Source organism: Heterodontus francisci, chromosome 10, assembly GCF_036365525.1.
Source record: "Heterodontus francisci isolate sHetFra1 chromosome 10, sHetFra1.hap1, whole genome shotgun sequence".
In the NCBI taxonomy this organism is placed as follows: domain Eukaryota; kingdom Metazoa; phylum Chordata; class Chondrichthyes; order Heterodontiformes; family Heterodontidae; genus Heterodontus; species Heterodontus francisci.
In genome coordinates this window covers 27,397,910-27,542,088 of record NC_090380.1, presented here as the reverse complement: position 1 = coordinate 27,542,088, position 144,179 = coordinate 27,397,910, and the positions used below count along the sequence as shown (strand labels likewise).

General features: G+C 41.6%; 1 protein-coding gene and 1 long non-coding RNA gene across 14 annotated transcripts; one reads left to right on the top strand and one right to left on the bottom strand.

Moving 5' to 3' along the window:
• Nucleotides 1–5,115: 5,115 nt before the first annotated feature.
• Nucleotides 5,116–39,478, bottom strand: LOC137374362 (uncharacterized). Its single transcript, XM_068040327.1, has 3 exons — nt 39,379–39,478; nt 37,867–37,981; nt 5,116–7,864 (listed from the first exon to the last, which is right to left on the bottom strand). The coding sequence occupies exon 3, from the start codon at nt 7,771–7,773 to the stop codon at nt 7,063–7,065; it is 711 nt and encodes a 236-aa protein (XP_067896428.1). The 5' UTR covers nt 7,774–7,864; nt 37,867–37,981; nt 39,379–39,478; the 3' UTR covers nt 5,116–7,062.
• Nucleotides 39,479–58,845: 19,367 nt separating this feature from the next.
• LOC137374363 (uncharacterized) lies at nt 58,846–128,905 on the top strand. Of its 13 annotated transcripts, none has more exons than XR_010975805.1 (8): nt 74,147–74,514; nt 78,502–78,575; nt 104,993–105,098; nt 112,026–112,133; nt 116,787–117,175; nt 124,182–124,287; nt 124,389–124,525; nt 128,721–128,905. It is a non-coding gene; the product is annotated as an uncharacterized lncRNA (long non-coding RNA). The 13 variants fall into 13 exon arrangements; XR_010975807.1 differs by lacking the exons at nt 112,026–112,133; nt 116,787–117,175 and adding exons at nt 88,639–88,701; nt 102,919–103,019; XR_010975799.1 differs by lacking the exon at nt 112,026–112,133.
• The last annotated feature ends 15,274 nt before the right edge of the window (nt 128,906–144,179 follow it).

The following is a 144,179-nucleotide window of genomic DNA, read 5'->3' as shown; positions in this document are numbered from 1 at the left end:
CTGGATATTTTTTTTTTATTTTAGAGATACAGCACTGAAACAGGCCCTTCGGCCCACTGAGTCTGTGCCGACCAACAACCATACTAACCCTACAGTAATCCCATATTCCCGATCACCTCCCTACACTAGGGGCAATTTACAACGGCCAATTTACCTATCACCTGCAAGTCTTTGGATGTGGGAGGAAACCAGAGCACCCGGTGAAAACCCATGCAGACACAGGGAGAACTTGCAAACTCCACACAGGCAGTACCCAGAATCGAACCCGGGTCCCTGGAGCTGTGAGGCTGCGGTGCTAACCACTGCACCACTGTGCCGCCCCTATACGCTCCACCATTTGGCTCACCCAAACCGCTGCGATGTCGGTGTATCTCCTATCACAAAATTACACCCTAATCTGTCCCCCTACTCCTCTGGCACCTTCTCCTCCTTTGAGAATCTCATCTTGTTCCACTCCTCTTGCATCTCATTTAAAATCCTCATTCTCTACTGCTCATCCAAGTATCATGCCAATTTTCTCACCAAGATATCTACAATGTTTTCCTCTCTGATTCGATCCCGCATCCTGGCAAGAGTCTGGGTTGAACCAGACTGTTCACAACTTTAGCATTGTATTTGTTCCCAAGAGGAGCTTCCAATCACATATCTGCACCATCTCCACACTTGCCTCAGCTCATCTGCTGCTGAAACTCTCATCCATGCCTTTACTTCTAGAATTGACTATTCCAACACTCTCCTGACCGGCTGCTTCCCACTTCCACTCTTCATAAACTTAAGCTCACCCAAAATTCTGCTGCCCATGTCCGAACTTGCACCAACTCCCGTTCACTCATCACCCCTGTGCTGGCTGACCTACATTGGCTCCTGGTTAAGCAAAGCCTTGATTTGAAAAGTCTCTTCATTTTCAAATCTCTCCATGACCTCAGCTCCTCCCTATCTTTGTACCTCCCCCAGCCCTACAAGGCTCCTAAATATCAGCAGTCCTCCAATTCTGGCCTCTCCACCACTGGCAGCAGTGCCTTCAGCTGCAGAGCCCAAGCTCTGGAATTCCCTCCCCAAAACTCTCTGCCTCTCTTTCTTCCTTTAAGGCACTCCTTAAAACCTACCTCTCTGTCCTAATGTCGTCTTCCGTGGCTCAGTGTCAAATTTTGTTTGATAATGCTCCTGTGAAGCACATTGGGAAATTTTATGACATTTCTCCGGGTGCTCCGGTTTCCTCCCACAAGCCAAAAGACTTGCAGGTTGATAGGTAAATTGGCCAGTATAAATTGTCACCAGTATAGGTAGGTGGTAGGGAAATATAGGGACAGGTGGGGATGTTTGGTAGGAATGTGGGATTAGTGTAGGATTAGTATAAATGGGTGGTTGATGTTCGGCACAGACTCGGTGGGCCGAAGGGCCTGTTACAGTGCTGTATCTCTAATCTAAATCTAATCTAAAGGCACTTTATAAATGTAAGTTGCTGCTGTTGTTGTGCTCCTCCAAGCCCCACAAGGAAAGTCTGGATCTTGTCTGCCTCGGGTTTCTACTACTTCTTACCAATTAGACCCTGCTTAAACCTTCCCCCTCCCCCCCACCACAGCTTACCTGAGTGCCAGAGTACCTGAGCTGCCTCATTCTGCAAATGCACAAATAAATCTTAGGGAAATGGTGGGGGGGCGGTGCTGGTAGGGGTTGAATGAGATGCAAGCAATACAGAGATTTTATTTGAGCATCTCTATTCCATTTTCAGAATTCGAGAGCCTACAGTGGCTGGATACAGCAGGCACTTTAAACAATATTTTAAGGATGGCGCAACAGATTTATTTATTGAAGTCTTTTGAAACAAGGAAACATTGTTTGCGGTTACTATATTACCACTATTCAATGCCAGAAAGCCAACTCCATGTTCTGTGATGGAAAATGGGACACAGTTGAAGACTAGCCCCAGGGACGAAAGCTCATTGTTCCTGGTATAATCTTAGTGAATTTCATATGCACCCTCTTCATGGTCTTGGCATGTTTCTTGAATTAAGGCAAGCAAAACTAGACATAATATTTTAACTGCAGCTTAATCAATGACTGTTTAAGTTCAACAGTACCTCTGTCTCTGTTCTCTAAACTCCTATTTATAAAATCGAAGATTCCTGTGCTTTTTTGTAAAATGATTTTAACAACTTGTCCTCCCACATTTAAAAATATTTTTTTTTAAATTCGTTCAGGGGCTGTTGGGGTTGCTGGCTTGGCCAGCATTTATTGCCCCATCCCTAATTGCCTTCGAGAAGGTGATGGTGAGCTGCCTCCTTGAACCACTGCAGTCCTTGGGCTATGGGTACACCAACAGTACTGTTAGGAAGGGAGTTCCAGGATTTTGACCCAATGACAGTGAAGGAACAGCAATATAGTTCCCGGTCAGGATGGTGTGTCGGTTGGATGGGGAACTTGCAGGTGGTGGCATTCCCGTACGTCCGATGCCCTTGTCCTTCTCGGTAGTAGAGGTCGCGGGATTGGAAGGTGCTGTTGAAGGAGCCTTGGTAAGTTGCTGCAATGCATCTTGTAGATGGTACACACTCCTGCCACTGTGTGTCGGTGGTGAAGGGAGTGAATGTTGAAGGTGGTAGATGGGGTGCCAATCAAGCGGGCTGCTTTGTCCTGGATGGTGTTGAGCTTCTTGAGTGTTGTTGGAGCTGCACCCATCAAGGCAAGTGGAGAGTATTCCATCACACTCCTGACTTGTGCCTTGTAGATGATGGACAGACATTAAGGAGATAGGAGGTGAGTTACTCACTGCAGAATTCCCAGCCTCTGACCTGCTCTTGTAGCCACAGCATTTAAGTGGCTGGTCCAGTTCAGTTTCTGGTCAATGGTGACCCCCGGGGTATTGATAGTGGGGGATTCATCGATGGTAATGCCATTGAATGTCAAAGAAAATGGTTAGATTCTCTCTAGTTTGAGATTGTCATTGCCTGGCACGTGTGGTATGAATGTTACTTGCCACTTATCAGCCCAAGCCTGGATGTTGTCCAGGTCTTCCTGCAGATGGACATGGACTGCTTCAGTATCTGAGGAGTCACGAATGGTGAACATTGTGCAATCATCAGCGAACATCCCCACTTCTGACCTTATGATGGAAGGAAGGTCATTGGTGAAGCAGCTGAAGATGGTTGGGCCTAGGACACTATCCTGAGGAACTCCTGCAGTGATGTCCTGGGACTGAGATGATTGACTTCCAACAACCACAGCCATCTTCCTTTGCGTTAGGTATGATTCCAACCAGGGGAGAGTTTTCCCCCTGATTCCCATTGGCGCCAGTTTTGCTAGGGCTCCTTGATGCCATACTCAGTCAAATGTTGCCTTGATGTCAAGGGCAGTCACTCTCACCTCACCTCTGGAGTTCAGCCCTTTTGTCCATGTTTGGACCAAGGCTGTAATGAGGTCAGGAGCTGAGTGGCCCTGTCAGAACCCAAACTCACCAGGTTATTGCTGAGCAAGTGCCACATGATAGCACTGTTGACAACTCCTTCCATCACTTTGCTGATAATCGGGAGTAGACTGATAGGGCGATAATTGGCCAAGTTGGATTTGTCCTGCTTTTTGCGCACAGGACATACCTGGCAATTTTCCACAATGCCAGGTAGATGCCAGTGTTGTAGCTTCACCAGGCTGACACCTCATTTTTAGGTATGCCCAGTGCTGTCCTGGCATGCTCTCCTGCATTCTTCACTGAACCAGGGTTGGTCCCCCAGTTTGATGGTAATGGTAGAGTGGGGGATGTGCCAGGCTATGAGGTTACAGATTGTGGTTGAATACAATTCTGCTGCTGCCCCACCGTGCCTCATGTATGCCCAGTTTTGAGTTGCTAGATCTGTTCGAAATCTATCCCATTTAGCAAGGTGGTAGTGCCACACAACATGATGGTGGGTACCTTCAGTGTGAAGACGAGACTTCGTCTCCACAAGGACTGTGCGGTTGTCACTCCTACCAATACTGTCATGGATAGGTGCATCTGCGACAGGTAGATTGGTGAGGACAAGATCAAGTAGCTTTTCCCTCTTGTTGGTACCCTTACCACCTGCTGCAGACCCAGTCTAGCAGCTATCTCCTTGAGGACTCGGCCAGCTCGGTCAGTTGTGGTGTTACCGAGCCACTTTAGGTGGTGGACATTGAAGTCCCCCACCCAGAGTACATTTTGTGCCCTTGCTACCCTCACTGCTTCTTCCAATTGGTGTTCAACATGGAGAAGCACGGATTCATCAGCCGAGGGGGTACGGTAGGTGGTAATCAGCAGGAGATTTCCTTGCCCATGTTTGACCTGATGCCATGAGACTTCATGGGGTCTGGAGTCAATGTTGAGGACTCCCAGGGCAACACCCTCCCAACTGTATACCACTGTGCTGCCACCTCTGGTGGGTCTGTCCTGCTGGTTGGATAGGACATACCCAGGGATGGTGATGGTGGTGTCTGGGACATTGTCTGTAAGGTATGATTCCGTGAGCATGATTATGTCAGGCTGTTGCTCAACTAGTCTGTGGGACAGCTGTCCCAATTTTATCACAAGCCCCCAGCTGTTAGTAAGGAGAACTTTGCAGGGTCGATAGGGCTGGATTTGCCGTTGTCGTTTCCAGTCCCTAGGTCGATGCCGGGTGGTTTGCCCGGTTTCATTCCTTCTTTTAAACTTTGTAGCGGTTTGATACAACTGAGTGACTTGCTAAGCCACTAAGTCAACCAATTTCTGTGGGTTTGGAATCACATGTAGGCCAGACCAGGTAAGGACAGCAGATTTCCTTCCCTAAAGGACATTAGTGAACCAGATGGGTTTTTACTATAATCAACAATGGTTTCATGATCACCACTAGACTAGCTTTAATTTTAAATTCCATATTTACAAATTGAATTCAAATTCCACCATCTGCCATGGTGGGATTCGAACCCATGTTTCCAGAGCATTAGCCTAGGGCTCTGGGTTACTTGTCTAGTGACATTCCCACTACACCGCCACCTCCCCCAGGCAGTATCCTAAACCCAAAGACTCTCTGCTCCTGTAACTGTAAAGTTTTACCAATTAGTGTATATGTTCCCCATTTTTGTTCATCTTCCAAAAATGTTTCAAAATAATTTGTGCCTCTAGGTCACCAATTTTATTCATAATGTTTTGCACTAATGGCCAGTCAACAAAACATTCTGATCCGAAGCATGCAACATTAATGTAGCAATTTGTACAACAACGTCAACAAATACATTCAGTATGAACTCCTACTACTCCAGTGTAAGCAAATTGCACAATAATTACATGAACATGCAAATCAGTATAAAATTTTGATTTATTTTCAAAAGATTCACTATGGGAGTTACTTTATCTACGTTTCATGGGGGAACATACTTACAATCTGAAAAGTCAATAGCTCTTAGTAACTTCACAAAAGTACTACAGACACTGCGATGCATCAGGGAGGGGGATGTTACCTAGACATTTTGTTCCAGAAGGCAGTCACACCCCATAGGATAGCATCTTCTGATTTGGTCAGTGGTCAGGGACAAGAGGGTGTGACTGAGTGAGGCAGGTAAGGAGATCCAGTAGGAAAATGTGGAGAAGCCTCACCCCTTGCAATTGTCCAACAGGTATGAGGTTCTTTCAGGTATCTGCCAACACCATTTCTCTTCCTGGCTTGTACTTCAGAGTGAAATTGTAACTCTGAAGCCTCAAGAGTAACTTCTGCAGTCTTGCTGGTGCTTTGCAGAGATTTTCTTGTAGATCTGCTCCAATGGACAATGATCACTCTCCACTATGAACTTTCTCCCATAGAGATAACGTGTGGAACTTCTCGCATTCATACACGACTGCCAAAAGCTCTCTTTCCATGTTGGCATATCTGTTCTCAGCTGATATTAGAGCTTTGGATGCAAATGCTATTGGCTTTCCCTCTTGTACCCAGGGCTGCTTCCTGTTCTTTTGTAGAAGCATCTACTTGCAGTGACAGGTTTCTTTCTGTTGTGGTTATGTCTCCATGCATGCTATCTTTTTGAGTTTCTTGAAAGTCCTGTCGTGTGACTCTGATCACTGGAACTCTACATCTTCTTTCATCCACTGCTGCAGGTTTGCTGTGTGTACAGACATGTGCGGTATGAAGCAGCTCACGTATTGGATCAAGCCAAGGAAACTTCTCAATTCTCTCATCTCTTGGGGCTCCAATCCCAGAGATCACTGAAATTTTTTCAGGACTCGGCTTGATGCCATCAGGTGCATACACCATTCTGAAGAACTGGCATTCTGTCACTTTCACAATGCATTTGTCTGCGTTTGGCTTGATCCCAGCTTTCCTGGTTCTCTCCATGACTTCATGTAGATGATTGTCATGATCTTTTCCATTTATACCATATATCTGGATATCATCTGCTATGCCCACTGCTCCTTTGCATCCTCTGTATGTCTACTTTCTGCTGGATGAGAGCGAGAGTTGCAGAGTACCATGGCACCGTGGTAGAGTAAGCCATTCAAGCGGCGAGAGTAAATAGGAATGTAATGGTAATAGGAGACAGTATAGTCAGAGGGATAGACACAGATTGCTGCAGCCAAGAGTGAGCATCCAGATGGTTGTGTTGCCTGCCTGGTGCCAGGATTCGGACATCTGCTCTGGGCTGGAGAGGAACTTGCAGTGGGAGGGGGAGGATCCAGTGGTCATGGTCCACGCAGGTACCAACAATAGACAGGACTAGGAAAGAGGTTCTGCATTAAGTGGGTGAGCAGCTAGGGGCTAAATTAAAAAGAACCTCAAAAGGTAGTACTCTCTGGATTATTACCTGAGGCACAAGCAAATTGGAGTAGGTAAATAAGATTAGAGAGTTAATTGCGTGGCTCAAAGATTGGTGTTGGACAAATGGGTTTCGATTCACGGGCACTGGCACCTTCTTCTTTGGCCTCCTTGTCTCGAGAGACAATGGGTAAGTGCCTGGAGGTGGTCAGTAGTTTGTGAAGCAGCACCTGGAGTGGCTATAAAGGCCAATTCTAGAGTGACAGACTCTTCCACAGGTGCTGCAGATAAAATTGGTCGTCGGGGCTGTTACACAGTTGGCTCTCCCCTTGCGCTACTGTCTTTTTTCCTGCCAACTGCTAAGTCTCTTCGACTCGCCACTCTTTAGCCCCGCCTTTATGGCTGTCTGCCAGCTCTGCCGATCACTAGCAACTGACTCCCACGACTTGTGATCAATGTCACAGGACTTCATGTCGCGTTTGCAGACGTCTTTAAAGCAGAGACATGGACGGCCGGTGGGTCTGATACCAGTGACGAGCTCGCTGTACAATGTGTCCTTGGGGATCCTGCCATCTTCCATGTAGCTCACATGGCCAAGCCATCTCAAGCGCCGCAGGCTCAGTAGGATGTATATGCTGGGGATGTTGGCCGTCTCGAGGACTTCTGCGTTGGAGATACGGTCCTGCCACCTGATGCCAAGGATTCTCCGGAGGCAGCTAAGATGGAATGAATTGAGACATCGCTCTTGGCTGACATATGTTGTCCAGGCCTCACTGTCATAGAGCAAGGTACTGAGGGCACAGGCTTGATACACTCGGACTTTTGTGTTCCGTGTCAGTGCACCATTTTCCCACACTCTCTTGGCCAGTCTGGACATAGCAGCGGACGCCTTTCCCATGCGCTTGTTGATTTCTGCATCGAAAGACAGGTTACTGGTGATAGTTGAGCCTAGGTAGGTGAACTCTTGAACTACTTCCAGAGCATGGTCGCCAATATTGATGGATGGAGCATTTCTGACATCCTGTCCCATGATGTTCGTTTTCATGAGGCTGATGGTTAGGCCAAATGGGAGCTGTACCGTTGGGGCCGTCTTCACCTGAATCGTGCTGGGACCAGTGTTCTGGCAAGTTGTATAACTAGGGCAGTAGAGAGAACTTTAAACTAAATCGTGGGGGTGAGGGATCAAGTCAGGGAAGATGTGATATTTCAGAGAGAGAGAGAGACAGAAGGCGAGACAGCAAGGTAGCAATAAGGGAACTGACAATTTGAGTGGCAGGAAGGGAAGATTAGAGGGGAGGAAAATTGCTAACAGGAAGTAGAAAAGAAGTAAGTGAAATGAGAAGACTGTCGAAGTGAAGGCAAGCACCAAATAGGATCAGAATGCGGAATAATGTTAAAAAAGAAAGTTAAAAGCACTATCTGAATGCACACAGCATTCGCAACAAGGCAGATGATTTGAAGGTACAAAGACAGGTAAATGGGTATGATTTAATTGCCATTACAGAGACGTAGTTACAGGGTGACCAAGTCAGGGAACTGAATATTCAAGGATATTCATCACTTAGGAAGGATAGGAAAAGAGGAAAAGGAAGTGGGGTTGCGCTCTTAAGGGATGAGATCAGTACATTAGTGAGAGAGGATCTACGATCGAAGGATCAAGATGTAGAAGCAACTTGGGTGGTGCTAAGAAACAGCAAGGGGCAGCAAACATTGGTGAGAGTTGTTTATAGGCCAAACAATAGTAGTAATGTTGGGCACAGTATAAGTCAGGAAATTAGAGGTGCATGCAACATGGGTAATACTGTAATAATGGGCAATTTCAATTTACATATAGACTGCGTAAACCTAAATCAGCATTAATGCTGTGGAGGATGAATTCCTGCATTTCAGAAGTGCCGAGTTGATGATCCATTTCAGCCTCCTCCTGAAGCCCCCAGCATCAGCCAATTCGATTCACTCCATGTGATATCAAGAAACGACTAAAGGCATTGGATACTGCAAAGGCTATGGGCCCTAACAGCATTCCGGCAATAGTACTAAAGATCTGTGCTCCAGAACCTGCCAAGCTGTTCCAGTACAGCTACAACACTGGCATCTACCCAGCAATGTGAAAAATTGCCCCAGGTATGTCTTGCACACAAAAAGCAGGACAAATCCAACCCAGCCAATTACCACCCCATCAATCTACTCTCAATCATCAGTAAAGTGATGGAAGGTATCGTGGACAGTGCTATCAAGCGGCGCTTGCTTCGCAATAACCTGCTCAGTGATACTCAGTTTGGGTTCCACCAGGGCCACTCAGCTCCTGACCTCATTACAGCCTTGGTTCAAACATGGACAAAAGAGCTGAACTCAAGAGATGAGGTGAGAGTGACTTCCCTTGACATCAAGGCAGCATTTGACCGGGTACGGCATCAAGGAGCCCTAACCAAACTGGAGTCAATGGGAATCAGGGGGAAAACACTCTGCTGGTTGGAGTCATACCTAGCGCAAAGGAAGATGGTTGTGGTTGTTGGAAGTCAATTATCTCAGCTCCAGGACATCATTGCAGGAGTTCCTCAGGGTAGTGTCCTAGGCCTAACCATCTTCAGCTGCTTCATCAAAGACCTTCCTTCAATAGAAGGTCAGAAGTGGGGATGTTCGCTGATGATTGCACAATGTTCAGCACCATTTCCCACTCCTGAGATACTGAAGCAGTCCGTGCAGAAATGCAGCAAGACCTGGACAATATCCAGGCTTGGGCTGATAAGTGGTAAGTAACATTCGCACCCCACAAGTGCCAGGCAATGACTATCTCCAACAAGAGAGGATCTAACCCATCTCCCCTTGACATTCAATGGCATTACCATCACTGAATCCCCCACTATCAACATCCTGGGGTTACCATTGACCAGAAACTGAACTGGAGTAGCCATATAAATACCGTGGCTACAAGAGTAGGTCAGAAGCTAGGAATCCTGTGGCAAGTAACTCACCTCCTAACTGCCCAAAGCCTGTCCACCATCTACAAGGCACAAGTCAGGAGTGTGATGGAATACTCTCCACTTGCCTTGATGGGTGCAGCTCCAACAACACTCAAGTAGCTCGACACCATCCAGGACAAAGCAGCCCGCTTGATTGGCACCCCATCCACAAACATTTACTCCCTCCACCACTGACACACAGTGGCAGGAGCGTGTACCATCTACAAGATGCACTACAGCAATGCACCAAAGCTCCTTAGACAGCATCTTCCAAACCGTCTACCATCTACAAGGGCAGCAGATGCATGGGAACACCACCACCTGCAAGTTCCCCTCCAAGCCACACACCATCCTGATTTGGAGCTATATTGCTGTTCCTTCACTGTTGCTGGGTCAAAATCCTGGAACTCCCTTCCTAACAGCACTGTGGGTGTACCTACCCCATATGGGCTGCAGCGGTTCAAGAAGGCGGCTCACCACCACCTACTCAAGAGAAATTAGGGATGGGCAATAAATGCTGCCATTGACAGCAATGCCCACATCCCATGAATTAATAATAAAAAAAGAAATTGTGTACGAGATGGGTTTCTGGAGCAGTACGTTGAAGCACCCATCCAGGGAGCGGGCTATTTTAGATTTAGCATTATGTAATGAGAAAGGGCTAATTAATAACTTTGCTGTAAAGGAGCTTTTGTGAAATAGTGAAGGTATGAGGGACAAGTTGGCTGTGGTGGATTGGGAAAATACACAAAGATTTGACTGTGGACAGGCAATGGCTGGTATTTATGAAGTATTACATAGTCTACAACAAATATACATTCCTCTCAGACACAAAAACCCGACAGTAAAAATGAATCAACCATGGCTAACAAAGAAGTTAAAGTTTGCATTAGATCAAAGGAAGTGGCTTATAAGAGGTTGCCAGAAAAAGCAGCAAGCCCAACGATTGAGAGCAACTTAGAATCTAAAGGATGACCATGAAACTGATAAAGAAAGGGAGAATATGAATGCAAGCTAGCTAGAAACATAAAGGCAGACTGTAAAAGCTTCTTTAGGTATGTGAAAAGGAAAAGATTAGCAAGGACAAATGTGGGTCCATTACAGGCAGAGATAGGAGAATTTATAAAAGGAGAATAGGGAAATGGCGGAGAAACTAAACAATTACTTTGTATCCCGTCTTCACTGAGGAAGATACAGAAAATCGCCCAGAAATACGAGGGAACCAAGGGACTTGTGAAAATGAGGAACTGAAAGAGGTTAGTATTAATAAAGAGGTAGTATTCGAAAAATTAACTGGATTGAAGGTTGATAAATCCCCTGGACCAGATGAGCTACATCCCAGAGTGTTGAAGGAAGTGGCTATGAGATAGTGGATGCATTGGTGGTTATCTTTCAAAATTCTATAGCTTCTGGAAAGTAGCAAATGTAACCCCACTATTTTACAAGGGAGGGTGAAAGAAAACAGAGAACTACAGACCTGTTAGTTTGACATCTGGAGTAGGGAAAATGTTAGAATCTATTATAAACGATGTGATGACACTTAGAAAATAATGATATGATTGGGCAGAGTCAACATTGATATATGAATGGCATGTTTGACAAACCTGTTGGAGTTTTTTAAGGATGTTACTTGTAGCATAGATAAAAGAGAACCAATGGAGATGGTGTATTTGGATTTTCAGAAAGCTTTTGATAAGGTCCCACACAGGAGGTTAGTAAACAAAATTAGAGCACCTGGGATTGGGGGCAATATACTAGTATGGATTGAGAATTGGCTGACAGACAGAAAACAGAATAGGAATAAACAGGTCATTCTCAGGATGTCAGTCTGTTACTAGTGGGGTACCGCAAGGATCAGTGCTGGGGCCACAGCTGTTCACAATCTATATAAACGATTTGGATGTGGGGACCAAATGTAATATTTCTAAATATGCTGATGACAAAACTAGGTGGAAATGTAAGTTGTGAGGTGGATGCAAGGAAGCTTCAAGGGGATTTGGACAGGCTAAGTGAATGGGCAAGAAAATGGCAGATGGAATATAATGTGAATAAATGTGAAGTTATCCACTTTGGTAGAAAAAAACAGAAAGACAGTATTCCTTAAATGTTGAGAGATTGGGAAGTGTTGATGTCCAAAGGGACCTGTGTGTCCTTGTTCATGAGTCACTAAAAGCTAGCATGCAGATACAGCAAGCAATTAGAAAGGCAAATGGCATGTTGGCCTTCATCGCAAGGGGTTTTGAGTACAGGAGTAAAGAAGTCTTGCTGCAATGGTATAGAGCCTTGGTGAGACTGCACCTGGAGTACTGTGTACAGTTTTGGTCTCCTCATCTAAGAAAAGATATAGCTGCCATGGAGAGAGAGTGTAACGGAGGTTCACCAGACTAATCCCTGGGATGGAGGGATTGTCTTCAGAGGAGAGATTGAGGAAAATGGGCCTGTATTCTCTAAGTTTTGAAGAATGAGAGATGATCATGGAAACTTACAAAATTCTTACAGGGTGTGACGAGTAACCCACCTCCTGACTCCCCAGAGCCTGTCCACCATCTAGAAGGCACAAGTCAGCAGTGTGATGGAATACTGGTAGATAGGATGCTTCCCCTGGCTGCTGAGTCTAGAACCAGGGGATGTAGTCTCAGAATAAGGGGTAGGCCATTTAAGACTGAGATGAGGAGGAACTCCTTCACTCAGAGGGTGGTGAATCTTTGGAATTCTCTACCCCAGAGGGCTGTGGAAGCTCAATCATTGAGCATGTTCAAGACAGAAATCGATAGAAAGTAATAACATCAAGGGATATGGGACTAGCGTGGGAAAGTGGTGTTGAGGTAGATGATCAGCCATGATTTTAATTGAATGGCGGAGCAGGCTCGACAACGTTCTCCTGCTCCTATATTCCTATGTTTCTAAGTACAGTATGATAGGCATTTAGTTACCATACAGTATAATATCTGCTAATATCAACTTATTTTGATACACCCTTTGTATATTTTTCAATAAGATCAAATTTCTTACAAAGTCTTGATTACAATTTTTTTTTTTAACAAATTAAGTTCAGTGCGACTTGGACCTTGATTACTACCTACCTAGCAGACTTTTTCTTGCAAATGGCAAAAAGTTTATGAATAACAGGTTATTACTTATCATGTCTTCCAAGTTGTCAATGACATATAATGGCAAAGATCATGGTTCGCAAAAATTCAAGATTTGCATAGAATTCTTAGTTACCATCACTAAATTCCCCATTATCATCATCCTGGAAGTCACCATTGACCAGAAACTGAACTGCAGCATCCATATAAATACTGTGGCTGCAAAAGCAGGTCAGAGCCTGGGAATTCTGTGACGGGTAACCCACCTCCTGACTCCCCAAACCTTGTCCATCATCTACAAGGCACAAGTGAGGAGTGTGACGGAATACTGGTACAGGACGGCCCAGGAAAAAAGCAGCCCACCACCAATACACAATAGCAGTAGGTTAGAGGTGGGAAAACACCAATGCGGCATGGCTGCCCCAACATGACGGGAATCTCATTTAAATTGCTGAGCAGATGATTATAATTAATTTGCATCTAATCCACCTCAATTTAATTGTGGGTTTGAGAGTTAGTGGACAGTGGGCGGCACTCGTGCCTTCGGGTTTACGGCCATTAAGAGCTGGCAGCACCGAGGCAAGAAACTTCAGTGCCACGACGGGGAGGCAATCATGAACAATGCTGCATAGGGGAAGAGGGGGGATGCAGAGGCCATTGCCGGACTGTGTTGCTGTGTGCTCTGCAAGGGGGTTCCGGGTCTGGATTGCTCTGCAAGGGGGAGGGCTTGAGTTTGGGTGGCTGTATTGGGTGCCTTGCTTGACGATGAAATGCCCGAGCGTCACTCCTCCACCAACGAGGACACAGAGGAGGGAGAGGAATGAAGCACCACTGGATGTTGAAGCCCTTGCACCAGAGGCCAGGCAGATTGAGCGACGTGACAAGGAGGCAAGAGACAACCTCAATCACCCACTTCCAGCCTCCCTGATGCTGACCCACAAAGAAACCAATAAAGTCTCACCTCAATGCAGGTAGACTGTCGCCTTCTTTCCATTTGTGTTCCCTGACTTGTGCACAGCTGCAAACCACACTAGTGCCCATGGGAGATCAAATGTTAATGAGGGCTGTGGTTACAATGGCATTCCACTAAGGGGGAAGGAGGAAGTCAGCAGCTCACAATTAAGGCATCATGGAATAATGGCTGTTACGCAATAGTCATTAATTACAAGAACAAAAGAACTTTATATTAATCATTACATTTCTGATGGCAGACACCCGTGACTCCCTAAGTGTGGCTAGGTGACTTTCTTACTATGTGCGCGAGTGCTCCTATGAGGTGTGATCCCAGCGATAGCAGCTGGTCTGGAACCAGGCTGCCCCTTGGCCTGTGATAAGCGGTGACCACCCTCTGGCTGTCTGAGGCCTGGTGTAGGATTCTCCTCAGGTGTCGCAGCTACTAGAGCTGGGCTCAACGGCGGATGTGTTGAGGAACTGCTGTCCATGCTCGCAGCACCCAGAGGGGAGTCCCCAGATGTGGAGGCCAGCCACTCCTCCTCCCTTTCAAAACTCACTTGAACCTCCCTGCTCTCGCCTTGCCACTGCTGTGTCGAGCTCATGGACAAGGCAATGGCGTGCAGGTCTGTGCTCTTTTGTGGAATCTGGCTCTCCATGAGGGTCACCAATCTCTCAATGGAGGAAGCCATGTGCTCACATGCCTGGGACATAGCAGCAATTATGGCATAGATGGATCCTCCATCGCCTGCTCATGGCCTCTGGCATCCCTGTCAGATGTTGCCTTATCTCTCTGCAACTTCAGCATGCCCTATGCTTTCGACACCAGAGGCTCGTCATCAGCCTGGGGCTCAGCATGGGCCTGGCTACTCACAGTCCTCTGACTGTCAGAGGCCTCGGCTGTCTCAGCCTCAGCCAGCTGTTCGGGCAAGTGTACGGTGCTCTCACCGGCCTGTGACCCTGATTCTACAGCCAAGCCGAAACCCACCGAGGTGAAAGTATCTACACTGGTAGAAGATGCATGACAGTCAAGGAACGGTGCTTCCTCCGACTGCTGATCCTTCTCAGAGGTTGAATTTTGCCCCCCTTCCACTGGAGTCTCCTGCGGACAGCAACCTGCATGAGAGAACACAAACGTGTAACAGTTAGGATTAGCAGATCTCGACATGCCAACTGTGCATGATGGGGGTCTCTAGAAGTCAATCCTCACTCTCTTGCGTGGAGACTCCAGTCTCAGTATCCACTATTGAGCGGCTGCCCTGTGTTCCCGCCAGCTAACCCGAACCCTGAAGGCCTCCTCCTCAGCCGTTGAGAGAGGCCTGATGTCTGGGATCTCTCTGCCAGTCGGTGATATTTTCCCCCTGTTATGGGCCCTCTTGTCTTGCAAGTGGAAAGAGAAAGATGTTATACCTCGCAGAAAGATCAACATAACAGTTCGGTTAGTGGCAGCTCCTCGTCCCCAAATAGGGTTTCCTATGTAGCTCATCCTCCTGTCAGCTTTCGGGGGAAGTTAATGGGGGTGAAATGTGAAAGATGGTGGCCTGTGACTGAGATGTAGCCATGCAAGTGTCAGGATGAGATGATGCTTAACCCCCTTTGCCCACGCTTTTGTTGCCACCCTCCCGCGTAGCCAAATCGAATCCCTAAAAAAGGAGAGGGGGAAGGGTCCGTTACCTTGGTGGAATGAAGGAGGTTGTTGAGCCTTCTCTTGTGGCACTGAACCCAGGTCTGGGGGGTAACCCCATGGTTGCTAACTCCTCAGCAATCGCCATTCAGCCTAAAGGCCTGCACAGGTCACGAAAAAAAAAACAACCCAAACCCGACAGAAACACATCGGACCCGAGCCCGACCTGGCCCGAGTCCCTCCAATTTTTCCCACACCCGACCCAACCCGAGCCCGACCCAACCACCGGAATGTTCCTTTTACCTACATTGCGACTCCAAATCTGCAGGAAGCTGCAACATGAGCATGATGACATCATAGAGACGCTCATTTGCTCACTGCACTCAGAGATTCCCTCTTTGACGTCCCTGTCTCCCAGCTCAGGTAAGTTTTCTTTTTACTTTTAACACTTCTTGCTGTGTCGTTGGGTCCTGTCGGGTTCAGGTCGGGTAACAGGCCTTTAGTTCAGGCTTACTTGGTTAGGCAGGAGGACCTTTCCTTGCCATTGCTGAGGAATAGGGCCTTCCGCATTTCCCTTGCTGCCTGGAGGAAAATCTCCAGGCAGGCATCGCTAAACCGTGGGGCCACCCAGTGTCTTCCTCCGCCATGGTCGCTGCAGGCTTGGGTACAGCTTGACTATCAGGCAGCAGAAGGGGTGCTGGGACAACAAATGGCACATTTGCAGGCACTCTTTTAAAGCAGGCAAGAGTGAATACACGGCTGGCAGGCCTTTAAATATGGCTTCAAGACCTACTCCAAGGTCATCTGACGCCATATTTGGCGTCTCGCCTCCCGCCCCCACTGCATGATTGGGGGGTGCCATAAGCGTGATCACGGTCGGGCGGCCATCCACATGGCAATCAGGAACGGCGCCATTTCCAGTTCCGCCACCCATGACTAATTTCAGCCCAGTGTGCAAGATGGTTTTTTTGAAATTATCCAAATTCTTAAAAATAACAAGCTTTTCCTACCATAAAAGCCAAAGTTTAATGAGATAAGTATACAAAATGCCCTGGTGATACCAAGAAAACATGAGTTAAAATGTATTAGATTATTGCCAGGAAGAGGCACCCTGTGGTAAATGTTAATGTATAGGATCATTCCCAAGTGGAGAGAAATTTCAATCTCAGTTCTCAATCTGAGAATAAATAGCAGGTGAGACATCAGTTGAATGTGAATCAACCAATGAGATCTGGGAGATCATCACAGGCCTCATAGCTGCTAGTTAGGGGCAGGATCAGCAGCTATCTCATGTCCTCACCTGCTGACCCTTTCAGGTGGGGAGAGGACATGAGTGAGAAGCAAGATTGGAAGACATTTTATTGAAACTTAAAAAAGTATTTTGAGTAAAAGAAAAAAAAGCTTATAAAATTCATGAATTAAGTTATTTGTGACACTAACAATAGAACTGTTATATTCTAGTAGGCACAGAGCCTTGATTTTATCTCAGGGCTCTGGGTGAGCTTGGGGCGAGCCTGACATAAGGCATGGCCATTTTAACTCCTGGGTCTCATTTCAATACACATGGCAGTCCAGTCATGAACTGTACAGCTGGCAAACTCTAACACGCCACTTTTTGAACAGTACTTAAAGTGGGTCTGTGCCTCTTAAAACGCGATTGTAACACTGCTTGCATTTCTTGCTCTTCAACTTTATGTAACCGGTCTAAGAGTAATCCGCTCCCTAAATTGCTGTACCTGGCAGAGAAAGATGAGCAGAAAACCACTAAATTGCCCCTTGTCTTTCTGCAGGACAACTGGCACACAACAGGAAGGAGTGGAATAAGACTGTCAAAGGAAAATTTAACATCACAGCCATAGCAGGAAGTTTGGAGATCAGTGGCCTGCAAGCTATGAGCACTGGGGAAAGGCGAGGCTGAGGGTAATGCAAACAAAGTGTCTTGCATGTTACTTGTAACACTTCATTCACCTCAACAAAGATGCAGCATGTTTCACTGCTTCAACCTGCATTCTCAAGACAGTCACCTGCAAATGTCCAAAACTGCATAGATAGGGGTTTTGTAGGAGCAACTCATCTTCTGCAGTCTCCTCTACTGCAGACGAGTGGAAGTGATGACTGCCAGCCTCAGCCAATGGGAGTGGCAGAGGCACTATGGCAGTAATACATGCAGGCCTCTCTCATGACGTCAGCATGTCTGTTCCTTCACCATCCCCTCAACCAATACTTACATGGAGCCTCCATTTGCTGGGCCAGCCTACCCCAGCAGCAGCCAAGTTACAGCAGTCTGCAGACGGGCCTACACAGGCACAAGCACCCAGACCACAAACATGAATTATCCTAGCATGAGTAGCTTCCACTAGCTTCTCTCAGTCTATTAGGGGTGCATCTCATAGGAGTGTTGGAGTTAGGAAACCTTATAAGAAAAACATTTTAGTTTGACATTTGGGTGAGCAATGAATGGATGGCAATTCTTGTGATGCAAATTAAATCTTGGCAATTCTTGTGATGAGAATTAAATCTATGACTGTTCATTTCCAATTATTTGAAATATGAATCCCATTGTAGAAAATAAATTGCTTTCACTGATAAAAGTAGAAGGAATTTATAAACTTTATAGATGATATTTGGGCCAAATGTACGTCAATGAATACTCATTCTTGACTTTACTTTCCAGCCACGGTTCACTGGGCACTCTATGAGAGTCAAGTGTAACTTCTCCAGGGAGGTCCATACATTCAAATGTCTTGTGTGCAGCAAGATCGCTAACCTTCTTAGCAAGAGTTAAATTTAATGTCAGGTCCAAAATGAATGATGCCACATAATTCTAAAATATAGTGGCGCAGTGGTTAGCACTGCAGCCTCACAGCTCCAGTGACCCGGAGTTTGTCTGTGCGGAGTTTGCAAGTTCTCCCTGTGACCGCGTGGGTTTCTGCCGGGTGCTCCGGTTTCCTCCCACAGCCAAAGACTTGCAGGTTGATTGGTAAATTGGCCATTGTAAATTGCCCCTAGTGTAGGTAGGTGATAAGAGAATTGAGGGAAGGTGGGGATGTGGTAGGGAATATGGGATTAATGTAGGATATAAATGGGTGGTTGATGGTCAACACAGACTCGATGGGCCGAAGGGCCTGTTTCAGTGCTGTATCTCTCTATGACTCTAATGTAAACAGGAAAATTCCACAATGTCTTTTAATTCTATATAGCTAAAATTCTATGATAGACACTGAATTTTGATCTTTTTCTGTTGCCAGATTGCAAACAAAGTCACTAAATGGCTCAAAGGTCCCTTTAAAAATCTTACCCTAATCTTTGATTGCAGCTGAAGACAGCTCCAAGTGTTTTTCTCCTGGTCTGTTCCAGGCCACCTCAGTCTTGTTGGCAAAGCAAACACCAGATGCATATGCCTCTGTAAATGTTAAAATGGTGTCAGGATCTGAATGATATCAGACCAACCTTGCGTTTTAATTAGGCACTCACCTTCTTGGGGCAAGGGTCTAACAAGCTGCCCAAAATGCACCGGTTAAAATAATTAGAAGCACAAAGTCAGCATTGACACAGGGAGCATCACGCTTTCACAATTTCAATCCCTCACACACCCCATTCTTGTCAGGTTAAAATTGTCTCTATACCATCATTTGTCACAGGTGGAAGCAGGCTTCCAAATTGTATTTTGATTAAATGTCAAAATATTATTTTTGTGTTCACTCGGTGACAACCAAAGTCAATAAAAGGGCAGGAAAACTATTTTTCTGAGAGCAAGATTATTTTCGAGATAATGTGTTCATGCATCAATGGGAAAAGAAAGTACTAATGCAAACCATCTTACTCAATAGATAAAATTGTTTTGTATATTTTTTAGATAGACAATGTTAATTTTAGTATTATCACCTATCCCTCAATGATCATTACTAAAAAAAATTATCTGGTCATTGTCACATTGCTGTTCGTGGGACCTTGCCATGTGCAAATTGACTGCCATGTTTTTGACATTTCAACAGTGACGATTCTTCAAAAGTACTTAATTGTCTGTAATGTGCTTTGGGACTTCCTGAGATAGCGAAAGACACTATATAAAAATGTGTCTTTCTTTCTTTGTACAAATATTCTTTCGTCCTCACAATAAATTTCTCTGGCATTTTTCCCCCTTCCAAACTCCTCCCAAATGCAACAAGTCCTTGTTGGGTTTGAGTTTCACAGATAATCTAGTCCATGGTCATCATTCATTTGTGACTCAATAATATATCAGCAACCACAGAAGCATCATAACCAAGCCCAATCCTGTACTCACCATTCATTCAGACATGCAATTCCTGGATAGCATTCAGAAAGGAGCAAGAACCTGAGCCAATTTTCTCCCCCTACTTCACGGGCACAGAGGCCAATGTAATATCCCTAGTCATCCCAGATAAGATCAATAAACTTGGCACAGACTGGGAATCAAATCTAGAACCCTCCTCTAGTGTCAGCTGTGACTCAGTTGGTAGCAATCTCTCCTTCAAGTCAGAAGATTCTGGGTTTGAGCACAATGTTACGACCAGGTGAGAAAGGGGTCTAGGGTTCCCTCTTAGCCTTCACCTGGTCTTACCATAACAGGGTCTAATTTTAAACACAGTGTGTTTTTAGCTCCCCCCTAGTGAATCCTTGTTCACTGCTTTCCAACTATAAGGCAAAGGAACCAACCAAACAGGTTTTCTTAGGTTTAAAGAAGAAAGGTTGAAAGTTACTAAAACTTAAACTCTACTTTGGTTAACGCCTACGGATACAGGACGCACCCAAGCTAGCATGCATACGCGATACACACACATGAAGATAGAGACAGAAAAGAGCAGAAGAAATAAAGTGGAAAAGTTTAAGGCACTATCTGCAGAGGGTTTTTGTTACTGTTCTTCGAGCTCACTGTAGAGTCCTTGATTGTAGGTAGGTCTTGCTTTTCGTTGGGGCCCAGTATTCTTCTTAAACTTTGTTCGATGTAGGAGACTTTTCTCTCGCGGTTCACGTATCCTCAGTGGGTCCAGAGGCTGGTGAGAAAGAGATGGGAGCAGACAGGAGAGGTCTTCTCAGTCCAGGAGCAAACAGTCTCTCTTCCTCAAACTCTGTACAATTCAAAAAAACTCAGGTTGCCCAGAAAGTGAGTCATGTGCCCAGCAGGTGAGTCATGGTTTGATTATGTCTGTTTGTGGAGTCGGCCATCTTAGCAGTCATCCTGGAATGTGAGCTTCCTCACCTTCAATGTCTGCTGATCAAAATCCATTGTGGGTTAAATGTGTCAGGGAATGGTCCTTTGTCTCCACATGCACTGTCTGTTAGTATGTAAATATTTTTTCCAGGCACAGCTGGTCTGTTTAACAAGTAATTTCCTCGCTCCAGCAACAGTTTAAAAATCAATGTTCATATGACAAAATTAAAATGCCTCATTCTTGGCAGGTGGGGGTCTACATGACAACAAAAATACAGGCTGATACTCCAGTACAGCATTAAGGGAGTGCTGCACAGTTGGAGGTGCCGTCTTTCAAATGAGATATTAATCCAAGGCCTGGCCTGTCCACCTCAGGTGGACGTAAAAGATTCCATGGGAGTATTTTGAAGAACAGGGGAGTTAGCCTGATGTCCTGGTCAATATCTATCACTCAATCAACATCACAAAAACGCATTATTTGGTCATTATCCAATTGCTGTACACAAATTAGTTGCCGCATCTCCTACATTACAACAGTGATTACACTTCAAAAGTATTTCATTCACTGTGAAGCACTTTGGGCCATCTTGAGGTCGTGAAAAGGGCTATATAAATGCGAGGTTTCTTTTTCTTCCTGACCCTGGCTCAGTGGTAGTATTCTTGCCTCATGGGATTAAGCTCCACTCCACAGACCTGTAGACTGACAATTCAGTGCAGTAATGAGACCATGCTGCACTGTTGGAGATCCCACCTTTCGGATAAGTCTGCTGTCCCCACAACATAAAAGATCCCATGGTACAAGAGCAGCGGATTTCTCCCATATCCTGATTAGCATCTATCCATTAACCAATATCAGTAAACAAATTATCTCAATTTACATTATTGATGTTTGCTGTTTCCCTACATTACAACAATGACTACAATTGAAAAGTACTTTATTAGTTGTGAAGCACTTTCAATTATCATGACAACGTAAAGAGTGCTAGATAATATTTTTTCATTGTTTACTCAATGCACCATCCAAGGAACCTTGATGACTAATTTCAAAGAGACTTTAGAAAATTTTAGTTTCCATCATGTGTCTTTGGTCAATGCCATATTCCGCCGGTCTTTTCCATTTGCGTAGAAGAGAAAGTAAACTTACTTGCTTGACTATTGCCTATTAATCACAAATTCTAATCTGATAAGACAAGATGTCTTATTTCCCTCTAGTAGATAGACTGACCTGCAACTGAATTTTTTTGTAACACTATGCTAAATAATGGATGTCAGGTGGATCTCCTTGTCTCAAAGCTAATTGAAAATCCAGTTGCAAAGCTTTTCCTAATAGCAACCTGGATAATTCTGACGTTCAAACATTTCTTTAGTGCTGGCACTCAAAACATCGAAACTAATTTTAGTTTTAGGACATAAATTACATTCAACTTCCCCACCCTACCAAATCTCTCTATATCATATCATTACACCACCGATTCCTCGTCCAAGCAACCGGAAAAGTAATTTGCTTCAGATTTCTGCTTCTAGTCACCTTTAAGATGAAACACACCTTTTCAGAAGTGGAATTATTCAAATCAGTTGTTCTACTGAAGCACTTAACACAATAAATGCAAACAAATGTGATATTCCACACTGCTGGTGGTAAAAATGAAAAAGGAAGTCAAAAAGCAGATGGCGATGGCATATTTCTTTGCACTCGACTTGCTCGAACTTAAAGGCTTCAAAAATAACCCGCTCCACAATGGACAGGAGACGGTGGGGGAGGCTGGGTAGATTAAAGATTAAAATACAGCAAACATGGCCACCAGCTTTTTTTTTTAATCGTGCTGGATATAGTTATAACCTTATGGTGTCTGTAGCCTGTCTCAAGTTAAGATCAACTTGGTTCAGTTGGTAGTACTCTTAATCCAAGTCAGAAGTTTTTAGGTTTGAGTCCAATTCCAGACTTAAGCACATAATCTGGGATGACACTCCAGTTTAAACTGAAGGAGTACTGCATTGTCAAGGATGTCGTCTTTCAGATGAGACATTAAACCAAAGCCCTGCCTGCCTATTCAGGATGTTGAAAATTCCATCACACACTTTCAAAGGGAGCACAGTACTTGGTCAACATTGATCCCTGGACCAAAAACAACTTGCATTTATATAATGCCTTTAATGTGGTTAAACATCCCAAGCCAACCAACCCCATTAAAATAGATTAACAGATCATTGATCTCTTGCAGTATGTGGGATCATCTTGTGTGAAATTGGCTAACCCATTTGCCTAAAAAACAATAGTAATTACACTTCAGATATAATTTAGTGTCCATGAAGCACGTTGAAACATTATGAAGATGTGAAAGGTGCTATGTAAATAAATGTTTTTTTCAGTAAAGACCATTACATTCATTGTATATTTTCTTTTTCTGTCTCCAGAGGAATAATTGTCTTGTAGTCCCACTTTATCCATTCCACCAAGCAATAACCATCGCTAAGGATAATAAAGAGCCACCAGAAGGCAAGGAATCCACTGGTGAGAAGAATTTATATACAGCCATCAAGCAGTTTCCGCCAGGAAGTTCATAATCTGCTGCCGAATAATGAAGACCTGACATCTGTTGCCAGGTTCTCTATGGGGCCTCTTAGAGTTATCTCAAATATTCAGGAAAACAAGGATCCTTACCACTGTACAATCTGGACACAACCAGAGGCAAATTGATATGGTGAAACTTTATATTATAATTGGGACAGGCAAGCTCTCTAGTCAATCTGCTCACTCGATGAGCGCCAAAGCAGGAGTTATCCTTCACATTGCTTTAGGATATGGCCACTCAGCCACTTAAACTTTTCTCCAGAGGTTGTGAGACCTGCATCTGTTTTAGCTATGGTTGAGGGGGTCCACATTATAGGTACCACCCTAAAAGGCATCCTTCAACAGTATGGTCCTCCTAAACCTTGGTAATCAGTTTTCCTTGAAACTGAAAATAGAAATGAAAAAACATGTTTTAGTTTATAATGTAATCTATTATAGACTTTATGACAATATAATTGTTAATGAGCATTCTTAGATATTGTCAATTGAACTCAAGTGGTACTACTCTTACCTCTGGGTCATAAAGGTCAATCTTATATCAAGACATGAGCGTATAAAAGTTGGTATTTCACTGAAGTACTGATGGGGTGCTGCTTTGTTGGAGATGCTGTATATGATGATGAGACAGGAGATCAATGTCCTGCCTGCCTGTTCAAGTAGACGCTAAAGCTAAATTGAAATATGGTAGATGTGATAAAGAATTAGATCAAATAAGGGCAAGGGCCTATTTCAACACAAAGTTAGGATGGTAGGCCAGGCACCAGAGGTTATTTACTTTGCACAGATCATCTATTTGGCTAATTAACTTAGATTGTGGAGGAAATAACTACAACTATACTTTTTTTTCAAATTAATGACATTTTACTTGATTGTAATATTTTCTAGCTGTTGAACTAAAGATTTTCCTCACTTATGTCTCTAATATCCTTTCACGCTTTTCTAGATTACTTTTTCGATCCCAGTTCATATGTCGAGGGCACCATTCAGCATGATGACTATTTAATCGCCTGGTTACAATGCTGTTTCTGGACATGTCTCTCCAATTTGGTGCTCCTTTCCCATGGAAGTCCTGATAATATTAGAGTATTTATGAGGAGGGAGGCAGCCTAGTGTCAGTTGCAAAACTTCAATGATTTCTCCCTTGTATATGTTGCGTATACATCCATTTTCAATATGTGCATTCTTAATATGGCAGTACTGCATAGAGATACCAGGAGAGCTTGTTCCACATAAAACAAACAGTGTGCATCATTGTGTTCGCCACTCAGAAGTACTGATGCATAATAACTCCACAAGCATAAGTACTAAACGCTCATTTATTTCCACAAACATTTTGGCAATTTTACATTGGGGACAGCATAACTCGTGTGGAATGCAGCAGAAACTTCTGGTGCTGCTCTGTTGGTTCCCTGCTGGCAATCACCTTTGGCATTTTCCACAAAGTGGCATCAGGCAACAAATAACCTCGACATTAAACCCCACAATGACTGGGAGTTGGTTGTGGGGGGCAGGGGGAGGTTAAACCTTATAAAATTCTTTAGAAGATGCACTGAAGCAACTCACCAAGCCTCCTTCGACAGCACTGTCCAAGCCCGTAACCTCTACCACCTAGAAGGACAAGGGCAGCAGATGCATGGGAAACCCACCACCTGCAAGTTCCCCTCCAAGTCGCACACCATCCTGATTTGGAAATATATCACCATTCCTTCGCTATCACTGGGTCAAAATCCTGGAACTCCTTCCCTAACAGCACTGTAGGTGTACCTACGCCATACAGACTGCAGTGGTTCAAGAAGGCAGCTCACCACCACCTTCAAGGCAATTAGGGATGGGCAATAAATGCTGGCAAAGCCAGCAATGCTCACATTCCATGAACGAATAAAAAGACAGATAACGTGTCCCCAACCCACCCGATATGAGTCCGTTGCTGATTTAACTCAGGTGGATATCAAGTTCTGCAAGTGTCCTGCTTTGGAGAGGTGGAACACTTCATTAACATATTTAAATTAGGTTTCCACAGTGCAATCAGTTCTCCACCCAGCCAACAAAGAAGCCTTCGGTCTCCCTTCCGCCAATCGTGCCATAGTCGGCAACCTCTCCCAACTCCAGCCCTGATCTGCAGCCTGCCTGGAGATCATTGCCAACACACCCCCGAACCCACAATCTGCAGCCTCGCCCGAAATCACGAGCACCGGGGACCATCCCCAGGGATCCTCAGCTGCGGCTTCCTGATATCAATTTTCCTGCCCAACAGTCGACCAGCCTGTCAATTTGGCTGTTTGCCAGGCAGGAAGCAAGAAAATAATTTTAATCGGATCCTCCTATTAAATTCAAACATTAGTTCATTTGGTGCTTTTGTCCAGCAGCATAAAACTATTACCATCATGTTCAAAACTTCGTATTGGCATAATTACTGCTCAAATACACCTGTCTAGCCATTATTTCATGACAGTTAGTTAATGTACCAACTGCTTTCAAGTGGAATATCATCCCCACAAAAGCTATTTTGTTTTCAAATTTTTAAAAAATCTCATTATGAACTACAGCCTCATTTGTTAATTATACCAAAGTTATTACAACAATTAGTGTTTGTTTGTAGTGTGACTGGATTTAAAGGCCCACAGCAACTGAAATTAGCTGACATTGTCATCATTCTTCAGAAACAAAAGTTCAAAGAATATGGTGGCACAGTGGCGCAGTGGTTAGCACCGCAGCCTCACAGCTCCAGCGACCCGGGTTCAATTCTGGGTACTGCCTGTGTGGAGTTTGCAAGTTCTCCCTGTGTCTGTGTGGGTTTCCTCCGGGTGCTCCGGTTTCCTCCCACATGCCAAAGACTTGCTGGTTGGTAGGTTAATTGGCCTTTATAAATTGCCCCTAGTATAGACAGGTGGTAGGGAAATATAGGAACAGGTGGGGATGTGGAATTAGTGTAGGATTAGTATAAAATGGGTGGTTGATGGTTGGCACAGACTCGGTGGGCCGAAGGGCCTGTTTCAGTGCTGTATCTCTAAACATGTCTGGCATGTTTCCAAGAGAACACAGAGCCTTCAAGTTCACAGGTAAAGCAGCAGAAGTCATAGTGCTGGAAGTCAGGCAGATGAGGGAGACTATTTTTGGCAGGAAATGCCACATGGCCTCAACAAAAGCTGTCCAGGAGGAATGGAAGCAGATGTCCAGGGCAATTTAACCACATGCACAAATGGCCAGCTGTCAGGCAAGCCCCCACCTGCCAAGAATGAGGAAAATTAATTTTGCCACATGAACATTGATTTTAAACTGATGGTGAAGAAAGAACTTGCTTCAAAAAACAATTGGAGACTTTGGCTGAAGAAAGACATTAGCATATCAACAGACAAGTACTTCGAAGTACAAAGGAGCTATTCCCTGCTCCAATTTAACCCACAATAGCATTTTGATTACCAGACGTTGAAGCATTCCAGGTTAACTACTAAGATGGCCGAATAAACAAACAGACGTGGTCAGGCCACTTTAGTCACATGACTGACTGTTGGGAGTTTTTTGAATTTGAACTTCCAACAGGGAATTTGAAATCAGAACATCGTGTGCTCCTGGAACTGAAGCAAGAATTACCTCCTCTCTTGTCTGCCCTCATCTTGCTCTCACCAGCTTCGGAAACCATTGAAGACACGTAAACTCAAAGAGAGAAAAGTCTCCTACGTGAATAAGGTTTAAGAAGAATGCTGGGCCCCAACGAAATGCAAGACCATATCTTCAATCAAGGACTACAGCCAGCTCAAAGCACAGTAACAAGATATTGCCTCAAACTGTTCCACTTCATCTTTTCTTCTCTTTTCTGTCCTTATCTGCATGTCCCTGTCTGCATGTGCATATCGCGTGTGCATGCTAGCATGGGCGCGTCGTATATCTGTAGGCATGAACCATATTAGAGTTTAAGTAAGTTTAATAAATTTCACTTTTCTTCTTTAAACCAAAGAAAGCCTGTTTGTGCTCATTTCTTTGCCTTATAATTGGAAAGTTGTGAACAAGAATTCACAAAGGGGGAGCTCAAAACACAGTGTTTAAAATTAAGCCCTGTTACAATAAGACCAGGTGAAGACAGCAAAATACACCGAGACACATTTCTCACCTGGTCATGACACCAGCCCATACAGAAGGTTTATTGATATTAGGTCAGATATAGTAAAAGGAACCAGGTACCATCTAGAATATACAGTATTAAGCATATCTGCCACTTACAATGACTTACCCCACTCTGTGTTAATACTTGAATTGCTTACATATTGCACCCAAGGCAGCAAAGTAACCTTGACAACCCCAGGTTTCACTGGAAAATACAATTTTATTCATTATGCTGTATGCACTCACCCCACAAAAAACTGTGTGGAATGCAATTTCTCAGTGTATGTGCCTGTCATCACACCAACTATGGGTTGCATGATTACACTTAGGTTTCACTTATGCCATGGTAACCAAAGGTAATTCTTACCTAATTCATTTTTGAAATTTGGAGAGACAGATAGACATACCAGAGATAGAGCATGCACTAGTGAGCGCTATGCAGCTGACCACCTTTTACCCCTGATCCCTGCAAGGAAGCTCTTCAAATCTTGGGGAAGGAGACCACAGAGGAAGTTAGAGATGGGAAAGTAGGAGCACATGTTCCAGCTGCAAGATTGTAATGAACGTCTTCTCTTGCTTCTCATCCTATTTTAACCCAATTTACTACCAAACTAGATCATGAAACCCTCATTATCTTGTGTGACATGTCAATGCTGATCATTAAGAAACAATTTCCTCCTCTAGCTGTACCTGAGGAAGAGAAGGCAGTTCCCAGTGCATCCAGCCCTGTCAGCATTTCACACATTGTCACTCACTGTATCCTTTCCAAGACGTAGCAGTGAGACATTCGCCTTGGGGAGTTGGGAGAGTGAGACACGGAGCGCACTCCATAACATATGGAAAATGAGTGAGCAGAAGAAGCTGCTTGACGCCTGAGGATGAAGACATTGCCGGTAGGGTGTCATATTGAATAATCTTTAGCTGCAGAGCTTGTGGATCTGGTTTACATGCATTCTATTTTGAAAAGAATAATGTTTATAGAACATTACTGTCTGGTATTACTGCCTGCACCAACCTTAACCAACCAACCAACCTTGGGCGGCACAGTGGCGCAGTGGTTAGCACCGCAGCCTCACAGCTCCAGGGACCTGGGTTCGATTCCGGGTACTGCCTGTGTGGAGTTTGCAAGTTCTCCCTGTGTCTGCGTGGGTTTTCTCCGGGTGCTCCGGTTTCCTCCCACAAGCCAAAAGACTTGCAGGTTGATAGGTAAATTGTCCATTATAAATTGTCACTAGTACAGGTAGGTGGTAGGGAAATATAGGGACAGGTGGGGATGTTTGGTAGGAATATGGGATTAGTGTAGGATTAGTATAAAGGGGTGGTTGATGTTCGGCACAGACTCGGTGGGCCGAAGGGCCTGTTTCAGTGCTGTATCTCTAATCTAATCTTTAATGTTCTGCATACAAAAGTGCACAGAACAGTAGAATCATAGCCCCACTCCCCACCATGGAGCATGTAGCAACTGCAGAAACATCTGCAGCCAAAGTCCACATGATAGGGGTTGTAGAGAACTCTGTGCTTCTTCCATTGATGCTCAGGGTGATGTTATGGAAGCCTAGGTTGCCAGATTGAAGACAGTTAACTCTTCCAGTCTTCAAATGACTAGGCTACAGACAAGGATCACAGAAAGATTTGCTGATATCTACAGGAACATTAAGTGTGAAGGCAATGCCCAGTACTAAAGGTATATAAGGAATGACCATAAAAGATATTGCACTCTCAAGATATCAGCATTTGTGTGTTCTCTCATCAGTCTCCTCCAATGCTTCCATGTGGCTAAAAGGATATAGGACCTGACTGTAAGAGGTGCACTTGCAGCAGGTCAGGACTCAGCAGTCGTGAGATAGGATTATTTCAGTCCTAGGAGTGCTCATATTGAATCTCAGTACCCAGTTACCTCGTGCATTCTTACTCTTGGGTGCTACTTTAGTAGGAACATAAGGTTAGGGTCAAGTGCACATAGTTTGTATACTGGCAGCAAGGGAAAATACTGTGGTAAGAAGCATTAAACACATAAGCAATGTGGTTTCACCTTAAAGTTATAACTGCACTGAAATTGTTGCACATACATTGTTCTTGCATAGGTTTGGAAGCTGCCTTCATCAGGTCACAGAAATGAACTCAATGAGTTGAACATAGAAAATTGTCTATAGATTATGGCATATTTAAAGAGAGTAGGGAAAGATCTCAACTGAATTGTTAATGTAGAAGTCAAGACAAGATTTCCTGAGTGATAGTGGAATTAATGTGTCTTGCGAATGGTAACAGGCTGTTGTGGAGGCCATGATGAGACCTCTTTGTAATACAAAGGTTGTGCAGCATGCAGTATATAATCATGATCCTTAAAACCCTAACAGGTCTATATTGTGCAATGCGCCCTTTAAAGCATGTCTTCATTATACCATATCAGAATTATTATTCTGATGCATGAATGAACCTCATTATACCATTGCTCAGTTCAGATCCTGGGATACCACAAAAGTGTTACACACCATGATTGCAGAGCCTTAATCTCACAGGAGCTACCTTAGTGGACTATCTTAAACAATGAAGCATTGTGACAGTTCCCAGGGGAGAGAGCATTTATTTGCATCTGGCAGTGCAAGACTTCAAAAGTACTGCATTGGCTTCGAGACATCCTTAGGCAGTGGAAGTTGCTATACAAATGGTTCACTATTGCTCTTCAAGGAAGGAAATCTGTTGTCCTTAAACAATGTGGCCTACATGTGACTCCAGACCCACAACAATGTACTTGACTCTTAGATGGCCTAATAAGCCACTTAAATGTATCAAACTGCTACAGAAAAGTCGAAGAATAAATCCTGATGGACCACTCGACATCAACCTAGTACCAGAAGCGACAGACACATTAAAGGCCTGCTCGGGTCTGCAAATGACACCCGACCCAAGCCCAACAGAACCCCATCCATGCTCGTGCCCAACCCGGCCCGAGTCCTTCCATTTTTTCCTGTGTCTGACAAGACCCAACCATCTGTTTACCTTCCGTTTTTCACTTTGTTCCTTACCTGCACAAGCTTAAAATAACTGTAACAAAACCACCTATAAAGTCCATAAAGTAAATTAACATTAAAGTCACTTAATGGTGATAGAGAGTGTCCGATCCAGCCCGACCCGACCCGACCTGAGCCAAAGTGCCGGACCCGGAAGTGCGACCCGAGCCCGATACATGTCGTCGGGTTCGGGTCGGATAGTAGGTCTTTAAGACACATTATGTCCCGTCAACACTGCAAAGTCTTCCTCATTAACATCTGGGGACTTATGCCAAAATTGAGAAAGCTGTCCCACAGAGTAATCGAGGAACAGCCTGACACAGTCATACTTACCGAATCATACCTTACAGCCAATGTCCCAGACTCCTCCATCACCTTCTCTGGTTATGTCCTGTCTCACCAACATTTTGGTGGGAAGACAATATAGAATAAAGGGTACAAATCTAAACGGGGTGCAGGAGCAGAGGGACCTGGGTATATATGTGCATAAGTCATTGAAGGCGGCAGGACAGGTTAAGAGAGCGGTTGATAAAGCATACAGTATCCTGGGCTTTATTAAAAGGGGCGTAGAGTACAAGAGCAAGGAGGTTATGTTGACCTTGCATAAGTTCAGCCTCAGCTGGAGCAATGCGTCCAGTTCTGCATGCCGCACTTTCGGAAGGATGTGAAGGCGTTAGACGGGTGCAGAAAAGATTCACGAGAATAATTCCAGGGATTAGGAACTTCAGTTATGAAGATAAATTGGAGAAGTTGGAACTGTTTTCCTTGCAGAAGAGAAAGCTGAGAGGTGAGTTGATAGAGATTTCTCCCTAACTGTTCCCACGCGTGAAAGGATCGAGAACAAGAGGGCACAGATTTAAAGTAATTGTTAAAAGAAACAAAAGTGACATGAGAAATTTTTTTTCCATGCAGCAAGTGGTTAAAGTCTGGAATGCACTGCCTGAGAGAATGTGGAAGCAGATTCAATTGAAGCATTCAAAAGGGAATAGACTGTTACATGAAAAGGAAGATTGTGCCGGGTTACGGGGAGAAGGCGTGTGAGTGGCACTAGGTGAATTGCTCAAAAAGCCTGTGCAGACACGATGGGCCGAATGGCCTCCTTCTGCGCTGTAACAATTCTGTGATTCTGGTAAGGGAATGGCCCTGGGAGTCCTCAACATGGACTCCAGATCCCATGACGTCTCATGGCATCAGGTCAAACATGGGCAAGGAAACCTGATTACCACATACTGCCCTCCCTCAACGGATGAATCAGTGCTCCTCCCTGTTGACCACCACTTGAAAGAAGCACTGAGAGTAGGAAGGGCACAGAATGTACTCTGGGTGGGGGTCTTCAATGACCATCACCAATAGTAGCTCGGTAGTACCACTACTGGCCGAGTACTGAAGGATATATCTGCCAGACTTGGCCTGTGGCAGGTGTTGAGAGAATCAACAAGGTGGGAAAAAAATCTACTTGACCTCGCCCTCACCAAACTACCTGTTGCAGATGCACCTGTACATGATAGTATTGTTAGGAGTAACCACCTCACAATCTTACTGGAGACAAAGTCCCATCTTCACAGTGAGAACACCCTCCATCGTGTTGTGTGCTACCACAACTGTGCTAAATGGGATAGATTCAGAACAGATCTAGCAGCTCAAAACTGGCCACTCATGAGGCGCTGTGGGCCATCAGCAGCAGAAATTGTATTTAGGCACAAACTGTAAACTCCACGACACGCCAGGTCCCACACTCTACATTGCTATCAAGTCAGGGAACCAAGCCTGGCTCAATAAGGAATATAGGAGAGCATGCCAGGAACAGTGCCAGGCATAGCTAAAAATGAGATGTCAACCAGGAACACAACAGGAATACTTGCATGCCAAACAGCAGAAGCAGCATGCAATAGACAGGGCTACTGTCAGTCATCAATAAAGTAATGGAAGGTGTCGTTGACAGTGCTACCAAATAGCACTTACTAATAAAATAAAAAGAAAATGTGCTTGAAATACTCCGCTCAGGCAGCATCTGTGGAGAGAGAAGCAAAGCTGACCTTTCATCATAACTGGCAAAGTTTAGAAAAGTATTAGGTTTTAAGCAAGTGAAGGGTGGGGGGGGGGGGGAGAACAAAAGGGAAGGTGTGTGATAGGGCAAAGGACAGGAGTGATTAAATAACAAAGATGTCATGGGACGAAGACAAAGACAGTGTTGATGGTTGTAGTGAACGACAAAGCATTAGTCAAGAGAGTGTTAATGGCAGAATAATGGCACATGAAAAAAAACAGGCACATGGTTAAAAAAATAAGTGAAATAATTTAAAAAATTAAAAAGGCCAGTCATGCTCTGAAATTGTTGAGCTCAATGTTGAGTACGCAAGGCTGTAGAGTGCCTAATCAAAAGATGAGGTGCTATTCCTCGAGCTTGCGTTGATGTTCACTGGAACACTGCAGCAGGCCAAGGACAGAAATGTGGGCATGAGAGCAGGGTGGTGTGTTGAAATGGCAAGGAATCGGAAGCTCGGGGTCATGCTTTCGGACTGAGTGTAGGTGTTTCACAAAGCGGAACCCTATCTACGTTTGGTCTGCCCAATTGTGAGCGGCGAATACAGTCCAGTACTAAATTGAAGGAAGTACAAGTAAATCGCTGCTTCACCTGGAAGGAGTGTTTAGGGCCTTGGATGGTGAGGAGAGAGGAGAGAGGAGGTAGAAGGGCAGGTATTGCACCTCCTGCAATTGCATAGGAAGGTGCCATGGGAAGGGGATGAGGTATCCGTTTTTTTGTGGGAGATGTCGAACATTCCTTGTTCCAGTCCTACTCAGGCTCCCTCCTTCACCTCTTTATCCAGTACATTGATGACTGTATTGATGCCGCTTCCTGCTTTCGCCCTGAACTGGAAAACTTCATCAACATGGCTTTCAATTTCCACCCTTCTCTCACTTTTACATGGTCTATCTTTGACACTTCCCTTCCCTTCCTCAACTTCTCTGTCTCCATCTCTGGGGATAGGCTGTCCACTAATATTCATTATAAGCCCACCGATTCCCATGGCTACCTTGACTACACTTCCTCACACCCTGTTTCCTGTGAGGACTCCATCCCATTCTTCCAGTTTCTCCATCTCTGACGCACCTGTTCTGATGATGCAACCTTCCACAACAGCGCTTTGGACATGACTTCCTTTTCCATCAACCGAGGATGCTCCCCACTGTGGTTGACAAGGCCGTCAGCCGTGTCCGACCCACTTTCTGCACTTCTGCCCTCGCCCCTTCCCCTCCCTCCAAGAACTGTGACAGGGTTCCCCTTGTCCTCACTTTCCACCCCACCAGTGTCCACATCCAAAGGATCATCCTCTGCCATTTCCGTCACCTCCAGTGTGATGCCACCACGAAACACCTCTTCCCTTCCCGTCCCGTCAGCATTCCGAAGGGATTGTTCCCTCCGCGACACCCTGGTCCACTCCATCGCCCCTGTCACTTCATCCCCTTCCCATGCAATCGCAGGAGGTGTAATACCTGCCCTTTTACCTCCTCTCTCCTCACCATCCAAGCCCCTAAACACTCCTTCCAGGTGAAGCAGCAATTTATTTGTACTTCCTTCAATTTGGGGATACCAAATGTAGACTGGGTCACCGCTTTGCGGAACACCTCCGCTCAATCCGAAAGCATAATCCGAGTTTCCACTTGCTTGCCATTTCAACACACCACCATCACAATCATTAACACTCTCTTTGCCTTTGTCCCATGACATCTTTGTTATTTAATCTCTCCTGCCCTCTGCTCTATCACATACCTTTCCTTTTGTTCTCTTCCCCACCCGCAACCCCGCCTTCAGTTGCTTAAAACCTAATACTTTTCTAACCTTTGCCAGTTCTGATGAAAGGTCACAGACCTGAAACATTAACTCTGCTTCTCTCTCCACAGATGCTGCCTGACCTGTGTATTTCCAGCACTATGTTTTTATTTTTATTTTTTTTAAATGAAAGTTTTTTAAAAAATCTTTGCTGGTCCCAAATGACATTCACATTTAATAGAATACATTCCTGTTGATGGAGGTTAACTGCCATGTCATACTACTGCCAATTGCCAACGTAAACATTGCATCCTTGATTTGCTTTATCCATGTGACACAAATGATTGCTTGATTACTAATGTGCGATGCAGAAATCAACAAGCGCATGGGAAAGGCTTCCACTGCTATGTCCAGACTGGCCAAGAGAGTGTGGGAAAATGGCTCACTGACACGGAACACAAAAGTCCGCGTGTATCAAGCCTGTGTCCTCAGTACCTTGCTCTACGGCAGCGAAGCCTGGACAACGTATGTCAGCCAAGAGCGTCATCTCAATTCATTCCATCTTCGCTGCCTCCGGAGAATCCTTGGCATCAGGTGGCAGGACCGTATCTCCAACACAGAAGTCCTCGAGGCGGCCAACATCCCCAGCTTATACACCCTACTGAGACAGCGGCGCTTGAGATGGCTTGGCCATGTGAGCCGCATGGAAGATGGCAGGATCCCCAAGGACGCATTGCACAGCGAGCTGGTCACTGGTATCAGACCCACCGGCCGTCCATGTCTCCACTTTAAAGACGTCTGCAAACGCGACATGATGTCCTGTAACATTGATCACAAGTCATGGGAGTCAGTTGCCAGCAATCGCCAGAGCTGGCGGGCAGCCATAAAGGCGGGGCTAAAGTGCGGCAAGTCGAAGAGACTTAGCAGTTGGCAGGAAAAAAGACAGAAGCGCAAGGGGAGAGCCAACTGCGAAACAGCCCTGACAACCAATTTTATCTGCAGCACCTGTGGAAGTGTCTGTCACCCTAGTATTGGCCTTTCTAGCCACTCCAGGTGCTGCTCCACAAACCACTGACTACTTGCAGGCGCTTACCCATTGTCTCCCGAGACAAGGAGGAGAAAGAAAGAAAGAAAAAGAAAAAAAGAAAGAAGGAAGGAAGGAAAGAAGGAAAAAAAGAAAGAAAAAAAGAAAAAGAAAGAAAGAAAGAAAGAAAGGATACCAGCAGGTAGTTGCTATGTGCCTGATACTACCTGATCAGCCTGGATTGCTCTTATTCATTATCCAAAAATAAAAGGAAATTTGCAATGGAAAATCCATCAGACCCTGCCTGGAATAATGAGGGAAAAAATGACAAGTTGTACAAAGGTAAACATCAAAATAACTGGAGATAAATGTAAACAGTGCAAACAAGGTGAGAGTTAAAATGAAAAGGAAGCTATTATAAAAGGTTTTTCTTCCTTCTCATAGAATCATCTGAAAATGAGAGGATGCTCTTGTAGTCACCAAAAATCAGAGTTAAAACTGGGCAGACATAAAAGTAGGTGAAGATTCAGCGTCATAGAGTTCTGCCCATTGTCCAGTTAAATCTACGACAGGCCAAATGGCCTCCTTCTGAGCTGTAACCATTCTATGACACAAGGTGAGATCAATTGGATAATCCAGGAGTAAATGCTGCATTCATGCTGTCCCTATTTTTGTATTTGATCATTAACACCTTGTAGAAGTCATCAGTAGGAAACTCATAACAGCATTGGGAACAGCACAGTCAAATCAAAAAGTGCTCCTTTAGCTGAGGGAATAGTATTAGTAAATGGTTCCATATCCAACAGGCAAGCTGCATTGGATTCAAAAAGCCCACTACTGTATCTGCAGCTGAATGTAATGGCCCTACAATTTTACCAGAGGATTCCTTTGCTAGATTTTTTGAATTCTTTGCTCTCTTAGAGATGGCGACTCTAATATTGCAAAACCAAGATCAACATGAGTCTAATCAGCTGCTCCTTCGCTATCTACACCACACTGCTGCAGGGCATCTCCAAGTATCAATTGTTCTGTGTGGGCATTCAAGAGGCCTCAGAGTCCCTTTCTCTCAGTTGCTTGTAACTAGAGTTTAAGACTCCTTGCAATTTAGATCCTACAGCATTCATAGTAGCAGTGAGAGCATTTATGAAAGATGGTTTGTATACCATTTTTAAGAAGAATGACAAAGCACACGCAAGCAACTACTGTCCTATCAGACCTACTTCAATACCATGTACATTAATCGAATCCATTATCAGGAATCAACTTGAATATTATTTGTATAATAATCTAGTCAATGTGGATTGAGACAGGGAAATTCCTGCCTAACCAACTTATTTGAGGAAGTGCCATTCCAAATGGACTCTGGAAAGCCTTACAGTATATCTTTTTTTTAATTCATTCATGTGATGTGGGCATCACTGGCTAGGCCTGCATTTATTGCCTATCCCTAATTGCCCTTGAGGTAGTGGTGGTGAGCTGCATTTTTGAACTGCTGCAGTCCATGTGGTGTAGGTACACCCAAAGTGCTATTAGGAAAGGAGTTCCAGGATTTTGATCCAGTGACAGTAAAGGAATGGTGATACAGATCCAAGTCAGGATGATGTGTGGCTTGGAGGGGAACTTGCATGTGGTAGCATTCCCAAGATCTGCTCTCTTGTCCTTGTAGGTGGTAGAAGTCGCAGATTTGGAAGGTGCTGTCAAAAGAGCGTGGCAAGTTGCTGCAATGCATCTTGTAGATGGTACACATTGCTGGTAAACATCCCCACCTCTGACCTTATGATGGAGGAAAGGTCATCGATGAAACAGCTGAAGATGGTTGGGCCTAGACTGTGAAAGACTACTAGTTGAATTCAAAGTTGTAGAGATTTAGGGTAAATCCTAGGAATGGACAAGAAATTAGTTGCATGGTGTAAAACAGGAGCTACATGTTAGAAGAGTGGGAGAAGTCCCAAGGAAATTCACCATCTCTACTGACAACAAATCGGATTCAAAAACTCAGTGCAAATTGTTCAAATTTGCAAATACTAAAATAAGAGAACAGTTAATTCTGAGGAGACAAATCAGGAAATTCAAAATAAGCTAAACAAAATTTGTGACTTAGAACAATGGCATTTGAAATTTGATACTGTTAAGTGTAACTTACTGCAAACAGGAAGAAAAATGGCTGGCATATATACTCTATGAATTATGTTGAAATAGCTACGGATGAAATTAAAACATAGAAGTAGGGATCTTAGTAGACACAACATGAGAACTATTGCAGAGTAGCAATCAACAAGGTAAATAGAACACTGAATGACATCAAAACAGCAGAGTATAAGTCAGAGCAAGTCATATTGAAACTGCAGTGTGCGAGTCAGACCACAATTTGAGTACCATATTCACTTCTGATCACCAAGGTACAAAGGAGACATTCAAGCACATAGACAGTTCAAAGAAACACAAAGTTGATGCTTAAGGGCCGATTTTAATTCAATGAGAACAGGGTGTGCAGGAGGTTAAAACAGAGGCAGCGCCCTTCCTGTAGGTTCACACTGCACTCCCACCCACTGCCAATTTAATAGCCATGTTTTAGATAGTGTATAATACCTTGGCCATAAATAGGCGAGGATCTCAAATATGCAAAAGTTGAGGTCCTATGAAGCAAACAGGACGCCGACACAATTTTAACGTGCAGACACACATGCGACCTCCAGTACAAAAGTTGCCAGAGAAGCCTGGATACAAACAGGATCAGGTGTGGAAGGTGGTCAGGTAGGTTAAGTTTTTTTTTTAAATTGAGTTTCCTTGTGGGCTCGGAACAGCAGGAAACCTTTTGACTCCCCTGTCCGAGGCATCCCCCAGCCTAACCCGCTTACCTTAGTGTTGGGGGCTGTTCCCTTGGGTCCCCAACTACGTCCTCCTGCCATTCAAGTTCCACACTGGTCTGCTGGCCAGGCACAAATTCCCGCTGGGATAAGGCGAGAAACTTACCTGGAAAACAGTAATGAGGCCTGAGATCGAGTTAAAATGGCCCAAGTCTCACTCCAGCATACCATGATGCCCCCACAAGGAACTAACGAGATTTAAAATTGGGATTCTAATATCAGAGGTCTGGGTTACGAGGAAAGACTGAAAAAACTTGGACTTTTCATGGGGAATTGAGGAGATTATTATTAGCAATTGGGTTCTCTTTGTTTTGTGGAGAGAAAACAGGACATTGAGTGCTTAGGCCCTTAGCCACTTGGAGCTCTATTCTCATTATATTCACTGATAGACAATGGCCCAGCTTGCTGAAAAAAATCAGCATCTGAAGAACACACGCCATTATTAATCAGCAGGTAAATTGTGGCAAGGAAGTGACAGACTGTGAATTGCCACAAGTTGTTGACTGATCAGTGCTGCTCTGCCATTAGCTTTACGAAAATGGCATCTCGCACTTCAACCTAACTGTGACTTTCATGATGTTACTGTAATTGCATATTAATTGCCCAATAAACTGGCCACAGAAAGTAAAGTCAATTAACAGTATAAGCACCCTTTTAAGCAAGTGATAATTGTTAATGACAGTCAATCAGCCTCTACTGCCCAGAAAGTGAACAATTTCTAAGTATGGAGTCTCATTCCTTCAGGTTGTGAATGACTTAAGGAGATTTTAAAAAAGGTCATTTTAATTTTTTACACTTTTTCTACTTTTCCTTTTTCTGTTTTCTCTCAATCCAATCTCTTTTTATCTTTCTGTACCTGATTTGACATTAAAGTTACTCACTGTAATTCACCCCACTTCTCAGTCATTTCTGTTTATTGCTTAAGCGTTAAGTCTCATTGATTAAGGAGATATATTGTTTATTCCATTATTAACAAGGTTCTAGATGCCCTTTTGGCCTCGCTGTGCTGTTATCAGTTCACACTTCCAGTGACTTTGTGGGCAATTTTTTTTAAACCTAAATGTGTATGAGCAAGTCTAAATAACAACACAGGCTCCAGCAAAATCTGTGCCATTGTAGACAGTGTATATGGACACAATATATAACATTTGACTCAAATGATAGAATAAATGAGCCTAGAAATTACTGTTGCTCATATTAACCAATATTTAAGACATGCATGACATTTCTTTGTTTACTTTTTTTCTGTGGGCTACTAGAGCAGGTCAGAGGTTGGATATTCTGTGGTGCATGGCTCACCAACTGACTCCCCAAAGCCTCTCCACCACCTACAAAGCACAATTCAAGTGTGTGATGGAATTCTTCCCATTTACCTGGATGGGTGGAGCTGAAACAACACTCAAGAAGCTCAACAAAGCAATCCACTTTGATTAACATTTCATCCATCCAATTCACCATTGGCTGCAATGTATACAATATATAAGATGCACTGTAGCAACTCACCAAGGCTTCTTTGATAGCACCTCTCAAACCCATGACCTTCACTGCCTTGAAGGACAAGGGAAGCAGATGTATGGGAATACGAACACCTCCGAGTTCCCTGCCGAGCCACAAATCATCCTGGGTTGGACATATGTTACCATTCCTTCATATTGACTGGGTCAAATTCCAAGAAGTCCATACTTAGCAGCACTGTTGGGAGTACCTTCAGCACATGGATATCGGTGGTTCAAGACAAAGCCCCATTACCATTTTCTGAAGAAAATTAGGGATAGACAATAAATACCTGCCTTGGCACATCCCATGAATAAATACAAAAAACTAATAAAATACCAGCCCAAGAAATATCACACAAACAGTTAATCATGTTTGCTAATATTGCCAATATAATTTCTAGGCTTTGATGTTTAACCTGGTATGTACCAGTGGCTCAGTACATCTCTCCAATCTTTGTTGTCCCAAAATATCCAACTTAACTTCCTGAATGAGTCAACTACCATCTGTTCATATGTAATGAGTAGTCTCTAATTAAATGGCCAATCATGCATTGCAAACTTCTAATAGCTGTTGCGTCAGTTTTTCCTTTAAATATAAGATAATTGGGACAGGGTGGCCCATGGAAATTTCTTCCTGCAATGCATTCTCTTTCCTATCATTTTATGTACAATTTCTCTTTCTCCTCTTCTTTGGCCTCCTTGTCTCGAGAGACAATGGATAAGCGCCTAGAGGTGGTCAGTGGTTTGTGGAGCAGTGCCTGGAGGGGCTATAAAGGCCAATTCTAGAGTGACAGACTCTTCCACAGGCACTGCAGATAAAATTGGTTGTTGGGGCTCTTACACAGTTGGCTCTCTCCTTGCACTTCTGTTTTTTTTCCTGCCAACTGCTAAGTCTCTTCAACTGGCCATTCTTTAGCCCTGCCTTTATGGCTGTCTGCCAGCTCTGGCGATCACTGACAACTGTACAATGCAATTTGTATAAGCCTGCCATTTTTCAATTCTATAATTTTACTTGCATCCTTTCTAACATTTCTTTGTCAGTATGATGGTTCTACGTGTATCTTTAACAACTGTTGCTTCTCTTCATATCTCTCCTACTTTAGAGTAATATTCTTACCTTACCTCTCATGCTCTTCAAGCAAATGCTTCCGGACCTTAGGTCCTCAGAGTGGCTCATGAGGTGGTCACTGTTTCAGTGGCATATTTCCACACTTGCTTCTCCTTGGCAATAATTTGGAATCATCCTCCCCCATTAAAAAGATGATAGCAATAGTCCATTTTAGATCTTACCAGTATGTGTGGGACCTGATCACTAAATTGGGCTAATGCTGGTTCGGTAGGCGTAAAAAACATTTATAGATCTATGAAGTTTTTTTGTTCAGGAAGATATAAATCATTTTGGTACCTAATTACAAATTGTTCATCGTGTTACTATTTTTTCAATATATAATGGTTATAAGTTTTTCTAACTTTTGTCATGCTATTACCCATATATGAATGACTCTCCTATAGCAGTAATTTTTGAGGCAATTCAATTGATGTCACAACTCCCACCAACCACTGTTTCAAGGAACCCTTGATATTCAAAACACTTTAAAACTAATGATACTGTAATATATTTACTCAATTTTTTTATTCATTCATGGGATGTGGGCATCACTGGCAAGGCCAGTATTTCTTGCCTATGCCTAATTGCCCTTGACAAGGTGGTGGTGAGCCACCTTCTTGAACCGCTGTAGTCTGTGTGGTGTAAGTACATCCACAGTGCTGTTAGGTAGAGAGTTTAAGGATTTTGACCCAGCGATGATGCAGAAATGGCACTATATTTCCAGATCAGGATGGTGTGTGACTTGGAGGGGAAACTTGCAGGTGGTGATGTTTCCATGCACCTGCTGCCCTTGTTCTTCTAGGTGGTAGAGGTCACGAAGCCTTGGCAAGTTGCTGCAATGCATCTTGCAGATGATATACACTGCTGCCATGGTGCACCAATGATGAAGAGAGTGAATGTTTCAGGTGGTGGATGGGGCGCCAATCAAGCGGGTTGCTTTGTCCCGAATGATGTTGAGCCTCTTGAATATTGTTGGAGCTGCACTTATCCAGGCAAGTGGGAAGTATTCCATCACAATCTTGACTTGTAACTTGTAGAGTCAGGGGAGTCAGGAGGCAAGTTACTCGCCGTAGAATTCCCAGTCTCTGACGTGATCTTGTAGCCATAGTATTTATATCGCTGGTCAAGTTCAGTTCTGGGCAATGGTAACCTCCAGGATGTTGATGGTGGGAGATTCAGCAATAGGAATGCTGCTAAATGTCAAGTGGATAGCCGAACGTCAGACATTGGGATAAGGCTGAGTTTGCTGACAACGCAGCCAACCACCAGATAGCACAATACTGGCACAAGCGCAAATGCAGCTTCATCGACTGAAACATCACTGTATGTGACGTCTCAGGCAGCTGCCAGTAATAAAGATGGCACTGCTCAATTAGACACACAAAGCAAATTGAACTTAAACCTCCTCAATGGCCATGATCACATCGCCGCCTCCATACCCCCCAGACCATTCCCCGCTTCCTCCAGGGTCACCGCTTCTCTTCCCCCATTCCTTCCACGATCGCCACTTTTCTTCCCCGCTCCCTTCCGCGATCGACACTTCTCTTCCCCGCTCCCTTCCACGATCGCTGCATCTCTTTCCCGCTCCCTCCACGGTCACTACTTCTTTTCTCCACTCCCTCCACGGTTGCCACTTCTTTTCCCCGCTCCCTCTTGCAATCGCTGCTTGGGATGGTGTGGAACCAGGGGTGGAGGAGGGTGGGAGCGGTAATGGGGGAAAGAGCCAGGAGAGAGGAATTGAATGTGGCGATCGCGGGAGGATCACACAGCGAATTCGCTTTTATGTATCGAGTTTAAGAGCAGACGGTCAGGGAAGAGATCCCCTCTGCCCCCGGCACCTCGGTCTCCGTTTTCTCCTTTCCTGCTCCCCACTCCCCTCCTTTGTGTGAAAAATTGAGCAACTATGGCCACTTTCCAAAACTCGTACCAGAGGCTGACGTCCCTTTGCGGGATGATGTATTCGTACACATGCACAAATTAGTACTGGCAAGCTCAGGTTCTGACATAGGCTGTGCATGCGCAGCATCACACTGGCAGGATGAAAGCATTCTGTGCATGTGCGCAGTTTGGACCGCAGTGATGATATTGGTGCTTGGCTGTGTTGTCAGGAGACACTGGGAAAATGGTGGAATCTATTATTAAAGAAGTCTTCAAAATGCACTTAGAAAAGCACAGTATAATTAGAACAAGTTAACATGGTTTTACTAAAGGGAAATCCTGTTTGACGAATTTTTAAAGAGTTTTTTGAGGATGTAACTAGTGGGGTAGATAAAGGGGAACCAGTAAATGTAGTTTACCTGGAGTTCCAAAAGGCATTTGATAAGGTACCACACAAAAGGTTAATAGGCAAGATAAGGGCTCATGGCGTTGTGGATAATATATTAGCATGGATAGCAGATTGCTTAACGGATGGGAAGCAAAGAAGGATAGATGACTGGTTAACGGACAGGGAGCAAAGAGTAAGTATAAACAGGGCATTTTCACATGGGCAGTCAGTGAATAGTGAAGTGGCGCAAGAATCAGTGCCAGGGCCTCAGCTATTTACTATCTATATTGATGACTTAGATGAAGAGAGAGAGCGTAATGTATCTAAGATTGCTGATGAGCTATGGGCCCTGCCAACATTCCAGCTATAGTACTGAATGTGTGATCCAGAACAAGCCCCGCCCCTAGCCAAGCTGTTCCAGTACAGTTACAACACTGGTATCTACCCAGCACTGTGGAAAATTGCCCAGGTACATCCTGTGCACAAAGAGCAGGACAAATCCAACCTGGCCAATTACCGTCCGATCAGTCTACTCTCGATCATCAGCAAAGTGATGGAAGGTGTCATCGACAGTACTATCAAGCGGCACTTGCTTAGCAATAACCTGCTCAGTTTGGGTTCCGCCAGGGCCACTCAGCTCCTGACCTCATTACAGCCTTGATCCAAACATGGACAAAAGGGCTGAACTCCAGAGGTGAGGTGAGAGTCACTGCCCTTGACATCAAGGCAGCATTTGACCGAGTATGGCATCAAGGAGCCCTAGCAAAACTGGAGTCAATGGGAATCAGGGGGCAAACTCTCCCCTGGTTGAAGTCATACCTAGCACAAAGGAAGATGGTTGTGGTTGTTGGAGGTCAGTCATCTCAGCTCCAGGACATCATTGCAGGAGTTCCTCAGGGTAGTGTCCTGGGCCCAACCATCTTCAGTTGCTTCATCAATTACCTTCCTTCAATCATAAGGTCAGAAGTGGGGATGTTTGCTGATGATTGCACATGTTCAGCACCATTCGCGACTCCTCAGATACTGAAGCAGCCCGTGTTCAAATGCAGCAAGACCTGGACAACTTCCAGGCTTGGGCTGATGTGGCAATAACATTCGTGCCACACAAATGCCAGGCAATGACCATCTCAAACAAGAGAGAATCTAACCATCTCCCCATGACATTCTGGCATTACCATTGCTGAATCCCACACTATCAACATCCTGGGGGTTACCATTGATCAGAAACTGAACTGGACCAGCCACATAAATGCTGTGGCGACAAGAGCAAGTCAGAGGCTGGGACTTCTGCAGCGAATAACTCACCACCTGTCTCCCTAATGCCTGTCCACCATCTACAAGGCACAAGTCAGGAGTGTGATGGAATACTCTCCACTTACCTTGATGGGTGCAGCTCAAGAAGCTCGACACCATCCAGAACAAAGTAGCCCGCTTGACTGGCATCCCATCCACCATCCTCAACATTCACTCCCTCCAACACTGACGCACAGTGGCAGCAGTGTGTACCATATACAGGATGCGCTGCAGCAACTCTCCTTCGACAGCACCTTCCAAAACCGCAACCTCTACCAGCTAGAAGGACAAGGCCAGCAGATGCACAGGAACACCACCACCTGCAAGTTCTCCTCCAAGCCATACTCCATCCTGACTTGGAACTGTATCGCCGTTCCTTCACTGTCGTTGGGTCAAAATCCTGAAACTCCCTTCCTCAAAGAACTGTGGGTGTACCTACACCACAAGGATTGCAGCGGTTCAAGAAGGCAGCTCACTGCCACCTTCTCAATGGTAATTAGGGATGGGCAATAAATGCTGGCCTAGCCATCAACGCCCACATCTCACGAACGAATAAATTTTAAAAAAATGTGTGTGGTGGAGGCAAGTTCACTCGAGGCACTCAAAAAGGAATTAGACTGTTGTCTGAAAAGGATGAATGTGCAGGCTTAACGGGGAGAAGGCGGGGGGATGGCATTGGGTGAATTGCTCATTCTGAGAGCTAATGCAGACACAATGGGCCGAATGGCCGCCTTCTGCGCTGTAACAATTCTGTGATTCTGTTAAGTGAGTGGGCAACAAGATGGCAGATGGAGTATAATGTCGTGAAGTGTGAAATTATTCAATTTGATGGTAAGAATAGAAAAGCAAAATATTTTTTAAAAGGTGTGAAACTTGTAAGTGTTGATGTTCAAAGAGACTTGGGTGTACTTGTACAAGGAACACAGAAAGTTAGTATGCAGGTACAGCAAGTAATTAGGAAGGTAAATGGCATGTTGGCCTTTATTGCAAGGGGACTGGAGTTCAGGAATATGGAGTTTTGCTACAATTGTACAGAGTTTTGGTGAGACCACATCTGATGCAGTGTGTGCAGTTTTGGTCTCCACATTTAAGGATATACTTGCATTGGAGGTAGTACAGCAAAGGTTCACTAAATTGGTCCCTGGGATGAGGGTGTTGTCCTATCATGAGAGGCTGAGTAAATTTGGCCTAAGCTCTCTGGAGTTTAGTAGAATGAGAGACGATCTCACTGAAACATACAAGATTCTGAGGGGGCTGAATAGGGTAGACACAGAGATTGTTTGCCCTGGTTGGGGAATCTAAAACACAGGGGCACAGTCTCACGATAAGGGGCCGATCATTTCAAACTGAGATGAGGAAAAATACTTCACTCAAAGGGTTTAGAATCTTTGGAATTCCCTACCCCCAGAGGTTAATGGATGCTCCATCGTTGAATACATTTAAGGCTGGGATAGACAGATTTTTGGTCTTTCAGGGAATTAAGGGATATGGCAAGCAGGCAGGAAAGTGGAGTTGAGGCCTAGGATCAACCATGATCATATTGAATGGTGGAGCAGCCTCAATGGGCCATCTGGATTACTCCTGCTCCTATTTCTTGTGTTGGAGGTGATTAGATTCTCTCTTGTTGGAGATGAACTTGATTGAATTGATGAAAAGTTACACATGCCCCAAAATAATACATTTACTAAACCTATCATGGGGAGAGAATAAGCCTTCATCTTGATGTTGTACCAGTATACTTGCCATTCAGTCAGTATATCATCTAATTATTACATCCTGAGACTTCTACACTTTGTTTTGACTTAAAATATTTAGTCACAGTCCTAACAAACTATATACTTATGAGTTTCCTGTACATTTATCAGTGGCCGAGACTAACATTTACCTTATTCCCATAGGAGAACTAGAATCTATTTTTCATCTGCTGCTCTGCATTCCACTTCTGACCAGCAACTGGCAATTCAATATCTTTTATACAACCAATGGGAGTTGTAGAATGCAACAGTGCATTCCCACTAGCTCACAGGCACACTACACTGCCCAATCCCACTTTAGACCTGCTCTGGCTATCTACGACTGCCTGTAATGTGCTGTAGCAGAAGTGTTCAAAACTCCACATCTAAATTGCCTTGCCTTGCCTCATCACAAGTATTCTACAATTTAATTAAAATTTAAAAGTAATTGTATTTTACCACAAAAATGGTCTGGGAATATTTAATATGAACATTCAGCTTTTGGCCATGTGGCATTGGTTAAAAATAAAAGATTTATTTTTAATCAGCGTGTTTATTCTTTTTGGGATGCATAATGTCAGATTATAAATAACAAGCAGCCTTGCCTCTTATTTCTAATGAGAGAGGCTTCATTTTACTTATTTTGTCTTTTATTTTCTGCATCGTCTGTTTCTGCATTCTCTCTCTCATTTCCTCTGTCACTTGCTTTATCTTTAATTTTCTGTATTTGCATATGCTTCTCAATTTCCTCTTTTGGTACTAGATTCAGAAAGAGGAATTCTCTACAATATTTTTTAAAAAAGGACAAATCCTCTCAAAACTGCTTGATCAGCCATCCAGCATCTAAACCAAATAATTAGCTTTCTGCAGTCTTTTCAGCCTAGGTCTGTGTTGGCACTTACCAAAGCTGACCAGACTTATTGCTGACTCCTTTCCGAATTGTATTCCAGCAATGGAACTCATTCGCTGCTGGCAGCATTGATCAACTACACGTTACTTCCAGCAGCAGTCGTCACAGTCTCAGTAGGTTTGTGTGCTATATGTAAGTATTGGAACTCACTCATTTCTCAACATTAGCTTCCACAGTTTGCAGCATTTTCATTGTACCAACCAGATGCAACACTGGGGGAAGGATATATTCAATGAAGGGTAACCGGTTAATCTCATCTTCTTACAATGAAGAAATACAACACCAAACAGCTTCTCGTTATTGTGTTCCATTCCCTTGCCTTTATAATTTCCAAATGTTCTCGATAGAGCCCTGTAAATCAACAATGATTTGCATTTATCTTGCACCTTTAATATGGAAAAACATCCCAAAGCACTTCACAAAATTAGATAAAAATGAATGCCAAGCCAAAGAAGGAGATATTTGGAGAGATTACCAAAGTCTTGGTCAGTTGGAAGGGTTTTAAGGAAGGAGTTGGAGAGATTCAGGGAAGAAATTCCAGCAGATGGAGCCTAGATCACTGAAGACACAGCAGCCAATGGTGCACTGTCGGGTGAATGGATGCAAAAGAGACCAGAGCTGAAGGAATACAGAGTTCTGCAGGATTGTAGAGCTGGAGAAGGTTACAGAGATAGGGAGGGGTAAGATCATGAAGGGATTTAAACAAAATGATGAGAATTTTAAATTAAAGGATTTGGGGTCCAGGACCCAGCAAGGATAGAGGTGATGGTTTAGTGAGGTTAAGTATAGGATAGGATATAGGAACCAGAGTTTTGGATAAGCTGAAGTTTATGGAGAGTGAAGGAAGGAAGGAAGGAAGGGAGGCTAGTCAATTCTGGAGGTCACAGGCAGCAGCTGATAGGCTGAGGCAGGGGATGTTATGGAGGTCGAAGTAAACCGTGTTTGTGATAGAAAGGATATCTGGTCAGAGCTCAAATCACAACTACACATTAATTACTTGGACATCATGAATCAAATATGGCTTAGGCACAACATTTTCATGAGGACTATATCATTACAGGCCAAGACTTTTGTCACCTCTTCTAATATTTCCTTGTTTGGCTGATGTTGTGAAATGTCTTGGGATGTTTTCCACATCAAAGATGAACTTGCATTGTATGACTTTTGATAGTTTAAAACCAGCTCTTTCCATGTGTAAAAATGTGCACAACTTTTTCATACTGAGGATACTGAAGCAGTCCAGCTTTCTCACAATGTGAGCAAACCCAGGAGGAAGTAGCAGTTTAGCACCCATAGAAGATAGGGTATGGAAGACCATCAAGGGGGCAATGGAAGAACAAAGCTAAGTATGGAGTGGTTGGAGATGGCATTGATCTGAAGGGAAAGCAATTGAGGCAGACAGGGAAGGTTTAAAATTGATAATAGCTGCAAGCTGGGTCAGGCATTCAGAGGTCAGATGGGCAGCCAGATGGATTTGGTGCAAAAGGTGAAAATTGTCAAATAGTCCGTGGCGCAGTGGTTAGCACCGCAGCCTCACAGCTCCAGCGACCCGGGTTCAATTCTGTGCACTGCCTGTGTGGAGTTTGCAAGTTCTCCCTGTGTCTGCGTGGGTTTTCGCCGGGTACTCCGGTTTCCTCCCACCAGCAAAAGACTTGCAGGTTGATAGGTAAATTGGCCATTATAAATTGCCCCTAGTATAGGTAGGTGGTAGGGAAATATAGGGACATGTGGGGATGTGGTAGGAATATGGGATTAGTGTAGGGTTAGTATAAATGGGTGGTTGATGGTCGGCACAGACTCGGTGGGCCGAAGGGCCTGTTTCAGTGCTGTATCTCTAAATAAATAAACATACATAACAAAGTTAGAATGGATAGTGGTCAAGTACTAGGATTACCAAATATTAGTACTTAGATTACAAAATTTATCAAAATCTGTTGCCCTTGGATGTTCCTAGCCTACATGTATAATCCTTTGCAACTCAAAATGCTCTGCACTGATTTTTCTGCCTCTACTACACCTACCATCACTGAAACAACGTGAATTTATATAGCATCTTTACCACAATAAACATCTGAAGTGGGTTAACAGAAGGAAAAAAAAGGCAATGATCAACCGTAGTAGAGTTAGGAGACATAACCAAAGGCATGGTCAAAGAGATAAGTTCAGAGAAAGATTTTAAAGGTAAACAGAAAGGTAGTTAAATAAAGAGGGCTTGTCAAAGAGTTCCAGAGTTTAGGGCTAACACAGCTTAATGCTCTACAACTAAAGGTAGAACAAGCAGATGGGAGATACAGAGGACAGAATGGGAAGAGCAACTGGAAGAGATTACAAAAGTAGGGAGTGTAAAGTCCATGGAGGGGTTTGAAAACAATGACTCTCAATTCAATACTTTGAAAGGCACTTCTTGTTGGATGATTGAAGAACATTTGACAGTGGTCATGGAGAAATCACTTTAGACCTTTTGCACAGCGGCAACATGTCCCCAGACATTTACAAACAACATTCTTAAACTAACTCCTAGGAAGTGCGTAAGGGCAACCCAGGTCAGTCAATGTCCTATGAAAAGAAAATCACAATGAAACTCAAACCTGTAGTTACCACTGGTAACTGTAGCTAACTGCTCAGACTCAAAATTCCAAAATGACAGTCCTGGGAATATTACGGCGTAATTAGGTCAATAAAGTGTATTTTTGAAAAAAACTATACCGTAATTAAAAATATACTGAACAGATCATCAACAAGACTTTGAATGGATTAGTCTGTAAATCAAATTTAATTTTAATTATGGCATTACATAGAGTTTCTCCATGGTAGGGTGATGAATAACTCAAATTAAACTTTCAAACAAGAAATAAAAACAATAGGTCCTCCAGAAACTTGTACGCTGCAATATGCAGAAGAATGAACAAACTTCATTCAAGTTAAATTATTTCCTCATGAAAATGTTTCCTTTTCTTTGCTCTTATTGAAATTAATAACATTTCTACTTTGATTGACCTCATACAGACCTCACGTCCTCAGATTTTTCTGGCAAATTAACCAACAGGCAGCTAACTGTAAAACAGGAACAAATTAAAAATGAGGACCAGCACCTGCTCCTTCGACTGGCATTGAATTCAACAATTTTAGCTCATAACCTATGACCTCATTTTGTATTTTTCTTTTGCTCTTTTCCCTATTTTTTCTCGCTTCTTTCTTAATCCCTTTACTTTGCATTCGGACAGCTGCCATTCTGCTATTCACACCTCATTGTGACACATCTTTTATTTCTTTACTTGTCCCATTACCACTCCCTTTGGCTTTGCACCAAGAAACCTGTTGACTTTTAATCTCTCCTGCCCTCCATCCTATCACAGGTCTTCCCTTTGGTTCTTCTTCTCACCCTCTCCCCTTTCACTTGCTCAAAACCCATCACACTTCTAACTTTTCTCAGTTCTGATGAAAGGACACAGACCTGAAACGTTAACACTGTTTCTCTTTCCACAGATGCTGCCTGACTTGGAGTATTTCCAGCATTTTCTGTTTTTGTCACAAATTATACCTTCTTCAGGGGAATGGTCATCAGGCCAAACTATATAATACAAACTCCCAACAGCATTTTCATCAAATAAGTCTATTTTGTTTCCTTTTTTATAGCAGTCCTGGTGTTTAGCACTCTGGTCCAAGGTGTGGGCAGGGGCATTATAAGAATTATGCTTGAGCATTGCATTAGGTTCTAGCATTATTCAAGATCAGTACAAATATGAACTCTAACCCAATGGAATAAGACTAGCTCTTTGGTAGCATACAAAAGCCTCAACTCCGACTTTTCATGCTTGCTGCACTTTTTGCCACCATTTTTGTTATTTTACTTTCTCTTAGTGCATGACCCAGAGGGTCTAATATTATTTCCTGATTGAGAAGGTAAGTAGGTAACCTGTTCCTAGAACTCTGCTAATAACATGTCTGACCTGGCTGTTGGGAGCTCCAGAATTAAATAATCTGCCAGTATTCCTTCATCTACAGGTTCCATTCAGCGATTCTTTTGAGTGGCACAAGTGGAATTTAAATCGCCATTAGGAAAGCGCAAGCTCAAGTGGTAGTAAATGGGCTTCTACCACTCAACGGCAGAGTGCCGGAACATCATACCAGTATACCATATGACACAAAGGTAAAGCATGGTTGGGAAGAAATCCTTATCATTAAAGAGTCAGGCATCTGTGAGACATAAGCATTTTTAAAAGGGAATAATCCTAATTCAACAGTGCAAAGAATGGTCCAGATTTAATAATGCTGTACAGTATGTTCTCTTTCCAATACTCACAAGCAAATGCAATGTGCAAAGAGCTGACAGACAGATATTCAGAATTAGTCGTTCAGTAGTACAGAACTTGAGTATTGCTGAAAACAGAGACATATTGTCGAAGCTTTTCGTCTTGCACTCATCAGAACAATTCGCAAGAATACACGTGTGGCATTCGCCATTAATAGGATGCTGCCGTCAAGCCAAAAAGACGTTCTGCCTATCACACAAATGAGTAATGTAGTAATTGAATTTCAATGCCAGTGTGATGCTAGGTATATACGCCATACATCCCAAAGACTGGCAAATCATATCAAACAGCATGTCCCTTCCGCTGTTCACAATGGGCAAGGTACAGACTGTACCCAACCAGCCCGTGCTTGCAAAATTCAAAACGCAGTGTCCAACATTAGATGTGATTCCACGATTGGGCAACATTTGCTAAATAATCCTCAATGTGCTAAGAATTACGCTGACAACCAATTTAAGATTGTCAGTCAGGCTCACAGTGTGGCGCATTTGCACGTACTGGAAGCTACGTATATCGATACACAGGGCCCTGTTCTTTGAAAACAGGAAGAACATGTACATACATTGTGCCTGTTTCAGCTAAACAAAATAAGTGACAGCCATCCACTGGTTCATTCCTCAGGGCAATGCCTTGACAAATCAGAGTCAAGCTGCCTAGTTTAAATTTCAAACAAAGCTTGGCAGTTAACTGTCAGTCACCATAAACTGGGGCATTCCCCATGGCAACGCCTCTACAAATCAGAGTCCACTTGCCAACCAATCAGCACTCTCTTCTTATACAGTATAAATTTGGTTGCTTTCCCTTACATTGGTATTCTTGCGAATTGTCCTGCGTGCAAGACAAAAAGCTTCAACAAAATGTCTCTGTTTCAGCAATATTCAGAATTGTTGTGCATCATCACACATTCTTAAATAGAATACAGTTCTTAATGAAGGTGCAATTGAACACTATTAGTGCTATTAATAGTCGTAATGCTCATTACAGTTTATGAATTGCAGTCAACTGTATGAAGTCACAGATATAAATCTCCAACTGTGTACTATCTGGAACCATGGGTCAAATGTATATTAATTGAAAACATTTAGCATATGAGAAGCACATCTTCTCCGAATCCCCATTTTAAAATAGTGTTTCCTAATTCAGTCCTTCAGTGTGCTCTATTTTTCAGTCATGAGGGTGGGAAGGTGAATTTGCATTTTTAGCAGACAACTCAGGAATAGTCCTCCATGCACCCATTTTCCCTCTCTCTATGTATAGAAATACTGCACCACCTCTCATTGATGGCCCAGTCAAGTTCATGATTTATCATGTGAGCACATCATGCATGAAGAATTTACAACCTACATAATAGCACAGCATTAATACCATCTTTTAACCAGTTAAGAAATTCCCAGTCTCCAATATATGCAATGAAGGACTCTTTACTGGCATTCCATCTTGCAGTTAAATTATCTTTACAAATTGACTCTAACAGTACACAAGAAAATCTTAAGCAGCTTCAACCAACAACTGAACTGTGCCATATTCCTACTCTGTTTCACACTGAATCACCTGATGATCTAGTTTGGCAGCAAATCCAAGCAATTATCATTATCCATCACTGTGCAGAAAAAAGCTAAGCTATAAAATATTATGGAAACAAGAATGAGCAACCAAACCAAAAAGGCCTAATTTTTGTAAAATAACATACATAGAAAGTGAAAGTGCTGGAAATATTCAGCAGGTCTGGCAGCATCAGTGGAGAGAAAAACAGTGTTAACGTTTCAGGTCTGTGACCTTTCATCAGACCAGAAACGTTAACTCTGTTTCTCTCTCTACAGATGCTGCCAAACCTGCTGAGTATTTCCAGCACTTCTATTTTTATTTCAGATTTCCAGCATCCGCAGTATTTTGCTTTTATACACAGAAAGTGGAAGGGTACAAAAGTGCAATTGCCATGGCTTCATTCATGCCAATCAGTCTCTCAGAAAAACATAACCAAAAGAGAATACATTAATCCAAGTAGTGGAAGGAGTTAACTTTGAGTAATAAAAAATCCAAATATTACACACTTGCCAATAGCTGTGTGCATCTTTAACAGCTTGTTGCCTTTTATAGAATCATTACAGAGCTTCTTTAGCATGATCTTGTCTTTTCTATCCTTTCGAATATTTATGTGTCATGTCACCAATAATCATTCAGAAATCAAAACTCTCATCTGATCTCTGATCTCATCAAGAAAGCCATAGCCTTCCCTTAATTAAAACTTCATTGGTTGACAAAACAAAGGTCATTATACATTGATTAAAATACACTTAAATAAAATTGTATTTAAAAAATGAAACTATAATATCAAAATCTGTTTTACAGTATATGATTTATGTGGTGTTTACATAATAGATGCTGATATTGTCAAACTGAAAGAGCAAAACCTTAAGGTTTTACAGCAGGTATAAACTCATTTCCTCATGCCTTTTTGCGCACAATATATACACATTTAACAATAGGATTAAATTTCTGACTTAGAGAGTTGTAAAAAGCCCTTATGTGCTCTGCATTTGTTTTCACCTGTTCATAGATTTCCATAATAAATTGAACAACAGATTCTATGTTTATCAGACTTCTGCTTATATTACCATCTCATGTTTGGCTGTTAGTTCTCACTACTTCTAGCCTCCACTACCCCACCAGACGATGCCATCTTTAATAATATCAAGGCCGCAAAACAATCATATGGTTTAGAAAAAGTTATAATTAGAGTTTATTGTATATCCTTACTGTTATTGTCCCAATTCCTGATAGTAGAAATAAAAATGTGGAAATACTCTACACTGCTCCTACAATCACAAATGCAAATAATGAATAACAAAATAAGCCTGAAGCTTCATCATTATGGTCACCACAAATGTCAATATTATTCTGCAACATAATTCAATAGTCTCTGACTTTAAAACTTCAAATAATAATTTATAATATTGTTTTCTATCTCTTGTTAGACATTTGGATAGTAATAGGCATGCAATAGATCCTACCATATTTGTGAATTAACAACCAGCAGTTTATTTCTGAACCCAGAACCACTTAAAAAATTTACTGAGCTACCATCTACAAAACTCAACTTTGTTTCTGATTACCAAAGCATTGACACTGGTTTGAGAGGAAGCAGGCAGAAATTAAATTCTTTAAATTTCTCCTATCTCAATAAATTAAATGCCAATCCCAACCTCATTGAAATACTTCCTGTAAATTATGTATTTCCTTCCATTCTCGCCTTATTATTGTATCCCTGTTTTCTTTTTTCTGTATGCCCCTTCTCCAATCTCTGACTCCTGCACTCTTACCTGCCTTCATTCCCCTCAGAGTTTGTTTTATGTTCTCATCCATCATTATTTGTTTTTGTGGTCTCCTTTCACTTTCCATCATTTTTTTTTTTCAATGGTCCCCACCTCCTGCTCTTCCACAAAATCTCCTTTTGTCTCTGATCTTTGTTACATTTCCTACTGATATGTTGTGCACACTACTTCAAACAACCACCATTCTGGTAGCTTGTACTCATGGGCATTAATGCCAGTTCTGTGCAAAAAAGTACTATCACACAAAAAATATGCAGTTACAAATCATAAACATTTAAATGTACCTCAACAGCACATAATGGATGGTATAAAAATGATAGGACTCACTGGTTTTCACAAAAACAAACCACCAGTGAGTTGGGCTTATGTAGGTCACAAGCATGTATTTTGGCAAACGACTGAGTCCTGCTGTGCATCCTGTATATACTAAACAAGCAGTGGTGCCTTGCTGGGTTTATTTCACATGAAATAAATCTCACAGTGCACCAGTATTTGAGACACTACTGAATTATAGGCAAGACCACTGAGAAATTAGTTTTGTAAATTCTATGAATTTCAGCACTCCCTGTGATAAATGACTCCCTTCACAAAAAAATTGGCTCGAGGGATGAGAAAGCAGCTCCCAGTACAAGTTTCTGTGATTTCAAAATGTATTCCTCTGAAAGTATTATCTAGCACAAATCATTACTGTTTCTCGCACCCCCCCCCCCCCACCCACCCCACAGCATCTGGGCTCATGATGTTGCAGCACTATGGTGTGTGAGGGTGATGTTGTGTACAACATTGCATTGATCATGCAATGCTGATCAGCAGCCCTTTATCTAAATTTGCTCCTTGTAAGCTTCAGAGTCATGTAAAAGAATGCATTCTTTGTGCAAAACTGTGTGCCAAATATTATTTTCATTTGTTTGTCAAAAATACCAATGCTCTTGCCATTGCCAAATCTGTTTTTCCCCTCTCATGTATATACCAAACAGTCGTGGTGTACTGCAGGGGTGTCCAACAGGTGATGCCAGAGTCTCAAGCAGCCCTAAAGCTCAGGCAACACAATCCTATTGTGCTAATATTTCATATTTTGTGGGCTTAAAAGAATTGGAAATTATTGTTTTTTAGCATTATTACCTCACTGGTGGTTAAATTATTGATGAGAATACCAAGACCTGTTGGCAACTGAGATATATGCAGATTAATGAGAAAATGGGAATAAACTTTGTGATTCCCAAGGCTCATTGTACACAGCAACGTGGCCACAAGGACAAAGTCTTAGATACTCCTAGCTTACTAGATTTATTGTGCATGAAATGTACATGTATCTGAGGCACATTTGAGTTATGAGCAGTACCAATGCAAAACTATGCAGTTACCATTTTCTTTTCTCTTGTAGTAGATTTAATAGTAGTCAGCAAAAGACAGCAGACTCCCACAACGAAATTATTTGACAGGACAAGGGGGTGGCGTTGTATCATGTAGATTGTCTCGCAGCAATACACACTGCTCCACTCAGTCTGCAAGCATGACCCCAAACTTCCAGCTGCTTGCCATTTTGTCCGCAAAAAGCAGGACAGTTCACAAAAAGCAGGACAAATCCAACCCGGCCAATTACTATTTTTTTTTTAAATTCATTCATGGGATGTGGGCATCACTGGCAAGGCCAGCATTTATTGCCCATCCCTAATTGCCCTTGAGAAGGTGGTGGTGAGCTGCCTTCTTGAACCGCTGCAGTCCATGTGGGGTAGGTACACCCACAGTGCTGTTTTTATTGACTTTGTAGCGGTTAGATACAACTGAGTGGCTTGGTAGGCCATTTCAGAGGGCATGTAAGAGTCAACTACATTGCTGTGGGTCTGGAGTCACATGTAGGCCAGACCAGGTAAGGACAGCAGATTTCCTTCCCTAAAGGACATTAGTGGACCAGATGGGTTTTTACAACAATCGACAATGGTTTCATGGCCATCATTAGACTAGCTTTTTAATTCCAGATTTATTAATTGAATTCAAATTCCACCTTCTGCTGTGGTGGGATTTGAACCCATGTCCCGAGAGCAATACTCTGGGTCTCTGGGTTACTAGTCCAGTGACAATACCACTACGCCACTGCCTCCCCTAACAGTCTACTCTCAACCATCAGCAAACTGATGGAACGGGTCATTGATAGTGCAACAAGCGGCACTTGCTCAGCAATAACCTGCTCACTGACGTTCAGTATGGGTTCCGCCAGGGCCACTCAGCTCCTGACCGTATTACAGCCTGGTCCAAAAGAGCTGAACTCGAGGTGAGGTGCAAGTGACTGCCCTTGACATCAAGGAAGCACTTGACCGAGTATGGCGTTAAGGAGCCCTAGCAAAACTGGAGTCAATGGGAATCAGGGGGAAAACTCTTCCCTGGTTGGATTCATATCTAGCAAAAGGAAGATGGTTGTGGTTGTTGGAGGTCAATCATCTCAGTCCCAGGACAACTCTGCAGGAGTTTCTCAGGGTAGTGTCCTAGGCCCAACCATCTTCAGCTGCTTCATCAATAACCTTCCCTCCATCATAAGATCAGAAGTGGGGATGTTTGCTGATGATTGCACAATGTTCAGCACCATTCGTGACTCATCAGATACTGAAGCAGCCCATGTCCATCTGCAGCAAGACCTGGACAACATCCAGGTTTGGGCTGATAAATGGTAAGTTACATTCAGGCCACACAAGTGCCAGGTAAAGACCATCTCAAACAAGAGAGAATTTAACCATCTCCCGTTGATGTTCAATAGCATTACCATCTCTGAATCCCCCATTATCAACATCCTGGGGGTTACGATTGACCAGAAACTGAACTGGACCAGCCACATAAATGTTCTGGCTACAAGAACTGGTCAGAGGTTAGGGATTCTGCAGCGAATAACTCACCTCCTAACTCTCCAAAGCCTGTCCACCACCTACATGGCACAAGTCAGGAGTGTGATGGAATACTCTCCACTTGCTTTGATGGATGCAGTTCCAACAACACTCAAGAAGCTCAACACCATCCAGAACAAAGCAGCCTGCTTGATTGGCACCCACCATCTTCAACATTCACTTCTTTCATCACCAACGCACAGTGGCAGCAGTGTGTACCGTCTACAAGATGCACTGAAGCAACTGACCAGGGCTCCTTCAACAGCACCTTCCAAACCTGCGACCACTACCATCTAGAAGGACAAGGGCAGCTGATAAATGGGAACACCACCACCTGCAAGTTCCCCTCCAAGCCACACACTATCCTGACTTGAAACTATATTGCCATTACTTCACTGTCACTGGGTCAAAATCCTGGAACTCCCTTCCTCGCAGCACTGTTGGTGTACCTACATCCCAAGGACTGTAGTGGTTCAAGAAGGCAGCCACCGCCACCTGCTCAAGGGCAATTAAGGATGGGCAACAAATGGTGGCCTAGCCAGCAACGCCCACATCCCACAAACAAATTTTAAAAAAATTCACCACCCTGCTCTCACGCCCACATTTCTGTCCTCGGCCTGCTGCACTGTTCCAGTGAAGCTCAACATAAGCTCAAGGAACAGCACCTCATCTTCCAATTAGGCATTCTACAGCCCTCCACTTCAGATCATGACTGCCATTTTGATTGTTTTTTTAACCATATGCCAGTCTTAAACTTTTTTTCATGTTTTTGCTTTCGGACGGAGCTGTTCATAATTCTGCTAATAACACTCTGGAGAAATGCTTCAGCTTTTACTATGGTTATTACTACTCCCTTTGCCTTTTGTTCCATGACATCTTTGTCATTTAATCTCTCCTGCCCTCCACCCTAGCACAGACCTTTCTTTTTTGTTCTTCTTCCCTCCCCCCTTTCACTTGCTCAAAGCCTATTACATTTCTAACCTTTGCCAGTTCTGATGAAAGGTCACAGAGCCTAAACTTTGTTTCTCTCTCCACAAATGCTGCCAGACCTGCTATTTCCAGCACTTTTGTTTTTATTTCAGATTTCCAGCATCTGCAATATTTTGATTGTTTTATACACACTAACGATAGTTATTTTACTAAAGTACAGGGAGAAATCATAACTTCTATATTTTAATTCATGTTTATACGCAACAGCAACGCCCTGGCACTGAACGTAGTTTAAGCATTTGTTATCTCTCCCACGGCCTTGCAAACCAATGTTCAAGACAACTGTCACAAATGAACATTAGTAATATCTGAACCAATAATGGCATACGTTGCACATTACAAGATGGTTCATTACGTGTGTACATTTAAAGCATTCTATGCGTCCTTTTCACAACATATGCCCATGCCATATTCACATATATCTAAGTACAGATATACATGTAGATATGTAAAATATAATCATTGCGGTAATGATACAGTAAGTTAATGAAAATAAGATCGTCTGTTGGCAAAAAGATTCGCTGTTATTTAGCTTCCTCCGCTGTGTGATATGGATTCCTATTACATAGGTTATCACAAACACGTGGGATAATTTGACCTGCTGGTTTACTACTACTGGATGGTAAGTCGCGTGTGTTGCGCGCTTTCCTGCAGGGACCGCTCCGCCTACCCTTTTCGCAATGTTGACGCAATCTATAAATAGTAGAACAAAAGGACAACTTCCTTGAAGCTTGCTGAAACTGCATAAAAGGGTAAGCTTTGTTGTTGGGTAGAACATAAGCGTCGATTTTTGCGAAGGTTCTTTATTCTAAAGAATACACATTCTGTTAAGAGTTGGATTACGTGTGATATCGATTTTCACGAGTCAGTAAGTGTCCCACATTGTTTTCTTCCATTAAAACTACATAAAGTATTTACTCATGTACCTGTGTGAATTTTATCAAACATTGTTATGTTTCTTTTGTTCACTGCATTAAAGATTATTTAGGGACAAAACACCCTAGTTTGTGGAACCTTTAAACTTGTGCGGCCAATATGTAGCGTATAACCAAATAGTGCATGATCGAAAAGCATATTTTGGGAGTATATTAAATTGTACCCTAGCGGACATCAACTTTGCTGATACTAATTGTACTGATACCTAACGACGGAGTGACGCAATTACAGATTTAAATTTTAAAATTACTGATGCGAAATTGATACGTGCAAGTAAGACAGACGCATATGATACTCCGATTTGTTTATTTTCGTGTAAATATTTTGTCCACTCTTGCTCTGCGCATATCCTATACTGTCGAGAAAGCTGGGCAACTGATGTAAAAATTTCCGTAATTACTGGAGAAAGAAACGTCAATACGTTGTTTATTTGTGATATTTGCTTAAAGTTGGGTTAAAACTCTTTTTTTTTGTTAAAAAGATGATGGAAAGAGAATAAAAGTGCGACCTCTCTCCGTTTACCTTATTAATTTGATATCGCCGGATTGTACTGCTTGTGTAAGCAGAACTGCACACCTTGGCTAAGGTGACATAAAGCAACTCCGACAACATTGCATAGAAGCAATAGTACTATTACAGTATTTACATTGATGCACAGTGGTATTCCGGCGTAAGGAGATTGACAGTCCGGACTTCCATACAATAGTCAATCTAGAATCAGGAAAATTCCAAATTAGAACAGTGACAGCGTCCCTGAACCAATCGGTGTTCGGAGTGGCTAGGAGGGCAGGACTTCCGCTGCAGCGGAGCACTTTGTTACAAACAATAAGCCATTTACAATACTGCAGATTGGAGGGAGAGGCGATTGTATTTTGGACTGAGATTCAATGTAGAACTTGGGCAAATAGACCTGTGCATGGGCAAAATAAACAGTGACTCTACAAATCAAGTTTGTATTAAACCTGTGATTTCACTGCGCTGATAATGGATTAGATTTTGGCGGGGGAGACAAACAGTCTTTACAATAACGTACAGTTGCTCTCGTTTAAAAAAAAATTGGCGCTCAAAGTTAAAATGTATGAATAGTACAGTGGTTAAACGACTGCAACTCAACGCATGATTGAGGAGCAAGTCTTTCACACTACAAATGTGTATTCCGATAGAAGTTTAGTACAGCAAATACAAGATACAGTACTTAAGAAAAGATTCAAAAACGACCACGTACAATATTATAGGAATATATTTTGTCCGTTACCGACTACAATCATACCAGCGAATAGTAAGGTATATTTTAGAGATACTTGTGTACGGCTGGTTTTCTGCAGCCTTGTTTGCAAATTTTAAGGATGTTTTTCTGTATCATGCAATTATGTTAGCTACCAGGAGTAATGCAACAATCTAGTTCTGGATAGTTAATGTTTTGATATTCCTAAGGCTTTACTTTAGCACAAGCACTTTTGATTTGGACCAGATAACTTGTTCTCTACAATCAATTGTTTGTGATACTACTTCCCATCTAAAAGCGGAGGCACTTGTTGATCGTTCTGGTGGAATTGAAATCCCATCTCCTATTGGTCTGTTCAAAATAGAACACCTCTCAGAATTAGTTCCTTAAGTTAAAGGACTAATTAAAACGAGTATTTGAGCCATTCACTACAGCGTTCTCAGATATTAACAAAAAGATACTGGTCACAGAATTTGTTTTCCTACTACATGGAACTGAAGAGTACAGCTGCATTCAGCAACAACAATTTGCATTTATGTAGCACTTTTAAGGTAGTAAGATGTCCTAAAAAAAACTTCACAGGTGCATTAATCAAACAAATTTGACATCTAATAACATGAGGGCTGATGACCAAAAGTATGGTCAAAGAGGTTTTAAAGAGTGTCTTAAAGTTAAGAAAGAGGCAGAGAGGTTTAGGGAGGGAATTCCACGGCAGCTGAAGACATAGCCACCAATGGTGAAGTGATTAAAATCAGGAATGCTCGAGGCCAGAATTGGAAGCGTGCCGATATCTAAGGGTTGTGGGGCTGGAGGAGATGACAGATGGGGAGGGGCCAGACCATGGAAGGATTTCAAAACAAGGGTGAGAATTTTTAATAAAAGCAAAATACTGCAGATGCTGGAAATCTGAAATAAGAACCAAGTCCTAGAAATACTCAGCAGGTCAGGCAGCATCTGTGGCTAGAGAAGCGGAATTCATGTTTCTGCTCTGACTTTTCATCAGAACTGGCAAAGGTCAGAAAAGAATTGGGTTTTAAGCAACTGAAGGTGTGGGGGGGGGGGGGGGGGGGGGGGGTAGTGGTGGTTTGGTGGGGAAGAGAACAAAAGGGAAGGTGTGTGATAAGACAGAGGACAGGAGAGATTAAATAACACAGCTGTCATGGGTCAAAGGCAAAGAGCATGTTAATGCTTGTGGTGAAAAACAAAGCATTGGTCCATAGAGTGTTAATGGCAGAATAATGAGCAGCTCTGGCCACATGAAAAACAGGCATATGGTTAAAAATATATAATAAAAGGCCAGTCATGCTCTGAAATTGTTGAACTTGAGGTTGAGTCTGCAAGACTGTAGAGTACCTAATTGAAATATGAAGTGCTACTCCTCAAGCTGGCCTTGATGTTCTCCGGAACAATGCAGCAGGCCAAGGACAGAAATGTGGGCATGAGAGTGGGGGTGGTGGTGTTGAAATGGCAAGAAACCGCATAACTATGGTTGGAAGCTCCTCTTGGGGTTAACTATAATACCATGGTTGTGAACAGTCTAGTTACTCCTCACAGTTGCTCAGGAGAGACCAAGTCAGTGGCTAGACAATGGAGTTTCTGGTCAGGACCAAAAACAATGACTTTAGTCTTCCCAATATTTAGTTGGAGGAAATTTCTGCTCATCCAGTACTGGATGTCAGATAAGCAGTCTGACAATTTTGAGACACTGGAGGGTCTAGAGAGGTGGTGATGTAGAGCTGGGTGTTGTCAGTGTACCTGTGCAAACTGAGTGTTTCTGGATTTTGTTGCTGAGGGGCAGCATGTAGATGAGAAGTAGGAGGGGACCAAGGCTTAGATCCTTTGGCAACATGAGGTAATGGAGCAGGAAGAGAAGCCAATGCTTGTGATTCTCTGCATAGATAAGAATGGAACCAGGCAAGTGTAGTTCTGTCCAGCTAGATGACCAAGGGGAAGTTTTTTTTAAATTCATTCATGGGATGTGGGTGTCACTGGCCAGGCCAGCAGTTATTGCCCATCCCTAATTGCCCTTGAGAAGGTGGTGGTGAGCTGCTTCCTTGAACAGCTGCAGTCCATGTGGGGTAGGTACGCCCACAGTGCTGTTCGGAAGGGAGTTCCAGGACTTTGACCCAGCAACTGTTCCAAATCAGGATGGTGTGTGACTTGGAGTGGAACTTGCAGGTGGTGGTGTTCGCATGCATTTGCTACCCTTGTCCTTCTAGTTGGTAGAAGTCGCAGGTTTGGAAGGTGGAGATTGATGCTGTGGTCAACCATGTCAGACTGGTTGAGAAGGACGGGGAGGAGTAGTTTATATTTTTCGATCACATGGGATTCAGTAAATGTTTGTTTGTTCTTATTACCAACAAAATCTTTAGTTCTATCAGTTAGTTTGCCAGACCTTGATGAGATTAATCTGTGGTATAAGTTTGTTTTTAAAGTTGCATTGTCGTGTATGTATAATATGACATTACATGTCTTTACCCTATACTGTAGTTTTAGTGTTTGATATCTGTTTACATTGGTTGTACTGAGTCAAAGCTGTTCCATATTCATTAACAATAAGTTCACTCCTCCTGTCTTTGTCCCTTGTTTGAAAATAAAGTACAATTTCTCAAAGATAAATACAGATGAGGTCACTCCGCCTGACTAGATCTACAGAACAATCTACTGTACTCCCATCAGTCTCTAGAATGATTGCATCATTTTTACTTCTACCCCATTTCAAACATCCAGGTATTGATCACACATGGGATGAGAAAGTACATCCTTGTTCTGTCATCAGTTTGCTTTTTGCCACTTTATATTTGCTTCCTTGACCTGAAGTCATAATTTAACTTAAAACCGTGTTCCAAATTTGCCCTCTCTGTTCACTTAGTATTTCATAGTTCCATACGATCTCTTCTCATTTGCTTCCTTTCAAGGCTGGGGTCTGAGTTTTTGTAGTGTATTGTCATGCTAGGTCCCCATCTGCCAAGAATGAGGCACATTAATTTTGTCATGAATATTGATTTTAAAATGTTGGAGTGAGGAAATGACCTGTTAAACAGATCAGCAATGGCTGGAAAAGACATTTGCATTTAACAGACAGTGCTTGGAAGGACAAAGGACCATTCCCTGACGCATTCAACCCACAATGGATCTTGATCACAGGTATTTTGTGTAAGAGGAGCATTCAGAGGACTGGTTAGACCAGCTGGTCACATGACTGGCTGTTCCAGGGTCTTTTGAACTAGCCAGAGAGTTTGAACTCAAACTGTTTGTTCCTGGACTGAGAAGATCTCTCCTGTCTGCTCCCATCTCTTTCTCAAGCTTCTGAATCCACTGAAGACACATGAACCCCAAGAGAAAAGTCTCCTACAGTAAACAAGGTTTAAGAAGAATACTGGGCCCCAACAAAAAGCAAGATTTACCTACAATCGAGGATTCTACAGTGAGCTCGAAGAACCGTAACAAAAACTCTTCAGATGTTGCCTCAAACTTTTCCACTTTATTTTTCTTCTCTTTTCTGTCTCTATTTGCATGTGTATTCTGTATGCATGCTCAAGTGGGCGCGTTGTGTATCAATGGGCATCAACTGAATTAGAGTTTAAGTTTAATAAATGTCCACCTTTTTCTTTAAACCTAAGAAAACTTGTTTGTGCTGGTTTCTTTGCCTTATAATTGGAAAGCGGTGAACAAGGATTCACCTAGGGGGAGCTAAAAACACTGTTTAAAATTAAACCCTGTAAGACCAGGTGAAGGCTGAAAGGGAACCCCAGACCTCTTCCTCACCGGGTCGTAACAGTATGCTCATATCCCTTAACTGCCCTTTCCCTCACCATTTTTAACATTCAATTAGCCAAAATGTATCACTTTGTGGATGGCCCAAGAAATAGTGTCAGATACTTTTGGAAGTTAATAAGAATGGGACAGCTGCTGTTTCTTCTAATCCATATTCTCTGCTTGTTTTGCTGCTTTCATTGTAACATGAGAAATTTGGAAGCATTTCAAAAGGAGTTTTTTGTACCTCTTCTTCTAAACTGCCACATGAACCAGTTGTGTCTGCTTTCAGATGCCACCATCTGTCTGTTATCATCATCTCTTCAAAAAAAAAAAATCCTTGCCCCCTCTGTCCTCGCTAACTACTGCCCCATCTCCAATTTCCTTTTCCTTTCCAAAGTCTTGAACATTTTGTCGCCTCTCAAATCCATGCCCATCTTTACCGAAACTCCATGTTTGAATCTCTATAATCAGATTTCCACCCTTGCCACAAACACTGAATTGGCTCTTTATCAAAGTCACAAATGACACTTTATGCAACAATGGCAAAGGTAAACTATCCCTCCTCGTCCTTCTCTACCTTTTAACATGGCTGACTGCAACAGCCCTCTTCAATGCCTCTCTACCATTGTCCAGCTGAGGGTTTGCACTTTCCTGATTCCAGTCTTTTCTCTATCTAGTCATAGCCAGAAGATCACCTGTAATGGCTTCTCTTCCCATTCATGCACCATTACCTCTGGTGTATCCCAAGGATCTATCCTTGGCTCCCTCCTATTTCGCATCTACATGCAACTCCACAGTCTTATCATCCGAAAACACAGCATCAATTTCCACATGTCCACTGACGACACCCACCTCTATTGACACCTCCAATGTCTCTAAATTGTTATACTGCTTGTTCAACATCAAATACTGGATGAGCAGAAATTTCTTCCAACAAAATATTGGGAAGCCCAAAGCCACTGATTTCAGTCCCTACCACAAACTCCGTTTCTTAGCCACCAACTCCATCCCTATCCCTAGTGACTGAGGCTAAACCAGATTGTTCACAACCTTTTGTGACCCATGGATGAGCTTCTGACCACAAGACTACCTATTTCCACCTCCATAACATCACCCAACTCCACCCTTGCCTCGGCTCATCTGCTACTGAAACCTTCATCCATACCTTTTTGTTATCTCCAGCCAAGTATTCCAACGCATTCCTGGCCAGCCTCCCACATTCTACCCTCTCTAAACTTGTCATTTAAAACTCTTCTGCCTATGCCCTAACTCACACCAGATCTTGTTAACTCATCACCCCTGTGCTCACTGACCTACATTAGCTCCCAGTTAAGCAATGTCTTGTTTTTTTAAATCCTTGTTTTCAAATCCCTCCATGGTTTCACTCCTTCATATCTTTTGTAATTTCCTCACACCCTACCGTTCTCCAGTATATTATTGGTGGCTGTCTAAGGCCCTAAATGCTGGAATTCCCCCCTCAAACTCTCCACCTCTCTCTGTCTTAAGATGCTCCTTAAAACCTACCTTTCTAGCCAAGGGTTTGCTAGTTAGCCCTAATATTTACTTGACGTGGCTGTGTCAAATTTTTTGTTTTATAGTATTCTTGTGAAGCGCCTTGGGATGTTTTACTATATTAAGGGCACTATAAGTACCTGTTGTTGACTACTAGTTTTAGTAACATAGAATCCTAGAATGGTTGCAGCACAGGAGGCCATTCAGCCTGTCGTGTCCATGCTGGCTATCCAACAGCAATTTAGCTAGTCCCCCGCCCTTTCCCTGTAGCTCCACAGATTTTCTCTTGAGGTGCTTTTCCAATTGCCTTTTGAAAGGCACAATTGAATCTGCTTTCACCACACTTACAGGCAGTGTATTCCAGATCCTAACCTCTCGTTGCTTAAAAATACGTTTCTTCTCATGTCACCATGTGTTCTTTTGCCATTCACCTTAAATCTGTCATCTGGTTCTCAATACTTCTACCTATGGGAACAGTTTCTCTCCATTGTCTAGACCCCTCATGATTTTGAACACCTATCACATCTCCTTTTCAAGCTCCTCTTTAAGGAAAACAAACCCAGTTTCTCCAATCTTATCCACATAACTGAAATCCCTGCATCTCTGGAACCATTCTAAAATCTTTTCTGCACCCTTTCAATGCCTTCACTCCGTCCTAAAGTGCAGTGCCCAGAATTGGACATACTACACCAGTTGAGGCCGAACTAGTGTTTTATAAAAAGTTCTTCATAACTTCCTTTTGCCTCTGTTTGTTTATAAAGCACAGGATCCCATATGCCTTTTATACCCACTTTCTCAACCTGCTCTGCCACCTTTTAATAATTGGTGCACATATACCCCCTGGTCTCTGTTCCTGCACCCCCTTTCGAATTGTACCCTTTAGTTTGTATTGCCTCTCATTTCTTTATACCAAAATGTATCACTTCACACTTTACTGCATTAAATTTTATTTGCCTCTTGCCTGCCCATTCCCTCTTGAACTCTATCCCTAACCTCACAGCTCACAATAGCCTTGTACTCTCAAGTCTAGGTCTTCCTCCAGTCCACCACTACTGTTTCCTGTCATTCAGCCAACTTCATAATCCATGCTGTCACTGCCCCCTTTATTCCATAGGCTTGCCAGCAAAGTTGAAGCCCATTATGTGGCACTTTATTAAATGCCCTTTGAAAGTCTATGTACTCCACATCAACCACATTTCCATCAACCCTCTGTTTCCTCATCAAAAAATTCAATCATGTTAGTTAAACTTACTACTTTTTTGCTATTTATATGTCTATAGAAGACTTTTGGATTCCCTTTTATGTTAGCTGCCAGTTTCTTCTCATACTCTCTCTTTACCTCTCATTTCCTTTTTCACTTCCCCTCAGAATTTTCTATATTCAGCCTGATTCTCACATGTGCTATCAACCTGACATCTGTGTTATGACCAGGTGAGAAAAGGGTCTATGGTTCCCTCTCAGCCTTCACCTGGTGTTACTGTAACAGGGTTTAATTTTAAACGCACTTTTTTTTTAGCCCCCCCCCTTAGTGAATCCTTGTTCATTGGCTACTTTCTTCGCCTTATAATTGGAAGTTAAACAGGTTTTCTTAGATTTAAAGAAAAAAGGTTGAACTCTATTAAACAAACTCTAATTCGGTTAACGCCTACGGATACGCGACACGCCCACACTAGCATGCATATGTGATAAACACATGCAGATAGACAGAAAAGAGCAAAAGAAATAAAGTGAGGTAATATCTGAAGATGGTTTTGGTTACTGTTCTTCGAGCTTGCTGTAAAGTCCTTTGATCATAGGTAGGTCTTTTTGTTGGGGCTCAGTATTCTTAAACCTTATTTGATGTAGGAGACTTTTCTCTCGAGGTTCATGTGTCCTCAGTGGATCCAGAGGCTTGTGAGAAAGAGATGGGAACAGACAGGAGAGGTCTGCTCACTCCAGGAGCAAACCGTCTTTCTCCATTCAAACTCTTTGTACAATTCAGAAAAACCCAGGTTGCCAAGCAGGTAGGTCATGTGACTGTCTGACTGGTCTGACCATGTCTGTTTGTGGATTCTCTTGTCTTAGCTGACCCTGGAATGTCTGTTCTTAGATACAATACCTGGTGCTCAAAGTCCATTGTGGGTTAAATTGGAGCAGAGAATACCTCCTTTGTCCCTCTTTTAATATGCAGATGTTTTTCCCAGCCACGACCAATCTGTTGAACAAGTAATGTCCTTGCTCCAGCAACAGTTTAAAATCAATGGTCATGTGACAAAATTAATATGCTTCAGTCTTGGCAGGTAGGGGGTCTGCATGACATCTGTCATATGCACCCTTTTTCTGCTTATCGTACACTCTATCGCTTTCATCATCCAGGGAGCTCTGACTTTGGTTGCACTATCTTTTTCCTTTTGTGGGAATGTCCCTTGACTGTACCTGAACCATCTCTTTAAAGGCAGCCCATTGTTCCATTACAGTTTTGCCTGCCAGTCTTTTGGACCTGTCCCGGGTCAATTGGAATCATTCTCACCCCGTTTGAAATAGGCCCTCTTCCAGTTAAGTATTTTTACTTTAGATTGCTCCTTGTCCTTTTTTTTTCCATAGCTAACCTATACCTTTTTATATTATCACTATTCCCTAAATGTTCCCCTACTGACATTTGATCCACCTCATTCCCCAGAACCAAATCCAGCAATGCCTCCTTCCTTGTTGGGCTGGAAACATACTGATCAAGAAAATTCTCCTGAACGCACATCATAAATTCTTTCCTCCCACCCCTGGCCCTTCCCTTTTACACTATTACTATCCCAGTCTTTAAGATACAGTTCCCTTTGTAATTTCACTGCAACTTTGCTCCTTCTATATCTTTCCCACTAGTTGGCACCCTATAAACTACACCCAGTAGTGTATTGATGTGTTTCTTCACTCTACCCAAATAGATTTAGTCCTTATATCTCCATCACTAATATTCTCGATCAATACTGCCACCCCTCCTCCTTTCTTTTCTCCTTCCTTTTCTTTCCTGAAAAGCGCATCTGCGTGATATCTTCCCTCTAAGATCAAGTGACAAGTCAATTTTAAAAATAAATTCATTTCTAAATGGAATTTACCACTGCTAACAGAGCAAGCTTTTGACTTGGTAGCATTCACTGAGTCAGAAGGTGCAATATTTGAACTCTGCTGCTGACAGTTCTGGCAAGTGGAGATTGGGGCTCTGGATTCTGGGTTAACATCCAGCAGTGTATTCACATCCAGTGGGTGTAAACCTAAGTGCCCCCCGCATTGTATAAGTTTTGGCAGCCCATAAAAGCCTCTTGTATTGGATTAACAACTCTGGCTATAATCATCTTTATACCAACAATCAAGGAGCTTCATATTGCGGCCTGTCGGACTTTTTAATCAGCCTGTGAATACTTCCACTACTTAATACTATTCTCCAAGGAAATCATTGGCTTCTTTGTGCTGTAACAATTTTTTCAGCCTGTTGTATCTGTGCTTGCTTTCTGCAAGAGCAACTCAGCTAGCCCCACTCCCCTGCCCCATCCCCGTAGGCCTGCAAATTTTCTCTCTCCAGGGACTTATCCAATTCCCTTTTGAAAGACACAGTTGAATCTGTCTCCATCACACAGGCAGTGCATTCCAGATCCTAACCACTCACTGTCTATTAAAGAAACGTTTTCATCATGTCACCGTTGCCTCTTTTGTCAATCACCTTTAAATCAGTGTCCTCTGATTCTTGATCCTTCCACCCATGGGAATAGTTTCTCTCCATCTACTCTGTCTAGACTGTCATTATTCTGAACACCTCTATCAAATCTCCTCTAAGGAGGACAACCCCAGCTTCTCCACTGTATCCATGTAACTAATGTCCCTGATCCCTGGAACAATTCTTGTAAATCTAATCTGAATATAGAACTACTGCTAGCATTGTCTTGGCCAAGGTTCCAATGCCTTTAAATTATTTGGAAAATGGTCATCTTACACCAGTGATATTGAATAATTTAAACTGACTATTGATTTAATCAGTGTATAGTAAGTTGACTTACCGTACTGTAGTTTTAATGCATTCTGTCAGTTGGAGAAAATGTAACTTTTAAATTATTTTTAATATTGACAAGACTGATTATTGTCTCAACATTTTTAAATGATTTGCATGTGCAAACAGCAATTATTTAGTTGAGGGCAGTTTTGCCAATATTGTTAAACCATAAATATCCACCAGATGTAAATCAAACTTGGAAAGGGAGCTCCTTCACTACCCCAACCCCCCCCCCCCAAAAAAATAATTTTGCATATAATTTTATCCAGTGGTCATCAGACCCAACAGAAATAAATGGCAGGTATGAGACTTCTACATCTGCAGAAGAGTGGTGAATTCAGCCATTTGAGCTCTGAATATTATGTGTTATTTACTCATTTAATACCAATGAAAATTGGCTACAACACTCAAGCTATAATTTTGGAACATTATCATTTTTCTAAATGTCTACATGAGCAAGTCTCCTTGGCTTTTTTAAGTTTAAAACTAATACAAAACCTCTTGGAATCCCTATGCATCAAGCAATTACTTGACTGAGGGAGAAGAGAAGAGGCCTGCTGTCGGGCCTCTGCCAATGCAGATCATATGATCACCAGTAACTGCACAAATGGCTCAACTTGAATCCCTACCTCCATTGGGATTAAGATGGACCCTGCCTCTCCCTGACACCCTCATTGAGATTGAAAATGTATATGAATTGTAAGCACTGTTTTGTGTCTTCACAACACCAACGATGAAGACTGGGTATTCTGGAATGTGGACAATTTATGAAAAATCCCAATATGGCAAATGAGAGGGAGAAGACCTAGATTTGTAAATATTAATGACATTAACATGTAGCTCCAGAACTGAGATTAAGTTGCCATTCAAGTTGATGGGGGAAAAATGGGTTAAATCAACCCTGAATTTATCCTTCAGGTGGGGGTTGGTCAGAAATTTCACAGGAAATTTCTCCAGATGGTGCTGTGGCACACCACTGAAGGCATAGGTAACCAAACCGCAGCCTGTGGGCCACACAACCTCGGTTTTTAGCAATCTAGCACTCCATGTGCAGGCAATTCCATCCTATTTGTGCTTATATTTCTTACACTCAGGTTGTCCCTATTTGAATTTAATGGAGATAGAGGTTGTCGTAATTGTTAGAACCATAGAAATGTGATGGCACAGAAAGAGGCCATTCAGCCCGTCGTGTCTGCACCAATTGGAAAATCTAGCTGCCCAATCTAATCCCAGCTTCCAGCACCTGGGCTGTAGCCTTGCCGGTTACAGCACTTCAGGTGCAGGTCCAGGTACCTTTTTTAAATGAGTTGAGGGTTTCTGCCTCCACCAATCCGGGCAGTGAATACCAGACCCCCACCATCCTCTGGGTGAAAAGGTTTTTCCTCATGTCCCCTCTAATCCTTCTACCATTCATCTTAAATCTGTGCGCCCTGGTAATTGACCTCTCCACTAGGGGAAACAGGTCCTTCCTGTCTACTCTAGGCCCCTCAATTTTGTACACCTCAAACAAGTCACCCCTTAGCCTCCTCTGTTGTAAGGAAAACAACCCTAGCCGATCCAATCTTTCCTCATAGCTGCAACTTTCAAGCCTTGGCAACATTCACAAATCTCCTCTGTACTCTCTCCAGAGCAATTATGTCCTTCCTGTAATGTGGTGACCAGAACTGTACGCAGTACTCCACCTGTGGCCTAACCAGCATTTGATACAGTTCCAGCATTACATCCCTGCTTTTGTATTCCATACCTCTTCCAATAAAGGAAAGCATTCCAAACGCCGCCTTCACCACTCTATCTACCTGCCCTGTCACCTTCAGGGACCTGTGGACATGCACTCCAAGGTCTCTCTCTTTTCTACCCCTCTATATCCTCCCGTTTATTGTGTATTCCCTTGCTTTGTTTGGCCTCCCCAAATGCATTACCTCACACTTCTCCAGATTGAATTCCATTTGCCACTTTTCCATCCACTCAACCAAACCATTGATATCATTCTGCAGTCTACAGCTACCCTCTTCGCTATCAACTAGACGGCCAATTATTGTGTCATCTGCAAATTTCCCAATCACGCCTCCCACATTTAAATCCAAATCATTAATATATACCACAAACAGAAAGGGACCTAAAACTGAGCCCAGTGGAGCACCACTGGAAACCACTTTCCATTCGCAAAAACATCGTTCCACCACTACTTTTGTTTCCTGTCAATTTTGGATCCAACTTCCCACATTTCCCTGTATCCCATGGGCTTTTATTTTTCTGACCAGTCTGCCATGTGGAAACTTGTCAAATGCCTCACTAAAATCCATGTAGACCACTTCCACTAGACTACCCTCCACAATCCTCATTACTTCCTCAAAAAACTCAATCGTTAGTATGACACGACCTTCCCTTAACGAATCCATGCTGACTATCCCTAATTAATCCGTGCCTTTCTAAATGGCCGTTTATCCTGTCCCAGAATTAATTCTAATAATTTATCCACCACTGAGGTCAGACTGACTCACCTGTAATTATTTGGCTTATCCCTCGCACCCTTTTTAAACAATGGTATAACATTCGCAGACCTCCAACCCTCTGGTACCTTGTCTGTATCTAGTGAAGATTTGAAGATGATCATCAGAGCATCTGCTATCTCCTTCCTGGCTTCCTTTAACCGTCTGGGGATACAATCCCTCCAGTCCTGCCAATTTTATCCACTTTCAAGTACTTCCTCTCTAGTACATCCCCTCTCATTATGCTTAGCATATCTAATATTTCACACTTTTACTGCAATGTCTGCATCATCCCTCTCTGAAGACTGAGACAAAACTCATTAAGAACCCTGCCCACATTTTCTGCATCCATGCACAAGTTCCCTTGTACATCTGATGGGCCCTATCCTTTCCTTCGTTTTCCTCTTGCTCTTAATGTACTGATAAAACGTCTTTGGGTTTTCCTTTTTTTTTTACCTGGCAATAATTTATGTCCTCTCTTTGCTTTTCTAATCTTTTTTTACTTCACCCGTGCACTTTCTGTACTCCTCTAGGCTTTCTAAACTATTAAGATTTTTGTGACCATCATAAGCTTTTTCTGCTTAATCTTACCCTATATGCTTCCACATAACCAGGGGGCTCTAGATTTGGCCATACCAGCCTTTATCTCTGGGGACATGTCTACACTGCCTGTAGAATCTCACGTTTGAATGCCTCCCACTGGTTTGCCACTGATTTTCCTTCAAGTAGCTGTATCCAGTCCACTTTCGCCAGATCAGTTGGATAAATGCTAATCAGAACACCATAATCCAATAGTACCAGCAATCTGAGATATTGATGGAAACACAATGATAAATTTTCAGTATAACCTCCCTGAGGCTCCATGGTACAGACATGCAGCCTATGTGTGGGCAAGGAAATAGCTTACAAAAGTTACTACCATCAGTAACGGGGAGTTCTGGCCTTTGCTCAATAATCTATAATGTGACAAGTAAGTTAATATTGAGATTTTGTTTCTCTTAGTCTTGCAGACTGGCAGCACATAAATAACTTGCATCTTGGCAGCCATTTTTAAATTATCAGCTTTGAAGACTGAAATCTTAGCTTTTGTTTTCAGAAGGTGACCGTATATATCAGAGCTTAATGGGTTGTCTCATTAAATGCCTGATCACTTGAGACTGCATTACATTGGTATTGAGATCTAGATATTCATAAATTCAGACTGTTGGTAGGGCTCAATATTTCACCAGAGATGGCCATTCTAGCTGATACTATAGGTTCGGCAAGCCTCCTTAATCATTTAAGAGACCCCGATAATTCACTTCATGTTCCAGTTTTACGCAAGGCCCCATGGACTGCTGCAACTGTGCAAAGTTAGGATAACTTAAAAAAAAAAAAAAATTTTGGTAAAGTTGCTGAGTGGTACCCACAAATTCCAAATATTCACAAAACACCTGGAGCCACTTTCAAGCTTCGAGATCTTTCCAGAATGAGACACTAAATATCGAAAGTTTGACAGACCCTCCTCAACTGACCGGGAAGGGGGGGGCAGGTGAAGAAGACTAGTAAATCCCCATAAAAGTCCCACTAGCTTAATTCCTTAACGCCAGTCGTATTACAATTAATCGTAAAAGGTTTAATGATGGGTTTGCATACTTACAAAGATTCTGTATATCCGAAACAACAGTTGTGACCCTCACCCGCCCCCCAAAAAATGCAATGCCAACAGACCTGCAAAGTCGTGGGCCAGTTACGTAAATTCAACATGAAAGTTCGGCAGTTCACAATTGGTGTTTGCTACTGAATCGTTCGGTCTTGTGTGGCTTCGTAGTGTGGTCTTAAATGAAGCCTAAGTGGCAGTGCAGTGAGAGCGAGTGATGTAGTTGGACTAGTGGCGGGGCTTGTTGTTTGATATGCAGAGCCGTTGGGCCAAGTGGCAGCTCGCGCCGCTGCCGTTGGAGCCCAATTTCAAACTGTCAGCGAGGAGCTGCTTTTACCCAGCATGCCGCGCGGCCCGCCCCCCCGCGACTAACGAATTTGAGTCGAATCTCGGCTTTCGGCGCCATTTTCGACTGGAGCAAAAAAAACCACACACAGCAGCAACGCACCACATACAGACAGGAGGAGAGGGAGCGAAGACAGCAATGAGGAGGGCTGAGGACAGAAAGGATGTGAGGCGAGCGAGAGAGGGAAGGAAAAGAGAGGGGTTGTAGGGCTGAAGTCACCCCACCGACACAGCCGGTCACAAACAGGTAAAGAGGTTGCTGGCTGCAGCTCGGATACAGATAACTCCTATTGAAGACGGCAAGACCTCGCACTCTTTCTCAGCACCCTTCAAATAATTCATCCAAATTAAGAGGATGGAAGACAAGCGCAGATCAGTCGCTCAGTGCGGAGGAAGCAGGTTTGTTCCTTTTTTCTGTTCTTGTTAATGTCACTTGTTTTTAAAAGTTGAGTAATTTTGAGCGGGACGTTTTTTTTTTCCTTCGTTGTCCAGTGGTAGTTTAAATTGTTTAGTCCTTCTCTGGAGAGAGTGGAGTGGAGTGGAGTGGGGTGGTGGGGGGGGGTGCGGTGGGGAAGAGGTGGTGGTTGAAACGAGGAAGTAAGCCGAATCTCTTGAACATTGAGTCGGTGTCTTCTCGCCACGAATGATTGCGGAGTTATAATTAAAGCAAGACTTAAAAATTGGCAAAGTGATCATGGGGAAAGAAGAGACACACACGAAAGCTGATGGTGCGAAAAAGTAGCTTTTTAGTGACAGTGCGAGGGGATCACGAACGCCCACTGATTTAGTCTAATGTGGCCAAACCACCACCTCCTTTTCCCCCCCCCCCCCCCCCCAAAGTTATCGGTACACTCGGAAACCCCTTCATCCTGTTTGGTAAGACTTGTTTTTAAAAATTAGGGTCAGATCAAGGCTGTTTTTTAAAAGTTATTTTAACGATGTCCGGTGGCGGGCCTGAATTTCCCACCCTCCCGGCTACAGTAAGTACAGTACGACGATCAAACCCGGCCATTGGCGTTATCTCCAGTTAGTAGCCAGGCACCAGGCTTCTCGCCAGGTCACAACTTCGACTATTTTATTCCCTCTGTCACCCCTTCTGGGTAAAACCGAATTCTTCAGAACGATTCATTTCGAAAATTGAAAATGCGTTTAACACCATCCTGCAGCTTTCACCAGTCCTCGTAGAGTGAGAGTGGGGACAGTTCACGGTCTGAGGTACCTGTCTGTTACACGCATTTATTTTCAGTATTACTGTAAATGTCAGTACCATGGCCTAATTTGAAATATTCCCTCCTTTCTTTCTCTCTCCCCCCCCCCCCCCGTTACACAATCGTCTGCATGAGCAAATGGCAGTTTTTTTTTCTTTTTTCTTTCCCACCCCCCACTTTTTGCAACCTTCATTTCTCAACTATATTGGCGGATTATTTTTTAATAGACCGAATTGGAAGTTTCGTTTTTTAATTGAAATTAATTTCATACCTTTCGTGACTTTTAGATTGCGAGAATAAGGAATTTGATTTTTTTTTTCTTCCCCGCTGGCGTGGGCGCAAATGAGTGTGTACGTATGAAATCTTTGAATCTCAAAAAAAAACCGTTATTGGCTGATGTCTGAGATGGATTAGGGTAGGTTTAAGGGAATGAATTCAGAAAAAATAATTTGTGAAAATACAGCAGACAGATATTGAAAACTGATGCTCCAGCCATATCAAAACTGCGTAAATTTGGTTTTAATGTATTAATTATATTGAAAATACGATTAATTATTTTGTATAGTTTCCCATAATTTGGTAACGTCTGGGACGTTTGAAGAAAAAAAAACCTTGATTTTTTACATCTAACAATTTGATGTGATGTTCCGCTGAAAGACGTGGGTGTGTTGCAGAAACTGCATTTAAGTTCCACTCAGGTTTTTAAGTGTTGGCCTGAATTGTGAATAAAATGGGTGGCATTCTAACCTTTTCACGGGTAAATGTTTCCAGATAGTGCTTTGTTAAATATATTTACAGTATCCCCTATATTTGGTGAGCGAATATCGATATAACTATATTCCTTTTTGAGATGGTTTAGATCTAGTTAAAAAGTATTGAGATAACGCTGAGCAGTATTAAATGGAGCTACACTTGCTCCAGGGTAGTTGAGACCAACGCATTTTTTTTTCTGTGTAGTAGGTCGAAGCCACTAATGGAAATGCTTTGGTGTTCAATCTCTCAATCATGAGAATATAAAGTTGTTGTAATAACACTGTTCTCTTTGCTGTCACCCCCCTCCCCCGCCATCCCTTGTTCCTGCATGTGGTGAAGTTACAATATTAGTATGGGCTTTCCGAAAGAATATTGCAGAACTTGTATCCATCCAGTTAATGGCAAATATAAAACAGCCTTTCAAAAAAAGTGATTTTAAGACAAAAAATACCATGAGTGCAGTCAATATTTGGATGTTACCAGTTGTATTATTTTGCATTGCCTCTTTTTACATTTTTTGACCACTACCAAAAGAGAAAATTCACAAGAAATAAGTGTAATTGTTTGCAGTGCAGGCTTCTGAAATATATATATTTTAACAATCTTCTAGAGCATTTAATAACATCTCCGGATACAGCCAGCAATGACACTTAAGCTTTTGTAAGATGTTCGTTGTATTCATTCATTTAAAGAGTGTTTCAACCTTTTTTGCCCACTATGTAACAGTGAATATAACTTTTCCTAGACAGTACATTAACTATCCGTTGCATCATTTTCCTTGAGAGACACTGGTCTGATTCAAACTGAGACTTATCAGGATGACTAACTGATGCTATGGCAGGCTGTTTACCAAAGTGATCCTACAATAAGTATGTTAAATAGTGATTGGGGATATGCAATGCTAAATGGACAATTAACTGAAGCACAAAAATGCATACAGTAGATATTATAAAGTAGTAATGGTGTGTGGAAAAATGGGACTGTAGAAAGTTTATGTACCATATAAACCCTCTTTTTAGGTCATAGAATTATTTAATGTTATTAATCAGCCCAGGAACATCTAGCATTAATTCCTTGACATTCTTCAGAAATGGAAGATGTGGGTTTCCTTCAGAATTTCCCAGATGATTAAGTGGGCCTCCCTGCTGGCCCCACTCCTCTTCAGAGAATAGTAGAATAATAAAGTCCAAATTGGGGGGGTTAGGGAAACAAACCAAGAAAATTGTTAGGTGACAGAGTCATGGGGCCAGCATAAATCAGTTTGTGTTACTGCAAGGTGATTGTTTTCCCTAATCAATTAATTTATGGGATTATGTCAATAATATGTGAGGGGTGTGCTATGCTAGAATTTGGACAAAAATCAAGATCCAGTTTTTGTCCTTTTTTTTGAATGAGGGCAAACCGCTTTCGGTATGGCTTTATAATCTCTCCAAATTGTCATTGCAATACAAACTGGAAAGCAAGTGTGCGACTAGTCATATGACTATTCGGTTGTGTTAATTTTTGCTAATTTCTCAGCCAGATTATACTGCTTTTGAGCTATTGCCTTTCATATGTTGACTCAAATGAGTTCAGAGCTTTCGTATTCAATTACTGAAATTGTTACTTACAAACTATTCTTAAACATCTTTTAATTATGGAGTTGTGGTACAGATTGTGTTGAGAGCAAATAATTTTTTTTTAAATGACGAAGTTTTCTTTGTCTAGATAAATGCAGCCAGTGATACATTTTGGGGTATTCCTATAATTCTGATGCATGTGATGTTGGAAGATTCATTTTTATATTTTAAGAAAATCTTGTTTTTTCAGTTTATGCAAAATTACATCAATTTTCCAACGGAATACATTTTTATCCTGCTTATTATTGGTTTTGGTTTGGTAATGAAAGGGTTAATTTTGCACAGTTGGAGGAGTCATTTTCTCACAGCATCAAAAAGACAGTGTCATAGCATTTGCACCATAGAAGATCAGTTACTGCTTTATAAGGTTGCCTCAGTATTGATAGCCATAGCTAATCCAATTCTGATATTTTTTTTTATCTTGCAGAACATAAGACATTATCTGCAACTACTCTGACCTGTGGTCATACTGTTTTTTGGTGTTCCTCCTACACTAGAATGATTGTGTCACAGCCTGCTTTAATGTTAATTTAGTACCTAATGTACCAACTTCAATGCTAGCTTTTATTGCGGCGGGGAAAACAGTTAAATGAGTAAATTATAAAAAAGAAAATTAGAGCCGTTCATCCAATTAAAATGTAGATTTCAAAATTCTACAGAACCGTACAATAGCAACCAATAAAGTTTTTGTTAAATTCTGATTAATTGCATAGTTTCCTGAGTTATGTTCTGCAACAAATTATAACTTTCAAATATCTTTTTATAAAATCAGGCTAAACCAGAATTTCTACCCATTGCATTTTAAGGTTCACTGATGAAACCCAGAATCGCATTGGTTTAAAAAGTTAAGAGCATAAATTGAAGCTGTGGTGGCCAACAGGTTAGTGACTGAAGTATTTTGCTTTCTTGCCCTGGTGGTTAATGTTGCAAAAACATAGTGAAATTGTCATTGAAATTAGATTGTTAGATTGCGATGCTTACTGTAACTTAGTTTCTTAAATAACAATTATTTTGGGAGGGGTCAAATTTATGTTCCTCTATTTGAGGAAAATGTAATGTCTCTCAAGGCATTCATAGGTGATTTATTAACATTTGCTGGTGTGTAATTTTGTTTTAGAAATGCATACATAATGTAACACTTCTGCTTATTGGATTTGCTGCTACTTCATGTGCATTGGCTAATGTTTTTTTTTACTGGCCTTGTTGCTTTTACAACAAATTGCATGAAATTGCAAGCACTAGGACCTTGGAGATGTCTTTTCCTGCATTGCCATGATTTCTAGCTGGGCCTAATTCAAGCCTGGACTTTTACTGTTCTGCTGTACATTCCATTAATTTTGTGATCCCCTCAGAAACCTGGGAATACTTTGGCTATCTTTGGTAAATGAAGAAACATAATGACATGAGTACAGGAAAGGAAGTAAATGGTTGGAAAAAAATGTCGTCGAATGGAAGGGATTTCATATTGTACTTTTTTTTTTAAAACATGAAAAGTAGATTCTTAACCCTTCAAGCACTGAAAGACCTTAACTTTCAGATTGTTTTGTATGTCTACATTTTTATAAATTCTAATTGCGCACTTTCTAAATTGAGTTTTAGAAACCGTTAGTGGCTTTTTTTGTTTTTGATGGAATGCTGTAGGGCCTGCACATTGGATTATGGACTGCTTTTCCAAGGTCAGTTTCATGGCTTGTGTTAACACCAGGCATTCCCTAAATCAGGTATAATAGTTAATTGCAAAGTAAAGTCATTCATATAGGCTAGCAGTATGCCTCAGCTGCAAAGGAGTACTCACATTGCAATGCTGGGACATTTCCACTTGTCATTATCCATTTGTATTACCTTTTGAGTGAGTTTGCCAACTACTCTTGAATTATAATTTTTATACTGTGAATTCACACCTTTAGAATAAAATTGGTGTTGCAAAAACAGGTTGTGTATAGTCATCAAAGAGTGAAGTTTCCAATCCACCTAGATTGGAACACAGGACCCAGAGTTGAAGCTGAAGAAAAATTTACTGGAGATCACTTCAGCCTGTTCATCACATCATTTTGTTTACTGCGGTGTAAAACACCATGACTGTTGAACAAAAGGGTCCAATTCCACTCTTAGTGGTAGCAAAGAAAATGAAGGAAATGAATTGTAAACTGATATTTCTTAGTTCACACTGGTATATTAGTTGAGTCATTCCTGAGCTTCTAGACATGCTGTTTGAAAACTTTAATACTTGAGCACATGGCAGATGTTATCCTGTACCTGCAATGTGACTGCTTTTCTCATACACATCTAACAGAGCTAAGGTGGTAGATTCGCTGTCTGCCATTACAGCTGACTTCAAAGATTGAGAAGAGGGCAGGACCAGCTGGCCTGGGGCTATGTTATATATTTTTTTTTAATGCAGGAATGGAAATTGAGATTAGTAGGCTACTAAGCAATCAAATCAGAAGTCAACAAATAGATTGGTGTTTCTTATTAATTCAAATTGACCACTGAATTTTATTTGTATATTTACAGGGGAAAAAAAATTCCCGCTATAGTTTGCAAGATTGTAACTTTTCTAATATTCGTAAACGGGAGCATTTGTCTTGGCTTCAGTATAATTATCCTCCATCAGATTTTAGGACCTATCAGTGCTGTATGACTGGAAGCTTTTTCTTGAAGTTTCCCTACTGTTATTTTTCAAAAGAAACAAAAATTCTAGTGAAATTTTAAAAAGAAACAATGTGTGGAACAGACTGACCAAGGAGACTGAAGGTGGGTAGTGTGGAAAATGTAATAGGGCATTAGTCTTTACTGGGCAGATGGACCATAGTGTTTTTTTTTTTGCTTTATTTTCCTATGTTGCCAATTTTTCTTCCCCCTTTCCTGAAGGCTGTGACTTCTGTTGGGTTGTAGTTTGGCAACAATTTCCCAATCTGCATCATCTTGTCCAATTGACCACCTTTTCATGCACGAGGCTAGCCACTGAGTATCCAAAGGGTGTTCAATTACAAAACATCTGGGCAAGACTCACTTTTTTTCCTTGCCCCATGTTCACACATGAGTATTTTTTAACAGCACAGTTTTTAGGAATAAGAGCTTTGGGTATTTCTTCCTAACCATGATACACTTGAAGCTAATTGTAGTGCCACTACTATAGTGAAAATAGGGGTGCAATATTTCGAAACTAAAATTTGGCAGATATTTTACATGCTTTTAATTTCTCTTACACTCTTGAAATATGGCATATAAATCTTAATTGTACTAATGAAAATTGTCATTTGTTCCACTTTTTTTACCATATTCATACCTCATCATTTGGGATTTAAAAATTTTAATTTTACAAAAATTATTTCCCCTCACTGATACTACTGAATCCTTTTACGGGGGTTCTGGTTGACAGTCAGCTGATACTGGCTGTTGGTTGTGACTTTTTGGGTCAGCCAATAAATGTCAGTTATTCTACACTCCTACTTTTTTATTTTGATAAAAATTAGAAGGTAAAAGGTATTTGGACATGGCTACTGGGAAATATTTTCTGAAACTTTGTTTTTAAAAGTAAAAAGGAAGATGTTTATATTTATATATGGCTGGATTCAAACATTCGGCCAGTTACACAAGCTACCTGCCTTGCTACCCACAGAATTTCAACCAGCTCATGCAGGTACACAAATGAATGCCGTGACAGGAATTTTAGGAGCAAATTTCTTCAGAACTGTCATTTTATATTCATACAAGAATAGTACAAGCTTGCTAATTTTCTATTAGCCAAGCTAAGGTTGTTTTACTGTGGTATTCTGAAAGAGAAAACAAAATTGGTATGAAGGTAGATGCTAACTGCTTTTTGTAGTTTGCAAAATATGTAGGATTATTTTTGTAGTAGTGTAGACAGGAGTAAAATCAGTGAGCTTAGCATAGCGTCTTGGCTATTACTGCATTTTGATTTTTTTTTTTAAAATATAACTGCACAAGACTGATCGCAACAAACAGGTTTGCGAATCCCATGAGCTAGTTGTTGGCTCGATCTTTTTGGAAACCTGTTTTTTAGTATCATTGTACATTTTTTAGTTCTCCTTTTTGTATGGATTTTTTTTTAACCAAAGCCCTGGTACTTCGATTCGTCCCTGTTCACAGTTCCTGTGTGGAAGTCCTTCACTAGATGCAAGTCCTGGAAAGAACAATAGGGCATAATGCTAATGATTCATAGAGCTACTGTGTAAATTTTGAAGTCTTACTACAGTAATCATAGTCTGTTTTTGAAAGGTTTCAGTTTAGCAGACTATCGTTAGCCTAAGCCTCAGGAAGGAAGAAGGCAAATTGCATAAATTTATGGCCTATTGCTGCTATGAGCTCAATTTTACTTGGTGTCCCAATTTATATTTTTGAAACTGCACTGCACGACATAAAATCAGCATCAGTGACAAAGCATGCTCTGCACTGAGTTTCTTTCCTGAGTTGTGAAAATTGAGGAATCTATTTAGATCTAATATCACAAGATTATTTTTTCTGAAAAATAACAGATTTTACCATACATTCGTCCCTCAACACTATTGGGAGCAAGGAAGTAACATTGTATGTTATGCGTATATTTTTTTTTAAAACAAGGTACTGTTACATCAAGTAACAGTTTTTAGATTGTGACCTAACAGGTTAATGTATTAAATTTAATACTGTTTATTTTTAAGCAAAATTGCCACACAATAGCATCCTCAAACTCTGAAATTCTGTTTATTGTGACTAACTCATTCAGTTGTACTACTTATTTATTCATTCATAGCAGATTAATGAAATGCAAAGTGCTTTGTTTAATCATTTAACTACTCACCTGCAAGAAACAATTGGGGGTGAATTTAGAACTGACTAGTGGAAAATCAGCACTAAAATAAAAGTTTCTTGAGGGGCTGGCATCTTTGCAAAGCAGAATATTGCAATTTGTTCTTGGGAACTTCTGACTTTGTTATTTTCCTCTAAAGAGTCGTAAGAGTACAACATATGTCTCCTTCTGGTAGATTGGTAGAACAGTTGAGCAATAGATTTTTCAGAACTGTCAGTGATTCTACAGTTGTCCAAAGGGCAGCACGCACTTAGCACGGTGCAGTATTATTTAGACGGCTCCAGTATGTGTCTCCTGGGTCTTCATTCTTGATTATGGTAAGTTTTTCTGTTGCAGTATAAATTTATAACTAAATCAGCCCATGCTTGAAGTTCACTCCTGGTGTGGTACTTGATCAAAGCAAAATTTACTGTTCAAGTACACAATCACTTGGGAAGAGCATTGAAAAAAAACTTCACCTTCAAGTGCGATTGTTGTAACATTATTGTATGTATTTCTTAGATTTGGAAAATACTTATTAATCATGCTGCTTTTAAATATTTGGAGCCTTTTTGAAGTCCTTATTTCAGACAATTGTTTTTGAGTTTTTAGATTCTTCAATTCGAGTCATGACAGGTTGATACAATGGCAATGAAAGATTTTTTAAAAATTAGAATCTGAATTAATTCACTTTTGAAAAGCACTACTTAAACATACAAAGTCTACTTGAGGAAGATTTGTATTGAAAATTGTTTTAAATGTGAAACAGTTATGTTTGTACGTGTTCCATGAACTGGTTTTAAACTTGGAAATCTATTTTTACATGGTAACACATTTAGCAAACTGGCAGTTCACCCAGTTTCGCATAAAATGGGCGACATGCAGATGCTAAATGCACATGAAGGCCATCATTCCAGAAAAAAGTAAACACTTTTTTTTTCTCATTCTGGTACCCTTTGATTTTGTCCTGTACCCATTCTTTACAGGGTACATTAATCGTTGTTGAAAAGTTCCTTCATGCTGTTGGTAAAGTAGTACTGGAACAATATTACCAAGTTGTTTGTTATTCAGCTATTCTCCAATGAAACAAAGAAACTTAATCCAGAAATTGTGAAACTAGATTATAGACTTGCTGAATCCCACCATGTGACTCACTGAAATTTGTAAGATTATAATTAACTAATTCACTACTGCACCTGCCAGTGGGCATTCTTTCTTTCCATTGCAATTCCTGGTTTGTAGAAAGATGCTAAATTGTTTTTTTTTATACAAAGTTCTCTGAGGCCACCAAACCTAATGGAACATATGTGTACTATAAATTTTATTTATTTAAAAGGAAAACTTAAACCTATCCAGAAAAGACAAGAAAGTAAGATTAATTAGCAATATAGTACAAGCACATAATTGGAGAATTTTTTAAGTGAGAGTCTAAGAGCAGCTTGTACTATATTTTAAAAATCTTTACAAAAGCAGCAAAAATTGTTTGGCTATATGTACAGAATGCATGTAAGAAGATGTATTGTGTGTTGAAACTGTGTAGTCTATTTAATTTTAAATTGATCAACTTTAATTATCTGGTCAAATTCCCATTTTGCTGTGTCACTCAAATTGCTCGATTTAAATTATTAAATAATTTTAAAAGTTTTAGCAAAGTAAGTGAAGTAAAGGCTGTATCTACTCAGTTGAAAGGCTTAAGTAATGTTAAGATTTAGGAAATGGTTAGAAGTAGATTTACAACAGTCGTTGCAACATAATCTTTCTGTTTTTAATTCTAGATTTTGATAATTTTATTTAGGTATGCAATTTTTGCAGCATTAGAACCGAATCTTTATAATTTGGTGAAGTTCTACAGAGCAGCTGTACAGTGTATTTTTAAGCAAGTGAAATAACCATTTCAGTACATGCCAAAGGAAACTTCCGCAAATAATAAAATTTTTACAAAGTTGCCTTTGTTCTTTCTATAGAACAGTTTTTTTTTTTAAAAACTAGCCTTTTTTATTTAAATGATTTTTGGGTTTAATGAGATTTATATTATGACACCTAGTTGAAACTGAGCCCTTTAGGCATGAAAATAAGGGAAATTAGTCTTGGGTAATGCAGGGCTTGTGATTTTGAATATCAGCTTTATTTAATATGAATAAAATGTTTGCTTTTAATTTAATCTAGCAGTAATTCATTCATTAGTTTTCTATTATATGATGCAAGTATGGTGGCGACTGGAAAGTTTGTTTTCAGGTTGTCCTAATCCGTGTAAATAATACTTATGACACTTGGTACTCTTGGTATTTATTGTTTGCTGCACAGATCTCAACTTTTAGCTAGTTTTGTGTGTCGAGGGAGGGGGCGTGGGGTGGTCATTAAATGTTAATAAATATTAATCATATGTTGATCTTGAGCTTTTTCCATATGTTGTTTAATCTTGGCATCTGCAATTATTAGGGAACAGAGTATACATAAGTATTGCTGTTGTCTTTTTTTTTAGTTTTAAAGCGAGTTTTCTCAATGCCGATATATCTTAACATTGGGAAGAAAGCAAATTTAAGGTGGAGAAAAGTAGTCTTAGCAAATTTGTTTCCAGGGTAACTAGGAACAAAGATTGTTCAGTGTATTAAGTTTAAAAATAGGGATGTCAATTTTAGCACACTTGAATATATGCAGATAGGAAAATATTTTCTTATCTGTTACCAAATCAGTCTCTGAACATCAGTTAATCATAGTTAGCTTGCATGTTGACTAGTTATGATTTAACTTGAATTACTATAAACAGTTGAGGTCACACTTGGCCACTTAGTTTTCAAGCCCCCAACATTAGTGTGTGAAAATAGTCAACAGCAGTGGGTTCTGTGGAAGAAAATTAAACAATTTAACTTTTTTTTTCTCAAATGTCTAGTTGTACTGAGAATTAATTTTAGTTGATTTTAAATGACGAGCTTCCACTTTTTTGCTTGTATTTTTTTAATGCTTTCATTTGGCTTCTGTATGATCAGTCTTCTAGTATACTAAAAATACACTGGTGTAGGTTATCTTCACTAAATATCATTAATAGTTTCTATCTAAAAAAGAAAGCAGCTTGCATTCTGCTTTTGTGGCTGAAAGAAACCCACTCCTTACTGTCAGCACCATCACTGTTGTGTTTTGTTTCAGCAGGCTGGGAAATTAAATGTTATATTTGTGATAAATATCAGTGTGACAGTTGGGACATGGATTCTTATGAAGAAAGGCAATCAGTTAGAAGCAAGAATTGCCTTTTTTGGAAGATCTTAACGTCTAGCATAAATTTAATTATTCTCATCTTGATCACTCAAGTTATTTCGTAAAAGTACTTTATACAGTATTGATTGTGCTCATATTGGGAAATTAATGTAAAATTTCAATTCGAATAAAATCCACATTGATATCTTTAGATTCAGATTATAATCCAATTTACCTTTAAACAACTGCCATTATTTAAGTTTGGTTATTGAGTATGTAAATTTCTATACCGATTACTTTTTTTTATTGGTGTTCAGAAGCAATCTTGAAAGAAATTTAAATTTTGGATGTTGTGTAAATCAAATTCAAGTTTCTTTCCTGTTGAGTGGTTTGTTTAGAACTCCCTTTGCAGTGAATCAGGTGCATAGATCGGTTAAATGTAATCATGTAATTCTACTTCTATTGGAATTGGTAGCTTTAGAATGATGCAGAAATTTTATATTAACACCCTGTACATGCCACACTGCAGTACAAGTCTAAGTTGCCAAAGGAGAAAATGCATATAGTTTATTAACCTTATTTTGAATCAGCTTTATTTTGTTAGCACAGTGCGCCTGAACTACCTGCCCCGGTGTACAGAGCCTGCAACCCATCCCCAACCAAGATATCCATTCTCTTATCAGCAGTGAAGGTCTCTGTAGTTCCAATGCAAAAGAATTTGGCTCGCACTTATCCAGAAATGCATTTGTTGCAATTTTTAACTTGTGTGTGTGTGTGTGTGTATTTTATGTAATATATATTCATAGTTTATAATTTTTTTTATGAAGAACTTCAGCTTTGTTATTCAGGTGCAATATGAAATGGTTTCAAGATTTTAGTCAAGCTTTTTTTTGTTCATCCCCTCAATTGTACTTTTTATACTTTGGTACTCTTCAACTTGTGCAAGCAACATGAAAATTAAATAATCTCCTCCTTCTCCCCCATTTTTCCCCAACCCTCTTTTTTTTCCCCCCCCCCCCCCCCCCCCCCCCCCAAAAAATCTTTGTAAATTTGTAATAAGGAACATATGCCTATTGGCATGCTGCCATACAAGAATCTCCTTAGCACTTTGGTTCTGCAATGATTTGTGGTACAAGGTAATCTTTATTTCTACAGTCTGAACATCATATGTAGGAAGGCAGTGTGTGCTGTAGCAAAAATCAGGTGTGAGTGAAAATAGTACGAAGTACAAGATATCAGTAGGCAGCTGGCATGGCCTGGTCAGATAGGCTTGGCAGTCGATCTGTTTGTGTTTTATTAAAGCAAGATGTTCCAGAAAGAAAGGTGAAAATGGCTACACTACTTTTCTAATTGTTAGTTTGTGAGTATAAATAAGGATTCGTTTGAGTATGTTTAAGCCTGAGTTTTCCAACGTTTTATTTTCATGCAGTATTACAACTGATTAAACAATTTTTATTCAAATGAGAAACTTGGGTTTCTTTTACCCTGTTGCCAAAGTTTATTTTTCCATGCTCATTTTTCATATACCTTACGACAGTATGTTTGTATAAATTCAAAAGGACTACTTGAAATATAGTAATCAACCTATAAAAAGCAAGCAAGGGAACATTAGTATTATGGGCACTTGATAGACCAGAAGTTTTTCTGTTTATTTTTGTTGGTATTTAAGTGGGCAAAGCCTATCACTGCTTTTAAAATTTTGCCTGCACTTTTCTAAATTTAAAATTAGAAAGAAAGTTGCCAATTGAGACGTACCTTTTTGAGAACTACAACATTTAGGTATAAAAATCCTTTTGAGTTCAGCTTTGAAAGTGAGCAACATTCTGTATCTTAAGTACTAAAGTCACTTCCTATTGCTAGACATATAGTTTAGTCTTCACCCACAAAAATGCTTCTATTGCAAAGAACTAAATGCCCTACATATTACAAAGCCTTGCTGTATAATTGCTTCAGTTTTTGTTTTTATAATTTTTAGTATCTGATCCAGTGTGTTATAGATCAATATATTTCCAACAGTAATTGTGAACCCTGGGTCACAGAACTTAGGCTGTTTGTAGAAAAATATTTCTGTCTTGGAGTTAAACCCATAGGATGCATAGCATTTAAACTCCCAATTATTGTAATTTACAAATGTAATGGCGATCAGGATTGTGAGGAACTGATGCAAATTGCAGTCATAAACATCTATGATGGCAAACAATTTTACTGACTAAATATACAAGTGAATGCAAATAGCAAAGTATTAGTAATGAAAAAAGTCATTAACAGCAATGACCTCATTATGCAATGAAGTCTTTCATAAAGGAATACAATTGAGTTGATATAAAATTATGATAGCATCAGATCAGGGTGAAACTGAAACACGTAGGTTCTGAATTCAGCTACCCACTTAAGTGACTAAGCATAAATAAATTTACTACTGAGTTTAATGAGGTTTAGTTTTATTTACTGTTGGAATTAAAACTGATTTGAGCAGTTGCATGTTGAACTGTATATTAATACTTGGAAAAACATTTAATGTAAAGCTTTTTGAGATTCAGATTGTGGAACAGAAAGGTAATAAATATATAACAATTAAGAATCATAGAAAATTTGTAGTCATAATATGCAGAATTTTGCATGATATAAGAAAAAGGTATGCTAGAATATCTGAGGAGATTGTAAAATACCATCACTGAACCACAGACTCGTGAGCTGTGATCTTTTGTATGATTGAAAGAACACCTGGAACATGCTGTCAATAGTGAGGTGTTTTGTTTATTCTATGGGCCCATGGCTCCTGGCAGAACATTAAGTGCCTATTTAAGTTCTACTTTAACCACATGTGGGTGCAGAAATTTAGTATTGCACAGGTGTGATTTTTTTTTTTATATATATTTTTTCTCATGAAATATTGATCTTGTGGCTGTTATAATTGTCAACCACACCCTTAAAACCGATGCATTGTCCGAATTTCTAGGAGCAGAACAAGAGTGACTGGTAGGGAAATTATATCAAAAGTGGAGGGAGAAAAAATAATATGGTAAGTTGTTCTTGATTTAATACAGAACAAGCTAAATTTTGAAAGGAGTGTAAATACTACTGGATTGTCATACAATCCCAAGTGTTAGAAATTGAGATACTTGAACATTTATCTCTGTTGCTAACATTTTGTTTAACCTCTTCATATCTGTTCTAATGAGGAGTGCTGCCTACAAGTCCCATTCTTGATCTCATCAGTACTGCCAGCTCACCCATTGCTGTTATAGAACTTCGAATGTTGCTTCATTTTTATTGGGTACTCATGATAATACAATCTCCAACATTGAGATTTTGAAACTTCTGAAATTTTGATTTTTGTGGGCTTTGCTTCCTCGATTTTGACCTTTACTGTCGACCTGATTTCTTTTGCAACCCCTGTGTATTTCTCCACTGAAAAGACCAGTTTGTAATTTTAACTGAACTTGAGGGAACAACATAATGTTTCTGTGTTCAGATGCCATTGTCTCAACAAAATACCTACTTCTTCCCCATCACTCTTCCAAAAAAATTGTTCATTCCTTAAAGCAAAACTCCTGAAGATGTACGTGTATTGTCAAAATTGTTTTCCCAAAGGAATTGCTTATCCAGTGCTAATGGGGGAAGAGGTGCTTCAAAGTAACTTTTTTTAAAAGAAACCTTGCTTAATGCCAGCAATCAAATTCTTTGTCAAAGGTTTCTTTTGAATCAAAGATCGAAAATTTTATTTCAACTGTAGTTAGTTTTACTCCCATGAGAAGGGAATGCCCTAGCTGTTGAAGATTTTTTTTTTATGAAGTTTTCTTGGCATGGTTTAGCATTTTGTTGTTGACATCTTTAGTCTTCTTGCTCTGTCTCTATTTCTTCTTGGTGACTGCTTTGTCATTTCAAATGTCCCTCCCTTCCTCTGAGCACAGTGCTCCAAAACACTAGCAAACTTAGAAAGATAATAGATTTGCATTGAATAAAAATATCTAGCTGCAATACAAGGAGTTGTATTCAGAAGAACTGAGGGATGTATTTTGTCACTTGGTAACCCATGCATCTTGACTTTTTTTTTAAACAAACTCCTGATTTTCAAATGAGTCATGTGATTTGTGCACTTGACAGGTTGGTTTTGCTGTATTTTTTTTGAGGCTGAACTTCATAGTCATAGAGATACAGCACTGAAACAGGCCCTTTGGCCCACCGAGTCTGTGCTGACCAACCACCCATTTATACTAATCCTACATTAATCCCATAGTCCCTCAATTCTCCTACCACCTACCTATACTAGGGGCAATTTACAATGGCCAATTTACCTATCAACCTGCAAGTCTTTGGCTTTGGGAAGTCTTTCACTTTGAGAAAGAAAATGTGTGCTCCTCAACCATTATTAAAGAACAGTTTTAAAGCCAATAAAATGCAGTAATGAGTGACAGCAATTGAGTGCGATATTTCATTACTGTGTATATCAGTGGAATATGCTTTCCCCTTGCAGTTAGTATGCTCTTCAAATGTGCCAGTTTCAAATTCTATTGCAACAGGTCTGGTTAGCTGCTGAATTTTCAGTTTAAAGAATGAATTGGATTAATTGTGTTCATGTGCCATGTTCAGTAGCTCTGGTTGAAGTGCTTAACCAGGTGAGTTTGTCTCGAGGTTGTCCAGTTCATCTGCCTTGTAGGGTCATCTGGCAATTTTCAGCTGAGCTGTTGGATGAAACCCTGTAAGAACAAGATATCTGCTTTAATTTGAATCTCGCCCCTTGCCTGCCTGTTACGTGAGGAGGAACTGTGGCTGTAAGAAAATATGTAACCAATTCAAATTCTGATTTCCTGGGTTGCTGAGTAGTTTATTAGGAAAGGAAAAACTGAAAAGAAAACCTTTAGTATATGGAACTTTGCCTCTGTGAACTTGTATAATTTTATTGACTTTTAAAACCAACTTTACCTGGATTTTCTACTGGGATCTACTGCCCAGGATTTCTTATAAACTCACCAGCATGTGGAAAAACCCAAACATTTTTATTTGGTTTTGTTTTTAATAGAATATTTCTGACTGACCTGCTTCAGATCTAGAAGCAGTGGTATAAATGGCCCATAAACATTGCATTCACCCTTTGTGGTGAAAACTTTATTTTTAATAGGGCGGCACAGTGGCGCAGTGGTTAGCACCACAGCCTCACAGCTCCAACGACCCGGGTTCAATTCTGGGTACTGCCTGTGTGGAGTTTGCAAGTTCTTCCTGTGTCTGCGTGGGTTTCCTCCGGGTGCTCCAGTTTCCTCCCACATGCCAAAGACTTGCAGGTTGATAGGTTAATTGGCCATTATAAATTGCCCCTAGTATAGGTAGGTGGTAGGGAAATATAGGGACAGGTGGTGATGTGGTAGGAAATTGGGATTAGTATAAATGGGTGGTTGATGGTTGGCACAGACGCGGTGGGCCGAAGGGCCTGTTTCAGTGCTGTATCACTAAACTAAGTAAAGGAGCGTGAGACTCTTGCTATGAAAGACTTGTCAGCGACCACTCTTATTTGTACAGTTCGCACAAACCTGAATGTGAACTTAATTCCACGTGAATTTGCTGACGGTTGTATAAGTTAATAAAAGGGATCACAAGGAACTGTCTCATCCTTTCAAGAGATTTTCATTCAGCTTTATTTAAAGCCATGTATGCATCCTCCCATCACCACCTTAGCACAAATTAAATTAATGACAGTTGTACATTTTAGTCATCAGTAAGTGGGACATATCGCCAACCTGTAATAAGAATTCTGACTTGAAATATCTAAAATAGTTAAATGTTTGAGATCCTGTCCTAATTTTGAACCTTGCATCCATTGTAGCAATACGCTCCAGTGATTCCTTTCTACATGCTATAATTTCAGTTTGTGTAAATCTGTTAGAATTACTAGATCTAAAGGAAAAATTCAGCAATGATCAGATGCAGGAAAGCTAAGAAGTATCACCTTTGTGGTCAAGCCCAAAATGCATACAATCTGTCTCTCTTGCTTTGGATACATCAACCTTTCAATTCTTGATACTTTACCATCATTAAAATCATACCTCTCATGGTCTGGATCTGATCCTATGAAGAATACCCAATCTGTTCTAAATGTAAAGTGGAAAGAACTTCAAAGAAGAAAATACGGCAGCAAATGGAGACCTTGCATTTGAAATCTTACCTGATACAAATGTCTTTCATTTTCATCAGTGACAACAACTTAGTATTTATATAGTGCCTTTAACATAAAACCTCCCGAGGCACTTCACAGAAGCATTATAAAACAAAATATGACACCGAGCCACATGAGATATTCGGGGAAATGACCAAAATCTTGGTCAAAGTAATAGGTTGTAAGAAGTGCCTGAAAGGTGGAAGGCGACATGGAGAGATTAAGTGAGGGAATTTCAGAGCTTGGACCCAGGCAATTAAAGGGACAGTCACCACTGGTGGAGCAATTAAAATCTGGATGCTCTAGAGGCCAGAATTAGGAGCGCAGGTATCTTGGAAGGTTGTGGGGCTGGAAGTTCCAGAGATGGGGAGGGGTTTGAAAACCAGAATAATAACTTTAAAAATGGAAGCATTGTTCCATTGGGAGCCAGTGTATTTCAGCTAACACGGGGGTGAGGGATGAACAGGACTTGGTGCAAGGTAGGACACGGGCAGTAGAGTTTTGGATGACCCCAAGTTTAGAGGTTAGAACATGGAAGGCTGGCAAGGAGAGTGCTGGAATAGTCCAGTCTAGAGGTAACAAAGGCATGGATGGGGGTTTGAGCAGCAGATGAGCAGAAGCAGGGGTGGAGTCAGGTGACAGAGGTGGAAATAGGTGGTCCTGGTGACGATGCAGATATGTGGTTGGAAGTTCATATTGGGGTCAAATATGACACCAAGGTTGCAGACACTGGTTCAACCTCTCTCTGTTGTCGGGGAGCAGGATGGAGTTTGTGGCAAGGACCGACAGTGGCTTCAATCTTTCCAATATTTAGTTCGAGGAAATTTCTGCACATACAATACTGGATGTAGTATAAGTAGTTCAATAATGTTGCAGTGAAGGGGTTGAGAGGTGGTGGTGAGGTAGAGCTGGGTGTCATCACTGTACATGTGGAACTGATGTGTCATCGGATGATGCCGCCAAGGGGCAGTATTGTAGATGGAAAAATAGAGGACCGAGGATAGATCCTTGGGGAATCCTAGAGGTAACTGTACAGGAGCAGGAAGAGAAACCATTTCAGGTGGTTCTCTGGCTACAGTTAGATAAGAATGGAAGTTTTCCACTTGCACTACAATGTGGTCCATCACGTAAAGTAGGTGATAAATCTGTCATGTAAAATTTCCATTGCCCCTCAGTATTTTGAAGGAAAAATTTAGGAACATCAGGCAATACGTATTTGCATAGAAGATGATCAGTCAGGAGCAAGCTGTCAGGAAGAGTGATTGAGATAGAGCGCTGGTTCGTTTTATAAGCAGTACTGCGAAGACTCTATTCTGGAAGGATGAGATCATGTGGGATGAACCTAGCTTGTGAAGAAAACATTTAAGATTTTACTTTAGAAGAAATGAATGTATTCAACTTGACTATGTTGTGTGGAATTTGTTTTTTGGCGGGGGTGAGGAGGGTGTATTAAGCCTGTCACCAAATGATACAAGGATACAATTCTGCTAGTTTGTAATTCCACAGCAAGATTAGGAGGTATTTGATTCAATGTGTGACACTGCAGGATGTTTACAGTACTACCACAAACATAGCAACCTACCAAAATTTGAGCAAGGCAATCCGGTTTTGTTTTCATTTTGAGGGTGGGGCAAATATTTTCTTGGTTTTTTTTTTGTAATTTTTCCAAGTTTTAAATGGTTGCATATTCTACACACAGCTTTTAATACCAACTTGTTGATTCTGAAAAATTTTATTACTTTAGATGCCAAAGTACCTTCCTGTTCTGAAATCACTAAGATTATTGCACATATACATGCTTGAGCAGCTTTGTTATAACAAATGGAAACACTTGTGATGTAATATTCCTCATTGGATAATGAATTTGTGACTAACAAATAAAGTAGCAATGAAAGGGAATGTTTAGATTTTAGTAATCAATGGATACCCTAATTCAAGGCCTGGACAACGTATGTCAGCCAAGAGCGACATCTCAATTCATTCCATCTTCACTGCCTCTGGAGAATCCTTGGCATCAGGTGGCAGGACCGTATCTCCAACACAGAAGTCCTCGAGGTGGCCAACATCCCCAGCTTATGCACACTACTGAGTCAGCGGCGCTTGAGATGGCTTGGCCATGTAAACCGCATGGAAGATGGAAGGATCCCCAAAGACACCTTGTACAGCGCGCTTGTCACTGGTATCAGACCCACCAGCCGTCCATGTCTCCACTTTAAAGACGTCTGCAAACGCGACATGAAGTCCTGTGACATTGATCACAAGTCGTGGGAGTCAGTTGCCAGCGATCGCCAGAGCTGGTGGGCAGCCATAAAGGCGGGGCTGAAGTGTGGCAAGTCGAAGAGACTTGGCAGTTGCCAAGAAAAAAGACAGGTGCAAGGGGAGAGCCAACTGTGTAACAGCCCCGACAAACAATTTCTTCTGCAGCACCTGTGGAAGAGTCTGTCACTCTAATATTGGCCTTTATAGCCACTCCAGGCGCTGCTCCACAAACTACTGACCACCTCCATGCGCTTACCCATTGTCTCTCAAGACTAGGAGGCCAAAGAAGAAGGATAACCTAATTCAAGAATGTTCCCATCAGAAACAAACATTTATTGTGTGGGTTCACCACAGACTTCTGCTGTGATAGCTCAGACCTAGTTTTTTTTTATGGAAGAGGGAAGAAGCCTTTTCCAAATAGTCTTTGCAGTAAAACTTGTACTGCAATAATTCAGATATAAAGGCAATGTACGGGACATGGTTGGAAAATAGTGGCAAAGAATCCTACTCCTCAAAATATTTTAAATTGACTAGGAAGTTTTAAATGTCTGATTTTTTTTTTTACAGTCTCAAACTGCACAGCACCTTTTTTTATGATTTTGTGGATGTTCCCCAAGCAATTTACAATCAATGGATTACTTTTTGAAGTGTATCTACTGTTACATGGGCAAACATGGCAGCCAATTTACACAAAACAAGGTTCCACCAATAGCAGGGCGGCGCAGTGGTTAGCACCTCAGCCTCACAGCTCCAGCGACCCGGGTTCAATTCTGGGTACTGCCTGTGTGGAGTTTGCAAGTTCTCCCTGTGTCTGCATGGGTTTCCTCCGGGTGCTCCGGTTTCCTCCCACAGCCAAAAGACTTGCAGGTTGATGGGTAAATTGGCCATTATAAATTGCCCCTAGTATAGGTAGGTGGTAGGGGAATATAGGGACAGGTGAGGATGTGGTAGGAATATGGGATTAGTATAAATGGGTGGTTAATGGTCGGCACAGACTCGGTGGGCCGAAGGGCCTGTTTCAGTGCTGTATCTCTAAATCTAAAATCTAAATGACCAAATGACTCTTTAATCTGTTTCTGGAGGTGATAGTTTAGGGGAGGAATGGTGGTAAGGGCACTGGGAGAACGACTGGCATTTCTTCAAATAGTGCCATCGAATTTTTATATCTGCCTGAACAGGCATTCTGTTTAATGCCTAATCTGAAAGTACTAACAAACCAAAATAAATTAGTGTAGCGTTTTTACTATATAGCAAATGCCACTAACACTAAAACCTTCTTATAGTGACAGACTGCTAGCCACAGTTACCTTTTTTGTAATATTGCATGGTGCTTCATCTCATGATTTATCAGTTATGAGTACAGTGGCCTGCTCCGCCATTCAAAAAAAGATCATGGCTGATCGTCTAATTCAGTACCCTGTTCCCGCTTTCTCCCCATATCCCTTGATCCCTTTGGCATGAAAAAATACATCTATCTCCTTGAATATATTTAATGACTTGGCCTCCACTGCCTTCTGCGGTAGAGAATTCCACAGGTTCGCCACCTCTGAGTGAAGAAATTTCTCCTCCTCTCTGTTCTAAATGGCATACCCGGTATCCTGAGACTGTGACTTCTGGTTCTGGACTCCCCAGCCATCCGGAACATCCTCCCTGTATCTAGTTAGAATTTTATAGGTTTCTATGAGATCCCCTCTCATTCATTCTTCTAAACTCTAGTGAATGTAGGTCTAGTCGACCCAATCTCTCCTCATACGTCAGTCCTGCCATCCCAGGAATCAGCCTAGTAAATCTTTTTTGCACTCCCTCCAAGGCAAGAACATCCTTCCTAAGATGCAACCAGAACTGCACACAATACTCGATGTGGTCTCACTAAGGCGCTGTATAACTGCAGTAAGACATCCTTGCTCCTGTACTCAAATCCTCTTGCAATGAAGGCCAATATACCATTCACCTTCCTAATTGTTTGCTGCACCTGAATGCTTTCTTTCAGCGACTGGTGTACAAGGGCACCCAGGTCTTGTTGCACCTCCCCCCCCCTTTCCCAATCTATCACCATTCAGACAATCTACTTTTCTGTTTTTACAACCAAAGTGGATAACCTCACACTTATCCATGTTATACTGCATTTGCCCACTCACCCAACTTGTCCAAATTACACTGGCGCTTCTTTGCATCCTCCTCACATTGCCCCCCCCACCCCAGCTTTGTGTTCGTCTGCAAACTTGGGAATGTTACATTTAGTTCCCTCCCTCAAGTCATTAATATATATTGTGAATAGCTGGGGCCCAAGCACTGATCCCTGTGGTGCCCCACGAGTCACTGCCTGCCACCCAGAAAAAGACCCATTTTATTCCTACTGTTTCCTGTTTGTCAATCAATTCTTGGTCCATTCCAGTATATTACCCCCAATCCCATGTGCTTTAAGTTTGCATACTCACCTCTTATGTGGGACCTTTTATCAAAAGCCCTCTGAAAATCCATATACACCACATCCACTGGTTCTCGCTTATCTATTCTACTAGTTACATCCTCAAAAAAAAAACTCAAGTTTTTTAGGCATGAGTTCCCTTTTGTAAACCCATGCTAACTTTGCCTAATCCTGTTTATGCTTTCTAGGTGTTCTGCTATCACATCCTTTATAATAGATTCTAACATTTTCCCCTCTATTGATGTAAGGCCATCTGGTCTGTAGTTCCCTGTTTTTTTTTTTTCTCTCCTTTTATTAAGTAATGGGGTTACATTTCCCACCCTCCAATCTGTAGGAACAGCTCCAGAGTCTATAGAATTTTGGAAGATGACTACCAATGCATCCACTATTTCCAGGGCCACTTCCTTTAGTACTCTGGGATGTAGGTTATCAGGCCCTAGGGATTTCCCTAGCACTTTTTTTTTTTACTAATACTTCAGTTCCTCCCTCTCATTAGACCTTTTGGTTCCCTAATGTTTCTGGGAGGCTAATTGTGTCCTCCTTTGTGAAGACAGAACCAAAGTATGTTTAATTGTTCTGCCATTTCTTTGTTCCCCAATATAATTTCCCCATTTCTTACTGTAAGGGACCTACATTTGTCTTCACTAATCATGCCTGTGAAAATTATGAATATGTTGAAGCTTGGATTTTCTTGATAAATTAGATATGGATATCGTAGAAATTTTACAGCACAAAAGGAAGCCATTCAGCTTGTACTGGCTGAATTATCTATCCACTTAGTCCCATTCCTGTATCCTTTTTTAATTTTTTTTCTTCAAATATCCATCCAATTCCATTTTTAAAAGCCATTATGGATTCTGCTGCTACCATCGTTCCTGGTAAGGCATTCAATTTCCTAACAAACTTCTGTTTGTTGGCCTTGGCTCAGTGTAGCTCTCACTCTGAGGCTGGGGTTCAAAACACTCTGGAAACTTTAACAGATGATCTCGGCTTCCACTTACCAGGGAGCATAGGTTTAAGGTAAGGGGCAGGAGGTTTAAAAGGGATTTGAGGGGGAAAAAAATTCACCCATAGGGTGAATCTGGAACATACTGCCTGAAGGGGTGGTCGAGGCAGAAACCCTCAACATTTTAGTAGCTAAATGAGCACTTGAAACACCATGGCATACAAGACTACGGGTCAAGTGCTGGAAAATTGGATTAGAATAGATAGGTGCTTGATGGGCTGAAGGGCCTGTTTCTGTGCTGTATAACTCTATTCCGCTTCAGTGCAGTGCTGATGGAGGTGCTACCTTTGAGATGAAACTTTAAAGCAAACCCCATCTACCCCCTTAGTTGGATGTAAAAGAACCCTTGGTGCTATTTCAAAGAAGAGCAGGGGAGTTCTCTCGATGTCTCAGCAAACATTTATCCCTCAAACACAACAGCTTTGGTTGTTTATCTCATTGCCGTTTGTGGGGCTTTGTGCAAATTGGCTGCCACATTTCCTGCAAAACAACAAAGACTTAAACAGCGTTTAATTGGCTGTAAAGCACTTTGGGATGTCTTGAGGTTATGAAAGATATTTTAGAAATTCATGGTCTGTCTTTAACCGTATTTCTATTTCACCTGATGGTTTGACACCAAACTATAGATTGTAGCGTGAACAATATCTATCTTCTGTGGCTGTGCTTCAGGATGGGACAGGAAGGAAGTGATTGGCTACAAATAATTATTTAATAATGCTGCCCTCACCTGTAGCAGATTTTTATTCATGGAAAAAAAACTCTTTTTTTGCCCAAGTACATTTCAAGCAGCTTACTCAAATTACTGAAACCACAGCTTGAAATATCAGGATCTAACATTTGGGTAAACTATTTAAAATCATGCCATCACGTAAATATTAATAACTTTGTGAAATCTAGTAACTTCAGACAGCTAAATTGAACCTACTCAAATCGTGTTTTGGAGGTGCCAGTATAAATCAGCTTACAAACCCACAGTAAATTCGCCGTTTCTTTACTAGAGTGTGAATGAAGCCTTAGTCTTCAAATTTGTGTTCTATTTCCATGTTAAAAAGAACAGTAAACTTTTATAATTTAGATGTTCTTACAAAATAATTCAAATTGCACAAAAAATCTCTTGTAACTCCATTTGCAGCACTCCTAATTTTCTGGCCATTGATTTTAAGTGCTACAGATCAGAAAGATTGACCTCTGTACTTGATTCTACAATCTGCGCTAAGTAATGCTCAGTTTTGGAGTTCATTGATTCTCCCATTTCATCCTTGTTTGGTGTCTTTTAGACCAAAAATTAAAGAAAAATGGGAACTGGCAATTTTAGATGGAATTCCCCCTATTGACATTAAATTCACTCCAGTGATGGCATGACTGGAAACTATGGGTACATCTCAGAACTGGTTTGGAGGCACAAGAAAGGCAAGATAATTAGGTTCTGATGAAAGGTCAGAGACCTGAAATGTTAACACTGCATCTCTCTCTCCACAGATGCTGTCAGACCTGCTGAGTATTTCCAGGACTTCCTGTTTTTATTTCAGATTTCCAGCATCAGCAGAATTTTGCTTTTATTTTAAGATAATTAGGCCATTTTGTTTTCATTTGGATGCATAAATAAGACTTGCTCAGAAAACCTCCTCTTAATCCTTACCTGTTCCCTGGTCAGTATAGCTATATTCAACATTTAATTTGCTTCACTGTTCAAGGTGATCTTGACGAAGAACCTGCATTTATACAGCACTATTCATGTCCTCAGGACATCCCAAAGACCTTCACAGCCATTGAACTACTTCTGTAGTCATTGTTTTATAATGTAGGAAATTGCAGTGGCCAATTTAATGTACAGCGAGGTTACACACAACAATGAGAAAAATGACCAGAAAACCTGATTTTTTTTTTTTCTTGAAGTGATGGGACATCAGGAAAACTCTCCAGTCTTTCTTAAAATAGTGCCATGGGATGTTTCACATCCACCTGGGAAAGAAAACAGGGCCTTGGTTAAAATCTCAACTGGAAAGCAGCATCTTCAACAGTGCAGAACTTCCTCCAGCACCAATTTCAATTATCTGCTCAACTCCCAAGTGGGACTTGCCCCCAGAGTCAGAAAGTCGTGGGTTCAAGAGTGCTGTACTGAACCTAGGCACTAAATGAGTAGTTATTTCTTAAATTGCATTTAGCTTTATTTATTTCTGCATGTGCCCAAGTTCCTTCTGCACAGACTTATTCACAACCGTCCCATTGGCCCCTAATATTGGTTGGTGAAGTTCAGAGTAAAATAATTCTTGGTTCAGCTTCCTCCAATTCCTCACCTTTCCCAAATGGCTCAGTGAAATAGAAACTTGCATTGTGCAAAATTTGTGAAGAACCTTTGGCACAACTTACAACACCTTGTGCCACCAGCTGACTATTAGATTTCAATATAATACATGATCTCTAATGGGATAGTTCATTCATTATGAAGTTTGGGCAGTCTTGTCAATATGAAGTCAATGGAAATGAAAAGTGATCTGGTTGTATAATGAGCAATGGATGCACTACTGCCTGTTTTGAGCCCCACCAAAGTTTAATTTCACCCTCTACATCTCCTCAGCTAGTTGCAGATAATACGGTAGGAAGCGACCGCTCCCTTATGGCCTAGGAAGTTACTTGTGGAGTTCTAATTGTTCAGACTACCCCTAATTTTAAATCCTTTTTTATGGGTGAGGGAGAAGAGTCATGAAGATGGGGGTATTGTGAAAATAGTAGAATCATTTAATTTGAGTGTTCTCTCAGTGGACTTGTAGTGTTGCACTCGAGGCAACATTTCTTGATTCAAAAGACACTGTCTAATTCCAATATTTTAACATCAGTTATTTGATATATCACTTTTAGGATGCCACAGTTCGGCAAAAGCCAATCCATTTGTACTTTGTTGCAAAAAGGCTGCAGTGGCATTTTGCTTTACTGTGTATTTCTGTGCACTGTTAAGATTTTCAAAAATAAACTGCTCAAGTAAAGGCATTTTAATAAGGCAAGAAAGCTTCGTAATTATTTTTGTTAGTGAAAAATCTGCTCTTGCTCATTTGAACAACTCTTGCAATCTTGCAATGCATTTGTAAGCATCAATTATCCTATATATAATATTTTGAATAAGTACCAGTATTTGTGATCCAGTAGAGAAAACCCAATAGCCTTAGTCAACAATGTAAGTGTTACTTTAATTATCAACATGGTTTCAGTTTAAAGCATCTGAGTGAGTATATAGTTTGCTTAATCCTTGTATCAGATGAAATTCCATGAGCACTTTAATGTCATATTACTGTACCCCAACAATGCACAGTTTGATGTATTTTCAAGTTCTACACAAATGGTAATACAAGACTCATGCCTTTTGTGTAGAGTAACTAAACATGATTGTCCAAACAGTCATAGTTTATGTATCTCTAAACACTTTATGCAAAATTAAGTGCTTTGTAGTTCAATTACTACTTTTGACAATCTTGTAATTATTGTAAACAGCAATATCCACAGACACCAATAAAATGAATGAGCCTCTGATTTATTTTTTGGTGGTGGGTCAGGAGGAATGCTTTGAGTCAAGCCATGCAACCAGCAAAGGGCCACCAAAAAGCTAAGGGAAAAAATAGAATGAGTAAACTAGCCAAGAATGTAAAAACCAATTGTAAAAGCTTTTACAAGTATATAAAAAGGAAGAGAGTAGCTAAAGTAAAAGTTGGTTCCTTAGAAGCAGAGACAGGAGAAATATCATGGGGAATGAGGAAATGGCAGAAACTTTGAACAAATATTTAGTGTCTGTCTTCACAGTGGAAGACACAAGTTACATACCAGAAATAGAGGGTTATCTAGGGACTAGTAGGAGTGAGTAAATTTAAGGTAATTAATATCAGCAGAGAAAAAAGTACCAGAGACTAAAATCTGCCAAATTCCCAAGATCCGATGGCCTAAATCATAGGGTCCCAAAAGAGAGCTGCAGAGACAGTGGATGCACTGGCTGATTTTCCAAAATTCCCTAGATTCTGAAACGGTCCCAGCAGATTGGAAGTTAGCAAATGTAACACTGCTATTCAAGAGAAGAGGGAGAGAAAACTGGGAACGACAGGCAGGTAGTCTGACATCAGACATCTAGGAAAGTGCTGGAACCTATTAAGCAAGTCTTAATGTATTCCGAAAATCATAGTATGATTAGAACAAGTCAACATGGCTTTAGGAAAAGGAAATCCTGTTTGACAGATTTATTTTTTTTTAGGATGTAACTAGTAGGAAGATAAAGGGGAACCAGTAGATGTAGTATATTTGGATTTCCAGAACGTTTTTGAAAAGGAATATTAGCATGGATAGAGGATTGGTTAACAGACAGGAAGTGAAAGGTAGGAATAAATGGGGCATTTTCAAGTTGGCAAGCTGTGACTAGTGGAGTGCTGCAAGCATCAGTGCTGGGGCCTCAGTTATTTACAATCTACATTAATGACTTCGATGAAGAGATCGTAATGTATGTAATTTTGCTGACTATACAAAGCAAGGTGTGAGGTGGACAGAGGCTGAAAAGAAATACAGGTTAAGTGAGCAGGCAAAAAGGTGGCAGATGGATTATAATGTGAGGAAGAGTGAGGTTATTCACTTTGGTCATCAGAATAGGAAAGCAGAATATTTTTTTAAATGGCATGAAACTTGTAAATGTTGATCAGAGAGCCTTTGGTGTACTCGTACAAGGAACACAAAGTTAACATGCAAGTACAGCAAGCAATTAGGAAATCAAATGACATGTCGGCCTTTATTGCAAGGGGATTGGAGTACAGGAATAAAGAAATCTTGCTACAGTTGTTCAAGGCTATGGTGAGACCATGCCTGGAATACTGTGTGCAATTGTAGTCTTCATATTTAAGGAACGATGTACTTGCATTGGGGGCAGTACAACGAAGGTTCATGAGATTGGTCCCTGGGATGAGATGGTTTCCCTATGAGAGGCTGAGTAAATTAGGCCCATGGTCTCTGGAGTCTAGAAGAATGAGAGGTGATCTAATTGAAACATACAAGATTAAGAAGGGGCTTAACAGGGTAGATATTGAGACATTTATTTCCCCTAGCTTGGGAATCTAGAACATGGGGACACTGTTTCAGGATAAGGAGCTGATCATTTAGGACTGAGATGAACAATTACTTCACTCAAAGGGTTGTGAATCTTTGGAATTCTCGACCCCGGAGGGTTGTGGGTGCTCTATCATTGAATATATTTAAGGTTGTGATAGATTTTTGGTATCCAGGGCTATGGAGAGTGAGCAGGAAAGGAGTTGTGGCCCAAGATCAGCCATGATATTAAATGGCAGAGCAGGTTTGACGGACCATATGATTTTTAAAATTATTTTGTTTGTTTGCTGTGGTTCAGGTCGGGTTTTTTTTTTTTTTTCAGACCCCAGCAGGCCTTTTATAAGGAAATCTAAATTAGAACAGTAAATTTAATGAAAATCCAGTACGGGAAGAGAAATAGATTGAATTGAGAGGAGACAAAAGGTAAACAATTTTTTTTTTAAGTCTTCAAGAATTAAAATCTGAATAAATGACTGCACATTTTTAATACTTAATTTTCATTACCAAAGAGGTTGACTGACGGTAATGTTAACGGCCAGGTGGTAAGGGTGTGGGTGGTTCCCACTGTTCAACTCCCAACTGACCACAGCAAGTGTTTTTGTTACTAGGCTTTTAACCCCTTTGTGCTTTATTTGCCAAATAAACAGCGACAGGTTTTCTTGTAGGTTTAAAGCAGATGATTATTGAGCAATATTCATTCCCAAAATGGTCACAACTGCACCCACTTGAGTATTCGCCTGCCCGCGCGCGCAAGGAGAGATGGAGGGGGAAAGGGGGTAAGTGGTTTGAAGTGAGGTAGGTTTTTGGGGCTCACAGTAAACCTGTTAAATCTTCTGAGGTCAGTTTCTCTCAAGTTGCAGGCCTGTGTTTTGTAGATTTCTCTGGTAGCTGAGACTTTAATCTAGAGACATGGGATCACTTTCAGCTCTTTGCACAAGTTGAAGTGTAGAACTCTTGAGCAGGGCTCCTTTTGGTTTTTGCTGGATTTCTCTCAGCTGGACAGGCTTTTTGTGACCTGCTTTCTGTTATGTTTTTTTCCCCTCACTACCTCCCTTAGGCAATGAAGTACTTTTTTTTCTGAAGGGTCATCAGTATCGTAAAAGCAGAATTGTTTTCCAGCACAATCTAACCTCACTCTACCATTACCATCAAGCCAGGTGTCCAAACCTGGTGAAGCTACGACATAGGACTGCATGCTAAATAGCAGAAGCAGCATGTTGTAGACACAGCTAAGCAATCCCACAACTAATGGATCACATCAAAGCTTAGAAACCCTGCCACGTCCAATTGTAAATGATGGTGGACAATTAAACAACTAACAGTTGATTTCAAGAACATTCACCTCAATGCTGGTGGGCCCAGCACATCAGTGTAAAATACAAAGATGAAACATTTGCAACCATTTTCAGGCTAAAGTACCGAGTGGGTGATCCATCTCTGCCTCCTTCTGCGGTCCCCACCATCATCAAAGCCAGTCTTCACCTAATTCGATTCGTTCCAAGTGATACCAAGAAACAGCTGAGTGCACTGGATACAGCAAAGGCTACAGTTCTCAACAACATCCTGGCTGTAGTGCTGAAGACTTGTGCTCCAGAACTAGCGACGCCTCAAGCCAATATATCCCTGTATAGCTACAGCACTGACATTGACCCAACAAAGTGGAAAATAGCACAGGAACACCCTGTTGACAAAGCAGAACCAATCTAATCCAGCCAATTACCGCTTCATCAATCTTCTTAAGCAAAGTGATGAGTTGTTATCGACAGTGCTACTAAGTGGCACTTAGAGCATTAACCTGCTCGCCAGTGCTTTCGTTGGGTTCCGCTAGGACCACTAGGCTTCAGATCTCATTTATAGGCTTGGTCCAGAGCTAAAGCAAGAGTGGCTGCCCTTTATCAGGATAGCAATTGCCTGAGTAGGGCAACAAAGCACCCTAGTAAAATTTGAAATAAATGGAAATCGGATGGTGATGAGAAACTCCTACTGAGTAGAGTCATACCTAGTACAAAGGAAGATGGTTATAGTTGTTGGTGGTCAGGACATCACTGCAAGTTTTGTTATCTGCAAATTTTGAAATTGTGCCCTGTGTGCCCAAGTCAAGGTTACTAATCTAGATCACGAAAAGTAGTGGTCCTGATACCGACTGCTGGGAGCCCCACTACATGCCGTCCTCCAGTCTGAAAAATAAATTTTGTGAACATCCTGAAGGCAGTGTTAACTTCATCTTCACTGCTTTGTTTCCTTTCTCGTGTTTGCTCTCCTGCCATCACATACATTTTTTTCCCCTTTTGTTCTCTTTCTTTTAAACTGCACCCCCCATCCCCAGTTAAATCCTGTTGCATTGCCAACTTTTTGCTAGTTCCAACCTAAAATGCTAACTTTTTTTCTCTCCATAGATGCTGCCTGACATGCTGAATATTTCTAGAAGTGGCAAAGGCAACTTAACGGATGGTCTCGATCTTTGTGACAAGCAAGTTCATGAGCTCCTTGCACTTGTTGAAGGTGAGGTAGAGGGGCAGGGACTGGGGTCTTAAGATGGTTTGCAGTAGAGAAAAGAAGTCAGGAGTTATCTTTACATTCCAGGCCGATCCTGGAATAGTAAGCAGTTTTGGCAGATGAGCAGGAACTGATGGTGCTTTATGTGGCCCAACCACATCTGTCAGTGAATGGCTAAACCGGTTGCCCACCATATCCATTCAAGTCTGCGTCCCTAGGATTTGCAGAAGTGGAAATGAGGGCTGTATTGGGGTATGGCCAGGATGGAAGTTTTAATGGAAACTAGGGCACGTAGACCTGGAGTAGGAACAAGAGAGGGAATATTTAACCAAAGAACAATATTCGATAAATATCTACCTGCTTTATAAATTATGAAAAATGTGTTTATCACCAAAAGCTAATAGACGTGTTGCTGAGATGTGACTGACAGTAAAGATGTGAAATTTATCCAGAACCTATATTGGGACCAAATAGCAAACATCAGGCTAAAAGATGGGCAATTAGATACGTTTCAAGTGAAGAGAGAAGTATGACAAGACTGTACTGTCGCCAAAATTATTCAGTCTGTACACAACAAATGTTCAGAGAGTTAGATTTACTTCCAGGTGTAAAAATTGAGGGCAAGAACATGATAAACTTGCAGTATGCTGATGACAGTGCTACTTGTAGAAACAGAAGAGGCCCTACAAAATATTGTAAAGTAAAATCTACAAGTTTAGAATATGGATTGAGTATGAACACCAAAAAGACACAAACAATTGTAGTTAGAAGGAATACATTAGAAGAAGCTAGAGAAGATTGAAGTGGATGGTGTCATATTAGAACAAGTCGATAAATTTGTCTGTTTAGGACAAATGATAATAGAAAATGGTAGATACAATGCTAAAGTCAGAAAAAGGATAGAGATAGCCAGAAGTAATTTTGTGAAGCTGAAGGATGTCTTAGCAACAACAAAGCTCAAGCTTTTAGCAAGGAAAAAACTCAAGATGCTACATTCTATCCACTTGCCTCAGAAACTGGACAATAAATAAAGATCTGTGGAAGAAAATAGAGGCCTTTAAAATGTGGATGCTAAGATGTATGCCTAAAATTCCATATACATAAGACAACTGAAGAGGTGCTTGAAATTGCAAGTCCAAAAAGAAATCTTAAAGTGGCATCCAGGAAAAAAGTCAGTATTTTAGCCATTTGATCAGAGCTGAAAAGCTGCAGAGATCTCTTCTAGAGGGCAAAGTGAAGGGCAGCAGAAAGAGGGGTCGACCTAGGCATAGTTGGATGATGGCCATCACGAGCGGTTGCAGACGAGCTACAGTGAATATGTGAGGATGGCACAAGATAAATATGGGACATACCATGACAGCAGATCTCCTGGTAGGAGTAGCTACAAGCAGCAGCAGGGCACATAACAGACTTGTCAACAAAATTGAAGCCCATGGAATAAAGGGACAGTGGCAGCACTGATATAAAGTTGGCTGAGTGATGGGAAGCACAGAGTAGTGGTGAACGGTTGTTTTTTGGACTGGAGGATGGTATGTAGTGGGGTTCCCCAGGAATTGGGTATTGGATTACTGCTTTTCGTGATCTATATTAATAACCTAGACTTGGGTGTCCAGGGCACAATTTTAAAATTTGTAGATGACGCAAAGCTTGGAAATATTGTGAACTGTAAGGAAGATGGGGATAGACATCAAGAGGACACAGGCTGGTGGAATGGGCGGACAGGTGGCAAATTAAATTTAGTGCAAGGAAGTGTGAAGTGATGCATTTCCTTGTTCTTCCTAACAAAATGTAATGTAATCTAAAGGGTACAATTCTAAAGGGGGTGCAGGAGCAAAGGGACCTGGGGCTATATGTGCACAAGATGTTGGAAGGTGGCAGGGCAGGTTGAGAGTGGGTTAAAAAGGCATATAGGATCTTGGGCTTTATAAAATAGAGGCATAAGAGTACAAAAGCAAGGAAGTTATGGTGAATCTTTATAAAACACTGGTTCAGTCTCAACTGGTGTAATTTAAAGGCCTGTTCAGGTCAGGAAAAAGAAACTCAACCTGAACCCGACAGAACCACATCGGACCCAGCCCGAGTCCCTCTATTTTTTTCCGACCCCTATCAACCACCGGAATGTTCACTTTACCTACCTTCTGATTCCGAATCCGTTTTTTACTTTTTTTTCAGTTTGTGCAGATAAGCAACAAAAACTGTAATTGGACTTGAAAGGTTGTTTTAAAAAAAAAAATGAAATTGGAGCCACTAAGTCAGTGTTTGGTCACGAGGTAAACCGAAACCCATGAAGTTGTGCCGCACTGTACCAGTATCTGTATTGGTTAAAAATAAACACAGCAATTGCCCGAAGGCTCAGAAAATGTCATTATACATTACCTAGACTCCTGCTTTACAGTACTGTGTGTGTAGACTAGAGTCCTGACAGTGATCATTTTATATTTTTTATGTACTGTATATTTTATAATTAATCACTCAGGACCATCCTGGTCTCTGCATTTCAGCTGCTCACTGGATAAACTTGCAGCAAGTATTTCAACCTGTAAAGCAGGAGTCTAGGTAATGTATAATGACATTTTCTGAGCCTTCGGGCAATTGCTGTGTTTATTTTTAACCAATACAGATACTGGTACAGTGTGGCACGACCTGTCTGGGCACAACTCCATGGGTTTCTGTTTAACTCGTTACCAAACAATCACTGACCTCGTGGCTCCAATTTCATCTTTTTAAACAACCTTTCAAGTCCAACTAATACTGTATGTGTCTGACCCGGACCTGGAAGAGCGATCCGTCTGGGTCGGGTAGCAGGCCTTTAGCGTATTTTTTGTCCAATTCTGGACACCACATTTTAGGAAGGATGTGAAGGCAGTGGAGCGGGTGTACAAAAGCTTTGAAAATAGCTCCAGGCATGAGGGTCTTCAGTTAAGTGGATAGATTGACGAAGCCGAGACTGTCCTCTTTAGAGGAGATTTGATTGAGGTGCTCAAAATCATGAGTCTGGCCAGAGTAGATAAGGAGAAAGTGTTACCTTTGGCAGTCAGGTCGACAACCAGAAAACACCAATTTTAAGGTGATTGGCAAAACAACCAGAAGCGACATGAAGAAAAACTTTTACGCAGTGAGTGGTTAGGATCTGAACATAAGTAGGAGCAGGAGTAGGCCATTTGGTCCCTCAAACCTGCTCTGCCATTCAATAAGATCATGGCTGATCTGATTGTGCCCATGACTCCCCTTTCCTGCCAGCCCCCCATAAATCCTCCTCATCCCTGTCTTAAAAGGGAGACCCCATACTTTTAAACTGTGCCCCCTAGTTCTAGATTCCCCCACAAGGGGAAACATCCTCTCAGCATCTACCCTGTCAAGCCCCCTCAGAATCTTGTGTTTCAATAAGATCACCTCTCATTCTTAACTCCAATGAATATAGGCCCAACCTGCTCAACCTTTCCTCATAAAACAGCCCCTTCATCCCAGGAATTAGCCCAGTGAACCTTCTCTGAACTGCTTCCAATGCAAGTATATCCCTCCTTAAGTAAGGAGACCAAAACTGTACGCAGTACTCTAAATGCAGTTTCACCAGTGCCCTGTACAGTTATAGCAAGACTTCCATACTTTTATACTCCATTCCCCCTTGCAATAAATGCCAACATTCTATTTGCCTTCCTAATTACTTGCTGTACCTGCATGCTAACTTTTTGGGATTCATGTACAAGGGCACCCAGATCCCTCTGTACCGCAGAATTCTCAATGTAAATAATCTGCTTTTCTATTCTTTCAAAAGTGGACAAACTCACATTTTCCCACATGATACTCCTCCGATACTTCCTTAATAACGGATTCTAGCATTTTCCCAATGACAGATGTTAGGCTAACTGGCCTGTAGTTTCCTGCTTTGTCACCCCACCCCCTTTCTTGAATAGAGGTGTTACATTTATGGTTTTCCAATCCACAGGGACTTTCCAAAATCGAATTTTGGAAGATTTACTACCAAGGCGTGCACTATCTCTGCAGCCACTTTTAAGACCGTAGGATGCACGTCATCAGGTCCAGGGCACTTGTCAGCCTTTAGTCCGCTTAGTTTTCCTAATACTTTCTCTCGTGATAGTGATTGTTTTAAGTTCCTCCTTGCCTTTTGCCTCTTGATTTTCTGGGATTCTTGGGATGCTTTTTGGGTCTCCTATGTTGAAGACAGATACAAGCTACTTGTTCAAAGTCTCTGCCATTTCCTTGTTTCCTGTTATTAATTCCCCAGTCTCATCCTCTAAGGGACCAACACCTAATTAGCTACTCTCTTCATCTTTCTATATTTGTAGAAGCTTTCACCTATCTGTTTTTATATTTCTTGATGGTTTACTCTCATACTCTAATTTCTCCCTTTTCTTTTAGTCATTCACTTCTGTCTAAAATTTTCCCAATCTTCTGGCCGACCACTAATCTTTGACACATTGTATGCCTTTTCTTTCAATTTGATAGTATCCTTAACTTAGTTAGCCTCAGATGGTGCATCCTCCTCGGAGTCCTCCTTTTCTCAATGGAATATCTGAGTTATGAAATATCTCCTTAAATGTCTGCCTCTGCTATTCTACTGTTTTACCTTTTTACTTATTTTCCCAGTCCACTTTAGCCAACTGTGCCTTTATACCTTTGTAATTGCCTTTATTTGAGTTTAAGACACTAGTTTCAGACCCAAATTTCTCACCCTCAAAATTGTTTGAAATTGAAATATGATCACTCTTGCTTAGGGATCCTTTACTATGAGATCATTTATTAATCCTGTCTCATTACCAGGTCTAAAATAGCCTGCTCCCAGGTTGGTTCCAGAACCATATTGTTCTAAGAAACTCTCCATAATACATTCCATAAACTCCTCCTCCAGGCTATCTTTGCCAATTTGATTAGTCCAATCTATATGAAGATTAAAATCGCCCATGATTATTGAAGTACCTTTCCTGCAAGCCCCTATCATTCCTTGATTTATATTCTGTCCTACAATGTAGCTATTAGGGAGCCTATAAATTACTCCCACCAATGACTACTTTCCTTCACTATTTCTTATCTACACCCAAACTGATTCTACATCTTGATCTTCTGAGCCAATATCATTTCTCACTACTGTACTGGTCTCATCTTTTATTAACAGAGCTACCCTACCTCCCTTTTCCTTTCTATCCTTTTGTCAAATGTCAAATACCCTTGAATATTAAGTTCCCAACCTTGGTCACCTTGAAACCATGTCTCTGATGTCTATCATAGCACACCCATTTATTTCTATTTGTGCTATTAACGACCAGGTGGGAAAGGTGTCTAGGGGTCCCTTTTAGCCTTCACCTGGTTTTACTGTAACAGGGTTTTGTTTTAAGCATACTGTGTTTTGAGCTCCCCCTTGGTGAATCCTTTGTTCACTGCTTTCCAATTATAAGGCAAAGAAATGAGTACAAACTGGCTTCCTTTTTAAAGAAGAGGAGTGAAATTTATTAAAACAAACTCTAATTCAGTTAACGTCTAAGGATACACACCGAACTCCACGCTAGCATGCATATGTTTAAAGTAGAGGTTTGAGGCAGTCTCTGAAAAGGGGTTTTTGATGCTGTGCTTCGAGCTCGCTGTAGTCTTTACTTGTAGGTAGATCTTGCTTTTCTTTGGGGCCCATTATTATTCTTAAACCTTATTCACTGTAGGAGACTGTCTTTGGGTTCGTATGTCTTCAGTGGATTCCAAAGCTGGTGAGAGCGAGATGAGAGCAGACAGGAGAGGCGGCGGCAAGCCAGCCACGAGGGGTCTTGTCGGTCCACGAGCAAACAGCTTTGAGTTCAAATTTTCTGGGGCCAATTTAAAACTCCTAGTTGGCCAGCAGGTGTTCACATGACTGGTTTGACCAGGTCTCTGTGTATTGGGGAGCAGGGACTGGTTCCTTTTGTTCCAACACGGTCTGCTAGTATGCAAAAAAAGTATCTTTCCAGTCAGGGGCTTGGCAACCCCTTGTAATAGGCTCCCATTTCTTCCCAGCAACAATTTTAAAATTTAATGTCCATGTGGCAAAATATATGTGCCTCATTCTTGGCAGGTGGGGGCCTGCATGACAGTATTAATTCATCTATCTTGTTACACAAATGCTGCATGCATTCAGATAAAGTGCCTTTAATTCTATCTTTTTTACCATTTTTCCCTGCTCTGACCTTATTTGCTGGTGCACTGTTATGTTTGTACACTCTGTCCCTTCCTGCCACGCTCTGGTGATCATTACCCATATTGCTATCCTGCACTATTGCCTTGTCCTTTCTCTTTAACTTTCTAAATTTTCCCTCGCCTGATCCCTCTTCCCCACTATTTAGTTTAAAGCTTTCTCTGCAGCCCTAGTTATACGCTTCACCAGGTCCCAGCATAGTTCAGGTGAAGACTGTCCCAACAGTACAACTGCTTTCCCCAGTACTGGTGCCAGTGCCCCATGAATTGAAACCCATTTCTCTCAAATCATTCTTTAAGACAAGCATTCAACTCAATGATCTTCACGTTTATGCCGATTTTGTTCATGGCTCAGGTAGAGATTATTCCCTTTTGTGGTTCCATTTTTTTTTTTAAGACAGTTAGCCCCTACCTGCTCATACTCCCTCAGCAGAACCTTTTTTTTTTTTTTGAGTCCTACCTATGTCTGTGGACCACAACAACTGGATCCTTCCCCTCCTACTCCCAAGTTCCTCTCCAATCCCAAGGAGATGACCTTAACCTTGGCAATGGGCAGGCAACACAGCCTTCGGGACTCGCGCTCTCGGCTGCAGAGAACAGTATATATCCCCCTATCTATACTGTCCCCTACTACTACATTCCTTTTCACTCCCCCCATCCTCCCTGCAGTCCCTGCTCTCATCCACACAAGCTGGAAGAACGTTGAACCTATTGGACAAATGCAAAGGCCAAGTCTACTCCATTTCTGTCTTCTAGATCTCCATACCTGCCTCACTTAGTCATACCCTCCTGTCCCTGAGGAAGGACCAAATCTGAAGTACCTTGCCCAAGGATGTGACTGCCTCCAGGGGGCAAGGTGTCCAGGTAACTTTTTTCCCCTGCATTGCAGTGTCCAAATCTCAGACTCCAGCTCATCACTTCTGAGCCAAAGTTCCTCAAGCTACAGATATGGTTGCAGATATAGATCACACAGGTGTCCCACATGTTACAACTGCAACACATCACCTGCCCTGCCATCTGTATTGTGTTTTATTTAACTAATTAGTTTCAAGTTTAGAAATAGCAATAATTTGTAATTATATTAAGCAGTTTAACTAGTTAAGCTGCAAATTTATTACAATACTTGTATCTTCCCAGGACAAGTTTAAAATACTGCTCCAGTTTAGAAAGAGAAAAAAAAAAATCTTACCAACCAGTTAACTACCTGCTCACATAATTAATTCGACTGGGCTTTAGCTCTCTGGTCTCACTACCTCTGGCTCTCTCTTGAGCCATTGCTCGTTCTGTAAAAGACCAGAACAGCACCTTCTCCCTCACTGCACCAAAGTCCCAAGTTAAGTGCTCTGTCTGGCAGCCTTCAGTCAAGCAGGGCTTTGTGCTACCTGGAATGCACTGCCTGACCGTGTGGTGGAGGCAAATTCAATTGTGGCTTTCAAAAGGGAATTGGATAAATTACCTTGAAGATTTGCAGGGCAATGAGCATAGCCTGCCACTTTTGTGTTCAATTCCCCTTGCAATAAACTATAACATTCTATTAGCTTTCCTAATTATTTGCTGTACCTGCATACTAACCTTATGTGATTCATGCACTAGGACACCCAGATCCCTCTGATCTCAGAGCTCTGCAATCTCTCACCATTTGGATATGTTTTTTTAAACTCTTTCTGCCAAAATGGACAATTTCACATTATACTCCATTTGCCAGATCTTTCCCCACTCACTTAACCCATCTATATCCCTTTGTAGCCACTTTATGTCCTCTTTGTAACTTACTTTCCTTCCTATCTGTATTCCTTTTTGTATCTCATTACTTTTTGTTTCCCTTTGCCTTTTTCTAGCACTCCCGTCTACTGGATTTCCACTTCTCTTATATTTTTGTAAACCTATTACTTTTAACTTGTTTGTTAACCACGGTTGCTTATCTACACAATTAGAGCCATTGCCTTTTGGGGCTTTATATTGGTTTCTTGTATACTTTTTTGCATACTTAACCACTGTCAGTAAATAGCTGTTTATTGTGGTCAATTTATTTCTCATCTCTTTGAAGTTTGACATAAATTTAAAATGTTTTGTTAATGACTGTCCTTTCTCCCTTTCAATCTGTGTCAAATTCTTCCAATGTGGGCACTATTTGTAAGATGTTCCTTGCCATCAGATTTTTTACTAATTCTGGTTTGTTACACATTACTAAATTCAGTAAAATAAAAGCAAAATACTGCGGATGCTGGAAATCTGAAACAAAAACAAGAAATGCTGGAATCACTCAGCAGGTCTGGTAGCATCTGTGGAAAGAGAAGCAGAGTTAACGTTTCGGGTCAGTGACCCTTCTTCGGAACCAAGAAGGGTCACTGACCCGAAACGTTAACTCTGCTTCTCTTTTTCCACAGATGCTGCCAGACCTGCTGAGTGATTCCAGCATTTCTTGTTTTTGTACTAAATTCAGTATGGTCTGTTCTAAACTATATTGTTTCTAGAAAACTGCCCCAAATGCATTCCAGAAATTCATGGCCTTTACTACTTGAGCTCTTCTCCCAGTCTATGGGAAATTGAAACCTCCCATTTATAACCTCATTGTTTTTGCTACATGCTTCCCTGATATTTATACACACCACCCCCATCATATCACTACTATCAGGAAATCTGTAGATAACACATAGCAGAGTCTTGCATCCTTTGTTCCTCAACTCCACCCATGGCATTTCCATTGCCTGATCACCGATGCAGAGACACTTTATTTCCACTGTAGTAACTTTTTTATTCAATGTATTTACTCCTTATTTCCCAGTCCTTTCTAAAGTCTGGAATACTTAATTCCCAGTCATTCTCTGGTTGTAGCCAGGTCTCTAATGACTGCTAAATCTTGCCTTTTTAAGCTGAATTTGTGCTTCGAACTCTCATTTTAGAGTCAGAATTATACAGCACAGAAACAGGCCCTTCGGCCCACCGTGTCAGTGCTGGCCATCAAGTCTGTCTATTCTAATCCCATTTCCCAGCACTTGGCCCATAGTCTTGAATGCTATGGTGTTTCAAGTGCTCATCTAAATACTAAAATGTTGAGGGTTCCTGCCTCTACCACCACTTCAGGCAGTGTGTTCCAGATTCCATCCACCCTCTCGGTGAAAGATATTTCCTCAAATCCCCTCTAAACCTCCTGCCCTTATCTTAAATCTGTGCCCTGTGGTTATTGACACCTCCGTTAAGGGTATAGGTTTTTTCCTATCTAGGCTCCTCATAATTTTGTATACCTCAATCAGGTCCCCCCCTTCAGCCTTCTCTGCTCTAAGGAAAGTAACCCTAGCCTATCCAGCCTCTCTTCATAGCTGAAATGCTCCAGCCCAGGCAACATCCTGGTGAATCACCTCTGCACCCTCTCCAGTGCAATCATAGCCTTCCTATAGTGTGGCGACCAGAACTGTACACTGTACTCCATCTATAGCCTAACTAGCGTTTTGTACAGCTCCATCATAACCTTCCTGCTCTTATATTCTTTGCCTCATCTAATAAAGGCAAGTATCCCATATGCCTTCCTAACCACCTTATCTACCTGTGCTGCTGCCTTCAGTGATCTATGGACGAGTACACCAAGGTCCCTCTGACCCTCTGTACTTCCTATGGTCTTACCATCCATTGTATATTCCCTTGACTTGCTAGTCCTCCCAAAATGCATCACCTCACACTTCTCAGGATTAATTTCCATTTGCTGCTGCTCTGCCCATCTATATCGTCCTGCAATTTAAGGCTTTCCTCCTCACTGTTTACGACACCACCAATTTTCGTGTCATCTACAAACTTACTGATCATACCTCTTGTATTCTCCTCTAAATCATTAATGTACACTACAAACAGCAAGGTTCCCTGCACTGATTCCTGCAGTACACCACTGGTCACAGGCTTCCAAATGCAAAAATAACCCTCGACCATCACCCTCTGCCTCCTGCCACTATGCCAATTTTGGATCCAATTTGCCAAATTGCCCTGGATCCCATGGACTCTTAGCTTCTTGACCAATCTCCCATACAGGACCTTTATCAAAAGCCTTACTGAAGCCCATGTAGACTACATCAACTGCTTTATCCTCATCTACACACCTAGTCACCTCTCAAAATTCAAATTGATAAGACATGATCTCCCCCTGACAAAGCCATGCTGACTATCCTTGATTAATTCCTGCCTCTCCAAGTGGAGATTAATCCTGTCCCTGAATTTTTTCCAATAGTTTCCCTACCACTGATAAACTCACTGGCCTGTAATTACTGGTTTGTCCCTACTACCTTTTCTTGAATAGTGGTACACATTCGTTATCCTCCAGTCCTCTGGCACTTCTACTGTGGCCAGAGAGGATTTGAAAATTTGTGTATGAGCCCCTGCAATCTCCTCCCTTGCCTCACATAGCATCCTGGGATACATCTCTTCTGGACTTGGGGATTTTTCCACTTTTTTTTTTGTATGCTACTTGCATTTGCACAGAACTCTTATGGTCTTGTTCTCACCTTTTTGACTTGGTGTGAATTTCCTCTCCAATCCTCTAACTAGTTTAAATTTCTCTCTACTACCCTATTTATCCTTTCTGCAAGGTTCCTTCAGTTTAGGTAAAGTCCACGCCATCTGAATAGCCTCCTCTGGCCCTAAGTGCAATGCCAGTGTCCCATGAATCTGAAACCCTCCCTAATAAAACCATCTTTCCAGCCCGATTTATTGGCCATCCTAATCTTTCTCTCCCTGTCTAGTCCAGCACATGGCAATAGGAGAGATAACCACCTTGGTTCTGCTTTCTAATCTAGAAATTAGCTCCTTTTTAAAATTCTTTTTGCAGAACCTCGCAAGTACTCTTATCTTTGTCATTGGTTCCCACATGCATCATGACCTTTTGGCTGCTTCCCTTCCCATTCCAGAATCTTTTGCATTCGGGACTCTGGATCACATCTACAAAAGAAACTATCTACTCCCACTCTCCTCTCAACTATGATCCCCAAAATCACCGCTCACATATCCTTTACTACCTGTACTATTTCCTCCATGAGTAACCACTCTCTTTCCAATACCTTGTAATCACTCACTGTTTCCCTCTTCTGTGTCCTTTTTGTGACCATTACTGGTACCTAAACAAAATAAACAAATCAAGCTCCACAAATGATCCCCTTTCTACCCTCGCCTGTTGCTTCGTCCCCTGTCTGTAAACACCCAGTTTCCTTTACCAGCTTTGTTATATCTAGCAACCTGTGGGGTTGCCACTTTTTGGAATGTCTACTGCAGAAAATGTTTTTTCCTTCCCAAATGTGAATTTTTCCAGTTGCCTCAAGCTGCACAACTTTCTGCTTGAAGTACAAACCTGTACACATCCTACATATGTATTCACCCTACATGGCATGTGAGTCCAGACTGGTCCATGTCACACATGCCACGCACATCATTTCAGACTTCTGTCATCCCTATTTATATGTTTAACCCAACAGGTTTTTACTGATTTTTTTTAAAAGTTTGTGTCACGGTTGATCGTACTCTCTCCTCTATCATTAGGTTCCAGGTTCAAGTCCCACTCCAGGGTTTGAGCGCAAAAATCAATATTGACGCTCCAATGCAGTACTGAGGGAGTATTACACTGTCATCTTTTGGATGAGACATTAAACTGAAGACCCATCTGACTGTTTGGCTGGATGTAAAAGATCCCATGGCACTATTTTGAAGAAAAGCAGGGAAGTTATCCCTGGTGTCCTGGCCAATATTTATGCCTCAATCAACATCCTGATAACAGATTATCTGGTCATTATTACTTCACTGGGAGTTTGCTGTGTGCAACTTGGCTGCCACGTTTCCTATATTACAACAGTGACTACACTTCAAAAGTACTTCCATTGGCTGTAAAGTGCTTTGAGATGTTCAGTGGTCGTGAAAAGCACTGTATAAATGCAAGTTTTTCTTTCCATTTACTCCCTCTGTTATTTTTCCTTAATATGGTTTGAAAGTCTTTGTTCTACCCTATGAAGCTATTTTTTTTTAAACTAAATTAAAGTTGTTGAATAATTTCTTGAAAAAATACTTGTCCCTTTCTTGACACTGCCATTCTTGCTTTTTTTTTTGTTGGTGGTATCCAGTAATGGATTTCTGGGACTTGTAGTATGAAGGAGGGTGAGTCGCATGCTAACACTTTTTTGAGCAGTGGTTATGCTCTAGGCATAAGCCCAATCTACAATTTGCTCTATCCTTTGAGCCACCATTCAACAATTCTGAAATGCAATTGAACTCTTATTCTCTGGAATATTGGTGTAGGCCTCTATTAGTCCAGTCACCAAACCACTATCGACTGTACCATACCCAAATTCAGTATCCTGAGTGAATGGTTTATCCATTGTGATTATATAGACTGCTGGTGAGCTAATACTGTATGCATATATTCAATTCATCAGTTCATTTTGGAATGTAATGCTGGCATTAGTCCATATTCAAAAAAACTTTAAGTATTTGTGTACTAAAAGATAGCAGTGCAACAAGTATTGACTTATGCTAAGGGAAAATGGAGTTTTCAGAATTCAGTTAATTATGAATTCAGCTTTTTTTGGCTGAGCATGAAATTTGTGATATTTCAACGTCAGTCACAGCAATATCAGATGAGCCCTATTAAACTTGCCTCGTAGAACAAGCTTTCTTTCTCAATATTATTTGATCAGAAGTTATTGATGAGTAATCAAATTTAATCAGTCATTTTATTTTTTGTATTGCATTCTTTTGACTTTCATATTTCAGGCTCAGGCAGTTCATAGTTTCATAATTTAGCCTGGTCTATGTCTGGTATTAATTATTTTCAGCATATGCAATGTAGAACCAGACTATGTTTAATCCAGTAAGCAGATTGTTCTAAGCGTGGTAGTTGTTGATCTTCAGGGTTGTACAACTGTACAGAGGAGATTATTGAAAAGGTGTAGCCTTGTTTGTAACAACTGAATCTCTTACTAGTTCTGACTGGAAGTTTAGTAATCTGAGACCAGGTGTGCTCCTGTATGGTATTGTCGGCCAGAACTGTGGGTGCAGTGGTTAGCACCGCAGCCTCACCGCTCCAGCGACCCGGGTTCAATTCTGGGTACTGCCCGTGTGGAGTTTGCAAGTTCTCAGTGTCTGCGTGGGTTTCCTCCGGGTGCTCCGGTTTCCTCCCACAGCCAAAAGACTTGCAGGTTGATAGGTAAATTGGCTGTTATAAATTGCCCCTAGTATAGGTAGGTGGTAGGGAAATATAGGGACAGGTGAGGATGTGGTAGGAATATGGGATTAGTGTAGGATTAGTATAAATGGGTGGTTAATGGTCGGCACAGACTCGGTGGGCCAAAGGGCCTGTTTCAGTGCTGTATCTCTAAATCCAAATCAAAAGGTACAGTATCTTTTAGTGCTTGGCACTGTGTCGCTACTGCTGCTCAGGCACTAAGTTACAAAATGTTGTTCCGATGTCCTGAGGTAATTGCTGTTTTTTTTTAAATTGTCGCACTTTTTTTTAAACTTCCTCTTTCACTCCTTTCTTTTAACCTTTTCCTCACTCTATTCCTAACTGTTGTACTGTATCGGTCTCCCCGTTCAACTGTCTAACCACTGCTTCATATCCTCGTCCTGCAGAGTACTCCAAAGCAAATCACACTCTGAGCCAATCCTGTCTTTGGATCTATTAGTTAATGAACTGCAAAGGTATTCAGTAGTTCTTCGCTGTATTTTCATGCTCCATTTACACTATTTTGCTGTTGGTACTCTTTTTTTTTTTCTATTTGCATCTCGAGTAATTGTACTAGCTGCTGTGGAAGATTTCATATCTTATCTATCCTCCTGTCTGATCAAGTGCTGCATCTTAGTTGTCTTTATTTTTTTTAAACACTGCTAATCGCTATGACCTTGATCAACAAGAAGCATCCTGAAGCAACTCCATCTCTTCGTTGCTTCAATAAATCCACTATTAAGAGCTGCTGAATTAAATTTTATTGAAGTGTAAACTGATGGCTTTCTGCCTCTCCTCCCTGGTCCTTTGCCAAAACTGCATCTCATAAACCCTGAATCCTTCTTGCCACTCTCATACTGATGATTATTAGCACTCCTATAGCTGAAACTGACTTTTACCCTCACCTTTTCTCTTCTGGTTCTAATCTTAATATTAGGAAAGAACCTCCCATGTTGTGCTTCATTTTGTTCAGCCATTAGCAAAATCCTGTTTTAATTCTACATTGTGGTGTTGGCAATTTTTTTTATGGTATTCTTACCATGTGCAAGTTGCCTCCAGAATGGCCCCTCCATTTCTTTGGAAATGTGCTCAAGCTCGCCCTATGCCAAAGAATAAAGAATGCTGTACTTCCTAAAAGTTACCCTGAAAGTTCTGGCCTAATTCTTGATTGCTGGTATGAGTTCAGTATAGCCATATCACTGGTATCTAGTTGCAAGTTTCAGATTTGGCTTGGATATTCTTTGGTATTCCCATTAACATTCTGAGTGCCTTGCATTGGACTTGTTCCCACACTGGGAAATCTACAATAGCGTAACCTGAAGGTGGATCAATAGAACCCCTTTTTGGTGTGACCTGAATAACACAACCTTTGCATATGCCCTCACGTGTGCTTCTCCAGTATTTCGAAGATGAACTGAAGCACTTGGTAAGATGAGACCAGAAACCTTAGGCTTTATTTTGCAGACAGCTAAGAACATAAGAAAAAGGAGCAGGAGTAGGCCATATGGCCCCTCAAGCCTGCTCTGCCAGTCAATAAGGCTGATCTTTGACCTCAACTCCTTTCCTGCCCAATCCCCATACCCCTAGATTCCCTGAGGCAAAAAACTGTCTCTCGGTCTTCAAAATACTCAACAACGGAGCATCTACCGAATTCTGGGATAGAGAATTCTAAAGATTCTCGACCCTCTGAGTGAAGACATTTCTCCTTATCTCAGTCCTAAATGGCTGGCCCTGATCCTGAAACTATGCTCTAAACTCTCCAGCCAGGGGAAACAGCCTCTTAGCATTTACCCTGTCAAGTCTGCTCCATAATGTTGCATGTTTCAACAAGATCATCTCTCATTCTTCTAAACTCCAAAGAGTATAGGCCCATTCTATTCAATCTCTCCTCAGGTTAACACTGTCATCCCAGGAATTAATCTACTGAGCCTTTGTTGCACCTTCTTTAAAACAAGTAGACCCTTCCTTAGGTACAGAGACCAAAGGTATACGCAGGTGTGGTTTCACCAAAGCCCTATACAATGGTAACAAGACTTCCTTACTCTTGTATTCCAACCCTCTTGCAATAAAAGTCGAAATGCAATTTATCTTCCTAATTGCTTGCTATACCTGTGTGTTTACTTTGTTTCCTGTACAAGGGCACCCAAATAGCTCAGAACATCCAACCTTTAATAGTTTCTCACCATTTAAAAAAAAAACTACTTACTACCAAAATGAATAACCTCACATTTCCCCACATTATACTCCATCTGTCACCACCTTGTCATTCACTTAACCTATCTATATCTCTTCGGGCAAAAAATAGCCTCATGTCACCCCTTGAGACCTTCTGCCGCTCCACCTGTGTCCCCGTGCCGCCAGTCATTTCCAGTGCACCCTACTCAGTGTTTTGCCAAGATACGGGCTGCAGCTGCATGTGCCCTTGTGTGCTGCAAGGCTCTGATTCAGTGCTATCCTGCCACACAGCCCAACTGGCTGCTGTGATGACAGGATCCCAAATTTGGGTAACGAATATCCAGGCAATGTCTGTTATTTGCACGAGAAAACCAGCATGAAGCTGCAAGATGGGCCCTTCAGTAATGCTAATTAAAGGACCAGGCACCCCGATTGCAGGCAAATTTAAATTTCTGGAATTCAGAGTATTTTTTGGAGGTGTTTTAGTGAGTTCCTGGATTTGCCAAAGTGTTGCCACATCCTCACGGTGGGACCATAGGAGTAGGTGATCTGTGTGCACAAAGGCTGCAACAAGTAGAAGGCAACAGTGGCAGTGCCTCTGGATCAGCAACACAACGGGGAGATGGAGCAGAGGCTGTGGCGAGGGACTCCTCCATGCTCCTTGACAGTGATGGGTTGTGTGGCAGGCCAGCCAGTGCACCCAGCATCTGTGTGCATGCCCATTCCACACTTTGACTGTATGCTACCCTTCAAGGGTCCTCATCTGCGACCTCCTACAGCAGTACTCGTCTGCCACTTTGCCCTCCGTGACCATCCTTTTCCCCCTGGCCTGGCTGCAGGCCACTCATGCCTGAATGACTCACTACATGCTGAGCTGTTCCTCTTCTCCCTCCTCCTGGGGCTCCTGTGGCTGGGCAGGCAGCGGTTCTTGGGTGTTTGAAAGCAGGAACACAGGACAGCATTGGTGTTGGGGAAGAGCGGTGGGGTGGCACACAAGAAGTCCTTGGTCACGCCATCAGCAGCTTGCTCATCATACCAGATAGGATGAGGGTGTTCTGGGAGTTGAGAAGGTGCATAAGGCAGGAACATGCAGACATCCTCAATGTTGGAAAAAAATGTTTCTTCCACCTGACGAATCTAGAACACAGGGTCACAGTCTCAGAATAAGGGGTCGGCCATTTAGGATTGCGATGAGAAATTCCTTCGCTCAAAGGGCTGTGAATCTTTGGAAATCTCTACAGCAGGTATGGAGGCTTAGACAGAGATTGATAAATTTTTGGGTACTGCGGGATATGGGGATGATGCAGGAAGGTGGAGTTGAGAGAGAAGATCCTGTTCTTGAATGGCAAAGCAGGCTCAAAGGTCCTACACTAGCTCCTATTTTATCTGTTCTTGAGTGCTAGCAAGTGTTGCTGGGTGCTTGATGGGGGTGTGGTGCATTGAGCAGTGAGAGGCTGGCGGTGTGGTGGGTAGATGTCATGTGAAGATGTATTCACTGATGTTGACCACTCGTGTGAGGTCATTAGGCTTCTTGAGGCACTGCTGCAAGATCCTCGAGTCCACACTCCAGAAGCTGACCTTCCTGGCCACCTGCTCCCAATCCCTTCTGAGGGTACTCCTTGAGGGTTTCCTGCCCTCCTGCGCCACAAATGCCTCCAATGCTGCATCCGTTACGATGGATCCCTTTGTCTACCTGGAGCATACTTGGCAATAATTAACATTGCAGCAATCTTTTTATTCAGCATGCCTTTAAAATACAGCCTGCCTTTAAGAACCCAGTTGATGGTGAGCCACTCCTCCTGAAGTCCCCAGCATCACAGATGCCAGACTTCAGCCAATTCAATTCACTCCGTGTGATATCAAGAAACGACTGAAGGCACTGAATACTGCAAAGGCTATGGGCCCTGACAATATTCTGGCAATAATACTGAAGACCTGTGCTCCAGAACTTGCCAGACACCTAGCCAAGCTGTTCCAGTACAGCTACAACACTGGCATCTACCCAGCAATGTGGAAAATTGCCCAAGTATGTCCTGTCCACAAAAAGCAGGACAAGTCCAACCTGGCCAATTACCACCCCATTAGCCTACTCTCCATCATCAGTAAAGTGACTGAAGGTGTCATCAACAGTGCCTTCAAGCGGCACTTGCTTAGCAATAACCTGCTCAGTGACACTCAATTTGGGTTCCGCCAGGGCCACTCAGCTCCTGACCTCATTACAGCCTTGGTTCAAATATGGACAAAAGAGCTGAACTCGTGAGGTGAGAATGACTGCCCTTGACATCAAGGCAGCATTTGACTGAGTATGGCATCAAGGAGCCCTAGCAAAACCAGACTCTATGGGAATCGGGGAAAACCCTCCACTGGTTGGAGTCATACCTAGTGCAAAGGAAGATGGTTGTGGTTGTTGGAGGTCAATCATCTGAGCTCCAAGACATCACTGCAGGAGTTCCTCAGGGTAGTGTCCCAGGCCCAACCATCTTCAGCTGCTTCATCAATAACCTTCAATCATAAGTTCAGAAGTGGGGATGTTCACTGATTTTGCAATGTTCAGCACCATTCGTGACTCCTCAGTTACTGAAGCAGTCTGTGTAGAAATGCAGCAAGACTTGGACAATATCCAGGCTTAGGCTGATAAGTGGCAAGTAACATTTGTGCCACACAAGTGCCAGGCAATGACCATCTCCAACAAGAGAGAATCTAATCATCTCCCCTTGGCATTGAATGGCATTACCATCACTGAATCCCCCACTATCAACATCCTAGGGGCTACCATTGACCAGAAACTGAACTGGAGTAGCCATATAAATACCCGTGGCTACAAGAGCAGGTCAGCGGCTAGGAATCCTGCAGCAAGTAACTCGCCTCCTGACTCCCCAAAGCCTATCCACCATCTACAAGGCACAAGTCAGGAGTGTGATGGAATACTCTCTACTTGCCTGGGTGGATGCAGCTCCAAAAACACAAGAAACCTGATGCCATCCAGGACAAAGCAGCCCGCTTGATTGGCACCCCATCTACAAACAATCTCTCGCTTCACCACTGACGCACAGTGGCAGCAGTGTGTACCATCTACAAGATACACTGCATTAATGCACCAAAGCTCCTTCGACAGCACCTTCCGAACCTGCAACCTCTACCAACTAGAATGACAAGGGCAGCAAATACATGGGAATACCATCACCTGCAAGTTCCCCTCCAAGCCACACACCATCCTGGTTTTGAACGATATCGCTGTTCCTTCACCGTCACTGGGTCAAGATCCTGGAACCGCCTCCCTAACAACACTGTCCGTGTACCTACCCCACATGTATTGCAACAGTTCAAGAAAGCGGCTTACCACCACCTTATCAAGGGCATTTAGCGACGGGCAATAAATGCTGGCCTGGCTAGCAACGTGCTCATCAACAATGATTTTTGTTCTTAATTCAGTCTGGTATCCAACATTTTAGTTTGTTCAATTTTTTTTTTTTACAAATTTTTATTCAGATTAAATATTTTGTATTGAACAGTACTTTTTTACTGTCTCTTCCTCTCTCCCACAGCCCAGCTGAATTGTTAGGTTATAGTACATCTCCCTCTAACTAGAGGGATTGGTTACTCTCGACTGCGGATTTATCTGTGACTGTCAAGAGCCATAAATGCAAATTGGTGAGTAGGATGAGAAGGTTTCCTCTTTTTTAAACGACTGTTTGTTTCTGTTAGACGCAATTTATTAATAGTATGAACTGTGTCCCACTTAATGTTTTCAGCCATAAATGTTTACCATGGAACAACAGAGTACAGTGGTTAACAAATGTTCATCTATGTCATTAAAAACAAGAAATGCTGGAAATACTCAGCAGGTCTGGCAGCATCTGTGGAGAGAGGAGCAGAGTCAACGTTTCGGGTCAGTGACCCTTCTTCAGAACCCTGTTCAACTATGCTAATTATGTTCTGAAAAGGATGTTAATGAACTGGATAGAAATCCAGCTGTCTCAATGTATCATAAAAGATTAATTTTAAAGTTTATGCAGCAACGTTTAGTTTGAGGCATTTAAAAATGAGGGACATTTTATTCTTTAAATCACTTTTGCAGTCGGAAACCAGTTTCTATGTATTCGATATAATGGGAATGGACAAGGTTTAGTTTGAAATAATATGATTGAATCAGGTTTGTGTCTATATAGCATCAACTTGATTTTTACTGCGGGATGTGTTTGGGATGAGCAGGGGTTCAGGTGCAAAATCAAGGTCCTAAACATATTGCAACATAGATTTTTTTTTTTTAATATATGCCTGGAGTAGCCATTTCAGTTCAATATAGCTTTTGTAATCTGGGTCACTTTTTTATCCTTTTTGGAAAATTGAGAAGCATCAAGCCTGAATCTTGGAACACCTTCCATCGCCGTCATCAAGCACTCATTTGGATTGGATATATTGCAGATTCCATGCACTCACTTCCCCAGCAACAGAGCTTAACCCGAGTCTCAAGAACCATCCCATTCTGCACTCTTGTAAATTTGCCATTTCTCAATTTAACATTTATTTTTGGTCTATTTGGGTGGTAGTACTGATTTGTAGACAGTTCTGTGCTTTAGTTTCCTGTGTCCACTAAACTCTGGGTTGAAGCTTTCTACACTCATATCAAATAACTGTTTTGGAGCCAGTGAAGGAAAAACTTTTATTCGTCAGTCTGGATTGAATTTAAGTCTTTGGTCTCTTCAGGTGAGAGAACAATATTGTACCACCCTTTCTTCCACAGACTCGCCTTTTTAAAAAATACTTCTCCAGTGGACAGTGGATTCATTTGGCAAGGAAATTTTGTTTTTTCTCTATAAATACTATATTCATGTAAGATAAAAAGAAATCTGAAATTAAAAACAAAATCCCTTGAATTGCAGAATGAATTACTGAAGATCTGGAAGCGACTGATTTTTTATTTGTCTGCTAGAGCAATTAACCTGTGTTTCTATTTTAGATGCTAACTAACCTGTGTATTTCCAGCATTTTGTTTTATTAATCATGTAGTTTTATTGATACAACTGAGGAGTATGCATAATCAGTGTTGTATTGTAATACATTTTTGTGCAGTATTCCTTTATTGGTATGCTGAACAGTAGTATTCAAGAAACTGACCCGTTGTTGCAAGTGGAATTTTGCAAGTTGATGGAAGTACTCCCGATCATAGGTTATGTAACAAAAATGACTTCATTAGCAAATGCATTAATGATTTTAGAAAATTATAACCACTTTGTAATACTTACTGAGTCCTTCCTGTCATCTTCATTGTAATTCATAGCTAGTTCTCTATTCCCATAAGTTTATAAAGTATTTAGCTACAGAAATTTTCGTGATCTGATCCATCCCTTCGTTGTGTTGACTGTTAATTGATTTTTTTCATAGTCGTATCGCACAATTTATTTCAGTAGATACTTGGTTAAATTACACTTGCAACAGGATTTTTTTCAATAGTTACATAGGATTTTTTTCTTGTCCAAAACTTATGTGGGGGGTCCTGTGGTGATTTAGCAGCACATAATGGTTTGTGAGTTGTACGGAGATGCAGGCCATATTGTGCTGCCACATGAACACAGGAGCATAATCTGATTTCATTGCAATGTCGTCTCATCTTCATCTTAATACTAAAGTGCCATCTGGTGCTTAGTAATGCTAAACATTGAAAGCAAACATTCTGATGTCAGCCGTGCCTTAGCAGCATGTAAATATTGGAGTTAAGCTCTTGTGAATGTCCCCAATATTAATTGTGCTGCTGGAGCAAGGCTGACTGCTTCTGCTGCTACCAGAAGTCTCTCAGGAGCCCTCAGTATTCATATGTGATAGGTAAGGTAATGGTTACTTCGCTGACTGTGAGTCTCAATATTGCTTTGTAATCTGCCACTAGGTTGAAAAGTTTTTGGTACCATTCTGTAAATGAATTACTTAAGTGATTTGAGATACAATTCATAAATCTAAATGAACTGATGTAATCTTAAAATCCTCATGTCAAAACACCTTTAATAAGTCTTTCTTTGTATTTTTGCAAACATAATAAACTTACCTACACTCAAATTTGTGCTTCTAGTGTATACATTCAGAGAGCAACTGGAATAATTGTCACATTTGTCCTTTCCCAAATTGAAAAGCGGTATTTTCTTACATTAGTTTAAAAGGACGCAGTATATGTATTATTGCTTATGCTAACCATGTTTTTATCTTGTTTTAATGTTGAAATGATTTTTGAGTATGATGTGTTTGTAATGTATTAACTGTTATAGTTCCCAAGTTAATTGTCATTTGTGTACACTTGAATCTCCACCTTTTTTTTTAAACTAGGTAATCCTCTTCTATGTAACTTGTGTATTTTTCATTGTTATATTTTAATTATGTAACAACCTTCGGAATCTTTTTTGAATGTTTATTGTACACAACTTAACTTTTCATAAGTCTTGTATCTATGTTGTGTCCATTTACATACACAAGACCTCATTTGGTTGCTGATGTTTTAAAAGGAAAAGAAGAAAAGACCAGTCACTGATCTGGAGTTTTTAACCAGTTACAACTGACTCAGCAGTTTCTAAGCAGTTGTCTTGGTTTGCCTGCTTATAGCTGTGTCCCTAAAGGTACATCCAGAGTTAGCAGATGGCAGTATACAGTTTTTATCTATCTACATTACATATATGTTGAGCTCCACTGGTTGTCATAGCATATGGTGAAAGGACTCATGCCACTGTATTAAAATCCCATCGTCTGATTATTTTTTGGTAAAAAGGAGCTGAAAAGTAATAGACAGCTTCAGGCTAGGTGGTGAAAATATCATTTTGATTTTTGTATTTTACTCCATTTAGAAGATGAATGTCTACACTTCCTTTTTTGATACTTTTAATTGTGTCCCATTTAAAAGGAAACATTTTCTGGCTCAACCACTCCCTGTGGCAAAGCATTGTTTCAAAAACTGGTGTAAAGAGATTTTTCCAAACTGCTCTCCTCACTCTGCCCCTTTTAAATTCATCACCCCTTGTTACTCACTGCCCAACCTTATTCACACTATCAAAACTTAATTTTTAAAAACCTCTCAAATTTCCTCTTGGTCTTTGCTGCTGTAGGTGAAATAGTTCCAGTATCGTGGGTTTCTCTTAACTATTTCACATCCCTAGCCTCATAGTGAATCTGCACTGATCTCTGGCTTTAATGGTCTTGATATATTATGGAACACCCAAAGCCACATTCAGTACTCAGACTCTGCCTGAAATAATGTTTTATATAAATACATCATTACCTTTTTACTCTTGTACTATATACTTATATGACCTTATTTATGAAACCCAAAATTCTGTTGGCCTTTTGCATGACTTTACCTGCACTCTCTAAGAATTGTGTATTTCAACCCCTATTTCTCTTTGCTGTTCATCCACATTGTTCAGTGTCTTCACATTAACTATATACTCCATTCCTTTTTGTTCCCCTCAAGGTTATTACCTCATACATAATCCATATGAAACTGCACCAACCATTTGTTTATCTTCTCATAGTCCTGCAGTCTTCCTCACTGTTTGTCTAATGGCCACCTTTTCCTCCACCACATCACCTCGATTCCATAACATCACAGTGCTAATATTGGGTCATGGAAAGTCCAGAACTTTTTTTATAGTAACTTGCATAACTGTGTACTTGATATCTGTGAATTTATGAAATTGAAAAGGGAAGTTGCTTCAATTTGTTTGTTCAGTTAACTCTTAATTGTGCAATAACATGGTCATTTTCTGCTAAACAGATTGTCTTGCAGCAAGCTTTTGTAAATTCTGGTATGTTAACATTTTCTTTTCTACAAACTAAGTATCACCTTTCAAGATTCTAAATCTGCCCAAACTGCCCCTATTATTAACACAAAATAATGCTTTATCAGCTAAGAGTTCCTTCTGGTGTTTCTTTAATGAGTGTGCCAAAGCTTTTATGAATAAAAAATCTAAACACTACAAAGCTTGTCTGCTGCCCTTGACCAGGAGTAGGTGGAAGTGGGAGGGGCAGTAAATAGTTGACTCCATATTAAAATCATTTCAATTATTAAATTCATTTCTTTAATGGTAAATTTGTAACCACTTCAGTTTCAGATCTGCACATTCAGAATCCCATCCATATTAAGTTAAGAAGGAGTTAAAATTGGAAGGAAATAGAAGAGATGATGGACAAAGAAGAAAGAATAACAATAGAAAATGTATATAACAAACTAGTCAATGTTAATGAGTCATGCACATATGTTTTAATTTAGAAAATAAAGAACAAAGAAAATCCTCCTTTTAACTTGTTTAATTCTAATGTGTCATTTATTTATATTCTGCTTAAGTTTATTTTCAATTTTTTGACTTTCCCAAGCCATATAACCGTTTTTAATGTCTAACATTGAGCATTGAAAAGAAATTTACTTAAGTTTTCAAAGAATCTGATAAAAGTGCAGTTTACAAAAAGGATAGATTATCTGGATTGGAAATTGTGTAGTATTAGAAAGTATTGTAAATACCTCCTTACAGACCCACTAGGGTTCCTCCTGGGAATACAAGTAGTTGCTACACCAAAGGACTTTTTTAGAATTCTAAATCTACTTTCCAGATCATCATCTGTGAAGAATATTTTTATGCAGCAGAATGATTATTTTCTTGTGGAAGTTGAGAATAATAACTGACTCTGGGATCTCTGGATTACAGTTACCATATAATACATGGAACCATTTTAATTTATCTGATCGTAAATATTTAGATCATCTCCTCTTCCCTACAACGAAGCCTAAACTCCCCATCTATCTAGGTCCTTCTCTCCCTTTCATGCATGCATACTTTATAAATTAATGTTAGTAAAAGCTTCCTTCAAATGTATACTACTACTACTACTACGTTATCCATGCATCTAATACTTTATTTGAACTGAAAGATGTTTAATGAAGTATATGTACGATTCCCTAATTCAAAGTTACTTCATTCAAATTATTGCAAAATAAACCACTTTTTTGCACTAAAAGCTCATCAGGTATTGGAACAAGAGTAAGCAATTCAACCCTTGAGCCTGATCTACTAGTCTATTAAATAATGAATCAACCCCATTTATTCAACTTTGATCCATATCCCTAGATACCGTACCTAATAAAATCTTGATCTCAAGTCAAGAATTTCAATTGACTCAGCCTTTTGGGGAAACCATTCCAGATTTCCACTACAGCTGTGGTAACAGTGCTTCCTGATTTAAATTCTATATAGCCTAGCTCTAATTTTAAGATTGTGTTCCCTTATTCTAAATTTCCCCATGAGAGGAAATGGCTTCTCTGTATCTATGCTATTAAATGCCTTTTATTTCAAATATCTCCATTAAATTACTCCTCAACTTTCTAAACTGAAGCAAGTTTATGCAAAGCTGTCCTTGTAATTTAACCCTTTTTAAGCCCTAGTACTGTGGTGAATCTGCACTGTACTCTCTCTAAGGCCAAAATATTCATCCTGAAATGTGTCCAAAACTGAAAACAGTCCTTCAGATGGGATCTGACTAAAGCTTTGTATAACTGAAGCATAACTTCCTCCCCTTTGTATTCAAGGTACCTAGCATTGTGATATGTGAATCTAGACATGCACATCCCTTTGCTCTGCCACAGTCTCGCCATGAAGAAAATATTCTGATTTGTCATTCTTGGATCCTAAGTGGATGACTTCACAGTTGCCCACATTTGAACTAGAGGGCACAAAATTCTTGAAGTGCATTCAAGATAACTTTTTTAGCCTGCACATAAGCCCAACGAGAGGGGGTGCAATTCTAGGTTTAGTCTTTGGAAATGAAGTAGCAGTGGGTGATCATTTTGGAGGTGGTGACCATAACAGTTTTAGCATAATCATGGAAAAGGACAAAGATGGAATGGGACTAAGTTTGAAATTGAGGAAAGGCAATTTTTACGAAGCTGAGAGGTGATCTGGCAGAAGTGGACTGGGTATAGCTACTTGAAGGAAAATCAGTGGCAAACCAGTGGGAGGCATTCAAAAGTGAGATTCTACAGGCACAGTGTAGACATATCCCCACTAAAATAAAGGCTGGTACGTCCAAATCTAGAGCTTCCTGGTTATCTAGAAGTATACAGGGCAAGATAAAGCAGCAAAAGAAAGCTTACGACGGTCACAAATATCTTTACTCCTCTAGGCTTTCTAAGGTATTTAGAAAGTGCAGGGCTGAAGTAAAAGGGGAAATTAGGAAAGCAAAGAGGACATGAAAAAATATTGGCAGGTAAAATCAAGGAAAACCCAAAGTTGCTTTATCAGTACATTGAGCAAGAGGATAACTAAGGAAGGGGTAGGGTCTATCAGATGTACAAGGTAGCTTCTGCATGGATGCAGAAGATGTGGGCAGGGTTCTTAATGGGTTTTTGTCTCTGTCTTCACAAAGGAGAGGGTTAATGCAGAAATTGCAGTAAAAAAATGTGAAATATTAGATATGCTAAGCATAATGAGAGAGGAAGTACTACAGGGTCTGACATCCCTGAAAGTGGATAAATCCGGGCCAGATGGATTATATCCCAGGCTGTTAAAGGAAGCCAGGGAGGAAACGGCAGAGGCTCTGAGGATCATCAAAGCCTCACTCTATACAGGCGAGGTACCAGAGGATTGGAGGTATGTGAACTTTGTACCATTGTTTAAAAAGGGTGCGAGGAATAGGCCAGTCAGTCTAAGCTTGGGCAAATCATTAGAATCAATTCTGAGACATAGGATAAACTGTCACGAAAAAAAGCATGGATTAGTCAGGGATAGCATAGATTTGTTAAGGGAAGGTCATCTCTTACTAAATTGAATTTTACGAGGAAGTAACTAAGATTGAGGGTAGCGCAGTGAATGTGGTCTGTATGGATTTTAGTAAGGTATTTGGCAAGGTTCTACATGGTAGGCTGTTCAGAAAAATAAAAGCTCATGGAATACAGGGGAATGTGGGAAGTTGGATCTAAAATTGGCTCAGTGACAGGAAACAATAGATGTTTTTGCATCTGTAAGGTAGTTTCAGTGCTGTTCCACAGGGCAGAGTGTTGGGTCCCTTTCTGCTTGTGGGTATATATTAATGATTTGGACTTAAATGTGAGAGGCGTGATTGGGAAATTTGCAGATGAAACAAACATTGTCTGTGTAGTTGATAAGATAACTGTAGACTTCAGAATGATATCAATGGTTTGGTTGAGTGGGTGGAAAAGTGGCAAATGGAATTCAATCCAGAGAAGTGTGAGGTAATGCATTTGGGGAGGCCAAACAAAGCAAGGGAATACACAATAAATAGGAGGATATTGAGAGGGATAAAAGTGAAACACCTTGGAGTGCATATCCACAGGTCCCTGAAGGTGACAGGGCAGGTAGATAAAATGAAGGCATATGGAATGCTTTCCTTTTATTGGCTGAGGTATAGAATACAGAAGCAGGGATGTAATGCTGGAACTGTGTAAAATGCTGGTTAGGCCACAGCTGGAGTCTTGCGTACAGTTCTGGTCACCACATTACAGGAAGGACATAACTGCTCTGGAGAGAGTACAGAGGAGATTTGCCAGGGCATGAAAGTTATAGCTATGAGGAAAGATTGGATCGGCTAGGTTTGTTTTCCTTAGAACAGAGGAGGCTGAGGGGTGATTTAATTGAGGTGTACAAAATTGAGGGGTCCAGATAGAGTAGATGGGAAGGACCTATTTCCCTTAGCGGGGAGGTCAAATACCAGCAGGGACAGATTTAAGGTGATTGTCAGAAGGATTAGAGGGGACGAGGAAAAACTTTTTCACCCAGAGGGTAATGGGCGTATGGAATTCACTGTCTGGATCAGTGGTGGAGGCAGAAACCCTCAACTCATTTAAAAGGTACCTGCACCTGCACCTGAAGTGCTGTAACCAGCAAGGCTATGGACCAGGTGTTGGATGATGGGATTAGATTGGGTGGCTAGTTTTTTCAGCCGGCGCAGACACGATGGGCTGAATGGCCTCAATGTGCCATAACTTTTCTGTGGTTTTAATTCTGTCTGCCATAGTTTTCCCCACTCAATTTTGTAACTTTCTGTTCCCATCTACACAACCTACTGTGCTTTCTAACGTGGTGTCCTCTTCAAACTTAGCTGGAGGAATAGAGTTTCATATTGAAGTCATATATATGAATGAAAAGATGAGGCCCCATTACAGATGCTTTGGGAATACTACTTATCACTTCCTGCAAATCAGAATATATTTATCATTGCTCTGTCTTCTGCCTCCCAACTAGTTACCAGTTCATTTCACAAGGTCAACTACTCAAATTTTTTGTGAATGATCTGTCAAAAACCTTACCAAATAGGTCCATATAGATGACATCTGTAGATGCTAACCTGTCCACCATGTTTAGTGACTTTTTCAAAAACTTCGACAGATTGGTCAGATATAATCTACCTTTCACAAATCTGTAATTCTTCAAGCAGTTCATACTTGTTTATTGTTTGGCCACTCTGTCCCTGATAAATTTCCAGTAACTTTCCCACAACTGACAAACTGGTGGGCCTGTAGTTTCCTGGTTTCTCCCTTTTTTGTTACATAATGAAGTGACATTTACAATATTCCAATCAAATAGCACAATTTCTGAAACGAGAGCGCTTTGGAAAATTGTGACTAATACATTTACAATTTCCTCACCTGTTTTAATCTAGTGTGGAAACTTATGGATAGGTGGGAGATGATAGTGATGGTTTCTGCTTTTTCACACCTCAACTGACAGGGTTTTTTAAAAAGTGTTTTAATCCCTGAGCATCTTAATAGTCAACAAACAGACAAATGACAGGTTTTCTCTTGTGTTTAAAAGATAAATGTTATGACACCTTTAACATATTTGCAACTTCACATACTCTGACACATACAGATGCATACACACACATGGACGAAAAGATAGAGATTAAAAGGTAATGTATGTTTAGGTTTGATGGTTTTAAGAATTTCTGTCAGGCTTGCTTTTTCCCTGGGGTGAAGACTTGAAACAGTGCATGCCTATTTTTCCTTTTTTATGGTTCACTTTCAAAAAAGCTTGGAAGTTTCAGGAGGAAAGATGCATTTTTGCAGACTTTGGTTATCTCTCAGTCACAGTTCAATGGTGAAAACCCTTTTATTTCTCGGGTATGGAGTTCAAGCCACTTCCAGGCTTAAACCACAAGGCTTAAACCTTGTATTCTGAGGCAGAGTCCACTCTGTTTGATGACATGTGTGGATCTCCTTTGTCTGCACAGAGTGTCTCTTATTAAAACTCACCAGGAACCTGGTTACTGTCATGTGACCAGAGTGTTTCTCTCATTGTTCTCCATAAATGGTGTCTGATGGTGAGGCCATTGTTAGACAATGGGGTCTGGGGTGTCACCTATCTTAAACTCCAATTTATCAGGATGGAATAATCACATCCGTTCTCGTGAGTTTGAATTTGGAGTCACCAAGTCTGCAATGCTATGGTTGAACCAATTTGTTGGAGAGAAGTAGACATTATCACAGAATGGGCTATTTGCATTTTACTGCCTTCTCCAAGATTTGTCCAGACGTGAAGATTGGCTCGGTGTTCTTGCAGTTTCCATGTGTATTAGTAATCCAGGATAAGGTCACCTTATCTCACAACTCTATTTTGTTCTGTAGAAAAAGTGGCCATTTTGGGGTTTGTTTCATAAGTTCATTATATCGTTCATAATTTCTCCTTGAGTTAGCATAGCACCTCCCTGCAAAAGAGAAAAAGTTAAATTCCTTGACATTTTTATTTTGTATATAAACACAGGATACCAAATATTCACATGCATTCATACACATGCATTTCTCAAGTCAATGTCACTGGACCTTCCACAGCTTGCTATCTGTTTGAGTTCTGGACAGGGCATCTGCAATGACATTATTTTCTCAGTTATGTGTGTGGTTTTTAAGTTCAATGGCTGGAGAAGTAAACTATCTGAACAGCCTGGCGTTGTTAACTTTGAATTTCTCTAGGAATATTAATGGTCTGTGGTCAGTGTATATTAAAATTTCCCTGTGTCTGTTATTAACATAGACCTCTGGAGGGCTACCAGAAGTCCTAATGCCTCCTTTTCTGTAGTGGAATATTTACATTGATGTTTGTTTAACTTTTTTGAAAAGTAACCAATTGGTGTCTCAATACCTGTATCACCATCTTGGAGTAAGACAGCCCCTACTCCCATATCACTTGTCAATCGCCATCTTAAAGAATCTGTTAAAGTTTGCTGTCTATTTGTTAGAATAACCTTCAATTTCTCGAAAGCCTTCTGGCACAGTTCTGACCACACTATCTTAACATTTTTCTATAATAGGTCGGTCAATGGCGCAGCTAGGGTGCTGAAATTGGGCATAAATTTTCTATAGAAACCACACATCCCCAGGAATCACTATCTCTTTTTTGGTCTTTGATTTCCCTGTTCCCATCACAGTTTGCACTTTTGTTGCCCTTGGCAACACCTGATCATGGCCTACAACATCTCCCAAGTAGGTCACTTTAGCCTTAGCAAGCTCACTTTTAGCTAAGTTAGCCACTAGGTTAGCATCCCGTAGACCTTTGAATAATGTTATTAGATAGTTTAGGTGGTCTTCCCAGATGTTACTATACTCCAGCAGGTCATCACGGTAGACAACACCGTTGCTTTAAACCAGCCACCACCTTATCAATCTTTTAAAGGTTGCTGGGCATTCTTTAAACAGAATGGTATGACATTGCATTGGAATAGACCATCTGGCATTACAATAGTTGAGATTTCCTTAGCTTGTGTGGTCTTGGAGACTTGCCGGTATCCTTTTAATAAATCTATTTTACTGATGTAAGCGGAGTTGCCTACCCAATTAATACAATCTCCAATGCAAGGAATCGGGTATGAATCTGTTTGGGCCACTGCATTAACTTTTTGATAGTCAGTACCTAGGCTCTTTGATCTGTCCAGCTTGGGGACTAATATAATAGGAGAACAGTAGGTTTGATTAGGTCATTTGTACAGTGGCGGAGTGGTTAGCACCGCAGCCTCACAGCTCCAGCGACCCGGGTTCAATTCTGGGAACTGCCTGTGCAGAGTTTGCAAGTTCTCCCTGTGACTGTGGGTTTTCGCCGGGTGCTCCGGTTTCCTCCCACAGCCAAAGACTTGCAGGTTGATAGGTAAATTGGCCATTATAAATTGCCCCTAGTATAGGTAGGGGAATTGAGGGAAGGTGGGGATGTGGTAGGAATATGGGATTAATGTAGGATTAGTATAAATGGGTCGTTGATGGTCGGCACAGAATTGGTGGGCTGAAGGGCCTGTTTCAGTGCTGTATCTCAAAATAAATAAAATAAAAATTTGTTTAGCATATATTGGATCTCCTCTTGAACTTGAGGCAATTTATCAGGGCTCAGTCGATATGGATTCTGTTTAATAGGTGGGGTCTCCCCTACATCCACATCATGAATGGCCAAAGAGGTGTGCAACCTGGTTTGTTCCTACACGCTTGCCCAAACACACACACACACTAGTGTTGTTAGGTCTTTCCACTACTCATTAGTTAGGGAGGCTGGGCACAGTATTTAATTCTGAGATTTCTGTGTTAGCTAATTTCACAGGGCATTCAATCCGAGAATTTTCCAGGTTCCCTTCTTCCCGTAGCTCCTCTTCACTTTTTGGTTTCCATCCTCAACTGTCCTCCCTTCCTGGCATACATTCACTTGTTTGTCTTGCTCCCGACTATGATATTTCTTTTAACACCCCAGACTGAAGAAAGAAACAACAGCTGTGCCACATAAACGTTAATCAAGTAATTGACTTCACTGATTTTTCCTTATGCAGTACCGGCCATTAAACATGGCTTTCAAGGGTTCACCCTGCAATAGCAACAGCACCAGGACCTGATCCCCTGGTTTAAATGTCTAAGCCTCAGCATGTCGGTTTGCTTGCCTTTTCATATTCTGCTAAGAGGCTTTAAGGTATTCCTTAGCTACAGCACTTGCTTCAAAAAGTTGCATGTGAAAGGCTGATACATAATTTAACAATGAGGTTTCCTCCCTTTGATCTAGAAATTTTTCTTTTATCAGCTTAAGGGGGCTTCTCATGATCTGATTGGATCTCTTTAGGCAGTCCATAGTGGGTGAAAAATTGGGTCAGTCCCTCAACCACGGCTTTTGCTGTGTTTTCTTTCGGGGTAAGGCCTCTGCCAAAGGGTTTGTCAAAAGCAGGTATGGGTATTAGTGAGGCCGGCTTGATTATAGGTTGCGGTCTCACAACAACAGCAGATGCGGCAGTGTGATGGGAATCATACCTGCCAAATTGAAACATATCAATTTTGTCATATGGGACACTACTTGAACCTTTCTTACTGGACATTGCCCATAACTTGTTTAAAATGATCAGAGCTGAACGGCTGACAACATAGTTGCACATTTGTATTCCCCTTGGGTAGGCAGTGACTTAGTGGTATTGTCACTGGACTAGTAACCCAGAGACCCAGGATATTGCTCTGGGGACATGGGTTCGAATCCCATCACAGCAGAAGGTGGAATTTGAATTCAATTAGTAAAGTCGAATGCTAGCCATGAAACCATTGCCGATTGTTGTAAAAATCCATCTGGTTCACTAATGTCCTTTAAGGATTCCAGACTCACAGCAATGTGGTTGACTCTTAAATGCCCTCTGAAATGGACTAGCAAGCCACTCAGTTGTATCTAAGCGCGATGACGTCAATAAAGAATAGAACCAGACAAACCACCCGGCATCGACCTAGGCACCAGAAACGACAATGGCAAACCCAACTCTGCAAAGTCCTCCTTAATAACATCTGGGGGCTTATGCCAAAGTTGGGAGAGCTGTCCCATAGACTAGTCAAGCAACAACCTGACATAGTCATACATACGGAATCATACCTTGCAGACAATGTCCCAGACACCGCCATCACAATCCCCGGGTATGTCCTGTCCCACTGGCAGGACAGACCCTGCAGAGTTAGTGGCATATAGTCGGTAGGGAGTTGCCCTGGGAGTCCTGAACATAGAGTCCGGATCCCATGAAGTCTCATGGCATCAGGTCTAACGTGGTAAGGAAACCTCCAGCTGATTATCACCGACTGCCCTCCCTCAGCTGATGAATCAGTACTCCTCCATGTTGAACACCACCTGCAGGAAGCACTGAAGGGGGCAAGGGTGCAGAATGTACTCTGGGTGGGGCACTTCAAGGTCCATCACCAAGAGTGACTCCGTAGCACCATGATTTACCGATTCTGCAGCAAGTGCTGAGGGAACCAACAAGAGGAAAAAACAGACTTGGCCTCGTCTTCGCCAATCTGCCTGCCGCAGATGCATCTGTCCATGACTGCATTGGTAGGAGTGACCACTGCACAGTCCTTGTGGAGATGAAGTCCCGCCTTCGCATTGAGGATGCCCTCCATTGTGTTGTGTGGCACTACCATTGTGCTAAATGGGCTAAATTTTGAACAGATCTAGCAATGCAAAACTGGGCATCCATGAGGCGCTGTGGGCCATTAGCAGCAGCAGTATTGTACTCAACCACAATCTGTAACCTCATGGCCTGACATATCCCCCACTCTACCATTACCATCAAGCTGGGAGACCACCCCTGTTTCAATGAGTGCAGAGGGCATGCCAGGAGTAGCACCAGGCATACCTCAAAATGAGGTGTTCATCTGGTGAAGCTACAAGTCAGGACTACTCGTGTTCCAAACTGGATAAGTAGCAAGCGATAGACAGAGCTAAGCGATCCCATAACCAATGGATCACATCTAGGCTCTGCAGTCCTGCCACATCCAGTTGTGAATGGTGGTGGACAATTAAACAACTAACTGGAGGAGGTGACTCCACAAATATCACCATCCTCAATGATGGGGAGCCCAGCACATCAGTGCAAAAGATAAGGCTGAAGTATTTGCAACAATCTTCAGCCAGAAGTGCCGAGTTGATGATCTATCTCGGCCTCCTCCTGAAGTCCCCAGCATCACAGATGCCAGTCTCCAGCCAATTCGATTTACTCCACATGATATCAAGAAATGACTGAAGGCACTGGATACTGCAAAGGCTTTGGGCCCTGACAACATTCCGGCAACAGTACTGAAGACCTGTGCTCCAGAACTTGTCGTGCCACTAGCCAAGTTGTTCCAGTACAGCTACAACACTGGTATCTACCCAGCAATGTGGAAGATTGCCCCAGGTATGTCTTGTACACAAAAACCAGGACAAATACAACCCGGCCAATTACCGCCCCATCAGTCTACTCTCAATCATCAATAAAGTGATGGAAGAAGTTGTCAACAGTGCTATCAAGTGGCACATGCTTAGCAATAACCTGCTCAGTGACGCTCAGTTTGGGTTCTGCCATGGTCACACAGCTCCTGACCTCATTACAGCCTTGGTTCAAACATGGACACAAGAGCTGAACTCAAGAGATGAGGTGAGAGTGACATCAAGGCAGCATTTGACAGAGTATGGCATCAAGGAGTCCTAGCAAAACTGAAGTCAATGGGTATCAGGCAAAACTCTCTGCTGTTTGGAGTCATACCTAGCGCAAAGGAAGATGGTTGTCATTGTTGGAGGTCAATCATCTCAACTCCAGGACATCACTGCAGGAGTTCCTCAACGTAGTGTCCGAGACCCACCATCTTCTGCTGCTTCATTAATGACTTTCCTTCAATCATAAGGTCAGATGTGGGGATGTTACCTGATGATTGCATAATGTTCAGCACCATTCACGACTCCTCAGATACTGAAGCAGTCCATGTAGAAATGCAGCAAGACCTGGACAATATCCAGGCTTGGGCTGATAAGTGGCATGTAACATTCGCGCCACACAAGTGCCAGGCAATGACCATCTCCAACAAAAGAGAATCCAACCATCTCCCCTTGACATTCAATGGCATTACCATCGCTGAATCCCCCACTATCAACATCCTGAGGGTTAACATTGATCAGAAACTGAACTGGATTAGCCATATAAATACTGTGGCTACAAGAGCAGGTCAGAGGCTAGGAATCTTGCAGCGAGTAACTCACCTCCTTACTCCCCAAAGCCTGTCCACCATCTACAAGGCACAAGTCAGGAGTGTGATGGAATACTCTCCACTTGCCTGGATGGGTGCAGCTCCAGCAACACTCAAGAAGCTCGACACCATCCAGGAAAAGCAGCCCGCTTGATTGACACCCCATCCACAATCATTCACTCCCTCTACCACCGAAGCACAATGGCAGCAGTGTGTACCATCTACAAGATACACTGCAGCAACACACCAAGGCTTCCTAGACAGCACCTTCCAAACACGCAACCTCTACCACCTAGAAGGATTAGGGCAGCAAATGGTTGGGAACACCATCACCTGTAAGTTCCCCTTCAAGCCACACACCATCCTGACTTGGAACTATATCACCATTCCTTCACTGTCACTGGGTCAAAATCCTGGAACTCCCTTCCTCGCAGCACTGTGGGTGTACCTGCCTGACATGGACTGCAGCAGTTCAAGAAGGCAGCTCACCACCACCTTCTCAAGGCCAAGTAGGGCTAGCCTAGCCAGCGACGCCCACATCCCTTGAATGAATAAAAAAAAGTTGACTGGAGAGACAATGGGAATGCTCACTAATTCAATTAACAAGATTGGTCTGGGTAATTGTGATAATCAACATTCTTTGTCTGTGTAAGAGCAAGAACTCCACCCCCCACCGAGTGTGACTGGAGAGCTTTGAAATCCAACAACCCTCCCAGAAGATGTTGTTGCAAACAGAGAGGGTCACATGACTTACCTGCTGGCCAGACTGGGGGCTTTTTGAATTGTGCCACACAGCAATGAAACAGACTGCAAGTTGAGAACAAAGGTGGAAGGTCTCCCTCTCTCTGTCTCTCTCTCTCCAGAAAAGTCCCAGGAAAGCCACGGTAGTAGCATAAGCCTCAAGACTATAAAACTTTATGGGCAACCATCAAAACCACCAGTGGCGCAGTGGTTAGCACCGCAGCCTCACAGCTCCAGCGACCCGGGTTCAATTCTGGGTACTGCCTGTGTGGAGTTTGCAAGTTCTCCCTGTGTCTGCGTGGGTTTCCTCCGGGTGCTCTGGTTTCCTCACACAAGCCAAAAGACTTGCAGGTTGGTAGGTAAATTGGCCATTTCAAAGTGTCCCTAGTATAGGTAGGTGGTAGGGAAATATAGGAACAGGTGAGGATGTGGTAGGAATATGGGATTAGTGTAGGATTAGTATAAATGAGTGGTTGATGGTCGGCACAGACTCGGTGGCCCGAAGGGCCTGTTTCAGTGCTGTATCTCTAAACTAAAAAAAAAACAATTGAACCTCTCTTCAGCCTTCTGGTACCAGACAGCAAGTCTGAAAGTGTGCACTGGGCTCCAGCGAGAACTACAAGACCTCAACTTAAACCAAGGACTTTACATCAAAGATAAAAGATAGTAACTGAATTCCAGTTTTTGCCAACCCTACTTCAACCTCCACCACCCCCCACCCCAATTTTTTCTTCCCCTCTGTTTCTATTTGTGTGTGTGTTTATCTCACATGCATGGTTGTGTTGCATATTTTAGTAATTTTAACCGGGTTAGAGTGGTAAGGCTGATAAACATACATCTTTCTTATTTAAACCAAAGAAAACCTGTCTGGTTTATTTGCAGTTACAATAAGAGAGCAGTGAGCAAAGATTTTTTTTTTTATTCATTCATGGGATGTGGGCATCACTGACCAGGTCAGCATTTATTTCCCATCCCTAATTGCCCTTGAGAAGGTGGTGGTGAGCTGCCTTCTTGAACCGCTGCAGTCCATGTGGGGTAGGTACAGTGCTAGCGGTTAGATACAACTGAATGGCTTGCTAGGCCATTTCAGAGGGCATGTAAGAGTTAACCACATTGCTGTGGGTCTGGAGTCACATGTAGGCCAGACCAGGTAAGGACAGCAGATTTCCTTCCCTAAAGGACATTAGTGAATCAGATGGGTTTTTACAACAATCGACAACGGTTTCATGGCCATCATTAGATTAGCTTTTTAATTCCAGATTTATTAATTGAATTCAAATTCCACCTTCTGCTGTGGTGGGATTTGAACCTATGTCCCCAAAGCAATAGCCTGGGTCTCTGGGTTACTAGTCCAGTGACAATACCACTATGCCACCACCTCCCCTTACTCACTAAGGTGGTAAGCTAAAATCACTGTGTTTCAAAAGATAAACCCTGTTACTGCCAAACCAGGAAAAGGGCAAGAGGGGAACCTGAACCCCTTCCTCACCCGGTCGTAACAGGCAGGCCCAACAAAATTTAACCACATCTTTGTGGCAGTGAGGCCAGTAAAAGTGTTGTTTATCTGGGCCTGGGTCTTTCAGATATCCAAGTGCCCAGCCATTGGGATTTTGTGGGCAATCCTCAAGATTTCCCTATGATATTTGGGGGGAACTAAAATTTGGTTGACCACTGTCCACTCCTTCTCTGTAGGTTGCTGTGGAGATCTCCACTTTCTCATCACTACTTCGTTTTTAAGTAATAGTATTTGAGAACTCCTTTTGTTTCGGCCTCAGAACAGGCAGCCTAAACTATTCTTTTTATGACCGCGGCTGCCTGCTGAGCCTCAATCAAGGAGGATCTGCTGAATACCTCCTTCTGTTATAAATCCCTGAAAACAAACGGCCTGCCAGACCTCTGGGTCATCTGTCCAAATTATTGTCTCAGCTCTCTAGTGGAGCTTGCATAGCCATGGACCTGGTCACTACACAGGGAATATTCCAGGGACTTCCTCCTGTAACTGTTCCATCTCCCTGGTCTCATTTGGCTTGTCTAAGACTACTGGGGAGGCAAACACTCTATCTCCAGCCAAATCATTGTCTAACAGCAAATCTATTACAGCCACAGGCAAACTAGGGACAACCCCTACTGTAACTGGTCCAGAGACTAGGTCATATTCTAAGTGGACCTGATATAGGAGTATGAACATGTACTCGCATTCAATGCCTTTTACCTGAGCCTTCGTATTCACCGAGCTCTCTGGTGGGAAGGTCATGCTTTTACCAGCATTAAGGATTGAGTGGCGCCCATATCCCTGAGCAGGACAATTGACTTGCTCGCCTCATTAGAAGGGTACAGGGACACCTTTCTCTTTAAGACAAAATCCTGGTAACCCTCTTGGATTTTGTCACTTTCTACCGCACCTACGGTGGTATTCCTAGAGAGGTCCATCACCATGGTTACTTGTCCACTGTGCCACCTGTTAGAGCAATTTTTCTTGGACTGGCCTTGTGAACCCCAACAAAACCAACTGGCCTCCCTTTCAATCTCCAGCAGTCAGCTTTCACATGCCCTGCTTTATTACGGTGGAAACCCACAGGTCTTCGGGAATTGTTCCTACCCTCTACACCTTCCTTCCTGACTTGTGGAGGGCCCCCTGCATTGTCACTGCTATTCTCCCTTTCACTACCACCGCATCACCAGTCACTTTCTTACTTTCTGTCCTGCTTGGACCTCTGGGAATTATTGAGGAAGGGTTGATTAAAAGGTTTGTGTGCAAGTTTGTAATCGTCTGCCATTGCAGCAGTGTCCCTCACCTTTGTGACCCTTTGTACCTTAATATGGGTCTTTATATTAATTAGAATACTATTTTTCAATTTCTCTAACAGGATCATCTCTCATAAATTCTCATACGAGGGTTTGTTACAAGTGCTTCAATCTTTTTCTGTTAAATTTTGAAGATTTGTGGTTTAAAACTGAAAAGGAGTCCATGGATGTTTTTTTTAACAAGGGTCACCAAGAGGTCTGGACTCTAAACAGTTACTGGAAGGCACCTGTCTTCAAATAATTACCCAACAAGGATTGTTTATGACTTGGGAAAGATGTTTACAGAGAAGTGACAAGTCAAGATTTATAGGGGTCAGGAGGCTTGACTCCTGACATTATGGTTTCACTTTGGACAGTGGCTTGGACAATGGTTTGAAAAGACAGTTGGAGAAAACTTGCCAAGAGAACAACACCCAGCTCTTTGAAAAAGCCTGCCAGTTTTCCATCTCTTAAGAAGCTGAGAAGCAAGTGTAAGAAACTGCCTGAAAGCCCTGTTGCTGTATTTTCCCTGGAAAGCCTGCCCAAACTGATCTTCTATGTCGCCTGTCAAGAACTGTTCTAGGAAGAACCCAGTAATAGCCATCTATACATATTTGTGACGCCAAACCAAAAAGGACTTCTGACAGCTTTTCATATCCTCTCTTTTTTTTCTTCAAGAATATTTTGCCAACGTATTTTTTTTTTGTAAAATAAAAGCAGATGCTGGAATTCTGAAATAAAAACAGAAAGTGCTGGAAATACTCAGCAGGTCTGGCAGCATCTGTGGAGAGAGAAGCAGAGTTAACATTTGAAAGGTCACAGACTTGTCCAGACATGAAGATTGGTTCAGGGTTCCTGCAGTTTCCATGTGTATTAGCAGTACAGGATAAGGTCACCTGACTTCTGGACTCCATTTTGTTTTGTAGGAAACGTGTCCATTTTGGTGTTTGTTTCATAAGTTCATTATATAGTTTATAATTTCTCCTGCGTGAACGTGATAAAGCTATAAGGCTCTATAAAGATTTGTCCCATTAACTCC

Excerpts from the sequence above, each read along its gene's own strand:
- LOC137374362 (XM_068040327.1), bottom strand. The coding sequence starts at position 7,773 with ATGAAAACGAACATCATGGGACAGGATGTCAGAAATGCTCCATCCATC.